Raw genomic sequence first — 135,879 nt, 5'->3', positions numbered from 1 at the left:
CCCCGGGGAGCCCAAGTGGGCTGTGGGACAGGCTGGGCTGGACACAGGGCCCTGTACAGGTGTGGAGCTGCAGCACCATCCCTGTCCCCACCTCGATAGGACCCCCTCCAGCCGGGATTATTAGCCGAGAAAGCCCCCAGGCACCCAGGTCCCTCTTTAAAAGGCTGTTTGTGGCCCACCAACACGGTGTGCATCACCGTGCTGCAGCCTGCTCTGCAGCAGTAAGGACAAGCTCTAGGGAGGAAAAAGTCCTACTTTCTAGCAGATCAGATCTATTCTTGTGCCTTATTGGATTCCCTGTAAAGGAACCTCGCAGAAAGTTGGCACCAGTTTGCTTTCTTCTTCAGAGTTTCTGGAGCGGGGATGTCTTGTTAGCTAAGGGATGCAGCTCTGCAGGGAGCAAGAAGTAAGTTCTTAGAGAAGAAGTGGAGCACAGTCCTGAGGGTGGAGGGGAAAAGCCCGGGATGGTGGAACTCAACCCTGCGCTGCAAGAAGCCACCTTTGCCTGTGCTACCTGACGGCTGCAGAGCCTGTGAAGCTCACCCTGCCCTCGGGCAGGAAGGATGCGATTTTGCTGGCCAGGCTGGACCTGACATTCCAGCCTCTTGATGAGAAGAGTCCTGGGGCTCTATGCCTTCTGCTCTGCGGCGTGCACACACAGCAGTGCGATGTGTTATCAGCCTGGTGCAACTGCACCCGAGGCACAGTCTGCAGAGGGTCAGGAAGGGGCAATCCCACAGCTGCCAGCGCCTTCTGTCCAGCTTCTGCTGACTGCAGCACGGCTCCGGGCTTTGCTGAAGTGGTCACGGTGCTGTCGGGCTGCAGACGACTACTGTAAAACACCAGAACTGCATTATAAAGCCATGTTCTCCTTTCTGGGAAGGACCTCACTAGTAAGCATTTTGTAGGACTGGCGTTCTTTTCTTGCAAAGTCTCCGAATTTGAGCTGGGTGGTAGACAGGTGCCAAGCAGCCTGGGAATCAAGAAGGATGCCTGGCGCAGGTTTGCTCCTTGTGCAGCAGTGATAACCTAGAGCAGCTTCTCTCCGCCGCCCGTCTCAGCCTCCCAAGCCACGGGAGCACTCCAAGAGATGATCAGCCTGGGCCTGCTGTTTTCTCACTCTGTTCCCAAGAGGCTTCCTCATCCCAGTGCTCGCAGACTCCACTGTCTCATGGGTTTCCTGTGCTCGGGACTGCTTATTATCCCAAGAGCTGAGCCCCGGGGCAGGCAGAGCAGATGGCTGTCTCCAACAAGAAAATTGGGAGAGGGAAGGGAGAGGGTGAGGGAGAGCAAAATCTATGACACCTTTAGGGTTCATCAATAGCAGTTTTCTCTTAAAAAGACAAATACCTCTAGCTCTGGGGGAGTTGTACTGGGCAGTAAAGAAGGCAACAGACCATACATGGAAGACCTGCCCTATAAATAAAGACCAATTCCAAGTTTTCTTGTGTACTTGTGGGAGAGACGCATGTATTTCCTGGCGACGTCGTGGATGGAAGGCAGACTCGGTCCTGCAGGCATCTCCTGGGGGAACCAGGGGTGTCTGAGCTACAGAAGACGAGCAAGGCTGGCAAGGACTCAGCAGTTTGATAGACCCCTCGCTGGCAGGAGGGTCGTGCTCTGAGCCTGCTTGAGCTAACTGAAGTGCGAGGGGTCACACATGCCGGTGCTCCCCCAGACCAACGCAGCATGGAGCTAATCGCATTACTGTGAGCCAGAGCACGGCCCTGGCTGCCTCCTCTCTTTCTGGAGGTTTCTTCAAACCCTTGGCAGTGAGAAAGCCACAGAAGATGAAGCCGTTTTGTCCCACGGAAATGGTCGTTGTGTGGACGCTGCGTGCTGGGTGCCGGGCAGACTGAGCAGCCCTTGGCTTCAACCGTGGGAGACGCTTGGGGCCCGGTGCTTGCAGGATGCCGTGCAGTTCGCCCGCCGCATTTCACAGCCTGCACTCGGTACCCCTGCGTGGGGTGGCATTCATTACCGGCCTCCTTCTCCTTGAGCTAATTTGCAGCCTCGCTTTGCAGAGCAGCTCCGCGTTCAGGCTGCACTTGGGGACAGCTGGTGGCAGATGGTGTGCGTGCGATGGCGAGGCAGTGCCACGTCACAAACTCTCCAAGACATTTGGCCAGGCTTCCTGACAGCCGCGTCCCACCACCCAGGAGTTCGGCTTTCTGGCAAAGCCAGCTCTACAGTTCTGAGGAGCACTCCTCTCCCTGTCACCGGGCAGAGCCGGCATCAAACGCTTTATCTTTGCTTCCTCGCAGGCGAGAGGCTGGTTGGTCGGTGGGGCTGCCTTCTGCACAGGACCAGAGGAATCTGCCACCACGGCAAAAGCCACGCGACCGAACAGGGAGCGATGGTCCCCTGCCAATCTGGACCACCCCCATCTGCTTCATCACACCCTACACTGCACTGTGTGTTCCCTCGGGTGAGGAATATCTTATTCCCATGGTTTTGGATAAAATCCAGCACAAGCAAGCCATTACTGGTGGTAGATATGACAAATAATGATGATCATGGGAATGGTGGCATCATAGCTTCTTCGGTGTTTCTTCTGATTTCTTCCACTATTTAGATATATGTGCAGAGAACCACGGAGGTATGGCCATATAGAGAAGAAGTGGGCATATAAAGAAGCATGAAAGGAACATATTACAAAGGATAGTGACACCAGCTCTCTGAGGACTGGACGAGCGTAACGGCCTGGGCAGTCGGAGCTCACCAGCTGAAGAATCCACACCGTGCTGTGTCTTGCTCCCATCCGGTTATAAAATCTGTGTGGCTGCAGTGTAAACTTGCCACTGCTGGGCTTTTGGGGTGCGGTGCCCAGGACATCGTCCTGATCTGTTACAATTACTGTCCGTATTAACGCTGCTAACCCCAGTGCTGTGTGTGCCCACAGGGGTTCCTAGGCGCTGTGAGGGGCTGGCACATCACGCGTCAGTAGAGGCATGGCTGCCTTCCTGCCTGCACTGGGGCTTCTCCGGGGCTGAGGTGCAAAATGACAGCTTTTTGGAGTGAACGTAGTTTGCTAGTGCTGCAACAGGAGCCCGTCCTGCTCCTCTCCCTGCCTGCTTTCAGATGGCCTTAGAGCATCCAGCAAAAGTCCTGACAGACGGCTCTTTCACCAGCACTGCCCGCACCCTGGGAAAAAGGCTTTATCCCTCCGTCTGTAGCTTTGGCTGCAGAAATGAGCTCTCCCTGCACTTTCATTAGACCAAATGAGAGGGACATTTGAGGCTCAGGCCCATTTCCAGTACAGACTCAGGACAGCTGGAGACGCAGATGACGGGATTTGAGCAAGTCCATTTCCCAGGCAGGACAGGATATGGTCCCCTGACAGCGGTGTAGATTTGCCTCTATTCTTACTCAAAGGTCATTAAATTAAGATTTCATGAGACCTCACACTGTTATAAATGTTGCTGAGCTCATTTCCCTCACTGGGCAGTCATTTGTCTCACAGGTTTGATAAAATGACTAAGCTGAAAAATATCACCCGGTGTCACTGAGTTGTAAGTAAGGTAGAAGGAACGGGAGAAGGATGTGATGGATTTTCCTACCAAGGGAAGCATTAATAGATGGTTTTTTCCTGATGTTCTCATTAGTCCTCTCTCATTCATCCTCAGGACTTGCCAAGCACAAATGACACCACCCATTCTGCACCAGAGCGGAGAGCAGATACCCCCATGCAACCCTCCTGCCTCCAGAACCCCTTTAGACACCCATTTCTATCTCACCCTGCTTAGTAGCTGATGTATTAAAGAGGAAAGAAGCAAGAGATGAGAGTACTTCAGGAACCTTATACCATCACATCCAGGTTTGTCTCCTGAATTTTTTCATACCTTCTGGCAGGAATGGTTGGGAGGAGGCAAGTGGCAGCACCATGGCGCCAGGACACGACCCTTTCTCCCTCCTCATCCAGCAGTGCAGTAGCTTACAAAAAATGATGTCCTGGATTAATTTGCCTTCCTTTCTGTCTGTGAGTAGGTTGCAGACTCCTCTACTTTCTTTGAATCTAATCAAGAATATATTTTTTTTCTGGAATCCTTACTTTTAGGAATGAATGCCAAAAAATTAGCTTTGTTGCTTAGTTGTGACTGATCATGAATCACAGTAAATTGCTCTTGTTCCCTTATTGGACATGTTGGCTGGTTCCTGGTATGCGTTATTGAATTACTGCCCTGACAGGCAAGAAATAGCAACCGAGTGGCAAGTGAGTCCAGCAGATCCAGGAAAGAGGGAGATTTGGGTATGTTACGGGACCACAGCCTTCTTGGTTCCCCGAATAATCAGAAAAAAAATCAGTGTTTATGTGTGGGAGTGTACTTCGAGCAGGAAATGGAGCAGTGGGCTTTTGAGACTTTTCCCCCAGGGGTTCTGAGCACCCCAAAATCCCAACCATGTGTCAGGGATACATTCAGAGCAATCCCAAGGTGCGTGTGCAGCCCGTCTGTCAGAGCCCAAGAAGGAAGGACCTGCTGTGCTCACTCCGTGCTGATGTGCCGTGTGTGTCCAGCAAAGCCATTTTGCTTGGGTTATACCAGACGTACCATCCAACGGCACGGCCCATGCGCAGGAAAAAATGGAGAAGAGAAATATGGGAGCCCTAACACTCCAGCATAGCAGAAGGCTTCATACAAGCAGAGATGTGGTCTCAAGGCATCGATCATCGTAAAGATTGTTCAGAGGACAACAGCTAGCCAAGAGTGCGAGACGTAGAGGAGGTTAAACGTGGGCTGAGGGAGGCCCTGTGGGTATCAGGACGTTGGAAAGGTGTTTGTTTCTGAAACACTTTTGTAGGAAGGACCACGAACTATGCTTGAGCCATTTTCTGTTTCGTTCCTCGTAGCAAGCTGTTCACAACCTTCTCCTGGGTTGCATGCAGAATCACAAAACCTTCTGAACATTATGGCAAAGCAATTAAATGAAGGGAGAAGCAGTGGGCACAGAACAGTGCCTGTGTGTATTGAAACTTGCATCATTGCAGCTTGCTGAGCAAAGACACTAAACCACAAATGAGGAACAGGAAGAGAAAAGCAACTTGCCATTGCACCTTTGTATGACCCACCGCACGCAGATCGCATGGTTACACGAGCTTGACGAGCAGAAATACTCTTGCATATTGCTACTCTGAGGAGCTTATGGATGCTGAAATGTTGGCTTTCCCGTCTCACTTTGCTTTCCTGTTGTGGTAGTAGTGTTGTTGTACCCCAGTTTAAGGTAATAATAAATAAAGCAAGACCAGTTTTTGGATGTAGAAGCCTTTCTTCAGATCCATCTGTCCAGGTTCCTTATTTCCTCACACCACCACAGCTACAATACCGCTAAGACCACAGGGCCTAAAGAAGGCATATGTGCTCAAAAGCTCATCGTTTTCCACCTGTATCAGTTAGTCTGATAAAAGATACTCTGTCTCCTGCGCCGCTGAGTTTGCCTTTCCTCTGCCTGCAGCTGATGGGTTGCAGGTTGGACCGCAGCTCTGGGTCATCGAGCGGCTGGTAGCACTTACAGTTCCAGGCTCACGGCGATTTTGCAACACTTCCTGCAAGAAATCTGGCTCAAAAACTGATTTAAAATAAAAAGACACACTCTGTCTCAGTTCCTGGGGCTACAACTACAGATTACTTCATTCCTTGATACATCTGTGTTTGCAAACTGTTTAGGTATGCGTTTACGACGGTTTTGTTATCCCTTTGCATCTCAAACTCACTCAGCTTGGGGAGCCATCTCCTGCTCTTTTTGTTTCATCATTTCTTTACCACAGTTGCTTCTTTATTAAGGGCTTTTTGTGTTCCAAGGCAGCTGGCATTAACATAGATAATTAGATAATGTTTTGGCAATCCAAGGGTAAATGTATTAACACATTCCCATACACTGTCCTGGCCTTTGGCTGATCTGAGAGTATTTGATAAATGAATCAGGCCTGAAATAAAGATGTTTTGCAGAGCCAGGCAGATCTTTAATATGAATAGGAAAGTCTTAGTTGGGGTTTTCAAGAGAGCCTTAGGCTGTTACGGGCCCCAGTCCTCATTCCTGCAGGATTCACCTTAGGCAAGAACCTAAAGGAGTCAAAAAAGAAGCAACACTCCTGGTGGGTTTTTCTGAACTTGGAAAGTCTCAGACCACCTGTAGCATCCTGGCCAGAGATCTGGTGACGGTAGCTTTCTGGGAATTTTAGCAAAAATTCAGCTATGTCTTCTCTTCAGCCTTGAATGCAGCAAGAGCGTGGCCTATTCCTGTTCATCCTTTAAGTCCTTCCAGTACCTAAGGGGGGCTGATAGGAAAGATGGGGAGAAGCTTTTTAGCAGGGCCTGTAGCGATAGTACAAGGGGTAATGATTTTAAACTGAAAGAGGGCAGATTTGGACTAGATATAAGCAATAAGTTTTTTACACTGAAGATGGTGGAACACTGGCCCAGGTTGCCCAGAGAGGTGGTGGATGCCCCATCCCTGGAAACATTCCAGGCCAGGTTGGCCGGGGCTCTGAGCAACCTGATCTGGTTGGAGATGTCCCTGCTCCTTGCAGGGGGGTTGAACAGGATGGGCTTTGAAGGTCCCTTCCAACACAAACCATTCTGTGATTCTATGACCCCTGATGATACCTATTAACCCTGGGCAGAGGAAAGAGTATATCTCAACCAAGGGGCCTGCCAGGCTGCCAGGACAAATGATACAGCACTGAAATATTTTCTGATTTCATGTTTGTGTCTGCACTGCTGCAAAAAGGTGCCTGAGGCATAGCTGAAAGTCCAGCAGATGACCTGCAGCAGACCCACCCTGACCTGAACCCTTTGGGCAGCCAGTTGGGTATCTCCTGCATCCAGGCCCACAACACCAAACTCATGGCTTATTAAACTCCTGGGTGTCCTGTGCTCTCTGATGGCTTATAATTTTTTTCATCTATACAAATGCGAAGAAGAGGATCAGTTTTCCCTGATTCTCACCTAGGAATCCTGCTGAGGAAACTCGGGTGGCCCATGATCAGCCCCACTGACTTTTTTCTTGCTCTCCTCCTGGAAAGTGTGACTAACTGTTGGGAGAACAGTGCTGATGATGCAAAGCGGGTTCATTAAAAGGTGAGTGTCAAAGATGACTCATTCGGAGAGTTTCTCCCAGAGTCAAAGGGCAGTTTAAATTGTTTCTTTAAAAGCACAAGTGAATCTGCAAAAAGCTGACTTGCACAGAAGACACAACTCAGGCCACCTCAACTGCCCCACTGTTGCTCTCATCAATAAGTTGCCATGAAGAAACGTTTTGGTCGTAGTGTTCTTCACTTGTGCCTGGGATAAAAATCCAGTCTGTGCTTGGAAATCATACCCTGGTTTCCAAGTGCTTGTCACTAGATAAGCCTCACAGCTAAAGTGAGTCTTGTTTTTGGATTCTCTTTCTTGTTTTGCCAGATCAGACTGTCTTACAGTTGAGCAGAGAGATGACATTTTGTTTTGTAAATACCTGCAGACGGAACTTGAGATTTCCCTGAAAGGCTTTACCGCTCTGTGAAAAAAAAAGTAGATCAGATCTAGTAACATATTGAATTTGGTTACTGAAATTTCAGGAAGATCAGTGTGATGAAATGTCCTTAGTTTGCCCTTGGGAGAAGTGGTACCTTCGTTATAACAAAACAGCTTTTTCATATGGAAATAGCAGGTGGCAGGAGTAAAAACAGACTTACATTTTCAGAGAAACAGACGGAACAGTTCCAAGAAAAGTGGAATAGCAGAGCTGAGTTGGAATTGTTTGCAGGTTTATTCTGAAAAAAAGTATTATACTTCTGCCATGAGGGAAGTGAGAGAAGGTGTCACCCCACACTCTCCGTGTTTATCAGTCCAATCTGTGTACTTCAAATACAAGAGGCTGCTCTAAGGAACAGAGTTTAAATATAAATTAGGAAGAAATCTAGTTCAGTTTGTTTGGGAAAGCTCTAGAAAGCCTGTCCCAGAACTTCACACAGAACTTCTGAGGAGAAAAAGCAATTAAGAGCACTGAATATAGGAAATAATCCTTAGTGCCAGTGTCAGACAAAACCGAACTCACAGCTCTCAGTGCTGTGATGAACTAATCCTTTTATCAGGCCTTTGCCATCCTCTGAATTAGTTTGCAGCTCTGACTGCTGGTAAGCATTTTCTTGGAAGCTGTGGACTGTTAAACTATTAATGGTCTAGTGGTAGGTGCTTATTAAAAAAAAAAAAAGAAACCTTGAACCACAAACCAGGATAAAGAACAAAAATCCAGTTGCAGACATGCTACTTCAGAGCTCTCACCTTGACTTCTCTGAGAAAAGTGAAGTTTTTGAGAGTCGGTTGCCCAGGGAGGCAGAGGAATGGTCATCTCTTCTTCTGCAATTGATACGTTGCACACTGGAATTTGAGATTTGGGGCAGAAATGGAAGGAAGGAAATTGTTTTCCTATTTAAGAGCAGATAAAACTCCACTCTATGCTGTAAATTCTTTTTTGAAAGTCAGGGTTTGCACAGGATGAAGGCTAAATATTTCATGCATTTATTCTAATTATAAAGAAACTCTTCAGAGCTCTAGGCAGCTTGTATAGTTCTTTGAGCTTCCAATTTTTAAGCCTTCAGACAGTTTCTATTTAAAAGGAGCAAAGCAAACACCAAAAACCAAGGCTTAACTTTGAAGTATGGCCTGAAACAGATCCATATTGCCATGAGAGAAGCTGCCTTTCCCTGGAGACATTCAGAGAAAACATCATGCCAGGCTCCCCTGTGCTTTATACCAAAGAAGGAGCTCCACCACTCCGTATATCAGGGAGAGGTTTCTCCCATATTTGCCATGAGGGGCTCAGACTTGTCTACGCTGATCTCACCAAACCCCAAAGGGATCCATCCTCCTGCCAAATGGAGCTTTCTCCTTTGGCTGCATCTCCCCATGATGAAATCCAGCTGACCTGCACATGCTGAGGAGTGAAATATTATCAAAATTTTAACAGACCTAACTCAGATTACAACATGGAGGAATATTTCTTCCGTAGCTACTTTTCTAGCAGAAATCACACTTCAAAGGCACCTGGAAGGTAGCTGGTTGTGAGGAAGCTGGAGCTCTGCGAGCCCCAGGCAGCCAAGCCTTGGAACTGAGACTGGCTTGGAAGATCTGCACAGCAGACTGGTATTGAATACCAAAAAGAATGAGAAATCAGGAAATGGAATAGTATTGGTATTTCCTAAAGATCAGAGTTTCCTATGAAATGAACTCCTGCCATGCAATTTCAAAATATCAAGACATTTGCCTTTCTTTAGGGCTTGTCAGAAACAGCTAAAAAATAAATATCAGGGCTTGGGAAGTTACCTCTCAAACCTCCCTTAACATGCTGCTTTGAAACTGGGTTTCTTTAAGGTTGTTGAGTTGGCAGCTTTGAAGGGCTTGCTATGCGTTCCTTGGCTTGAATTTTTTTTTTGGCATTACCTGGCATCAGATATACACGACGACTCTGCAGGTCTCAATGCTACAAAATTTACAGCAACATATTCTGTTCCATTTCTGCTTGGATTGCGCACTGCCACTGTTTATGAGGCGAACATAAATTACCTGAGTTTAATTCATGACCCAGAGTTCAGCCTATTTCCCCAGAAATAGCATTCTCTGTTTGGGACACTACTGCCAAAATTGCATTCCTGGAACTGAATTCCTATCCCATCCTAGACGTTTGTTCTACCCATATTTCCCATCATACTATTTAGGTCATTTATATTTTCATGCTCTCACAGTTACTTCTTTTCTGTTGCTTTGTTGCTGTGCAATTAGGCTCTTCCCTGTGCTCTCTAAAGTCACCTTCAGACCTTTAAACACCTTCAGATTAAAACAGCCGTTTGACTTCAGTGCAAATTGCATTTAGTAGAAAAGCTGCACTAAACCACTTGCATTCCTTGGGAGGAAGAACTGAAAGATGCCCAAACAAAGTATTATTTAGTCTAGCATTTAGCTGGCAGGGACCATGAGGAAAACTTGCTGCTCTATGCTTTAAATGTTGCTTTAATTAAAGTTAATAATAATGCTAATATTAATTCTACCCTATGCGAGATGTTTATCCCTGATCCCAGCTTGGTTGTAAATTTCATTCTAACTAACCTAATTCTGGTTTTAACTTCAACACAGCTGTCTGTAATGTCACAAGCAGTTTATGTACAGAGAAAATACAAGATAGACATGAAATGTAGAAATTCTTCCCTTGGGGCTTTTTAAAATTTCCTCTTGCAGAAATTAGTGAAAAAAAATACTGATTGTTTTCTTTTTTCGTGTTCTGTGTTGCTTCCTTACAAGCCTCCTTCTTATCTCCACCGCGTACAGAGTTGAAAGCAGCATCACAACCAGCGCTGACCCATGATGAAATTCTGAATGTACTGACCAGACTTCTGCCGGACATCCCAGCCGTCATTTCCAGTGGGGCAGCCGCGACAGCTGTCACAAACCACTGCACCAATCCCACTGGGGATCCATCACCTAACACATTATTGGGTGATCTGCGAGATCCCGCTCCAGAGCAGCTGCCACATCCAGGCTGGAAACTCTCATACACAGAGCCAAAGACAGAGAAAATGGGTAACAGAAGAAGAAAGAAATGAAATATACTTAGTAAGTAACACTTACATTTTGCGAGTGTTTTTCCTACAGCAGTTTAACACCTTCCCTTTTCATTCAGAGAAAGGCTGCTGTGTAGCCAGGGAGGCATCAGTTGCAGGGACAGTGATTGTGCAGTGCCATCAACTGTTTGCTGCTGGTATCCACATCATCTGAGACCTATTGCTTTCAACAAAAATGACCAGAAAAAATTACAAAAATGAGCAACTCACCAGGATTTTATTTCTGAACGAAAGTCTATAAATTTAAATACAATATTTTGCTACAATTCTCAGGTTCGCTTTTCTTGTGCAAGAAGCCAGACACCTGAGGGCAGGTACCTTGCTGTTGAGAGCAGCAATCAAAGCAGCTCAAGCCCTTGTGCCGTCTGCTGGGAACAAATCAATTGTCCCTGCTTGCACAGGGAGCTGCCACAGCCCTCCGTGCTCAGCAACACTCCGTCTTTGACAATGAGGTTGTTCTGCTTCTTTTAACCATTATTGATGCAAAGTAAACTTAATGCTAGAGGAGTATTTTGAAGACTGAAACCCTCTCTCCGTAGTGAAAGCAGTTGCAACAGACAGTAACAAACTCCTTGCACACCTCAGCTGTCTGCGGAGAGGCTTCTTCTAATGGTGAAGCCTATTACGTAGCCAGGGAAGAGCACAGGTCTCACAGTTCTTGTAACAAACTGCTCCTCTAACAAGGGGACTCCGTCTCGGCCATGGGCTGGATCCTGTGCTTTCCTTCCTTTCGATTTTACTCTACACCTGCCTGCAATTTATCGTGAGCACACCAACAAGCGTGCTCTGCACACAGAGCAATGGCAGGGTTAGCGCTGACCAGCTGCTAAAGGCAAATAGCATTTGTACTTCTTCAGGCTTATTCACCTGAAATGCGTCTCTCTGGGAACACACAGAGCAGCACATTTTCTACTGGGGAGCCAGGCAGGTTGGTCTCTGTGCTGAGCTTGTTTATTCAGGGATCGAGTCTGTCCCCGAGATAAAGGCTGTTCTTTCACAAAGGTTTGGATCTCCTGTCTCAGATCCTTTGAGCCGCCTCAAGCAGATCTGCACCTCCTCTTCTGAAAGGTAATGCTTTGAAAGACTTGCTGCTGTTGCAACATGTTTCAGAGCTGAGGTTTGGTGTTAGTTCTGTGCCTGGAGAAAGTGCAGGATGCGCTGCTTGTCTGTCCCACCAAAGCAGGCATACAAGGCCTAGGAAGACCCCAGGGTAAGACTAGCTCACAGAGGAATGAACGCTGTTATTCACACAGTTGTCTCTCAGTAGCCTCTGGCCCAACAGGGACCCAGCCGCACGACGGAGAACGCACGGTCAAAACATAACCAGCAAGCACTTCAGAGGTGATGACCAGATTTTGATCTGGACAAATTAGAGGAGCGGCATGAAGGGAGCTGGGTGCACCTTGCTGGAAGTCGGAGGCATGTGCTGTGACACGGGCAGGGCAGAGACGAGCCGGAGCGGGCGGCAAGGTGAGAAGGTTGAGGGAGGTAGAGCAGGGACTAAACAAACAGGTGTTGACAGTACACTTCTACAAACCAAGTATTACATGGGGATATATGTGACAGGAGCGTTGAATACAAGTAATTCTGCCATGAATCAGCATTCCCAGTGCCTCAGCAAGAACACTGGGAACAGCCCAGGCAGAAACCTGGAAAACAGGGGCTATAGAGAAGATCAGGGAAAAAAAACCAAGTTTAGCCTAGAAAAGAAAAAAAAACAAGACAGAGATGACAATAACTGATCTAGCTGAGTCAGTGTTTGTAGCTTAAGATAACTCGCGAGTGCCAAGCAATTTTCCTCCTGACTTTCCAAAGTAATTAACCTTTGGACCGAGACTAAGCAGGAAACTAATGAAGCCCTTCCATCACCGAAAAGGAATCTGACAGTGACTTTGACAGGACCAGGATTGTATCTGAAAGTATAAGAGAAAATTGGGCTCCAGGATACTGTAATTGAACAGCATTGCCTTTCAGGCCCAATAATAACGCTCTGACAAGCGGAGCTGCTGTGAACTTGAGACTTGGGAGCAGGGAATTGTGCGTTCAGTCAGTTCTTATCCAAAAGGATTATATGCATTATAAAATTGAACTCTTTTTCCTTCGATTCCTTCTTGAAGACCAAGCTAGGTTTTTCCTCACACCCCCAAAATGTTCTCTCTCTCTCTCCATTTCTCTAGTCAGTGTCATTTGTTACAGTTGCAGAAAACTTATCTAACCAATAAGGATCTTTGGTTTTTTTCAGTGAAAACATGCAATTTAAATTGCGGGGAGGAGCCACTACTACAGCAGTGTTTAAAGGTGACCTTGCAATTCAGAGCATTTGTGAACTTTTACGTGTATGACGGCACACAGAACGGCACCCACTGCCCGCGGCCTGGGAGATGTCCCTTGGCGTGAGGTGCAGCCACAGAACAGCAGTGAGGAAGGGCAAGAAGACCAAAACCCCTTTCTTCTTGTCGCTGGAGAAGTTGCTGCGCTTCCCAGCCGGGGCAGCTGTCTCCCCCAGAGCCCACCCCAGCTCGGCACTGACCAGAGAGGCACCGGGATGGCCCCTGGCCTGTGAGGCCAGCTCAGCGCCCAGGCCAAAGGTGCGACGGCACCAGCAGGCCCTGCCGCCCCGGGAGCCCGGCCTGGGCTCATGCGGCAGGCGGGGGCCGCCAGGCCGGCTCCCCGGGCTCCGGGCGGCGGAACCGGGCCGGCCCCGGGCGGGGCGGCGGCGGCCCAGGGGGGCTCCGGGGGGGGGACGGCGGCCCCCGTGGGGGCGGGTCTCAGCCGTCGCTATAGCAACCGCGAGCCGGCTGGCGCCCGCCGGCCCAATGGGGAGGCGAGAGGGGCGGTGGCGCCCCCTGGCGCCGGAAGGGGCGTGGCGGCGGCGCCGGAAGCGGTTCCGCAGCGCCGCAGGGTGTGTGTGCGTGCGCCGAGCGGCCGCCGCGCTCCGACTCGCCTCGCCCGCCGGGATCCAGGCCGCCGCGCCGCCGCCCCCGCCAGGTGAGGGTCCCGGGCCCCTCCCCGCCCGCCGCCCGGGCTCCTCCTCCTGCCCCCCTCACCCACCCCGGCCTTCCCCCGCCGCTGGGGTTGGGCCGCTGGCGCCCGCGGGAGCGTGCGGGGGAGGCCTCCCCGGCCTGCCCCCCGCCTCCCCGCCCGCCGGGCCCGCTCCTCCCCGCCGGCCGGGCCGGCGCAGCCCCGCGGCGGGGAGGGGCGGCGGAGGCCGTAACAGGCCGCGGGGGCTGCCTGCGGAGCGCTGCGGGAGGGTCCCTGCGCGGAGAGGGGGGCGGCGGCCACGGCGGGTCCTGCCCCCCTCCTCCCCGCGCCGAGTAACGGCGCGACCCTCCCTCGGCTGCCGCTGCGGAGCCCGGGCGGGCGGCGCCGCCTCCTCCCCGGGCGCCCGGCCCTGCCCCGCCCCGCCCCGGGTGAGTCACTGGCTGCCCGGAGGGCGAGGCCGGCCGCGCTCACCTGTACCGAGCGGCGGCCGGGGGCCCCCTGCCCGGGGGAGGAAGGAGAGCGAGCCCCGCCGCGGCGGGGTGGGTGTCGGTCTCTGGCCTCCTCTTCCCGAAGGCTCCTGCGTTCCCCACCCCAAAGCGGGAGAGGGGCTGGGCCCGTCCCCGCAGCTTCACCGCACCGGAGCTGTGGGCCCTTCCAGCGTGAGAGGGGAGGTGCCGTTTCTGTGCTGGTCGGTATGAGCCTACTCACATAGGGACGGAGGCGATCACAGAAACGTCACGAACGTTTTGGAAGAAAACAAATTATTATTATTTTCACATTTCCATTGTTTGTGTCCATCTGGAAGTCGAAATGAGGTTAGGGAGGATGCCAGAGGGAAAGAAGGTTGCTTCAAGCCAGCCCCAGTCTGCAAAAAGGCTGGACAGTAACCCCAAACTGTCAACCAGAGGTTTTTAGAGAAACTAATTGAGATGATCCAATGTCAGTGGCATACAGTCACTGTGTCAGCATAAGGGAGCAAAAATCCACATTCTTCACATCTGAAATCCAAAACGTACTGGCTACTTGAGAGGGAGATTAACTCCAACCCTGCCGAAACCAGGACATAGTTAAAATAACTTTTCTAGTGGTAGGGAAATAAAAATCATATCATGCAGCACCGTAAAAGCTAAATTCCTACATAAAAATATCAGACAGTTTGAGAATATTTGTAAGATTTTGAAACTTCAGCGGCTGTAGGAATATTTGTGTCTTCATGCATTCACTGCTGCAGGACACCTCTGTCAGAAATTCTAATATTTCTGTATGAAAAGAAAAGGTTGCTTCTATTTTGAAATAATAATGAGATCTAATCTGGTCTAGAAAAGAAAACAAGTAAGAATGCTAGTACCTTTTACACTCTTCGTATTAAAGGCCTGCAAAGATATACCCCGGCTGGTATTTTGTTTATGAAGTTGGTACCGATAAAGTGCTAGACTCGTTGCACAGATGGGCCTAGTGCAGCTTTCTCAACCTCGTTATGTCAGTACCGCATGTTCTGATCTCTGCTATTTTGATGTTGAGTCTTTCTTTTTTTTTTTCCCCTCCTAAGCAGACCTTTGCCAGTATGCAGCTTTTTGTGCTGCGTGTGGATAAACTCAGATGAGGAGGAGTGAGAAAAATAATAATTTGAATAATGAAGCAAAAAGCTAGTACTCTGGTCCGTCTGGTGTCCTAGTACATCCCAGTGAGGCTGGGCGTTACAGTATCTTGTCTTTTATATGGCCACACTCTTTGCCCCACCCTGTAATATAAATACTCCCAGTTTATTATTAACAAGAGTGATCTACCTGTGGTATGAATCCACTAGTTTGGCATGAACTTTATGCCTGGGGGGAAGATTTTTTGGGATAACTCACTATTTCCACCTGGACTCTAGCCAAAACCAATTCTGCTGGTTAGAACAAAAAGCCGTTACCGTGTCAGTGTATTGTACTTCAGAACCCTGTGCTTGTCTCCACCTGCCGCTGTCCTGTGCGAAGTGGTGTAGGAATGCAGCAGTGCAGTGCTTTTCAGCCTGCGGTCCCTCCTTTAAGTGATGTTAAGTTAATTTAATTTAATGTTAATTTAAGTTCTCCATACAGTATCAGTATTGGTACCTGTCATAGAAATCTCTATTAAATCCCCATTGTCCTTGGGGATTGAAAACCGTTGAGTAATTTTATTCAAAAATTACATTGGTCGATTTTAGGAAGCAACAAGTAGTGATGGCAGAAGGAGGCCGGAGCAGGTTTAGGGTTGGCTTTATAGAATGTTAATTTTATCTGAACATTTGCGTAAAGATTTGAGCTGAAGGCCGGGGTATACAGTTAATCAGTAGATGCAGAGGAGGCTGAAGTTATGTGCTGCACAAGGTCAACAAGAATATCACAACTATGAAGTCATTTTCCTTTTTCCCCTCGTTATATTTGCAGTATATTTTACTGAACTTGTTGTTACACCCAAGCTCTTGACAGTTGTGGAAGGTTTCACTGTTCAGATCTTACCAGACATGTTCATTTTCTAACCAGTGATGTAACAACATGTGGCAGCCTTCGAGGGAACCCGACTAAAGAAACACAACTAATGAAGTCAAATACCTAACACTGCGATAAAGCAAGGAAGGTTCCTTGCTCTCCATTTAAAGAGTAGATTCCTCTCCTGGAAAGAATATCTACTGGGAGAGATGTCTACTTGACGGTGAACGCCATCAACATCATGCAAATACTTGTGTCAGTGTGTGTGCCTGAATTATGGAGAAGGATTTTCCATCTGTTTTGGAAATAGTATCTCCAAAGCTCTTAGTCTCTGTAATTATAGAACTGTAATTTAAAATACCACTTACCTTGTGTGAATGTTTAATTTTTCAGTGAATTGCCCCTCCAGAAATCAAATAAGGTATGTTCACATGTTGTTAAGAGATTGAACTACAAATTCTATACCTGCCTCCTGTTATAATTCGAATGGACATACAGAGTTTGCGACTCAGAAGTATGATTGCATCCCATTTCACCACATCTGGTTTTGCATTCATTTCTCACAGTGAAACATGCGGGTCTGTTAACCTGCATCTCTGCTTGACTCATTAATAACCAGTACGTCAAACCAGTAGCCACACTGCATTTTCACTGATTCTTTTATTACAAAGTGGAAGTGTTTGATAGATTCAAATGCTTGCCATAAAAACAGTACACAGAAATCAATCACTTAATTAGAACAGGTCATCGAGAGCAGCAGACTTCAGGCCAACGTAGGCTTATTAGTGTTGTCTTGTCAGTTCAATATGTTATATAAGCCAGATTTTTTTCAGTGTCAGTTTTCATTTGATTTCTGCAGACTTTAAGCACAGTTACCCCTGATCTGTTTTGGCTTTGTCCTAAGCAGCTCATGGAGATTGGAAACAATAAAAGCTACGAAGCAGATACAGTAGCTGCTGAGCAGCAGGACGTATTGCTCCTCAAGCTCCTGCAGTGTTCTGAAGAACATCTGTGTGTTTTACTCCTCAGGTGTCACTGAGATGTAAACCTCCGGTTCTGTGTGTCCATCCGCTCTTGAAAGCTCTGTGAGCGTACTGACTTCAGGTGCTGTTCCCAGGATGCTCGCACCATCCCCTTCTTACTGCATCTTCCACTGAAAGTAGCAAGGCAGTTACAAACGAATGTGTTCTGCAGGTTCCCACCTCTGCTTTTCATGCTTTGTAATATGTTGCAGAGTCTTGTCTACACAGGTGTGGAGCTTTTCTGGGGGCAGGAAGTGAGAACTTGTAGCTCTTGGTACCCGTACACATCCTATTCTGCATTTGTGAGAGAGATTGGAAGAACTTACGCTATATGGGAGATAGAGTGAAAAAAAAAAATGTATTTTAATTGTGGGATTTAGGGTGATTCAATTTCTGGCAGCTGGTACTACTGGCTGCAACTGCTGGCTAGTGGTTGGCGTTCCTTATTGTCAGTAGTGTCCAACCACTTCTTTTTGGAGGGCTACTAAGTTATGTTTTGACAGATTCTTAAGAAGACAGTCTTAAGAATTTGAAATGTATTAATGTATCTAATGTGAGAATCTTCTGCTTAGAACGGGCAACTGGCAGGACTCCTCCATGGCTGTGATCTGCACGTCTCCGCTCCTTTTTCCATCTTCCCTCTTTTCCCCCTTGCCCACGTGGCATGGCTTCGTTAGCGCTAGAATAGATCGTTCCTGTCGGCCTCCTGTTCCTCACCTTTGTGTGTTTTGCTCCTAGCTGCAGGTAACCTTTGTGAGATGGCTTCTGTTTGTGGCCTAGGAGTATTTTTAGCTGTAGGCTTTGCTTGTTGCAGACTGTGGCACACTGATCCATTGTTAGAGTGTGGCTTTCATCTCCTCGATGGGAGGGACCAGTTAGAACTGATAGCTGCTTCTTTGCCTTTTCAAACATCACTCCTTTCCTTGTATCTTTTTTTCCTTCTGGCAAACACTTCCCTCTTTTGGAGCTCAAGCCAGCATAGCTCTGCAAAGCTCTCTCCAAGCTTCTAACAAGGTAAGCAATGGAGAATTAAAGAAGGATTTAAAGTGTTCCTTTGTGCAGCACCCTGTGAATGCAATTCTGTGAATTGCAGAATCTGCAATCTGTCAATTGCAGATATTTGGGTGTGGGCATTGATTTTCTCACTGCATTTAAGTTCTATTACATTCATGTTATCAAATAGTATTTTGTGTTTCATAGCAAACCTACTAGAGTACAGATATTAAGTTGAATTAACTAAACAACTCAAGGCCATGTATACTGAATTTTTATGTCAAAACAAAGCCAGTGAAGTTCTGAGGGACTCCATCTTCAGTAACCAGTTTGAGTTACATTTAAGATGGGCATAAATTAGTGACATTACTAAGGAAAGTTGTTTGATGAGAAACAACATTCTAGTGCTTTGTGTGGGTATTTCACCTGTATAGTTGATGTGTTAAACTGTTTTCTGGATATCTTTTATCCACTAGCTCTTCATGCCCTTGCAGTTCCCTCTGTAACTTCCTTCATTTGTCCTTATATGAACCCATTGACTGCTGTGAACTGACTTGCATCTGCAGACAAATATGTCAGTGAGCTTGATAAAACAAACTGCGCCATTTCTAAACTGAACTCTATATTGTTTGTAAACGGAATTCTGCATGGATGGCTTGTCTACAAATTAGACCGCTATTGGCAAAGCGCAGATCAAAGATAATACTGACCTTTCAATGGCAAAATGTAAACTGTGTTGGAGCCACTTGCCTCTGGACTTCAACAAGCAGACTTTTCCTACATAATAATCACATTCCATAAGTAGAAGAGGAGAAGATAAGACAGTTGTAAAACAAATGCTTCTAGAAGCTGTGGAGACTGTGAGGAAACTAGAACTGCTCTAAAACTGTTTTGTCCTGTTGTTTAAAGTTGGCCCTTGTAACGTGAAAAGCACTCTTCAGGTGTACTTTGTTCATGTTCAGATTTTAGTGTGTGGGTAGAGAAATGCCACTCACAAATTACTTCCTGCGTTAAGCGCACAGTCTGAATTTAGTGCTGAGTTAAGGGAATGGTTTACAAGGTTTGATGGACTCAGCGGTGAAAAGTGGGATGGGTTCTCTCAATGGGAAATGGTCAGGTGATTTCCTTAGGCTTGTTTTGCATTGGTACTGTGATACACTTCAGAATAGGGAGAAAAAATTCCCATAAACTCCACTTATCCATCCTCAGGAGCTATCCTTTTGGTAAGTCTGCAGAAGCCAATGACAATATACCATATCCCCATGGTAAAAGCCTCTTGGGAAAGACAGAGCCAAATTAATCACGCCTTACAAAAACTTGCCACAGTGCTACCTGCAGTCAGTCTGTCTTGTTGAGAGCTTTGATCCGAAGCCTGTGTGTCACTTTTTTATATATGCCAAAATCCACTGGTTTAAACACAGTGTTTGAAATTGAACTGAACCGCAGCCCAGCCTGACTTGCAAATCTGCACAAGGTCTCTTTCCAGGAGGCTGGGTTTAGCATTGCATGTCCTTACTGAGTGCCTTACGTGGATGGATGCGTTAGGCTAGATCTACAAAGACTCAAACGCAAGCAGGAGTGAGTGTGACTTGCAGATGTATAGCAGGTAGGATATTTGGTTGCTGGGTTTACTTTGAGAGCTTTCATGTGAAATAACAATGTTTGACTTGATGTCTTAGGTGTGTTTTTTTTTTTTTTGGCTGAAGTGCAGTATCTTCAGCTGGAAGGATTGAATATGCTCATCTCTAGATAATTTTGTAGTTAGGACTCTGTCCTTGGCAGTAGGAAACTCTGGAACTGCTCATGCAGACTGTGGGATTTTGGGTCTGCATCTTATTGTCCTGGTTGAGGATTCAGTATAGGGGCCTGGTTTCCCTGTGCAATAGTGTAATAGGTGATGCTTGGGTTAAAATACAAGCTGAGCAGTGTGTGCAGTGTCAGGCTGGGATCCTCAAAGGAGAGAGCCAGGGAAAAGGCTACAGCAATCGCTTTCAGACCCCTGCTAGTCCTTTCTAATAGGGCTGTAGATGCTTGACTGATGAACAGAAGCCTATGAAGGACAATTGTATTGTTCTTGTTTGCTTTTTATTGTTCTTTTAGAAGTTGTTTTTAGGCCATTGGGTCTCAGCCTGAAAACTTCTTGTCTGGACAGTGAGAGTCCTGATGGGGATTTAGGGAGGAGGAGAACATTATTGCTCAGATGAGAATAACAGTTCCAGGTCTATCCGAAAGTACACCTATGCACTTAGAGAAATTTTACAGATTAATTTGGCAGGTCTGGGAGTTTGTGAGGTATTGAGGTCCACTTGCTTTGATAAAGGCAAAGAGACTTGTTTAAGTTTTCCTGTGAACCTGGCCCTAGGTGGTTGAGTATGAGGCTGGTAGCTCAGTGGCCGAGTTAGCTACATGTTAGTGTTATCTTGTAAAAGTAAGCACCACTCAAGCTGCCTCAGCGACACATTCCTTACTAACATCGTTTTTCATTGCTTAGGCTCTTCAGGGACTTTGTAGTCATGTGATGTGTTTTCCTTGGCTTCAGTTGCTGAACTGCATTGTCAGAAATGATAAATAAGTTGTTTCCATATAAGCAGTTAGTTTTGCAGTAGTGACCGTCACATGGGCCCTGGCCCGTTTGGTTTTTGTGAATGTCAGTGTTACTTGAAAGGCCTTGAAAACTTGAGACTGCAGCCGCCCTAGCTGTGTAGAATTGTTCATTATATGTACATTGGTGCATGTATAAGAAACCCAGTTTTCTGGCAGATCAGTATAAATGTACTTTCCATAGTTGCCCACAAGTATAACTTTACCGGATATGGTTTGTTTAAACCCACAGAAACGTCTCCTGTAGTGTGCAAAAAATCTTCAGTGCCAGGAGGAGCTGTCCAGTGTTTCAATGCTCCTAAGTAGGGGGTAAAACAAACACACACAAAAAAAAAAACCCCCAAATAACCAAAACTGGTGGTTTCTGAGTTAGAACATGCAGTGTCTCCCCAGTGAGCTGTGGCCAGAATAGCAAAGGGGAGAGGTTTAAACAGGGAGCGTGTTGATGTACTATGCTTATGCCAATATGAATTTTGCTGCTTTTTGAAGAATAATGGTTACATATCTTCGGGACTGTGATTAGTCATTTACACATAGAAATTATCCACATTTGGCAAAAATTCATATCAATTTTTAAAAATAAACCCTTCATATTACTTTATTCCAGTTGATAGATTTCCCACTTATTAGTGACTGTGAGTTCTGCTTCACCCTTCAGGGTGAACTTCCACAGTGCAGACAATCAAGAGACATTCATCTCTATTTTTATTCCCCATTAATTACAGGAGAGCCATGGATAAAAGTGAGTTGGTACAGAAAGCCAAGCTGGCTGAACAGGCCGAGCGTTACGATGACATGGCTGCTGCTATGAAGGCTGTCACTGAGCAAGGACATGAACTGTCCAACGAAGAAAGAAACCTCCTCTCAGTTGCCTACAAGAATGTGGTTGGCGCCCGTCGCTCGTCCTGGCGTGTAATTTCCAGCATTGAACAGAAAACAGAGAGGAATGAGAAGAAACAGCAGATGGGAAGAGAGTATCGTGAGAAAATTGAGGCTGAATTGCAGGATATCTGCAATGATGTTCTGGTAATAATCCAACAGCAAAAATAACAGTAGTTATACTGCAGCATTCTTCAGAGAGGCTTCAGGAATGTTACTAGTGCTGTAAACACTGCAGCACCTTGGCAGGGGAATAATTCTGCATAGCCACATACTTGGATCCAATTCTAGCTCCTAAGTCATCTAATTTGTTTCTTAGGGAATTTTATACCAAAGAGCATTTATTTTTTTAATAGAAGCAAGCAAGGCAGTGTTGAAGACCCCTAGCTGCTGCTTAGGGGTCACCATGAAAACAAATTTAGATCTGAAGTACCTACCATGTAAATTATTTCATTAATGAATGCTGATGTCCTGAGGCTTGTTTGGTACCTTTTTGAGATGGAGAAGGTGTGTACTTCTTCTTCCAGACTGATTTCACTATTTCTTGCACTTAAGGGATTCTTTTTATTGCTGTTCAGTTTGCTGAAGACCTGCCAAGAGCAGTTGCTATCAGTACTTCCAGCCTTTGCATCTCTGAATGCACATGTGCTGACTGTGCTGCTGTTCAGCTGGAGTTGCAGACAGAATGAGTTTATTGTGGATAATTTCACTGCTCTGTGTGGAATTCAAGTTTGTGGCAGCAAAAGTGACCACACTTGTGCTCATGTCAGGCTGCTGCTTTTCTTTAGCTTGGTTGTGGACATGGGTTTGCCTCGGTGAATTTCAAAGACAATCCTTGCAGTCTTAAGCCCTGATAGCCATTAGGTTCTGTGGGAGTGAGTTGTGGGTAGCCTCAACACAGCCAGTTTTCTGCTTTTGAGGGATTAGAATACAAGTTGTTTCTCTTTTTTTTTCTGAGTCTAGACAACAGTAGGCAAAGTGATTAACACATGAGTATGCGTAAGCCATTGTTAATGTTTTAACAGTTCGTGCTTACCGTTGTAATGAAGGCTTTGTTTCAGACGTTATTTTTATGACTTGGAGAAAAAAAAAATGTGATATTTCCTTTCTCAGGAACTCTTGGATAAATACCTTATTGTCAATGCCACGCAGCCAGAAAGCAAGGTCTTCTATTTGAAAATGAAAGGCGATTATTACAGATACCTCTCAGAGGTGGCATCTGGGGACAATAAGCAAAGTAAGTAGAGGTGAAACCTCTCATTCTGCTGGGGACTGAGCAGAATAAAGTACGAAAAATACTTGTGTTCTTTTCCTCTAACATAAAATATTTATTTATTTTCACTACTGCTCCATACTGTTGAAGAAGAGTGCAGTGCAAGTCACTTTTAGAGAAAGACTTCACTGAAATTAATAGAAGTGATTAACAGTTGTTCATCAAACCAGTCAAATTCTGTTTGCAACCCTCAAGTGATTTTCAAGCATATTTGACAGTGTAAAGTCATTTTCCTGGAGAATGTGTTTTTTTTTCTCATGGAAGATGCTTTGTTCCTATCACTAGTTTAAACTATGAATTTAGCTCACAAGTCTTCACTGTTTGCAAGCTTTCTGCATGCAAATATGTGATACTGGATTACTGGGTCCTGAGCCAGTTAATCCTGAAATGTTAAAGCAGTGTGGAACTGTGCCTGAATTCCTGGTGAGTGTCTGATGTAGTCCAAGTCTTGCAAACCTAGTTTGATGCCATTCTGAAGCTTATTGTTACCCATTAGGCAGGAGAGGACTGTTGGCTTCCCTCTGAAACCCCAAACTGAAAGATGAAGTTCGTTACCTACCTGCTAAACGTTTCTTTTGGTTTAAATAGGTAGTTTAGATACTTCTTCTTCCCCATATGGTTTTGTCTGGATTTATTATTCAGAACTACTGTTTCTTCAGCTAAGCTGGAAGTGAATGTTTAATCACTGTACACTTTGACTTAGGTAGAGTTTATGTGCATTGAAATGGGTTGGAATTTATTTTGAATAAATTTCATTTTAAGACTCTTAAAATGTTAAATTTAATTTCTATAGCTCAAAGCTTTATCTGAACAAATTTTTCTGCCTTAATAATTCAGCCAGTGGTAGGCTTTTACATCTAAAAACATTGAAAGCAGCATCTGTGTGTATGTAATTGTATGAATTTATGGTGGCGCAGTAGTCTAGAACAAGAATATAATAGCTTCCCCCGTGAAGTACAGTGATGTACTGTGCCTTAATATGATTGTAATTACTTCTTGCAGCAACGGTAGCAAACTCGCAGCAAGCTTACCAGGAGGCATTTGAAATTAGCAAGAAAGAGATGCAGCCAACACACCCCATCCGACTTGGTTTGGCTCTAAATTTCTCGGTGTTCTACTATGAGATACTAAATTCTCCTGAAAAAGCCTGTAATCTGGCAAAGACGGTAAGCAGACTCTTCATGTTACCAATTTTTGTGGAGGCTGAAGAGATAATTACATGGTTGCAGTAGCACTTTGTGGATGATTATGCTTTTTTACATCAAGTTCCTTTGAAATCCTGTCATCTTTAAACTGTTGTCATCATAGTATGTTTTCAGGTAAGTTAGCTAGACTAGCTTAGCTTTAGGAAAAACTGAAAGGGAGACAAAATGCTGCTTCTTATGTCCATGTAATTCTCTTAGAATGCACTTGTGTCACATTTGAAAACATTTGGATTAATTTTGCACTTCCAAAGTGAAATATTTACTTAAATTTGAACACTTAGCAAATACATGAGGCGTTGTCTTTGTGACTACGGTCGTAGCCCTCAGTGTCCTTGTGTATCTGCGTGTGTGTGCGCTTCTCTCTCCAGAGACCAAAAGAAGCTTGTGTGCTGGCTTGTGCCAAACAAATAGCTAGTCATTTTTGTCTTGGCCTTCTCCTTCAAATATGATTAGAGGCTTCTAAACGGAGCTTTTTGCATCTGTGAAAGTTACCTGGTAGTAACTCGAATAATATGGCATTAGGTGAGTCTTTGCATTCTTAATATTCGCTTTAATAATACTTTGTAACAAGCAATGTTTTGCTGTGCAAAGCTGCTGTTCCTGCTTTTTCAGTGCCTGTTTGAAACCTAAATGAAGAAATGGCACTTATTCATGGCTCTCAGCTCTCAGACTTGCAACGTGGGCTTTCATGTGTGACCGATCGATAGGAAGAATGGCTTGATTAGTCTTCAGTGGAACGTACCTGATCTCCTATGCTGTTTTGAAAAGAAATCCAAAACCTTCCACCCCACCATCAAAAAAAAAGCCCTTGTCTTCCATTTTCTTTCCTGCTTACTCAGATGCAATACATACATGAATTTAATGATACCTTTGGCTTTTACTGCCAATTTAGACCAATGAAACTTCATTTTTAATGAAAGCATTGCTTTTAAATGTTGTTGTTAAACCTCACTTCAAGCTGTGTGAATCATTCTTCAGTATGACAGAGAGTGTGCTTGCCTCTTCAGAACTTGATATTGGCATTGATAGTAAAGTTGTTCTGGGCTTTCAGCTGGAACCCCTTGAAGACTTCTGTTTTCCCACTGGTTGTCCGGTGATGTGGTGCTCACTTTGATTTACACTTCTCTTGGTGGAAAAGAAAAATACTAGAAGCTTTTGTCACAGAATTTGGGTAGTAATGTGGCCAATTTGTAAGCTCTGTGTAAGCAGAAGTTAATTCAGAGAGCAGTGTGTGAAAGTGCTTTGTCTTGCATATTTTTAGGCATTTGATGAAGCGATAGCAGAGCTGGACACGCTGAATGAAGAGTCTTACAAAGACAGCACTCTCATCATGCAGCTGCTTAGGGACAACCTCACTGTAAGTACCACGGGGCAACCTGCTGCACTGTGCGCTGTTACTTCTTTAGGCTGCTGGACTCCGCTAAGCGGGGCTCAGCATCTGAAGACTTAGGTAGTTCTGTGCCATTAAAAGCCTTTTCTGAGGCACTAACTGCATGTCTTAACTGCACTGGTTTTTGTCACCAGACCAGTTAGACTTGCTTGTTTAAACCAGAAATCACTTGTTAACCACTGTAGCAAACTTGGTGGAGTTTGTTCTCAGCAGCCAGCTTTATGTTGAGCTTGCAAACTTGTGCTGGCTTTTTACTTGTTGCCCTCTACTCGTTTTCTAGTTCATTATTCTTTAGCTTACTGTTAAGTTCAGTTATGTATTGCTCTTAGCTGAGAAAATTGCAGAGCTACTGCCAATTATGCTGTCTTCCCCTTCCTGACAGTGTAATTAACTGCGTGCTTTCAGCGTAAACATGTGTTTGTATTTTCTTACAGCTATGGACGTCGGAAAACCAGGGAGATGAAGGGGATGCTGGGGAGGGAGAGAACTAATGGCTGTCACGCTTCACTATATGTTCAATGTCACCCTGTATCCTACACATATATCCCTTTGTGCGACAAGCAAAAAGAATAGTACATCGACTTTCACAACCTCAACGTAGCAAAAACTGTCTGTGGGGTAAAAACGGTTGGGTGGTGTTTTGTGTACTTAAAGCGGAGGTCGGTTATTATAATGGCATTCCGAACTTTCCTATTATGAACATTTACAGTTATGATTACCGTGTTAATATTTTTAACTGAACACTGTGATTACGGGTTTTGTGATTGCAATTGACTTTACAAAACTCTTATTGGTAGAAAAGTAGACATCAATTATGTAACTCTGGCGAGCTTAATTTGGCACCAAAATAGTCGAAGTACAATTCTGTTGTAAAGTTGTACAGAAAGTTATAGAGATTCTATTGTGACACTGGGGCATGGAAGGAAAACAATCCGACGTATGGCATTCCAGTTAGTGACACTGCTATGAGTTAGTTCAACAGGCACACTCTGTAGACGTTTGTAACCGAGTCTGAGGCACCGCTTTCAGTCAAAAGCTCACTTTGTCAATCCTATCGTTCTGGGGATGGGGTTTGTTTTGCGGAGGAGGGTAACGGGGGAGGTAGCAGCTTGATTTCCAAACTCTTTACACTGGCAGGTAACTGGGATTTGACTTCTAAAAGCGCTTTTGTGCTCATACAACATGCATGACTAAGCCCCTTCCCACAGCAATAACGTACCTAATTACCCCTTAGATATTCTTCAGTAGTGAGAAGTCTTGGTTCACTACCATGGACTTGCAATAGGAGAAGATTCAATTTTTTGAATGGCCTTATTAATTTGGATGATACCATGAAGTGATCTGCCACTTTTGCATTACTTTACTCTTAGGTGAATCGAAATCTCCATGGTATTCCCATTTTGAATTTATCCTGAAAACTTCTTAAGTAATCCACTGAGCCATCTTTAAGTTCACTTTACAGAAATTTTTCTCCCATTGGACTCTGTTCATCCTTGACCCTCTCACCTGTTTAAACTCCATTAAAGCGATTTTGGACTCCCACATATGCGTCATCCTTTCTTTGAGTATGGGTGATGTCAGGATGGTGGGTGAGACCTGAGTCTGCTCGAGGACAGGTTTCTTTCTTGGATGTTTGAGAGCTGCCAGTGCTGTTGTGGTCTTCAGCTCTTGTCTGCCATTTTTTGGTAGTACCAAGATCTGGCTCAAATATTCAGGATTTCCCATTTATTGTACTGGAATGCAGACCTACACATTTGTAGCGCTTGTAATATTTCAGCTCCAAACGTCCTCACCTAGTTATGTTTCGAACATGTCCCATTAAATAAAACCTAATAAGAGTTGCGTGAACAATGAAGTGGAAAAGATTAGGAATAGTCACCTATCAGTCTCGCGGTATCATCCCCCTGCCTTCACATTCCACTTAGGTATAGGATCCATCTGTTTGTCTGTCCATCTGTCTGCTGAGGAGAATTTCATGCACTGATTTTAAAACTCCCCTCTACTAGCTGAACAAATTGTGCAGTTAATACTTGGCGCTTGATAAATGCAGTAGTGAATGTGGAACCGAGCCTGTCTGTATATCTGGTAGCTCTTTTCGCTTTGTTTTTACTGACCGGTATTCTGCCTAAAGTTTGCTTCTGTGACGGTTATATTGCCTAGCACACACGTGGTTGTGAGAATAGTATAGCAAAAAGAAATACCTGGTTATTGATGTACTAGATTTGTGTATGTCTTTTAAACAGTTCTAGTTTCACCTTACACAAAATAATCAGGAAAGTGTAAAAGAATTCAAAAGTGAATAATAAAAAAAAATTTTATCAGTTGTTTGTGTCTGTTCTCTTCGCCGTACCAGCGGAAAAAAAAAATGTGGTAGTAAAATCGCCACTTTCTTTTATTAAATTCTCGGATCTTGGATTGTGTCAGTTGATTCATGGTTTCCAAATGGTACTAATACCTAATTACTCATTCCTTTGCAGAGAGACTTCCCCGCACACCAGATGTGTAGTAGAGAACACTAGTTCTCTTCATTTTTACAGAGGTCGTGCTTACATTGTCATTGCAGGACTTAAAAGAAATGCAACTAGAAATATGTATTTAACTTGCCGTGAGTCACTACATCTTGTATGCTTGAACACACGCTACATGAGAAAAGTCTGTTGGTTGCATTTAAAAATTTTTTTCCTCAGGAAATCAAAAGCACACTTGTGAATGCAGGGATAGCTCTTTGGCTGGCCCTCTGTCAGTCACCTGTTTGCACACCCGCTGCACTAGTGAACGGTGTAGGCTCTGAGTAACTCAGCTTTTCTCAGCTGGTGGTGTGCAAAAGCACTACTGGGAGTGCAAAGGCACGTTTACGTGCAGCTGTGTTCCTGGAAATAAAGCACTTGAAGAGATGGGTAGCAATAGCCAGGTTCGTTGATACCAGGCAGTCTAAAAGCGCTGAGGAGGTTGATTGGTGCCGCAGGAAGCATCCTTCCCTGTGCCGTGACATTGAATGGTGGTCCCTCTATTGAATAATTATTGCTACTTTGTCATTTTCTTCAGCCTTTATAGATACAACCTACTCTTAAATGATTTTATAGTGTACACTGACTCACAATCTGCCTCATGCTGATGACATTGTCAGCTTCAGGAGGAAAAAATCCCAGGTCCTGCTAGCTGCTCCTGTTCGTAGAGCACTTGTCCTGCCTCAGTTATTTCAGATGACGTCTCCCATCCTTACTTTCTCTTCTGGAGGAAACGCTGAGTCTAGGAGACTGATCTGTAGCAGTGATGAGTTGAGGGAATCTCTTAACTTTTCAGATAATTATGGGCACTCCAGCTGGCCCAGCCACAGTTGAGTGTACTCTACATGTTTAAACTGATCTCATTGGTGCTGCTGTGGTGTCTCCTCCCTGGCACTGGTGCTCGTCTGATCTCTGGGTGAGGTGGTTCGGTGTGGGAAACCACCAGAAAGGAAGGTAAGGTTTCTCCTGCTCTGCGCTGCAGCTGGCCCTTCCAACAGTATAGCGTGGGGTGGAGCTGAGCAACCGTTTTTGGGTCAGTTTAACGTGTGGGACTGTGGTGCGGTCCTGCCTGGGGCGGGCTGGTGGATTCAAGGGACTCTGGCAGCGGAGGAATTGCCTTTTTTCATCAAATCCAGCAGACGTGTTCAGCTGAAGTCAACATGAGACACTTGTCCGGCTGCACTAGTTTCCCTGCTTTGAAGCACGGAAGCGGAGGGAGCGTGGCTGTGAGGAATGGGTCAGGCTGACGTGCGGAGGTGCTGGTGACTCGGGGCCAGCACAGCCCTGCAGACACAGCCGTGGTTGCTGGTGGAACCGCCCTGCCCGCTGCCCTGGGCTCCCGAGCTTCTTCACCCAGTGTTTCAGCTGCACAGCAAGTTGTCTAACGACCAGCTCTCGTATGCCTACCAGTATGTCCAGCACGTCACGGTGTGGTCTGTGGGTGAAGGTGACCTTACAACACCTGTGTGTCACCCAAAAGGCGATGGCAGAGATTGCGTTCTGTGTCCCGTGGGTCCCAGATGGGTGTTGAGGGAGTTGAGGTGGAGTTTGCGTGTCTAATGAGGAGGGGTTGGTACTGAGCTGTGTGTATCGCACCGGCTCCTGCCTGGATTCCTGAGCTTCAGGGAATTGCAGGTGATTTCCAAAAAACCTGTGGGTGCGACGAGCAGCGCTGGTAAGCGCTGTCCTGGCTGCGAATTGCAAAAATCAGGATATGCAGCTGCTTCTTAGCCTAAACCCCCTAGCTCTGCGGGACTAGGGGCTCCGGGGGGCTACCGGGGGGTACCGCTGCCCTGGCCGCGATGCCCGCCCGCTCGGGGCGGGGCCGGGCCGGGCCGAGGAGGGCGGGGAGGGCCCGTCCCGCCCCCGGGGCCTCGGTGGGAAGAGGCGGGCGGGGCCGGTACCGGTAGCTGGAGTCGTGCTGCCCGCCCAGCCCAGCCCAGCTCAGCCCAGCCGAGGCCGCCGGAGCGCTCGGCGTGAGTGCGGGGCTGGCGAGGGGCGGCTGCTCCCGGGGCCGGGCGGTGGTTCCGGGCGGCGGAGCGGGGCCGGGCGGGGCGAGCAGCTCCCCCCCCCGCTGCCGCCGGGGCCGGGCCGCCCTCGGTCCTCTCCCCTCCCCGCCCCGGCAGCTGCGGGGGCATGGCCCGCTTGCTCCCCCGGCTGCGTCCGTGCGCTGGCGGCGGGGCCCCGGGGAGGTCTCGGTAGCACGGGTGGGGCTGGCGCCCACCCTGCCTGTGGCTGCGGGGCTGCTCGATGCGCTTCCCTGTGTGTGCGATTATTTTGAGCATCCGTAAGGTGTCTTAATAAATGTCTCTGAGCTCCAAGGTAAGGGCCCCAAAGATGGGCTTACAAGCTTTTAGGGCAGGAGCTGCGTTCCTCGCTTCCCAGGCTGTACCGCGGGGGGCTCGAGCAGCAACCGGCACCTTCGCACCCCGCTCCGGACCCAACTGCAACCGGTGGGAGACTGAGCATCGCTTTCCTGCTTTGGGGGCCTCCTCAGCAAGCTGGAGCTTGTTTCTGTGGGAAGGGCTGGCTGAAAACCTGTGTTTGCTGGGTCAGGGACGGGGCCGGTTGCTGGGAGCGCTGGGTGCAGCTGCTGGTAGGAAGCTGCTCCCCCAGCATGGCAACACCGTGCGTTGAAGCCAACCTGTGCTCCTCAGGCTGGGATGGAAAGAGGAATTAAAATGGAAGTCTCTGGTGGAGAAAGGCTGGTTACCTTCCGTGCATTTAAACCTCATTTTACTTCTCTTGGGTTTTGAGTGCTAAAAGGAACAAATCGGTGTGTGAGGTGTGTTGCGTCTCTCTGGCCACTCCCTAGGTTTGCGGGGGCTCCGACATGTGCAGGTTGCCCCGGCTCAACTTTTGCACCTGCATTGAAGTATCCCTAAAAAATATCTGCGAGCTGCAGCATCCTTGGGGCATTTCCAGCCCTACCATGGCCCGTGGGAAGGGCACAGCTTTGTTGCTGCAGTGGGGCCAGCCCCGGCATGGGTCCACGGTCGCTGCGTGCGATCCAAAACCTGTGCCCTGCAGCTTCGGGTCTGTCTTCCTCTGCAGCTGAGCTTTGTGGTTGACCATGAACGCTAGCGGCCCTGGCTATCCCTTAGCCTCTCTCTATGTGGGAGACCTCCACCCGGACGTGACCGAAGCCATGCTCTACGAGAAGTTCTCGCCTGCTGGGCCCATCATGTCCATCCGAGTGTGCCGGGACGTTGCCACGCGCCGATCACTGGGCTATGCCTACATAAACTTCCAGCAGCCCGCAGATGGTAGGCTCCCCGTAATGCAGCCCCGACTGGGACTTGGGGTGTGCAAGAGAGGGAAGGGGGAAGCGGTTGTTTGAGTAGATGCCTCAGCTGTTTGAGCTTGGCAACATTCTGCTGATGTTGGGTTTTGGCTGTGACTAATCCCAGTCTGCTCTCTCCTCTCCTTTGGCTGAGGAGGTGACCCATCCCACTCCCATCTCCTGCTTAGAGACTGGGAGAGGATGCGGCAACTGGGCTTGGGGCTTGTATGGGAAGAGGAAAGTGGCTTGCAAGAGTCCCCTCCCTCCATGAGCTGATGGAGAAGGGCACCAAAACCCCTTCTGCCCTTCCCTGGGGCAGCCGGCTGCCTGCCGGCTCGTGGCGTGGGTAGGTGAGGCCCCTCTCCTGGCAGTGACACAGCACTGTAACCGAAAGATGTTTTGTGTTGGAGCAGCAGTGATGGGAAGGTGTTGGGTTAGTTGCCCTGGAGACCAAAATCCTTACTGGGTAAATGAGTTGGGCATCTGCCAAACTGGAGCTTGCAGTGAAATGAATGATCCTGTGGGAGTCAGACATGCTTTGGAGAGGGGGGGAAAAAAAAAAAAATCAATCTTAAAAAGGAAGGAGTGGTGTGGCTGGAAGGGAGGCCCTCTGCCCTGGGAGGCAGAGCTGCCCATCTCGTTTAGGTTAACAAGCCCCTGCCCAAATGAATCCCTGTGCCTGCTCCAGCTGCTGTGGGATGTGCAGAGGATCAGTCTCTTACCCTTCTCCCTCCTCCTGTGTTTGCCGCTTTGCCAGCTGAGCGAGCCCTGGACACCATGAACTTTGAAGTGATCAAAGGCCGACCCATCCGCATCATGTGGTCCCAGCGGGACCCGGGGCTCAGGAAGTCGGGGGTTGGAAACATCTTCATCAAGAACCTGGACGACTCCATTGATAACAAAGCCCTGTACGACACCTTCTCTGCCTTTGGAAACATCCTGTCGTGCAAGGTACGTGGGCCCTGCAGGAGAGGGCTTGCTGCAGAGCTGCCCTGCGTTCTCAGCAGTGCGCTCCAGCCAGCTGAAATTCACTTTCTCGTTTTGCTTCCCGTCAAGTTTCCTCTAAGTTCCCACCTGCTCTGAAGCCAAAAGGCCCTGCTGGTTTCTCCTGGGATTGGGAGCTTTTTCCCCTGCCCCCTTCTCCTTCCCGTTGTGTGTTGGCTGAGCTCAGTGCTTGGGTCTTGGTGAGCCACGAGCTCCTGGGCGTCACACAAAGCACCGGCACCTGGCCCTGGGCTCGCCCGGCTCCCTGGCTGCTGGCAACAGCCACCACAGCGGAGGCGGGATGTCAGGGAGGGTAAATACCCTTGGAAGGCGAGGGTGGGTTTTCCTGCAACTTTCTCATGTGCAAGCACGCAGAAAAAACATGTTTGGGGTTTTGTTTTTTTTTTTCATTTCGGTTTTTTGTTTGTTTGTTTTTGTTTTTTTTCCTCCTCCTCACTCTGCGTTTGTAGGTGGTTTGTGACGAGAACGGGTCCCGTGGCTACGGCTTTGTTCACTTTGAGACTCACGAGGCAGCGACTCGGGCCATCGAGACCATGAATGGGATGTTGCTCAACGACCGGAAGGTGTAAGTGCCGGAGAGGAGAGCGTCTCCTCGGCTCTGCGTGCGCACGGGAGCAAATGCCTGCCCTGCACGGGCTCCCAGCTCCTGCTGCTCTCCGTTTTCTCCCCTCTTCCCATCCTGTCCATGCTGGGCACGGCAGCTCCGCTGCTCTCTGGGGCACTGAGCCACTCGCGGTCGATGCTGGTGGAAGTGCGATAGTGGTTTGGAGCTGTTCCTGACGGCAGGGAAGGAGTCCAACCCCGGGCTGTGTTTTATTGCTGAGGTGGTGTAATGAGTGCCCACAAAGCAGGGCTGGTCCTCGATCTCAGCTGTCAGCGTCAGATAATCTGGACAGGAAGAGGTTTTGTTGTTCTTCAGCTCTCTGCTTATGTTGCATCACCTTTTTCTCTACATCCCAGGCTCCTCAGAGGCAAGCGGCTGCCCGAGGGGCTTGGGGATACCTGATAGACCTTTGTGCCAAGCGGGGTCTGGGTAGGGGAACACCCGGGTGGGACCTGCTGAGGTTGCTGGATGTGGACCACAGGGTGGTTTTATGGGTGAGCAAAGCACAACCTGAGGTGACAGGGTCTCTCCTGGCCTGTACTGAGACAGATGTTCCTCTGTCCATCTTCTCCCTGCAGAGGTCATGGAGAGTTTCATGTCCCTTTCCTTGCTTCCTGCAGGTTCGTTGGCCACTTCAAATCCCGCAAAGAGCGCGAGGCAGAGTTTGGGGCTAGGGCGATGGAGTTCACCAACGTCTACATCAAAAACTTTGGGGATGACATGGATGACGACAGACTGCGGGAGATATTCTCCAAGTTTGGTGAGTACAGTTGTTAAAGCAAAATATCCTCCTGTCTGGTAAACTGGAGTTGGGGCAATGGTAAAGAAAGCTGGGGAGAGTGCTTGATTGAAATACTGGGATCGAACTTGCTTAAACACTACCTCACCCCAGGACCACAGCAACTTAAATCATCAGGACAGTACGTGCACCTTCCTGCAGTGGTGGAGGGTAACTTCCATTAGTTGCTTTTCTGAGGAAAAAAAAAAAAGGTTTTTTTTACTTTCTTGGGTAACAAAAGTGGAGTGTCTTGTTTTGTTAGTTTCTGAAATTACCTTGAAACCAGCGTGCTGTTTGGTTGTAGGAGCCCCTGGAAAAAGCGATGCTGAGCCTGAATTTAAAGCAAAAAAGGCTTTCCAGTTTAGTCCGTTACTGGAGGATGCCTCTTGTTGTGCCAGTGCATGGACCATGCTGGCCATGCCTGGCCAGTGTTAGCTCAGGTAATCTGTGAATACCGTTCATACGAACCAACATGTGTGTTCATATATGAAGGAGATGAGGACTTGTGGCCAAAGGGGCTCAGTGCACTGCCTGGAGAAACCAGAAAGTCCAGAGCAATGAGAGCAGCACTCGGGGTGGGAGAGATTGCCCTCACCGACACGCACAGCCTCCCGTCCCTGCCTCGCAGCAGGGATCCTGCTGTCTGTCTCCTGGCTCTTCCATGCTGCCATGGCCGTCCAGTCTCCTGCTGGACTGGCATCTCATGGTGGCTCCTGAGCATGGTGCCGCATGCCAGCAGCAGCCCCGCGGTGGGTACCCTTCTACAGACACTTTCCTTCCCTCTTGCAGGAAAGACGTTAAGTGTCAAAGTCATGATGGACAACACCGGCCGCTCAAAGGGCTTCGGGTTTGTCAACTTTGAGAAGCACGAAGAAGCCCAGAAGGCAAGAGGCTCCTCGCTGGCCATCTGCTGTCTCAGCCCCGGGCTTGTCACCTGCTGGTGTTCCCACCTCTCCCTGGGCGAGGGGAACCTCACTGGCTTTGTGCTGGCACTGGCGAGGGTGACTGGACAGGCAGGACCTGGCAAAGGGGAGCAGAGCTGCTTCCCTGCCCTCGCCCAGGGAGGTTTCTGCTCATGGTGGGGCTGGACGGGGGTGGTGAGTGAAGAGCAGAGCCGTGGCCGCTGGCTTCCCGCTGTGCTCAGAGCCCTTCCCTCCGCGGGCAGGCGGTGGCTGACATGAACGGGAAGGAGATCAATGGGCGGATGGTGTACGTGGGCCGAGCCCAGAAGCGGCTGGAGCGCCAGAGCGAGCTGAAGCGGAAATTTGAGCAGATCAAGCAGGAACGAGTGAGCAGGTACCAGGTAAGGGGAGAATGGGATGCTCTGTCCTGGGGGGACGTGCCCCAGGCATCCAGGGACATCCTCGGCTTGGGGACAGCACGGGGTTCTCCAGAGCAGATCAGAGTGATGGGTCCTTTCTGCAATTAAAAGACCTCCACAGGGATCTAGTCACTGGTCGTGTTCTGGGAAGCAGTGTCAGGAGAGAGGAGAGAGATCTAAACCCAGGATGATCCTGAGAGGTGAACAAACGGACCTGCTCTTTTCCAGAAATTAAAATGTTAGTCTGGAAAAGAGGTGGCTTCCTGAGCTCTTGGAACAGCTTCACAGCAATGGTCTGAGTGCCCTCATCACTCAGGGTGTTTCACCTACGAGTGGAGCACGTACATGGTCCTGGCTCCTCTCCACATCACTGGTCCCATGGCAGCTCTGGAAGGGACACGTTTGTGGGATGTCCCACCCTTCACCTCAGCTGCTGGTGGAACACTCATCCAGCCTGAAAAGCTGCTGTGAACTTTGGGAGCCCGGAGGCCAAGCTGCTTTTCTGCCTGTTTGCAGGGGGTCAACCTGTACGTGAAGAACCTGGATGATGGGATAGATGACGAGAGGCTGAGGAAGGAGTTCTCTCCCTACGGCACCATCACCAGTGCCAAGGTGAGGAATTGGGGCTGTCGCTGGGGCTCCTGGGGTCAGCCAGCTGTGCGCTCAGCCCTTGGAAATGGATCAGGAATATCGCCCTGCTGAGCTATGGTTCCCCGCTGGTGGCTTGTATCTCAAGCCAAGTGTGAAGGACATGCCGCTTCTACCCCGTGCTGTCCCGGGGAGCTGATTGATGCAGCAAATATTTTGTAGCTTTGCTGAGTTACCCCAGCCCTGGTACCCAGCAGGGTACGGGACCTTAAAGCCACATCATTCTGAATACTGCACAGCTGCTGCGTGGTTTGGGACAGATGTGACACTGATACAAACAGAAACAACCACAAGCCACCTCGCTCTGGGGAGAGCAGGGTTCGCCTGGCTGACAGGCTGGCGTTTTGCCTTTTGGAAAAACATGGAAGTGTCAGTCTTGCCACCGGTCTTGGTGTCAAGCTTCTCTTGAAGGTTGTGCGTACGGACACAGAGGGATGGTCTGGCTTTAAGGTCAGATACCTGTAGCGTGCCAGCTGCTGGGGAGAGATTCTGCCTGGCCCTTGGGCAGGGCACAGCGTCCCACCGATCCCTGGCCGGCTCCTGCGGCATTGAGCACCGGAGCGTTGCTGGGGCACAGGCCCCCCTTGAAGATCCCAGGCTGCGGATCTCGGGCTGGCCCAGACTCTGCCGTCTTCATTTTGCAAACCTCCTGGTTTTGCCTGAACAAATCCTCCCCTTCCCCAGGCAAACCCCTCTGTGGAGCCCCATCCGTCCCACCCGGGACATGGGGGCTGCCCACGGCTGGCAGGTCCCGCGTGCCCCCACTGCGCTGTGCTTCGCGGGTGCTGCGGCGATCTGTGGACTTAGCTGTCTTGTTCTAATCCAATTTTAGGTGATGACAGAGGGTGGCCACAGCAAAGGGTTTGGCTTTGTATGTTTTTCCTCCCCAGAAGAGGCTACCAAGGCCGTGACGGAAATGAACGGGCGGATCGTCAGCACAAAGCCTCTCTACGTTGCGCTCGCTCAAAGGAAAGAGGAGAGGAAAGCAATCCTCACCAACCAGTACATGCAGAGATTAGCCACCATGAGGGCTCTGCCCGGCCCTCTCCTGGGCTCCTTCCAGCCCCCCCCGGGGTACTTCCTACCCCCCATCCCTCAGGTAAGTCCCCATTTCTGAATGGCGGCCTCGCACGGGGACCCGAATTTGCCCTGGGCTGGAGGAGGGGGGTGGCAGTTGAGCTGAGGAGCGTTATCTTGGTGTTTGCAGACCCACGTGCGTGCTGGGGTCGGTGGGATCAGCGCTGAGCTTCTGCGTGAGCGGCAGGGCTTGCCAAAACGCTGGTGGGGTGCAAGGGCTCCAGGCAATGGGCCGGGGATTTCGTAGCCACCGACTGCCCCTCAGAGGAGGGAACCAAGGAGGAGTTCGGTGGGAGGATGTCAGCATGGAGAACAAGTCCCCTGATGAGAGGAGGGGAGGGAGAAGGGTTGTAGAAGTGCAAAAGCTCATGGGGAGGCGATAAGCAGAGCTGCTGGAGGATGTGCAGGCAGCAGGACTGGAGGTTGATCTTTAAAGTGCTCTGGCACACTGCAGAGCGTGGTTTTGGCTCTTGTCTGCGTGTGAGAGCCGCTGAGATGCTTTGGGTGAGACCTGGCTCAGCTCAGCTCCCAAGTCACCTTGGATAACATGTTCTCCTTTCCTAGCCACAAACCAGAGCTGCCTTCTACAGCCCCAGCCCAGTTGTCCCAGTCCGTCCCGCCACTCGCTGGAGTGCGCAGCCCTCCCGGCCTCCCCGTGAGTCAGCCTGCCTCTCCCCGGGCTCTCGGCACGAGCTGGGCTCGGTTAGGGACTGAGGATCTCTAAAAGCAGCACAAAGCCTGTAGCCATGGGGAGCTGCTGCCTGGAGAAGTGCACGGGGGCTTGGGGCAGGGATCATGGTGATGGGTACCAGGGGATGAGATGTTGGGGTTGACCCAGAGGCGAGGTGCTCCCCAGCTTTCCCCAGCCACAGTCACTCCCCTCCACATCTCCTTCCATGTCTTTGCTATCAAGAAGCTTTATTAATTGTGCTCCATCTCTACGACAGCGTATCCTGCAGCTACCCCCATCCTGAGGGCCGCTGCACCGCCCCGGCGCCTGCTGTCCAACATCAGCACCATGAGACAAGCTTCCACCCAAGTGCCCCGCGTGCCCCCCCAGGCCCAGAGAGTGGGTGAGTGGGGGAAGGACCCGCCTCAAACATCGCTGTAGTGGCCACATGTTGGCAAGAGTGCTTGCGGCGAGCTTGGGTCTGCCTCCGAAGATGGATGGGTTTGTGGGATTGCTCGAGGAGGGGTCTGGATGGTGTTGTCCTTGGATGTGGTGGGACTGGAGCAGTGTTTGCAGTAAATAAGTATGTAACTTTTGGGGAAGGTTGTGGCCTCCCAGGTAACAGGACAGGTCTCTGATATGCACGTTGGTCTGGTTGGCCACTGCTCCTTGCATATGTTCATTAAAGATGATGATGGTGCAGCTGTGACACCCTAGGCTTAGTGCTCACACCGAGCGGAGGCTGGGAAAGGACCTCGTGGACTCTCACCAGCTCTGGCTGACCCACAGCCAAGGCTCCAGCAAAACACGCTCATGTCAGAGGTGTCTGGAGCTGTGGCCTGAGACCCAGACCTTGCTGGCACCCTCAGTGCCTGGCTGTGCTGGGGCTGTCCCTGTGGCCCAAGGTGTCCCCCTCTGCCTTGCCAGCATGGCCCAGCCATGCTCCTGGTGGGGTGGTGACAAAGCTGCTGTCCCACATGTCATGCCCAGAGCGCTCCTCACCCCGAGCATGCTTCAGCCCCGTGTCTGTCCCATCACCCCTCTGCCTTTCGTGTGAGCGAGGAGGAGGAGGATGCTCACCGGGGCTCGCAGTGTAGCCTGCTCTGAGGCTCCTCCATGGATGGGCTTTGAGGAGAGGCAGATGTTGCCCACCTGGTGAGCAGGTGAAGGTCTGAGGCCCCCCAAAAAGTGGGACCGTCTGGTGGGGCAGAGTCTAGCTACAGCCCCCACGGCTTCATGCGATTTAGCCAAGGTGGTCTTTGGCTTTGAGCATCGTATTGCTGAAACGAGCCGGGGGACCAGGAGGGCTGCCTTTGGCTCATCCCCTCTCCTTTGCCCTCATCCTCTCCTTCCCCTGCCCTTGTGTCCCTGCAGGAGGGGGGCCAGGGTGAGCAGGGGGCACTTGTTCTTGCAGCCCACCCTCCTCGGTGCTGTGTCCATCCTCTGGCTGCTGATGCAGGTGGGTGCTTCTGGAGGAGAAGCAACAAGGCGTAGGTGCCTTTGCCAGCTCTCCTGCCCTCTGCACAAAACCAGGCAACCCCGGCTGAGTGGCAGGATGGCAGAGCCCTGCCTGTCCCGGGGAAGCTGCCTTAGACCTGGGGGCTGCTTTGAGCCCGTGGGGGGATTTTTCAGGTCCTTTGGCTGAGCACGCTGCCCTTGGGGCTTCAGCCTCCTCGGCACGGGTGTGCGTTTAACGGGCTTCTCCTTACAAACATTCCCGTCCCCATTGCAGCCAACATCGGGACACAGACGATCAGCTCTCGGGTGCCCTCCTCGCCCGCCCTGCCACGGGGTGCCCCGCAGTACAAGTACTCCTCAGCCGTCAGGAACGTCCAGCCGATGGGGCACCTGCCGCCCGTGGTGGCCCCGCAGGTAACCGCTCTGCGGGCTCCTGGCTTCGGTGCGGCCGCTGTGACGTGCGTCAGTCGTGGGTTAACGCGGCCACTGGCCCCCACGGCTCTGTTTGACTGGTGCTATGGGGACCTTTCCTAGGGGCTGCTGGGGTAACTGGGGCTGCGGATCCAGTAGCCATGCAGCCGCGATGTCTGGCTCTGGCGTTCCTGGAAGCCAGCGTTCGGATGCAAACAGGCGATGCCAGAGCCTGCATCAGCATCTCAGAAGGGGGAGATGCCCCGCTGTGTTTGGGGACCAGCACCATTCCCACAATCCGGGTGACTCGCACATCGCTTCCAGCCTTTGATTGCTGCTCTCCGCTGTTTTTTCCCCAGGTAGGAGAACCTGCCGTGCACGTCCAGGGGCAGGAGCCGCTGACGGCATCCGTGCTCGCAGCAGCCCCTCCTCAGGAGCAGAAGCAAATGATAGGTGGGTGTCACGGCCGCTCTGCGGGAGCAGGCTCGGCTGTGTGTGCATGTGGATTTGCACGCACACCAAGGAAAACTATCTGCTAGGGGAAGCTGTAAGCCTTTGTGGGATTGCTCTAATATTATGCTATTTAAAAAAAAAAAAAAAAAGGGAAGGGCATGGAATCATGCCCTGTCTATGTTCACTGCCGAACAATGAGACAGCGTCTGGCAAAGCTCCGCAGGAGCGTCAGAGCCCCGTCGTGCCTGTGCTGCCAGGCTGCACCAGGGCGTTTGCCCTTCCCTGAACTCTGAGCCATCCTGCATCGCGCTCTCGGGCGCTGATGAACAGTTTGCTGGCTGTAGGGGCTGGGGTCAGCCCTGTCCAAGGGAGGGCTGGGAGCAGAGTGATTTGGGGAGGGAAGAGGGAGGTATGTGCACAGGGCCGAGACACCCCGGCAAAACTGCAGTGGAGAATCTGGCAGGGAAATAATCCCTGTGCTGGAGGATGGAATGGCGGGAGGAGGGCAATTAGCATTGTCCCTGGCCAGTCAGAGGTGGCTTTCCTCCTCCACACCAGTTTCCTCGCATGGCTGTCCTCCTGGTAAGCGTGCCCCGTAGGCAGGGCTCATTCTCCCAGCTGTATGGGGGACGCTGCAGTGGGACTGGGAGCATTTTGCCTGCAAACACTGTTGCTGTGACATGCTGGAGTACGTTTGCTTGTGAGCAGCATCACCACCCATGTATCCCCTTACAATTGAAAGGGCAGAGCTGGGAGGGCAGGAGGGCTTGCACTGGCTTTAAAAAAACTGGAGGGCTTGCATAGTGCTGATGTCTTTCCTGGTGTTCGGAGCAGGCGAGCGCCTCTACCCTCTGATCCACGCGATGCATCCTTCGCTGGCCGGCAAGATCACTGGGATGCTGCTGGAGATTGACAACTCGGAGCTGCTGCTGCTGCTGGAGTCCCCCGACTCCCTGCGCTACAAGGTAGGAGAAGGGCTCTGGGTTGATGGCACTGCACCCAGTGTCCCAACACCCACCTGCCTTCAGCAGAAGGAGAAGCTCAGGGCAGCTCCCCAAAAGCGTGGGCCAGGCTCTGAGGTGATCTGGAGGTAGCTGGGAAGGGAGAGGAGAAAAGCAGGGTGGGTGTTGCTCCCTGGAAGGAGATAGGGAAATGCTCTGAAACCAGGTAAACGCTGCCTCTCGGCAGCATTTCTTCAGTTTCCCCCTTAATCCTGGTGGGTATTTAGCTTTGGTTCCCGTCAAAACAGTCACAGTGAATTGACTGCACCTCCTTGTTGCTGCTTGGAGGCAGGATTCCCTTTTACCCTTCCAGTGACACTTTTTTGAAGGAGCCTGGGCTCTGTAGGTGGAGCTGCCTCACACCACACCAGAGAAGTCTGATTTCTCTCTGGCAAATTCTGACTCTGTAAGGAGAGATGCCCCAGCGTCTGGAATATCGCATTCCTCGTGCAGTGCGCTCCTACGTTGGAGCAACACCAATCCCCCCTCCTTGTGCTCTCTGTTGCAAGATCGAGGAAGCAGTCGCTGTTCTCCAAGCGCACCAGGCTGCCGAGACCTCGCACAAGAGCAGTGCCGTGGCGTTCCTGCAGTGACTGCGGGTAGGTGTGGGGAGCTCGGAGTTTCTACCTCTGAAACTGGGGACTGCGTTTCTTGTCCAGACCAAGTATGTCTCGATGAGCAACATGAGTCTTTGACTGTAATATTCCATTTCTTAAATTGCATCCTCCACTTTCCAGACTTAAGTGTACTGCAGGTGCGGTGTTTTTCTGCGTTGATGAGGGCAATAACAGTGCAACCAGAAATGAAGATAGGAAAGGACCTTGCTTTTCTGTAGGTGTAGTGGGGACCAGCACAATCTTTCCTGGGATTTCCCAGTGTTTTTTGCAGAACCTGTCAGTAGATAGCCTATAAAATGTTAGCGGCCCTGTGCGGGCTTGATCAGGAGAGCTGGCCCTGCTGCGGAGGCTGGGACAGACCCATTAACGAGCAATTCGGACTCTCACGTACCCCTCTGAAGGTAATAATATCTTGAATTGTGGTTGCATGGAAACTGTGTGTTAATCCAAGTTCAGGTAAATTCTTGTCTGTCTTTAGCAGTTGAAAATTGCATATGGGGGTTCTTTGGTTTTTTGTAGACTTCAGGACTGAGAGCGAGCCCCGAGACCATTGCCTTTGAAGAACAGCAGCAGCAATCCCACCGTGCTTTTGGAATCATGCCCATACAGTGACCCTGGCTTGTCTTCAATGCCCCATCCTATTTTTTTTGGTGTGTATTGTAAACCTTGCAGAATTGCTTCCTTCTGCACCTGTAAAAATCCCCGTGTTAATTCTCTCCTTGCTACTGAAAGCATCTTGTGAAATGTAGTGTGGAACCCAGCCTGGTTCAGTTGCCTGTGAAAGGACAAGTGCTGATGAATCATCATTTTTAGTGAATTTATTGGGTTCTGTAGTTTTATTTGTTCCTGTAGCTGACACTAATAAAGAACTGATGCTTCCACCCCCCCCAAAGCACGGGTTAGTTCCCTTTGCAGAAGGACAGCAAATACTTTTTCTCTGATTCATGCAGGTGATGGGATGGGCTTGCGTCAGGCCGCTGTAATTAGCGTTTGAAGCTTCTGATGCTGGCAGGGTGGCAGTCCTGAGTGCTGGCTTGGGGACAAGATGAGACATATAGGATTAAATGAATAAATTGCCAACGAACAGGTGCTCCTGATTCTTTCAGACTCTAGGAGGATGGCTTTAAGCAAATTTCACACCATCTACCTGGATTTTTAATCTTTCTAGATAGCCCTTTTCAATTTCTCTTAAAAGGCATCCTCTTCCTGTGGTTCTTCCTTTGTAACGGACCTTGTGCACCTGCAGCTGTACTGGGACCAAGTGTATTCTGCTGGTCAGCACATGATGTGTGTGTGTCTGGTGCACAAGACAGCTTTTGAGGTATCGTGGAGCAGCTGTAAATCAAAAGCTGTTTCTCCAATGTGTGTTCCTGGCCAGTGGTTTCAAGGAGTCACTGATGGGCCTGAAAACATTCCTAACTGCATCGTGTCCTGTTCTCACAGGGGTAACTGGGACACGTTATTATGTGCTCTGCCCTCTGGGCCTCTCCTAGAGCAGGTTGCTGTTGTCATCCTGGCCTTAATGCTCTGCTCTTTCTGTGCAGGAAAGGAATTTCAGTCCCAGGAGGCTCCTCGGTACTTGAGACTGGTGATGCAGTGACCTTACTTGCCTGTGTCCTTGAGCTGACAGGAGCACACCTCCATCAGCACCACCTACCTTCTTTCTGTCCAACTTGTGTGCCGGTGTTGCCGTCTCGTTCTTCCTTCTGTGCTGTATCGTACTCTCACTTCAGCTCGCTGCTGAGTCGTCCCTCCTACCTCTTGTTTTCCTTCCAGCATTTTCATAGGATTGCTTACACATTTGCTCCCGCGTGGTGTCTGTTCTGCTTGGCTGGGACTCTTCCCTGGGGCTTTAAGTATTTATTTTCTTCATAGTGGGTGCCTCAGCCTGAACTGTGTGCTGTTTAGATATCTCCTTCTCAGTGAGATGCTTATAAAGGACTTCAATCCACTTAATATACAGGATGTTCATTTAAGTTGCTTATTTTGCCCAAAGTGTAACTGGCTGGAAGCTTTTATGCTTTGTCTCTAGAGGAAAAATGTGTATTTGCAGGAGTGTAATGCATATAAGGAGCTGGAATGGAACTGTGCAGGTAAATTTCGTTGTGCTGTTGCCTAGCTTGTCTGCGACCTTTTTTACAGGTGTAACAGCCCAGTTCAGATACACCTGTGACACCACCTCCAATGCCAGATGGCTTGGCTTGAGAAGACAGCTGTAAAATTAGGGAGAGTGCAAAGTGGGGCCAAGGAACACAGGGACATGAGAAAAGCCTAAGAGAGGACATGAACAAAGACCAGGGTCTTTAAAACCTTTATCAGAAAGCGATACTGGAAAGTTTTCAGAGTACTCTGGCTGAACTCCTTGGGGAGGTGTGAGGCTTTAGGGAACCGAGGCAGGAGCGGTGATGCAAATATGGAGTCTCCAGTCTGGAATAGTTGCTGTGGCCTCTGGAAGGGGTGAAGGCGTGCCTCTGACAGGCACTCTCCAGCTGCGCACGTGGACAGCACTGCTTTGCGTGCCTGAGAAACACCCTGCACAGACAGCAGCACGGTTAACGGGACAGAAGGGGAGCAGAAGTGACCCTGGGCTTGAAGTAGGGTCTTGTTGCTGATCTTTGTCCACCTGGTGGTATTGCTGGGGAAAGTTTTGGGAGACACGGTACAGAAATGCATTGTTGCTGAGAGGGGAAAGAAATGGGGAATGCTGCTGCTTAGAGGTGTTGTAATGAATTGTAGTTGAACAGTGCAAGTGTCTGCCACTGCAGATAACAGCAGGGCTTTTAAAAGGATAGCTCTTCCTCCTGTATTCTGTGACCTTCCTCTGCTTATCTGTGTACTGCTGGCCTGTGCTTCCTCACCCTGAAATCCATCACACTTGCTAAGAGCTCAGGCAAGTGCCGGTTCCAGGATCAATAGAGCTGTGGCACTGAAAAGTGAGAGTGAACGGAGGAATTTGTGCCCCTCAGGGAGGAGCTGTTTCAAGTCCTGGCCCTTTACAGCTGATGGAGTACAGCCCTTGGTGTACAAAAAGGGCTACAAAAAAAGCTACTTGCTGCCATGCTAAGAAGTCTTTAGCTTTAATGGCATTAGAGGGATTGTCTGCTTTGTAAATTCATTTCAGTGGGGTACTTGCATGAAACACTGACTGCTGGGAGAAGTAAGGTAGGAAACAAGGATATTTGAACCCTGACTTGTGGGCTAGCTTCTGCCTCCTGCTCTGTACTGTAAGTTGGCTCAGGTCTAGTGGTGTCCAGCATCTTGGCTTGCTAATTAAAGCACTCTGCCATGCACAGCGTGCAAGGCTGAGCAATGGTTAGAGAACCTGATGTACTGTCACAGCAGTGCTTGGAGTCCTCTGACAAAAAGTGGGGATAGTATTAAGTGGTTAAAGTGTTCTAGTTGCCCTATGCCATCCACTACGTAAAAAAACACGGCTCTAAAGTGAAAATAAACATGGCTTTAATGAGAACTGGTTTTGATGCTTCGTAGAATAACTCCCAATATCTCTTTACCTACCCTTCTAAGTCAGTGCCATCGATACCAGATAAGGAGAAGATCAAAAAGTATAAACATGCATTGAAGTAGTAAGCCAGACCTCAGCTGGGATGTTACTGCGTACCCTCCTCCCTGTAACACCCCGTAGCAACTGCTCCAAAAGGCACAGGGGAGCTAAAGTGTCTTTAAAAAAAAAAAAAATCAAAAAAACCAACACAAAAAACACTTGTAAAATTCCCAAGCACCCAGAATCTGAAAGTAGTAGTGCACAGTGTAACAAGGCAGGCTTCACTTGCTGCTGTTTTCTTAAATGTGCAGAATAATTAAAAAGAAAAGAAAGCTGCTACTGCAAACATCTGCCCAGGCGCACTAAGCAGCAGAAACTCGGGGCCAGCAGGCATCAAGGGGGAGTGGGAACAAGCTCGGCCCTGTGCAAGTAACTGTGCTTCTGTGCCAAGAGTGGTACGTAGTGCCAGGGCAACTGCAGCAGTTCCCGCAGCAATCTTATTTAAGTAATAGCAGCACAAATGCAGCAAAACTGTTACCTGAATAAGGACACACAAAAAAAAAAAAACCCCAAAAAACAAACCCTCTGTAGCTCTTCAGAAAGAGAAGAGCCACTTCACATGCATCTTAGCCAACACGGAAAGAGTCCCTGAGGCCAACAGTTACAGGCAAGCTGACTTCGACCAGGGAAGTTAACCTCTCTGCCTCTCAGGGAGGGCATTGAAACTTTGAATGATCTTAGAGCCAGATAGAGTTTGCTACAGATTGTGTGTCTTAACATTCATTGTGCTGGCACAGAACCTGTTACATCTTAGCAGCAGCGGAAGATAGATTTCAATACCGATCCTATGTTAAGGTTGGTCCCAACAAGGGAAAAAGCTTTCTTCTGCAGTGGAAAACAAAGCTTTCCTTGTTGCTTGGTTACCCTAGGCTCTGTTCAGTTCTTGCAGTAATCTCAGTGCAGCTGTGTTCTTTGGTTCAGTTTTCAACAAGCTCTTGATATCGGCAATACTTGATTTGTAATCCTAGAAGGAGAGTATTTTTTAACTGTTAGTACATTGACAACGCAGTCTAAAGCTCTTGCTGCAGAATTACTACCCCGCAACACAACTAAGCCCGTGGCTCCCTCAGTATAATTGTTTAAGCACTGGCATTGCTGTAGCTGTTCTAAAACTTAACGAGCTTAAACGAGGACTGAGAAGACAATTTCATCACTCAAGTGGGCTGAGTCCAATACCAATGCTGTCCAGTACTGCCTACAGAATCTCTCACTAGATACAAAAAGATAAAGCCCAACACGACACGTAGCTGCTTTCAGCATCTTTAGAAACAGGACTCAGTCCTGATAAACTCACAAGATCCAACCAGTAAGGAGTGATGTGAAAGAAAATCCCTCCTCAGTCCACGCAGGTCTCAGCTATCTGATGGCAGATGCTGTCTAGCACAGAAATGAGTTCTAAACGGCATCTCTTGCCCTGATCATGCAAGAACAGGCTTCTAGTCCTAGCTTAAAACCATTCAAAAGCTCTGACTTACCTTCAGCTCTTTAAGTGCTTGAGCACGTCTGTAGAGTGCCTTAACATTTTTAGGATCTAACTTCAGAGCTTCTGTGCAGTCCTGTACTGCTTCCTTGTATTGCTTCAGAGCCAGGTAACAGAGAGCTCTGCAACACAACGACCTGGTTAGAGACCGTTGGCTAAAAGCAGCATCCACTCCTGCAACATAACAGCAGATCTCAGCCAGCCCCAGCGCAGCACAAAGCTGGACCCCAAAACCAGTTTTTATCCTCATATGTTATGTAATCTTACTTCTTGAGCTCAAGTTTGTTTCAGTTAAAAGAGGGGAAAAAAGGAAACAGTTTTTCAATCTCAAAAAAAAAAAAAGAGAGAGGATTTTTAGACTAACCTGCTGTAAAGATAAGAGCCTGCACTTCAAGGATGCAGGTTCCTTTCTGTACCAGTCCAGAATACGCTCTGCTTGCTGCAGTTGCCTTAGAAGTACTTTGAGTCTTTAAGTACAGCAGTCTGCAATTTGTGGTTCGTGGGGCAGCAGACGCTACTCAAAATACCACAGTCCTGGCAGACAAGCATTAAAGCAGCCCTGAGCAGGGTTTTGCAGTACCTGATTAGAGAATGTCGTACAAACTACAGGGAAGACATCCTTAGAGCAAACATGTGTAGGTGGTTTTGTTTTATTCATTTTTTTGGGAGCAAACATTAGACAGCTCCGCCAGAAATACCATGGTGGCTTTTATAAAGGTCCGAGAAGTATATCAGCAAAGAGCTGAGTAGTACCTGTTGGTGTAGGTCGCGCATTCCTGGTTGAGCTTTAAACTCTCACTGTACTTCTCAACTGCTTTTTTATGGTTTCCTTTCTTTACAAGTTCATTTCCTTCTTCCTTCAGAGTGCGAGCTCTCTCCGTGCCAACAGCAGTCTGGTCTGGAAACAGCATGAAAGCATACAGAATGCTATAAAACTGACAAGATCAGCATGGCCTCTCAGAAAGCAAATATCCCCATACCAGAGGCAAGACACAGAGACATCAAAGGATCCAGAATCAACCAAAGAGGCCTTGGCTGAACCAGGCCTGGGTTTCTCCAGACCCAGCTGCAGACACGCCAAGCAGGCGTGGCAGCTGCCTTGTTCATCACCCTTCCCAGCTACAGGGCTCTGTGCCCAGCCCGAGGGCACGCTCTCACCTGGTTCTGCCAGCGGTGCAGTTGCAGGAGGAGTGTTTGCCCCGGGGCCTCCGGCAGAAGGAACGCTCCACCTTGTCTGGGCAGAAATGGGGACCGTGGGGATTGGCGGGAGCTGCTGACGCCAGTTCACGCCATCCCTCTCCTGCAGGGCTTTAGTCATCCTGGAAGAAACAGCTGGCAGTCACCCGTCTGTTGGCTGACAGGCCACGCAGTGGCCAGCAGGGTCACTTTTTAACCTGGCTCCTGTATCGAGACAGCATCTCTCCACTAACACCTTTACATGTGTCTAAACTAAGCTCCTTCTCTAGACAGGACATTAATGAAAGGACCTTCTCTATGTCAGCAGGGCTAAAAATATCACAGGACAAAGCTGGGGCTGTCAGTGCTCAGGCGAGCAAGAGATGGGCATGTCACTCCTCAGCCTGGCAAGCGATGAAGCGAAGCAGACAGCTCCAGCATGAGAAAAGGACTACAGCAGCCCGTACACCCAGTCAGCGCAGGCAGGCTTAATGGACAGGGCGCTGTAGTTTATTTTGTGTGTTAAAACAGGCACTGAGCAAAGCAGAAGCAGTCCCGGGCAACTCACTCCCAGCCCTCAACCAGCATCTTGAAAGGAGTTAAGGGCGCTTGCAGACAAAGGGAGCACGGCCAGGCCTCACGCAAAGCATCAGAGGCCGCGGGTGCTTCGCCCGTGAGCCGGGGACCCAGCTGGCTGCAGGAACAACGCAAGGCTGCCAGAAGCGGCCGCCCCCGCCGCTGCGTTCCTGCACGGCCTTACCTGTTGACGCCGTCGTGTGCCGCCTGGACGGCGCAGTCCACCTGCAGCACGGTCTTGTAGTCCACGTAGGCCAGCCGGTAGCTCTCCAGGGCCTCGTAGGCCGCGGCCCGCCTCAGCAGGGGCTTGATCCCGAAAGGGACCAGGTCCAGGGCGCTGCGACAGAGGGGACAGAGCCGCCCGGCACGGGGTGAGCCCGCGGCGCTTTGGGAGGGAGGGCGGGCGGGCGGGCGGCCTCGGGCGGGGCCGCGGAGCGCTGTCGCGGCCCGGCCCCCGGGGCACGGTGCGGCCGGGCCGGTGTCGCTGCGGGGCCGTCACCGTCCCGCCTTCACCTCCCGGTGCGGGAGGGCCCCGCCGTCGCTCACCTGCTGCAGTCGGCGACGCAGAGGCGGCAGGCGCCGTCCTTGAGGTGGCAGGCGGCGCGGTTGGCGAGCAGCACGCTCCGCTCCTCGGCGGCGGCTTCCCCTGCGCCGGGACACAACCGGGAGAGGGGCTCAGCGCCGGGCCCGCCCGCTCCCCTGCTCCCCGCCCGGCCCGCTGCGCTCCGCTCCGCTCCGTACCTGCGGCCTCCAGCAGCTCCAGCGCGCGGGTGTAGAGCGCGGCGGCCGGCCCGTACTGCCCGCGGCGGAACTCCTCGTTACCGGCCCGACGCAGGGCGCCGGGCGACGCCGCCATCGCGCCGCTGCCGCCGCGCCGGGCCGGGACCGGAGAGGCCACGCCCCTCTCCGCCGGGGCTACGGGGCGGGGTCCGTGCAGGCCACGCCCCCTCCGCCCCGGGGCGGGGGCGGGCGTTCCCCGCCGCTTCCGGCGAGGGCCGGAAGTGGCGGCGCGAGGCGGGGATGGCGCGGTGAGGGGTCGCCGACCGGGCTGAGCGACCGCCGCCCCGCAGCGCCATGGAGACCGTGCAGCTGCGGAACCCGCGCCGGTAAGCGGGGAGGGTGTAGCCCCGCGGGGGGCGAGGGTGTCACGGTCCGGGCGGGGGCCGCGGCCTTCCCGTCGCCGCCGCGTCCCGGCCCTGCGGGGCCTGGCGCCGGCAACCGGCCGCGCTGAGCTCCTGCCCCGCCGGCGGGCGTCGTCCCGAGCGGGCGGGCAGCAGCCTGGGGAGGGCCGGGGCCGCTGGCTTTAGCCGCTCGTCGCCGGGAGGAACCGGGCAGCGCCGGCGGGGCCGTGTGGTGACAGCGCCGGGCTCAGGCGCGGGAACGCGGCTTGAACCGAAGCACCCGCGGAGACAGGCTGGGGCCGGCGGCTGCGGGGGCTCCCACCGGTTGATGCGGCTGTGCCGAGGGCTGTGCCGGCCCATGCAGTGCAGCGACAGAGCCCCCGGGGGCTCGTTCCTTCCTCTCGGCTCCCTCCGGGTGAGTTTTGTGCAGGTTTGTCAGGCTCCCGGTGCCGGGCCCAGCCTGGGCACCCAGTGCAGGCCCTGCCTGCCTTCCCGCTGCCCCGCACCGGGGCCGGTCACCCCGGCAAGGAGCGAGCCCAGCTCACTGAGGGGTTTGGGGCGACCTCCGAATGAAGCCGTGAGCCACGTATCGCTGAAGGCCAGGCTGCAGCGGAGCAGGGCTGCGGAGGGAGTGATTTGGAGATCAGCAGCGCTCTGAACGAAGTGTCTGTCAGAACAATATCAGCGGTTTGCAGCTGGGTCCCAGGGAGTGCTTTTGGTAGAGAACAAAGGAAGCCGCCAGCTCTGGTCTTCAGTGACAGTCCTTTTTTTTGTTAAACAGTAAAACAGCAATGTGTCTTCTATTAAAAGGAAAAAGTATGGTTTTATTCTGTGATGGTTTACGCCAATGTTTAACTGGAAGGTTGTTCAGATTAGATCTGAGTAACAACTCAGGCGAGATTGGTTTGTGTTGGTGTTCTAGCCGTGTTGTATAAACACGCCGTAAAAAAGCAGAGCGCGTCTGACAGCAGCGGGTGTGCCGGGCGAGCTGCACAGCGCGAGGGAGTTGTGCTCCTGGACTGCAGCAGAAATGAGGTGGTTTGATGCAAGCTCAGTAGTTGTCTGGGTGTTGTGTTTGGGTATGTGAAAAGCTCTTTTTTTTTTCCTTTTGCTGAAATTAAGATGAGGCCTAAATTTTATCAAAGAAGGATCTGCCTCTTCCATCGCCACTTTTTCACCTCCTCGGAAATGGCAGCTTGTGTGGTCCATGATACTTTTTTTTTTTTTTACCCTTTTCTCCTCTTCCCACACCCTCCTCCCTCCCTGTTTTCACAAGGACAACTCGCATTCTGTTGGTCAACGCTTATCTTTGCAGGGAAGCTAGTGACTTCTTTCAGCATTTCACCACTTCCTGAGTCTGCTTCTATAGAATGTTTCCTTTGCTGCAGGAAGCCATTGTATGTACTGCATGCATTAGCAGCTTCTACTGTATGGCTTTTGTGCACAAACATAATAGCCAGGGATCAATGATTGGTTTCTGAAGAAACTGGGGGCAAAAACTTACATATTTAGTATCAAAATTAGCATACCTGTGGCTGGATTTGTGGTCTTTAGCAGCAGCGCTAAGAGCTTTCATTAAGTAGTTAGCAGTTGCAGGCAACTAAACATGTTTCATTTTAAACGCTGCTCGATGTGAGACCAGTAAGTTCTGAAAACTCTGAGACAAATAAGTTTCTGTGTTTCAAAAGCTTGGATGAGCTGGTTTGGGGAGTTTGGAGGTTGTTTTTTTGTTTGAGTGATTTTTGTTGTTGTTTCAGATTTTTTTTTTTTCGGTCCTTGTGAAAATGAAAGAGCCTGTATTTGTGGGCTGTTGCGTACTGTTTGTTTGACAGTAAAATACTTGATTTTTCAGAGCTTTTTATTTTTTATGTAGTCCTTAGCTGTTTCAGGAGGTTTCTTGGTGAACAGCACTCCGGTGTAGTAGAGGTGGACTGAAACAAATGCTGATCTTCGTGTTGCTTTGTGTATGGAATTTCCCAGAAAGTTGTACTGCGGATGAGAGGGGCTAAGGGAAGGATCACAGGACATAGTGTGGTTGGTTTTTTGTTTGTTTTTTTTTTCTCTGGGAAGTATTTCAGCTGTCTCTCACTAGCAATGCATTTAAGAGGAGTGGACCAAGCAGCATTAAGATCCTGAAAGAGTCAGATATCAGTTTCCTTTCCTCTCTTTTAGCTTTTTTTTTTTCTGATAGAATTTTCCTAGTATGTGTCCAGGCCCACAAAGTTAAGATCTGAACTTGTGATGTAAAAAACATACAGGTGAGATCAGTTTTGCCTCCTTCCTCCCAACAAATGTTCCACGCACACTCCAAGGCATCAGGAAAGACAATGTTCCCTTTTGCATGGCCTTAGTATGTATCCTATCATTCAAGATATTGAACTGTAGCAGAAATGTTCAGTAGGTGCAAGAGTCTGCAGTGCTGCATTGGGATTTGACCACCAGTGTACAGAGCCTGAGATGCATTTCCACCAAGAGGAGCGGTAGGTTTGTGTGCATGATCAGGTTCTCTTCTCTGTAGTCCCCAGTCCTCTTCTGCCGTTGGATGCTAACAATGTTTGATCTCCTGGTCTGGTGAAATAAACTTACTTCGTAACCAATTTGCTTCATGCTAAGCCTTGCGTACATTTAAGTGGTGCTCTTTATTCTTCAGTTTCAGCAAAAATTACATGTGACAATTTCTCTATTCTTACATATACAGGCAGCTGAAGAAGCTGGATGAAGACAGTTTAACCAAGCAACCTGAAGAAGTGTTTGATGTGTTGGAGAAGCTTGGGGAAGGGTACGTGTTCTGTTACAATGTGCCCAATGTATGTTTCTCTAAGAGCAAAGCTACGTGATGGGTATGTGTTCAGTGGTCTCTGATTTTTCACTTTGGTCCTGTTACCGCAAACGTATGCGCGAACATAGTGACAGTGTTTGGTTAGCAACAGAATAAAGAATTTGTTTCCCAACAGTATGATATCTGAATCCAAACAGTAGCTTACGGCTCCGCAGCAGGGAGTTAAAACACTGTTGAAAAATGCCAATCTGGAGTTGATAGGGCTCTGTGGGAACTCCAGAGGTTTTGCAGTTCATCCCCGGTACCTCTTGCGGAAGATCTGCGTGGTGGAAGTGAACTTCTGTTGCACTGTGCCCCTTGGTAAGGCAGGGCAGCATGGGAACACTCAGTCAGTGACGTGTTTGCCGCCTTAAGCTGTTCATTTGAAAAAAAACTACGTGTACATCTGCCTGGCTGCTATCAAGTAAAGAAGCTGGAAATAAGACAGATAGTATTGGACGAGAACAAGCAAACCTCTCTGACCAGAGCTGTAGTTCTTACTGATACTCAGTTGGTACTGTATGCAGGAAAAAGAGAGGGTTGTATTTGTTGGGTTTGTGTAAAGGGCCGTTCCCGAGCTACGGGCAGTCTAATGATGGCTGGCTGTTTTCCGACTGTCTCGGTGTGCAGTGACTCATTCGTATTATTGCAGTGTTTAGAAGCTAGTAGAGTGATTATTTACATTAAAATACAAAATATTTTTACAAAAGGATAGTTAATCTTTTACCTGATGGCTCCACTTGCAAAAAGCAAAACCATAACATTTGCATTTCAAAAATATTGTATTCAGTGTCTGTTTAATATTTTGTTTTGCAGTTCCTATGGCAGTGTGTTCAAAGCCATTCATAAAGAAACGGGTCAAGTTGTTGCAATTAAACAAGTTCCTGTGGAATCTGACCTGCAAGAGATTATAAAGGAAATATCCATAATGCAGCAATGCGACAGGTAAGTGTATACTGCCAACCCGTTGTCAGTATGCAAAGAGAAGTATTGTCTATGGTCTGGCATTTAATGGAATAAAAGCCATGATGTTGCCTTAAATGTTTTTTAAAAGGCAGGACTTGTACCATCAAGTTACCTCGTATCAACTGGGTCATGTTAACTGAGTAGTGTTAAACCAGGCAAAGGTAAGACAACAAAAACTGAGCTTGCAACAAGAGAGCATTGAGCTGAGTCGAATAACCTTGCGCTTGCTGCCAGCAAAGAGCCAAGCGTGCGAGCAGTTACTGCGGTTCTCTCGATGCGCCATCACTTGTTGAGCAGTGGTAACTTGATTGCGTGCTAGAACGGCAGTTCCTGTGTCCAGAGGGGTCACGACTTCTAAACAAGATTTGGTATGGACGTAGAACACTGTTAGAAGAGGGGGTTTTGTTTGATTGTTTTTAAGGGCACGTGGATGAGAGCCACTAATGCATGACTGCTCTTGCATGTGCGTAATCTACCTGCTGTCATCTGCTCGGGTGGCAGAATTGTCCTTGCCGGCCACTTTCTGCCTGTGCAGGTTCCTGTGTGGTACGAGCTGTTTGCTGATCTGAGCATCCCCAGAATAACTTGCTGGCAGCTCTGCGGGTTGATGGTTGGTGCTCTGGGTTGTCTTTGCATGTTTGTTATGGGAAAAGATGTTGTAATAACTTAGCTAATTAAGAGCTCAGTGTTGCAGAAGACCTCCTCTCAAAGTGTGTCCTAGGCTGAAGGTTTAAAATATACTAATTTCCTCTGGTATTATGAATTTAGCCTTACGAAACACTACTTTGGTGGACTTCAGACAATGTAATTTTGAATGTAATTTAAAATAAATTACACTATCAGTATCAAACTATGGTTCCAGTCACTTTCTCTATTGCATTTCACTCTCACTGTCTTTAAATGAAGGTGACTGGTGGCAGACAAGAAAATGTAACTTGAAAATAATTTGTTTGTGAAAAACCTTATGTGTAACTTGGAGAGCATTACTAGATGTCTCTTTCTTAAAAGAAACTAAATATTAACATTGTAAGGCCTCAAATGAGTCCTTACACTTATGAACAGCAGAGGGAGTGAATCAGTGGAGCAGCGCATTTTCTGTGCAGGCATTAAGGGACACTGTGCAGTGTGATTGTTTTGCTAGTTTTACAGTTTTTCATTAGAAGATACTCAGCAGAAAATAGATCAAATGCACTTTTGTTCCTTGGCTCTGCTCCCACAAAATCAGGAACAAGCTTTCTGTTAGTTTTCTGCTTTATCTCTTCCAGAGGACAGAGAGTTATTCTGACGGATATACTTTACTAGGTTGCTTGCTTTTGGGGCAGCCAGATAGCTGACTGTGACAGACGGTCTTGGGTTGTACTGGATTCCTAAAATACATTCTGGACTAAATTGGAGAAACAAGTAGGTGCATGTGGTGTTGGGGGAACATTCCTCTTCATGAACATGATAGCTATTTTCCAGCAAACTTTAGACTTTATTTAATGTTTCCATTTGGTTGCAAGTGCTCTGCAGCAGCTTTACCAGGGACTGCCGTGGTCTGTTTCTCATTCCCTTGTCCTTCTTGCTTGCCGTAGCACTGACCTTGTTGTAATCCAGGTGAGGGAGCTGAACCAGACTGAAGGCTGATTGCTCCTTATTTCTGTAGGATTTATTTGCAGAGGGTTCAGCTCCCTGAACTGACTTACTGGCAGGGCGGATGGGCACTGCTGTGGGGAAGAGGCTTGGCAGGACTGCGGGAGCCCTGTGCAAGTTCAGACTCTTTCGGAATACTTTTGATCAGGGTTTCAGTGGCACTTCAACTATGAATTTAAGACGTACTTAGAGACTCTGCAGTATATTGTGCTTATTCAGTTATGCTGGTTACTGGTATTTGACCCTTTGTCGTCTTCTCCTTTTTTCACGTTTCATAGTCCTCATGTGGTGAAATATTACGGCAGCTATTTTAAGAACACCGACCTGTGGATAGTCATGGAATACTGCGGCGCTGGATCTGTGTCTGATATTATTCGATTACGAAATAAAACTGTACGTCCTTTCTCTTTTGAGTGTGTGAATGGGAAATATGGGTGTCCAGCAGCTCAAGGAAGCTGAGTAGTTTGAGCATAATTCTCCTGGTGTTCAGTGCCTGACACAACCATTGGCCATAACTTGAGATGCTGGTCCTTTGTTCCTCTGAAAATGGGAAAGCTGATTACATCGATTGAGTTTTGGTTATCTGGATAATGTGGTTGGTTTGTTTGTTTTCCTGAAAACCCAGACCGATTTTGAATAACAGACTCTACTCTGCCTTACTTTGGTAATTGTGGGATAAGAATTACTAGCTGAAAGGTTATGGTACATGTGTATGTGTATGCTGGTTGTAATCCAATATTACTACCTAGTGCAGTAAATTGGTAACTAATTTCTCATTAGTGTGGCAACCTTTAGTGAAGGCAACTAAATAGCAATTATTAATTTCAGGAAAACAGACTGAAACATGGTAGCGTTACATCTCAGTGACTGGTAAGCTAGCAGTAACTCTTCTTTTCTTTAGCTCACAGAGGAGGAAATTGCTACAATAGTGCAATCAACACTGAAAGGACTAGAGTACCTGCATTTTATGAGGAAAATACACAGGGACATCAAAGCTGGAAATATATTGCTAAATACCGAGGGACACGCTAAACTTGCAGATTTTGGGGTGGCAGGACAACTTACAGTAAGTAAAACAAAGATGACTGTGTACACTTCAGTTTATCTCTTTAACCTGCATGTGAGTATGACGTGCTTGTGGAGGCTCTGAGAAATTGTTCTAAACTGTTTTTCAGCACTTTACGCCAGCATAATGAGGTGCCAAACCAGCAGCAGATTAGAGCAGGGCTTCCTCTGTGGAAGCTGCCATACCTAAGTAATGGCTTGCGATAGCATTTGCTCTTTTCTTCAGGATATTTGTAACTTCTGTAAGCACATTCCAATTCCTCTTTGCAGCCCTCTGTATCCTAGTACTGCTGAACCTAATAATGTGCATACATTAGGGTGATAATCGATTAATGAATCTTTGTGGCTAATACAATTGCTGTTGTCTGAATCTTTATCCTGCTTTTCTCAGGACACCATGGCGAAGCGGAACACAGTTATAGGGACCCCATTTTGGATGGCTCCAGAAGTGATTCAAGAAATTGGGTATAACTGTGTTGCAGACATCTGGTCTCTGGGAATCACCGCAATAGAAATGGCTGAAGGCAAGCCACCGTACGCAGATATTCATCCTATGAGGGTAAGGACAGTGGCCTTTTAAAATATATTACTGGATGGAAAGGTTTTGTTATTATAGCTGGCTGAATAACATATCAACGTGCCATCTTGCTTTTAATTTAAATTATTTGTTTTCTGTCAGTTATTTGTAGTGTCAATTTAAATGAAAAACTGTTTTCTTGCTGCTTGACCTCTCTGAGCAAATTTGTGTCTAATGTTGGCACAAACTCTTCCGAAGTGGCTAACTTGAAATGTTTGTTGCTTTTTAGTGCTAGTGTATGTTTGTGTGTATTTGTGTTGCTTTGTTGAAAAGCTTTAAACTTTTTGTTTGGAAATCTGAAGTATTCTTTTGTTTTCAGGCAATTTTCATGATTCCTACCAATCCCCCTCCAACATTCAGGAAACCAGAGCTTTGGTCAGACAACTTCACGGACTTTGTAAAACAGTGTCTTGTTAAGAGCCCAGAGCAGCGTGCCACTGCAACACAGCTTCTGCAGGTCTGTCTTTTCTTACAAGAACATTAGCTCTAGAGAAGGCTTGCTAGGGTAGGCAGTGCTGTGTGTCTGAGATGTTGGTTTCATTTCTTGCTGCTCCTGCTTAGTACAGATTTTACTTTTTAATATCTCGTTTTAAAAATCTTACATTCAGCTTCAACTTTTCACTTCTTCTCTAAGAACCAATCTAACTTCACTTTCCTGTCTTTGTCTTCTCTGGGTTGTTTTTTTGTTTGTTTGGCTTTCACAGTTGTTTTTTACTTTCAAATTCTCACCAGCACTGCCAAGAAAATCTTAAAATCCTAAAAAAGGGGAGGCAAATGAAAGTGATTGCTTAGAATGATCTAGGCATGGTGATAATCTGTGTAACTGGTCTCAACAGCTAAGCTGCTAACATAAGAAATAGAGTTGTGGAAGGGGAACAAGCCCAAGGTCTCACAGCAGTAGTGCCTTTGAAGCATGATCTTGTTTGGAGGGTGAGAGCTCTCCCTCCTGTGCCAAGCAGAAGCGTTGTTTATTTTATTTTCGTGATGTATTGAGTTAAACCTTAATTTTGATTGGAAGCAGGCCATAATAAGTGTTTTACTGTTATATCTTGGTTGGATACAGTGCTAATTTGTTTTTAAAATACTTCTCAGCATCCATTTGTTAAAAGTGCCAAAGGAGTGTCAATTCTGAGAGACTTGATTAATGAAGCAATGGATATCAAGCTGAAACGTCAGGAAGCGCAACAGCGTGAACTAGATCAAGATGATGAAGAAAATTCAGTGAGTATTTAATAGCTACAGTATACAAGTCCAAACTTTTGCTCCTTTCGTAAGGCTTAGCTGCTTTCTTTTTTTGGTTTGGCAGTATTTTTGTCCAGCTGCCCATGGATCTGACTTAGTTCTCGAGTTTTGTACTTTATGACTGCTTAACCCGATGCTTGGTCCCTGCTCGATCTTTATATTTGAGTGGGGTAGCCAGCATGTATGGCTTACTGTTTAGCTTTGAGTGTAGCTAGAAACCTGTGATTGAGTAGCTCTACAAAGTAGTGTATGCAAAAGACTTAATACATTTTCCTGGTTGGATTCTATTATTTATGCAGTAATGAGAATTTTTCATTGTAGCTTCAGGTCTTAGACTGCTCTCCTAGTATAAAATAATAATATAATCTGTGATGCACTATGATATAAGTTGTTTTTACCATTGTTGTGCTTTAGAACCCCCCTTATAGAAACTTTCTACTACACAAGAGCAACCGACAGAAACCTGAGGTGAGGGCATGACAAGTGTTCAGGGGCTCCTTGTTTCGGTTGTTGCAGCATGTGAACATGGAAAGCATGTTGAAAGCTGTTTTTTGAGCCTCTGCCTGCTTCAACCTGAATAAACGAAGTGTGTAACAAAAGCGATTGTATGCTGGAGTCCTTTTCTGAGGTTAGACTTGCATAGCATGGGCCACAGTATCTATGCTGAAGACATTGTTCATCTAGTTTTCCAGTTTAGGACCACCTGTTTGTTCAGTGTGGAAGTAACTTTATTGGTCATGTTGCCATGATGTTGATTCTTAAGAGTATTGTCCTTGCCCTCTCTCCTTCATTTCTGACTGATCTGGAGTCACATTTCTGAGAGACAGTGTCCATGTAGTGGAGTTGAGTGGTCTTTGTCGGTGTGTGTGTTTTTCTGAAGCTTCTCTACTCCGTGTCTGCTAGCAGAAAAGTGTTCCCAGGTACTTCCTGAATGCTGTGGAAATTTTTTTGCTCTAGTCCTCTGTTAAATGATATGTAGCTAACAAATTTATTACTTCCTCTCACCCACTCATCTCCACATAAGATTACTTTTCCTCCATTAACATCCCATGTGGTTTTCTCCTCCTCTTGCTATTGGTTTTGAGGTTGGGAAATAAATTATATAGACACCCTTGACAGAACAGATAAAGTGTATGGAATACCTGAACGTGGAGGTATGTACTTCTTTCTCTCAGTAACATTGAGATAGAATATTACAGCTTGATGTGCAAGACCTGTGTTTTCCCTCTAGCGCTAATACATTTCAGTAAGCTCATGGTCACACGTAAAGAACTGTGAACTTTATCCTTACAACAAAACATAAGCATCTTATCCAAGGTGAGATACCTAGAAACTCTACTGTAAATCTAGGAAGCTACTTCTGTTGTAGCTGGATATCTGGTCCACGTTTCCAAGACACTAAATAGATTGTGTAAATTTTGACCTTGTTATTAATGAAATCCTAGTAAAAAATATTTACTTAGTGAAGCACACCACACCTAATGAAACTACTGCCTCTGTAGTAGCAAGTAAAAGATAGGCTTCTAAAAAATAGGGTGATCATTTTTCTTCAATGTGCCACGTGCACTCCAGATTTAGACCTGTTGCTGTCTAATAACTGATGACTCCTCAGTGAACTGCACCACTTCAGATAGGGGCATTATGTCAACTGTTAAAAGTGGCAACGTGAATAGAAACACTACTGACTTGAATGAGTATTGTAAGAGCAATGCAGAGAGATCACCAGGTCAAAAATGAGATACAACTTGCATTGAGAAGCTTGTATTATTTATCTGTTCTCTTATTTATCATGTTGGCAGAAAAGTATGAAGACTTTTCATTACCTCTTTGGAGATGACGGGGAGAGAACTAAGTGCATAAACCAAAATGTCGCTTCTATGTGTATTTGTGGAAAAAAAATCTCTGAAGTAGTAAGGCTTGCCTTGAATACAGACATGCCTCATGGGACTTCACCATCATCAGTAAGAATGTATTTATGGCATCCCTGTACAGGAAGAAGATGAAACGGATTCAGGTACCATGGTGAGGACGAGTGGAGATGAAACTGGTACCATCAGAGCTGTCAACACGATGAGTGATGGAGCCAACACAATGATAGAACATGATGGCACCTTGGAATCCCAGTTGGGTACAATGGTGATAAACACAAAAGAGGAAGAGGAGGAGGGCACCATGAAAAGTAAGAAAACATCTTTAATTCAAGAGTATTACTTAGGACCTAATGTGGGCTATGATACATATTCCCCAACCTGCTTTGGTATTTCCATAGCTTATTGTGATGACTTTTTGTTGTAGGGAGCTAAAACTTTTGGGTAAATACCCTCTGGCAGCAGAGAGAAGAGACCCTTTCTAGGTCCAGGTTTCAAGCCTTTCTTTATAGTCTTGCACTTGGTATAGCTGATGAGTTGTGCATAATTTCCACAATCTTCTGTGCTGATCAAATAAGGTCTGATTCTAGGTTCTTTTCTGTGTATTTTGTCTTTTTCACAGAATGTAGAGGAGGGAGGCTCTAGCATAGGGTTAATAAAAAAAAAAGTGTTGCTTCAGAAGGTGATGCGGCTGCAAACTGGCATTCTGTTTCAGAACTGATGCATCAAATCAAGGGCTACATTTATGAAATAAGGCATCTTGCACACTTCAAGCACAGCAAGGCATGCAGTGGGAGGAGCTAGTATCTATCTGGACTTGGGTGTTTCTTTAGTGTCACTCTAATCAGTAAAGACAACTGAATAAACTGTGCATTGCTTTTCTGAGACATTCAAGTTGAAATCTGTTCCGCCCTAAGACAGAAAAGCTTACTAAAGCTACAAGCCTTGTCATAGGATGTAAGATTTAAAATGATACGACTTGATGCCTCATAAGTCTGTGGAAGACCTCACAGCTTGACCTGGAAAAGGGTTTAATTTTTTTTTCTTTTTTCTTTTTTAATATGGCAAGGAGAGCCTCCTTAGAAAAGTATGACTAGAAGAAGAAGAATCTTTTCTCAATTATGGATTCTCATAGAAATCTGATCCCACTGCTTGGGTAGTCTCAGATGACTCAGCTGGCCAGCACGGATGTTTGTTCAAGGAGCGAGGAAAGTGCTGAGCTGGGGCTCAGCATTAGTTAAATGTGACCATCATAGGCAAGGCTTGTTCTTTTGGCTCCTGCACTCTTCCAGAGAGTGCCTTGGCCATCTGATTTTTAACCTTTAGCTATTGTGGGAGAAGAAAAAAAAACATTCTCAACAGGAGTTTGGAAAAAAGTCTGTCTGAAGAATTTCTGTGAAAGATTTTTCCTTGTGGGGACCATCTAGAGCTCGTGGAAAGATACTGTGTCCCTCTAACAGACAAGAGGGAAATTTCAGCAAAACCTATTTAAAGAATTTTCCAGACTTTGTCAAACATTGATTCAGCACATTGAAAACCAGAGGTGCCAGCCCATGTAGCGACTTGTGGCAACAAAGACAATGAAATAATGCTATCGGGTTTTGTGGAACAAGGTAGCTCCAGCAAGGAGTCTATGGATGCTTAGAGCAGCTTAAAAGGTCGCCCAAAGAGTAGGACATACTACCAATCTTAAATAAACCAAGTGAAGTTACTGTTCTGTCGCAAATAGACAACTTCTCATCATCAGTGTGTACTGTTCCATTTCAGGAGTCACAATAACAGAGGTTTTACTGCCTGTGGTGCTCCTGCACTGGCTACCAAAGGTGTGCAAGTAAAGCGCCTCTTCAGTTTATCTTCCTGTATTTAACGTGTGCTTAACTTCTCACCGTCTTTTTAAGACTGCAACACTTGTAATTCAAAAGCATCTAATGCTCTCTACAAACTAGTGTACAGAGTTTTGAGGAGACGCCTTTGATAATGTCTTTTGCGAGGTCATACTCTCATTTTGAGTAGAATCAGTTATGAGGATATTGCGATGTCTTTAATACAATGTAGTATCTAACCTGAAGAGGGAGCTCCAGAACAAGCTCTAGGAGCTCTAGCTCGCTCTAACTAGAAAGTCGAGTTTTCATCTTAAACCCCTTTTAGACTTTGAACTTCTTAAAAACGCTCTGTTCTTCAACTGCTACTACATAACAGTATTCAACCCTGAGTATGCAGCAGAAGTGCTTGAGCAGCTCTGCCTTCTGGAGGAAGGGGTTTGAGATCCTGGGTGCAAGCAAATTTGACACTGGTACTGCTTTTGTGTCGATGGCTTTCACGCAGCAGTATCTGGTGGAGCCCAGCCGCACTCAACACACTCTGCTTGTACCTTGAGTCCAAGAAATCTGATGTTAATGTAAATGATTGCACCAGACTAAAACTTAACTCTTCTATGACACCTTGTTCTTCTCCTTCCCCAGTAGCGTAAGGCTGAAATTCTTGCTACTGTACAGAGAAGTTCTCCGTTTCATGACACTGTTTTGGAGCAGCTTGCCCTTCATGTGAATAGCCTATAGTTCCATTTTTCAGCTTGCCATTTCCATATTGATGTTTTCTTATCCTTCAGTTAAATTGATTCAACTGTAAAGCTGATCAGCCTGCTGCAGAACTCCCTGGAGCAAATTCTTTTTATAATCTTAAATAGAAATGTAATAATGCTGTTTGGAAACCGCTGGGTTTGAAGAAGCTTCATTGATTCATATTTTTAAAGACGTCTATATTTCACTTGGCAGCTTGTGTTATGACTCACAATAAAACCTGTTTTAAGTCAATTAAAAAAAAAAATCTTATTTTTCTTGCATGGCATTAGTAGAAGAATTTAGCTTTTGTAGGTATCTGGGGCTTTTTAACTGTAGGCTTCTGAGCTTGTGTTCTAGCCCTTTCTCCTAATTAAAAAAAAAAAAATAATCTGTGCCTTCACCAGTTTTTTTTTTTTTTGCAGTGGTTTTATTTCTTTTTAATGTAAAAAAGTGCTTATAGGACGTTGAAATAGGACACTTTAGTCAGGATTGTCTTAGAAATCTCTAGCAAACAACTTCCAATAGCCTCAAAAGTGATTCTTGCATAAATCAATTCATGACTCTTCAGGCTCGGAGGAACAGCGTTCTTAAATTCTACTGTCTTGCATTGTAGGGGAAGTTTTGTAGTCAGTTGAGCTGTAATTCCATTTGCTTAAATTATTTCATTTGCTTGGCTTCTTTCTGGGCACTCAATATAAATACTCGGGCAGCGTTAAAAATGTTGCTATGACGTTCTGTTACGCGTTTTGAAAGCACTCAGGTGATTGCCTGAGACCGCAGACAGCAAATTGCGCTGCGACACGTTTTACTTATAAATCGATTGCTAACAGATTACTTATGGATTGCAGCTAAACTATTCTAGGAAAACTTTGGAAGCAGCTGAAGAGCTATAGGTGAAAAATCTTTTGTAATAACAGCCGTTTCCATTGTGCTTGAGAACTGGAATAACTTTGGAACTGTGAATATGTCTGAAATAATTTCTTTCTTTTCCTATGGGAGAATATATAGTGCTAGTTAATAGCGCAGCATTTTTACTCCCTTTTTTGCTTTTTGTGCTTCACTTGCTGTGGGTTTTTAGATAGTGGAAACTTGGCATGAGTTTCTCTTGGATTTAAGGAGTAGAACATAATTTTATCATAAAGCAGATAACCATATTCCCTTCCTTGGACTCTGCAGTGCAATCAGATCCAAGTCAAATAGGATCTAGTTTGTCTAGTACTGTAATCTGTCCTCTCTTCTACATTAAAGTGCATCTTGCTTGTTTAAGCACCAAATAAAATGACACTGGAAAATGCAGAACTGTCGAGGTTGGTGTGAGTTGGGCTGCCTGGTTTTTGGGTCGAGATGAATGAGGGGGAAGGATGGTGCGTGTGGGGTTCTTGTTATTGCGGCACGCGTTCAGCGGAGCGTCTGGTGCAGAGGTAGACCAGGAGCTCTCAAAACACTGCTACCTTGGTAATGTGATGTGCAGGGAAAAATTCTTAATAGCTTGTGAACATTTAAAATAAAAAAACTCTAGGCTTAATACTTCTAATAAAGTTAGCAGTGGTTTGGGCTTTGTTATCCTTTTACCATGCCCATGCTGCTAAGCATGGCTGTGTCCTTTTAAAAAGCTATTTCCCCTTTTGAAGGGAGATTGAGTTTCATTAGCAAATTAAATGAGCTAAGATGCAAACTTGGCAATTTCCTGTTAGAAAAATGATTCAGAGTAAGCTTGTTAGTCTTGGTGGCTTTGTGAGACGTCGAGCGAGTGACACATAAGCCTGGACCAGAGAAGTGTTACTGCCAAGGCGCAGGAAACTTTTTGTCTTCACTAATTAACCTGTAATTTTTCATGTAAAGCAATGACTGTAAAAGCTGTGACGTGAACAGCAGAACGAATGTGGATGGCAGATGGTTTGTGTGATTGCATTAATACTATAATTGAATAAAGTATTACTGGTATGCAGCTGAGGTTAGCTATAGGTGCTGTAATATCCGTAGCCGTCCAAAAAAGTGCAGATGCGCGTTATCCAAATAGCTGATGCAGGTGCTGCAGAGAATGGCTCCACATCTTGTCGGGATTTACATCGTGTGTATGCCAAAGGTGTTGCCTGTGTTTTGTCTCTGGTTTTCTCAGTAGAGAATAGCTCTTCGTAGCAGCTTCCCACTACTTAGCGTTATTAATGTCCAGTGGTACAGTTTTGTGTTTAAAATAAATGGGTCCATTTAGGCATAATTGGACCATAAAACACTCTTAGCGTTATGCATTTAAATAGCACACTGCTTGTAAAAACACCTGCATTGATTAAATTCTTCTCAAACTGTGAGAAGCATTATACTGCTGCTCGTGAGGTGTGGAGAATGTACATTTTCCCAGGTAAGGCTTCCAGCTGTGTTACTTTTTTACTTTTATCTTAATAGCAGCCTTGCTGGCAAAGCGGACATAAACAGTGCCCAGCAGAGTTTGTTTAAGAATATCAAGTTGTGTGGGCATGCAGACAGGATTTGTGAGCGATGGGAGGAGTTGTATATGCCATAATTTTGTTGTGGGTTTTGTGTGTTCTGTTTGAATCGCGGTAGGCTACTGGACTTCTCTGCAGTGTGATAGCAACTGAAATAGTGGTTCTGTGCAGACTGAAGCGTGAAGAGAAGTTAAGTCTGGGGTCTAAGTTGGATGCTTGTCCACCGTCAGTTGTCCTGAATATTTGACAAATGCTTTAATGCTAAGACAAAGTTAATAATCTGTTTATATTTTTCAGGGACACTGAAATTGGAGAACAAGGTGTATGTGCTTAACACAGCTATTTTTGCTGTTTCTAACACTTTTCTTTTTTTTTCTTCCTCAAGAAGCATTGTCTTGAGGAAGATGGGAAGTATGACTAACAGAGTCATACTGCAGGAGACTTACCAAGAGGCAGAGTAGCAGTAGATCACTTAGTAAGTACATCCCTGTCCCATACGCATGCATATATTTGCACATACAGGCAAACTGTAACCTACCTGTCTCTTCTGAGAATAAAGTCACTTCCTACTGAATCAGAATAAACCCTGGAGGAAGCTTTCCTCCTGAGCAGGAATGAGGAAAACCATAAACTCTTACATTCCTTAATTGCAGAAGTTTAAAACCAAATTCATTTTTACCAGAAGGTTTTCAAGCTTCAGGGCAAAAAAAAAAGTTCATTGCCGTGTTGTTTTCTGTTCTCTCTAGATAAGCAAATGAGTTTCCGGGGTAGGAATAGGAAGGGTGTTACCCTTTCTAATTGTACCCTTACCGATGCTGAGTTGGTAATTCGCCATTCGGGCAGCCTGAGCTGCTGCCCACAGTGTGCTGGACCTGCAGACTGCAGCCCTGTCGATGAGGTTGCTTCTTGTTAGGATTCATCAGAGCCTGAGCCAGATAACGCAGGATATAAAATGTTCACTTTCTTTTTCCTGCTGCACCTTCACATCTCGCCTCCTCTGTCTCATACCATAGTTGCTGGACTAAATTAGCAATTCAGGCTAAGATGTAGGTGTCCACTGAAAATTTGTGATGGAGGAAGAAAGCTGCTGTATATTTATAATCTCTTCTGAGTGTTCATGTGAAAGAGATCCAAAAGGAGGTGACCTGGTCTTAAGCAACTTTCATTACTGTGAGGATTTCCTCCTCTTTCAGAAAGAGTCCTCAGTTATACCACAGCTTTGAATGAGTGTTGGTACTCTTTTCCTTAGGTAACTTTGATGTATAATATTCATAAAAATAGATTAGTTAAGATACCTAGCATTGATTTTTGGTTTTTTTTTTTTTTATTTTTATTTTTTAGTTCTCATTTAAGAGCTCCGTCTTAATAGCAGGACCTGTCAGGCATGTTCTGCTCTGATTTAGTTTTGAGATAGGCCATTAATTATGGAAAAGCTTGTCCTCATAAGCTTCAGTAGATATGAAGTGTTATGTGGTCTGCTTTTAATGTGAGGAGATCTCAACTTGTGTTGCCATGGGGTGAATTCATTAATGATGGAGCACTTTTTGCTCTGGTTGAATAAATTGGCGTCTCTCCGCTTTGCTGCATAAAATGACTCAGTCCTGTTCATACTGTAGAAATTATGCTGTCCAGCTGCTAAAGTTCATCTGTGATCTCTAAGAAATAGCCTGAAGCAAATAAGACTGCAATTCCATTTGAAATTTAATATTAATGAAGTGTTGCTTGCACATAATCATCGGGCACTGTTCTGTGCATCCTAAATATGTGTGCATTTTACGCCTTAAAGTTACATAATTCAATCCAAAGCAGACTGAAGCTTACTGAGACTCCTGCGGACTAAGCCTGCTACATGGTAAGCAGTGAAAGATCTACGCTTATATAAACCACTAAAATGAAAGATGACACTGGATATAAGAACTCTTAAAAAAATAGATTTAAAAAAGGGCAAAGAGGGAAGGTGGACACTCTCAAGGATGATGGTTTGAGTGCGAAGAGTTGATGCTGGCTCAAGAGCAAGCGCGTATACACTGGCTATCCATAAATTTCAGACTGGAAATGAGGCTTTATAACTCCAGGAGAATAGCAAGCCTGTCAACAGCAAGGACAAAGCAAAGCAATTGCTTTACAACAGATCTTGATCCCTCTGCGAAAGGGACTACATAATCTTGTGCTGCTTGTCCCAGGGGATGCTTCCTGGCGTTATGTCTGACTAAAGGCAGTGATAGCTCTGCTTCTTTTTTTTTTAAGTTAATGTGAGTGCTCTTCACTGCATCTCTGCAGACCTGTTTTGAGCTCCTGCTCACAGGCGTGCATCTTCGTGAGCTTTGTGCAGGGCGTTCGAGATACCCTCCTAGCACGTCAACTTGAAAATGTTTAATCTTGTTGCTCCTGACACCCCAGTCTCATAAACACAAGTATTCTCCAGAGCTGAGGCCAGTTGTCTTTCTAAAGACTGCAGCCTCCCGAAATCCTGACAAATACGTATCCGTGTACCAAGAATCGTGTTTTAGTTTGATATTGCTAATGTAGTAATTGATCCCTTTGTTGTTGATTTACATTACCTTCTTCATAGATGAATTTGTAGTGTCATCTCCTGTTCCAAGCCAGAACTTTAGCTCCAATTTTTAGTGATATAAGGGAGGAAATTTCTCACCATGGCTTCAAGACCAGGTATTTTAAGTATTAACTGATGAGTAAAGAGCACACAAAATGTGTCCCTGAGTCTCTCATTACAAGCTTTGTGACTGCAAAATTCACCCCAGGTAGATAATGGCAATCCCCTTCAAGAGGAAAAAAATAACAAAACGAGAATTCTTCTGCTGTCAAGTTTGAGTAGAGAATAATTATTTTGGAGAAAAGCAGAAATTCTAGTTTCATTACTCAGCAAGCTTGTTCAGATAGCTAGAAGGACTTTCCCGCTTTCCTTCTGAAGACATGCTTTGAAGCTCATGAGCTTCTGAAGATTTCAATTTTGAGAGCTAATTTCACAAAATCAACAAAACGAGTGCTTTGATTTCTGGGACTGGATGATACTGAATGATTTGGTTTCACAGATACTCTTTACTACTGGAAAAAAAAGTAAATCTTTTGCTGGTTTGATTGACTGTCCTCCTCCTTCTTTATCCTTCTACTTTCTCTGCAGCATCATATGGAAATGTAAGTGTCTTGAAGGCTCTCCACATATTCTGTGTCTGTGTGCTGCAGTCAGCCACTGCGACTGACCTCTTCCATTCCCTCAAGTATGCGGACAGGTGATGGTTTTTTTTTTTTTTTTTTTTTGGAAAGAGCACGTTGGTTTAGTTTTTCCTTGAAACTTGCCCGTGCTGTAGCCTAGCAGAGAGGAGGATCCAGTATGCCGAGGCCTCTGGCTGTTGCTGGTGTTGCCTTGCTGGCTTCTTGCAGTGCTCTGCCTGTATCTGTCGGTTGTCTCTTGGCTTGTCTGGGCTGTTGGTGCTTTGGGTAAGGACTGTCCCAGCTTGGATGGTACCACATGCAATTGGACTTTGCTTTCCAGTGCTGAAAGAGCAATGCTATTATTACTAAAATCAGTAGTAAACTCCTTTAAAAATCAAAATATAAGGAGATATTTGTTGCTCACAACTTAAGGCATTCTCTGTCCTCGGACCCACCAATTTGACATCTTCTGTTTTCACACACAGTGATACTGATATTCTTACACTTTTCCAAAGATGACTTTATACCAGCCAGCACTTGCGAGTTTTCTGCGGAGGGCTCCTGCTCTTCACCGCACGGCAGGCTGAACGAGGAGCGGTCCTCCCAGCGCCTGTGGCTCTGTACAGCTAGCCCAAACCTGCAATTCTGCAGTCAGCTGGACCGGCTCCAGCAGAGCTGTGGTGCTCCATTTGTGTAATTAATACAGCTCCTAAAAAGATGACTGCTTCTCTAAGTGGCAGACCGTTAACGGCTCCAGGGAGCTATCACGGCTCATCCTTATACCAACTCTTTAGGTTCCAAAATAAATGCATGGTGAAGCTTTTCTTGTCACCACAGGGTGACCTTCTCTTCTCTTCTCTGGCTGTCCTCTGCCACACTTGTGATCTCACTTTCTGTCAAATGTTCATATTTTAGACTAGCCCTATAAAACTAGGAAGTTAAATGCTTTTTGGCACAGACACATTTAGTGCAGTGTCATCTTTCAGCAGCATCTGCTTCTGCAGATAGCAGTGATCGATTTTTGTCTTCAGCTGCCTGTTATCAAAATCTTAAAGCTATAGCAATGTGATTCTTGTGTTGAATTAGTAGCAGATCATCTTTGGAAAGGTGACACTGCTGTTGAGTGCCAAGATCGACAAAAAGAATTCCAGTCCTGCTGGGATGATAATTGATTTGGTGTAACGTCTTTCTGTCTTCAGGAGTGTTTTTGTCGATCTTGCTGCATGCGCACCCCTACTGAGATCACAGCAGCAACTAAAATTTCACATATCTGAGATCTGCATTTCAGATATTTTTCATTTTATCTCTTTTCCATTTTTTTTGTTTGTCAGTTAGCAATGTGTTTTAATCAGTTTAAACAAAAGCAAGCCGATGCTAAATAAAGATGCAGTGTTACATGTTGATGTGCAGAGATGTACTGAAATGGGTAACTCAATGTTGCGTGCAGTTGAAAGGCCGGAGGTGACCGCAAGGTTAGAGGGGGTGTGAAAGTGAGTGGCGGAAGAGCTTGGCTTGGCAGGCACCTCTGGAGGCCATCTGACCAGTTCCCTCTCTGGAGGCTGGGACCAAGTGCAAGATCTCGTTGCTCGGGGCCTTGCACAGCCGCTCCAGCCCTGCTCCATTGCACAACCACCCCTGTTGTGAAAACCTTCTTCCTTGTGTTCAGCTGAGCTGCCCTTGCTGCTGTTCAGACCGTTCCTCTCGCCTTTTCGCTGTGGAGAGCGGGGCTCTGATGGCCTGTTGGGGTGGGAAACCACAGCTAGAGCCCCTCCTGCCCTCCCAGGGCTGAACAAACCCCCCTCCCTCCCAGTGTCCCAGCATGGCAGAGGCACCTTCAGTGTCCCTGCAGCTTTCTGCTGCAGACCCCCAGCTTTTCAGTCGCTTGTACCACTGAGGCTGAAAGTCCAGTTGTACTTTTCAGGATTATAAACGGCCACCACCACTTGGTGTGCTTCCTTCTTTGTCTGTTTCATTTCTGCATGAAAACAGAAGTTTTACTGAATAAAGCTCGGGTTTGGATGTGCCTTTTGATAACTCAGTGATGCTACGATAGGTTGTTGTTCAGTAGATGTAACTAGTTTTTTATAAACATTGCAGTTCTTGGTAAAATACAAGATGTGGGGAAATGAGCATGATGAAGTGACACTCTGAATTAAGCTCTAGTATGAGCAGATAGTCTTTAAAATAAACAAACAAAACAAAACTGACTAAGGAATTGTCACTGGAATGAAACACTTGCTTTCAAAGTCTCCTGTGCTGCAAGCCATTGTTTTCAAAACATACAGTACAAGCTTGATTTTGATTCCTCCCCCTGCCCAAGGAAACATGATTTAGTGACACTTAGGCTGGCTGGCAGTAAGCTGTGTGTAGATCAGCCTCGGTAGTTATGAATTCCTCTATTTCTACAAAATTTGTTGGTGTTAAACATTGCCACAATCGGCCATAACAACTTACCTCCTGCTTCAAGCGGCCTGAACTGCAGCAGAATGCAAGGGGTGAATTTACTTCATTCTAAGTAAGTGTTTTATCCCTTAGCAGTAATTGGATTGCTATTGTATTTCAGTAATTATTCCCAACAACACATCTCTTCTCCCCTTTGCAGGCGTGTTATTTGACTGACCTTCACACAGCCTGTCTGAAGGTGTCTTTCTTGATCTCATTCCATACGATGAGGTTTTTGTTTTTTAAAAAAGATGAACTACTGCCAGGGGTAGAATAATTTGTCTTTGCTCCAGTTGTCATAGTGCAAAAGTATGAGCACTTCAGTTTACGCTCGAGCTTTTAGCTGACTCTGGAGAGGCAGCACAAAGCAGCGCTTTTTCAAACTGCCTCGTGACATTTCAGGCTGCTCAGAACCACATTTCTCTCAGTATCACAGCCCAAATATCCTGCCAAAATTTCTCATACTTTGCGGAAATTTGTTCTGTATTTAACATGTCTATAGACAAATGACTTCCTGAAGTATCTCAGAGCTGACCAAAGAATTCATGTACTTGTCTGAGGATCAGACAGAGTCTGCCAGGGAAGTTCTGGATCACTGGATGGCAATTTTATGTGCAAGGATAATATTCAGCGATTAAATCTTAATGGGTTTCCAGAGTAGCTAATATTTTTTCAAAAGGAAAGCACTGCTGAATGTCCTTAGTGAGGACTGTCTGGTGACAGCCTGCCTTCTGTACGAACTCTTGTAGGAGAGTCTCTGCATTACGCAGACCCCACAAACCCATCAAAGGACGGCTCCATCCCCTGTGTGCTTGTCTGAAGTTCTAAACACGTGGTTAATTGCCTGCCTGACAGATGATATTTATTTCAAATGTATGGCATTTGACAGTGAACTTATTTCCGCAGCCCAGAATTAGGCTGTTCTGATGTAGTTTTCTGTTAACTCCAGTCCTAATCCTGTTTTTGGAAAACGATGGTTTCTGCATTGCCTAAAACATATGTTTCAAGTATGATTAACCTACTCCATTGTCTAGAGAACCGTATTTTATCAGAACAAAACCATTTTACTAGGTATTGTTACAGTGTTTACTTCCATTATGCTCACAAGCTTTTGTGAAGCATTTTATCATAAGAGCAGCACAATGGCGTTAAGCTGCAAGTGGTCTTTTGCTGCGTTTGCAGCTGTCAGGGTGCTGTGGTGCAGCCCTGTTGAAGTGTGTTTTCTGTGCAAGCCTGCCTCTTCTTTTAGATTGAGACTCCTTACGAGAGATTAACTGCACTGTAACTCACAGGACAGCCCAGTTTGAAGTGTGAGTAGCCTGGGCAGCATCTGATGCTGTACTGGCTGCACTGATAAAGCAATCTTCCTTTGGAGGTAGTGAAGGGCTTTTGGTCTTGTCTTGCTGTGAAGTTAAATTTTGTGTTTTCTTCCTGTGTTGGCTTTTATGCTCTCTCTGCTAGGAATCAGTGTTTTCATCCTCTCACTTCTCACTGCATCCCTATTGCGCTGCGGTGACCCTACAGCTGAAGCTGCCTTGTGTCGTGGAGCCCACCTCTCTCTCCAGACAGCACTGGGGATCTGCTTTGTTCTGGGAACTGTAACCCTGTGTTTCTTCTCCAGTGATGGGAACCTGTTTGCTGGATGGGTTGCTGGATGTATTTGTACGTAATGGTACTTGACTCACATGAGCAGGGATTTGGACGATGTGATGGCTGAAGGGAGAAGGGATGCGTTAGTGCCCGTATCCGTAATCCCACCAGCCACCCAACGGATGTGGGCATCTATGAGACTGTAGTTTTATTAGCTTATTGCTCTTAATGGATCAGCACTGTTCTTCCTTCTCTTTTAACTTCTGCTTGTTCCAAATAACAATTTAGACAAAGGAGAATAATGCAAATCTAGTTGTGCTAAAGCTTTGTGCTCTTGGCTATATCCTTTCTTCTCCCATCAGTATGTGAATTTGTAATTGACAATGGTGCTCAGGAGGCTTATGAGACCTGCTCTTAAAAAGCAAAATATTCATATTTAGGGGGTTATTTACACTCCTCTGTCTCTCTTTGTACTGTTGCCCATTTCTTACTAGCCCAAGTTTCTTAAATACAGTCTGACATTGAATAGTTAATGTATCTGACTTATTAGAGTAATCCACTAAGAAAGTGTGTTCAGAGGAATTAACTTACAAGAGGAAAACTAGGGCAGTAAATTTGAAAATTTACTAACTGACTGTTAATTAAAAAAAAAGCTTTGCAAACTAATTAATCGTTTCTGCCCAAGAAATGTAGAACTTTACTACTCGTACCCAAGGCAAGTCGTGATATTTGTATGGTAGATGTGGTATTTGAAAGTCTCACTTCTGTACTATTCCATTCATAAATATAAAGATCAGTTTCCACTTGTAAAATAATGTTGCTTGGTTTTGGAACTTCGTGTATTTTGCAGTGCATGCAACCTGACTGGGATGGAAAACACCCAACCTCTCTGTTTTAGCAGTTTAGTTCTGGCAGTCAGTGCATGAATCGCAGGTAACTGGTCGTGTGCTCTGAGGGACGGATTGCAGGTCGAGAGGCCAAGGCTCCAGCGTTGTAATCACTTGTGTGGTGGGCTTTAAGCTTCCCTTCTCCAGTTTTCTCACTGTACAGTCAATTTTATATTTGAAAAGGTACTGAAAAAAATAGTACTTTAGCAGTACTATGTGATTTAGTGTGTGCTAAAAAAATAAAATCACTTTTGAGCATCATGTAAGGCAGTATAACTGAAAATATATTTTTCAAAACAACTGATTTTAAAATTTTTTTTTATATTTCCAGGGAGGGATGAAACGATGCAGCCAGCCAAACCATCATTCCTTGAATATTTTGAGCAGAAGGAGAAGGAGAACCAAATCAATAGCTTTGGGAAGAATGTGTCTGGCCAGACAAAAAATTCATCTGATTGGAAAGTACCACAGGATGGAGACTACGAATTTGTAAGTCTATACTTTGAAATTCAATCAATGTGACAATCTTAGAGAGTTTTAGTCAGAGCTGCTGTAAGATTATTTCTTGTTTTGACAGACTAATGGAAACTTGAGGAGATTCTAATTTCTGATGCATTTGGGTGGGACATTTTGAAAAACTCATTTTCTTTAGGTATTTCTTGGTAATCATAACGAGTCATTATCTGTATACTTTCCTCACTTAAAAACAAACGAACGCACAAAAAAGCCTGAGGACATGAGGGTACAAGCTATCTTGCTTTGCTTTCCCATTATGCATTTAAAATTAAAAAAAATAGAATTCAGAATGGCAGTTGGAAAATACAAATCCTGAATATTTGGTGTTAGAACCATTGAATTTCCTTGTTTTTTTTTCTCAAGCTTTGGCACTGTTTTTTTTGTTTTATCATATAAACATCGAGCTTGTCTTCATTTCTTTTTCAAATCCTCAATGTCAGTCTCCCTAACTAAGGTTCATGTGCTCAGAGTTTTCAGGAACTTTTCAGAAGTCCAAAGAAAGATCTGTTATTCGTGAATTTTATGATTTAATTCTTTTTGTAAGGATGGAAAATTTCTGGTTTGAGTTCAGAATGCCAGAAGATGCATGCTGTGAACACTGTTCCCTCTGCTGCATTGTCTTTCAATGCTATTTCAGCACAAGCACTTTTTGCTTTAAGTGCGTTGTGCGCCCTTGTGACGTCTGTTCGTGTTGCCCGTGACTCAGGTTGTCACGCTGTGTTCAGGAGCTGGTGAGATTCACTCCACCTGCACAAAGCAGTGTGGAAAGCGAAATCCCTCTGCTAGTCACGACTCAGAGATGCGTTGCTTTAAGGCTGGAATAATAGCTGGAGCCTTTCATTCTCTTTGTACAGATTGTATAGACTACTGCTGTTACATAGATTTTGTTGTCTTTGCTGCTGCATCTCAAATTTTCTTATTTGGACTGAAAGGGATGGCTAGCTGAGGGGACCTGCTGCGTTCTTTCTCTTGTATCCCTTTGTAGTACTACGTTATGTTTAGCCTGAAGGCTTAAAGCCGCTGCATGAACATGTTTTGCAGAAATAACCTGCGAGCTGACTTGTCAGCCTGTGTATCGCAGGTCTGGGCCAAGCACACGATTCCAGACAAGTCAGATACTCCGCTGCTCTCATTCACCTTACATGCTGTAACTTAATTTAGTGATAAGCAATTATTTTTCAATGTGTAGTATTTCGCAGGAAAGAAGCGCTGGTTGGAGTATTTTAGAAGTCTCTTGTAGTCTGCAGAAGATGGCCCAAGGGGAAATTTGCTGTAATTATTTTACTTTCCCATTTGGTTGATAACAAGTTTAGCAATTACCCTTACTTCCAGTGAGTAGGATGTGTTCCACCCTGCGTACCGTGAGATGTGGGTGCACAGGCACTGCGGGTGACATGAGGAGAGGTCGGTGCCGTTCTAGCAAACAGGACCTGCAGGTATTTTTAAAATGTGTAAAGGAACTGTTTGACACGCATGCGACCTTGTTTGCTGATTTCCATCAGTACTGAAGTGTTACCATGTGCGTAGATCACCGGAAACAATAAAAGCGAGCAATAAATTGGGCTTTGGGTCACCTTCATGTAGTAATTTGTAGAAATTTCGCTTCCCAGCTGTATGTATTTCTCTAGTTCAACTGTGTATGAATAATACCGACCTGTCTTGCATGCAAATTCTGTAATAGAACTACTGTCTTTTCTGTAGCCTAAGAAAAAAGCTTGAGAGCAAACTTAATAAATGATAAATATTTGCATAGCCCTTATCTGAGGGTGAGGAGCAGTAACCTCACGTTGTGTAATGAATTTAAAGACTTAAAATTGGGTGTTTTTCCCATTTGGCTAAAATGGATCAATTTGATAGCCAGCTATGGGTAAAAGTCATGTTTATTAATGCTTTATTAATTGAAAGCATTGATATAATAAGCATTGTGAAATATGAAAAACCCCATTCATTAGGTGTGTCAAGTACGTCTGTCCTAGACTTTCCTGCGTCTGTTAGTTATTTCTGCATGGCCAGAGTAGGCAGGTGTGAGCAGACTTTGCCTACAGAGTTTGCAGGATTCCAAGTAAAGATGAAATCAGTGAGATGCTACGTGAATGCTAGTTCCTCCTGGGCCTGAAGAAATGATTGAAATATTATTGCTTTGTGCTACTGCAGACTAGATAAATATGCACTGTCTTCTGTATTCCTCTCCCTCCTATGTGACTAGCACCTGGAGTCTCCTGCCTTCCAAAAAAAAAAGGGCAATCTCAAATTACGAAAGACTTTTGCTCTTTTTCCCTCTAGCAAAACCATTTGACCTTTTCTTGACTAACATTGTTCCTCTGAAGCAGGCAAATAAGACACTATTTATATCACAATGGCGATGTCAGGTTAGATGAGGGTTAGATTGAGTCAGCCCCGTCCACTGCAGAGCTGAAAACCCAGAGATCCGTCTCTAAGAGGTGAGGTGCTCCATTCCTCCCAGACATGATGCTCAGCTGTGTCGTGGTTTTGGTCAGAGGTGGCATAAACCCGGTGTAATTCCAGCAGTGTATTCCCAGCCTTGGATTTCTGCGGTAGAAGTTATTAGTAACTGATTACTCGATGCTCAATGGCGCTAATGTTTATCCCCACTCATGTTTGAACAAGAATCTCTGAAGATTTATGCCCTGCTTGGTTATGAAACATATTTTCAAGAACACTACGATTTATTTAACATAGGGGAAAAATACTAATTACGGGCTAAAATTCTTGTTATTAGGAAGAACATAACAAACTCTAATATGAAAATGCTGCAGGGGCAGGCTGTTAATGGGCAGGCTGCATTGTATGTAGAATTCCTAATTGCCATAATAATCTCAAAATTTTTGTAGTTGAATTTAATGTTGCCAGTGAACATGAGTCACATATTGTTGCACAGACTTAAATTAATGATTCTAGAAGATTTGTTTAGACAATGTCATACATTTTTTTCACTTTAATCTTTCAGTAGTACTGTAACATACAGCAAAATTAATTGTGCAGTGTTTCCTGCCCTTAGACACAACAAACACTTTGCTTTTTCCTATTCTAAAAGCCTTTCAACTGCTCTGAGCAGGGCAGTATTCTGACATCACTTGTGGCTGAAGTGGGATAACTTGTTTATTCTGACCCTTCTTGAAAGGCCTTCAGTCTTGCGAGACCTATCGTATCAGGTATTTGTGGATCATCCAGGATGAATGTAGTGTGTTATATCGCTAGTCATCTTACTGAAAGCCTGTTTTGTTCCTGTTACCAGCTTCCAGCCGTTCCTGGCATATGGTAGCCATGAACCTTCCCAGTTTTATTTCACGAGCGTGGTTTCACCGGGGCAAATGTGTGGCAGTAGAGCCCCTGTCAATCTTGAGTTTTGCCATCATGATGCAACTGCTATTTTTGTAATACCTGTAGTGTTGAGCTCAGGTTTTGCTGTGACTCTGGTTCATAGTTTTTCATGTGTCAGTGGATCTATGCTGATTAAGTATCCTAGGGGCTTGTTTTGGATGTGGAGTCAAATAGGACCTGAACTTTTAACAGACACTAGAACAAGAGTACTGCAGGACATAGAGTCTTTCAGCAGGCTTTATGCAAGGAGATGTAGCCCTTTGCTCCAAGGCTTTTTTTTTATTCCAGCACTTTGTATATCTGCCAACCATTCCTGGCCTGTGTAAGGCAGCCTGTCAAGAGCTTAATTAATGCAGATGGTTTTATATTGTCTTTAGCTGCTCCTGCTATCTGTGCCTCACTGGAAGAACACCAGTGATAGCTGAGCTTTTGAAGGAAAGCGTTCACCTGCAGAACCTCAGTGGAGAACTGCAACCATCAGCAGTCTTTTCTGCACTGCCAGTCTCTGTCCTGCTGCCGCAGCTCCCAGAAGGAAGTTGACATTCAGAAACAAAGTTTCTGTCTCTCTCCTAAGAAGTATCCTGCTTCCTTTGGGAAGACCTTGATTTGCTTGCATCTGCTAAGTCTTGGTGAATCAGACCTTTCCTATCCCTACGATTATCAACAGGCAGTAGCTTGGGTTTTTCCTTCTCGTTCCTTGGCTTAATGAAGAGGGTTTGTCTTCACAGGTTTTCTCATTGAAGCAGAAAAGCTTTGGAAGATAACTTTTTTCCTTACAAAAATAAAATTCATGTGTGTCCTTGAGAGTGTCAAGGTTTGCAGAAGTGGAAGGAGTAGACGTGGCAAATCTCTCTGCTTTCTGTGGAAGGGCTGTGGAAGATGGCGGTTGTCATAGCCTTTGTTCACAGGTTCACCATGCTTCAGTCTGCTGGAAGCAAAACTGTGGTTTGGGTCTTGCGCTTCCATGCTGTGAGTGCTGTTCTCTGCACCAGCTCGTGCTTTTAGCTGCCTTTGAGAAGTGTCCCGTCAGCTGCTGATGGGGATTTCTGTGAACAGGAAAGGTTGGTGATTTCCCCCAGTCCCCAAACAGGCTTTATCACTTCTCAGTGCACAGTGTCATCTCTACTGCTGGGGAAGACTGTCCTGCAAACAGTAGGACTGTTGCTTCTGAATTTTTTTTAGGGCAAAAGAAAGAAGAATGAGCAGATGGTGACAATTGCCTCTAACTGAGAGGAAGAATGGAGGTGCTGATCAGCTGCCGCTTTTGTCAGGGCTGCAGTCAGAGCCCTCCTGTACAAGCAACAGTTTCTGTCTCCACCTGACCATCTGCTAGATGGAGATGAGCAGAGAAGGGACTTTGCTGAGTTACGGGAGTTGGAGAAACGGCTGGGTTTGATCCCGCAGCTACAGATCACTTTCCAGTAACCCGTATTTCCACTTTAGCCTGTTGCTTCCAAAGTGTTCGGGCCACAGCTTGCTGTTGATATCGGACTTCTCCATGGCTTGTGCTTCTTAAAATTTGCTGATTTTGAAATGAGCCATGATTGTTTCAGATGTGTCTGTAGACAACTTACTGTGGTCTTTGGTTTTGTTTAGAAGCTCTTGCTCCAGACAGTGTTCCTCTTCCCTACGCAGAGTCCTGCCAGAGGCTTCCTGGACCAGGAAGCTGCGGGTGCTGGATGGTTCACCAAGCCAGTGGGACAAAGGAGTGAGGAACAGAAACGTATTTCACACTTACGGTTGCAATTTGTTCAGATAAGAGACAAAGTAATAGTCTGGCAAACTGAAGCAAAACACCACTTACATTTTAATAAAGTCCCATTTCTAAAAGTATATTCACATCTTTTGGAGTTCTTGAATTATCTGCACTGCAAGAGTTGGTATCGCAACTGCAGCCTCCTTTAAACAACTTGGAGTAACTCTCTGTCAGTTTATACCTGCTTGATAGAAAACCATGGTATTTTTTTGTGTCTGTCTGTAAGCAGCTTCTAGCCAGAGCTTTTAACAGCTACTGCTTAGATCTTTCTTTTTTACAAGTATAACATAAATGAAAGTGAGCTTTCCTCTTACCCGAATGGAGGTGTAATTCTTTTTCCTGAAGTAGTAAAGAAAAATACTATTTTCTGTTTACTGAGACAGTGTTTCACTATGCTGCTCTCGTCTGGGGTATACTGGTTTTCATTAACACCCTCATTTCTATGCTTTTACTTAGTAGTTTGAAGCGCTACCTTGGAATGAAAGATTTCTAAAAGAAGTGAATAAGTAAAACTATTTCTGGTATCTTTACCAGCAGGGAAGGAAAGTGTGTAGTCCAGTGGTGTTTTCAGCTTGTTCAGCTGGACTAATGGCTGTTGGTTTGTGGTGAAATAATGAATGTGAATTCTTTTCCTTCTAGTCAGACAAATTAGGTACTGGTGTGATAGCACAAGTTTGAAGTTCTTACTGAAAAGTTTATAGGAAGCTTAATCCTCTCAAAGCAAGTCAAACCGCATTAGAATCATATTGCGTTTTTGAGTCTGGTGGTAGACACCAGCCTGACAGTGCTGCACATCAGAGTCTACTTATGCATATCAGGTGTGGTCCAGGCGGTGAGTGATCTAACCACGATGGATTACTGCAGGCTGGAGTCCAAACCTGGGGAGTGCAGTGACTGATGGCCACTGCAGCTCTCTGCTCTGCTCTGCCCTGCCATGAATCCGCAAAAGCTGCAGCTGGTATCTCCTGGTGCACAGTGTTACATCTCTTGTATCACCTTGCTGCTTCCCCTACGCCACTATAGAAAAATTACAGTTAAAAATGGTTGTCACTCAAAGTGTATTTCTTCTCCCAGCTCAGGACTGTGGTGAAGAATGGCTGCGTGCTGGACCCATCCGTTTCCTACATTGCAAGTGATTTATAGGGAGGAGCTGTTAGAGGGCAGGTGATTCATTGCTTATCAATAACAGCAAACGCATTCTGCTTTACAATGACCAGAGTCTCTAATTTCTTGTATTCTGTCCGTGAAGGTGGCATTTATCTTGTGAACAGCTTGTTGTCTACCAGCACCTGGAACATTCAATGCCTTTGGTTTCTCTTGAACATTCATTTGGATGGCATTTATTAGCAATCTAATATTGATGCTTTATAGCTTTACTACCTTTTGTTCTTCTAAAAGTTGAATCGATTGAAAACTTGAGGGCATTTTCTGTACAGTTGCAGGCTTTGAAAATGATGGCAGGCTAAATAATTTGCTCTCGTTGGAACTGGTCTTTGGGCTTTTCCTAGCAGCAGGAAGAAGGCGTGCTGAGGATACATGGATAAGGCTGAAAGAAAAGTACTTGATTATATGGGTACGCTGCTGTTGTGTGACTTCTTAGTTTGTTATTTTACAGTGTTTTCTAAGTCTGCTGTGATCCTCTGAGCTTTATCTTCTTTTTACTTCTGTCTCTTAAGCACCTTGGTGAAGGTGTCAGATGCAGGCCTCTACACTAATCCTTCTGTTCCTCCTTTCTCCCATCCAAGTTACTCAAGCGAATAATCCAAGCTAGTTACTGAGACTCTAGAAAGTCTATCCACTTGGGCAGGAGCAAAAAAGCTTTATTAGTGTGCACTTTTGTAGGTCATTTAAATGGGATTACTTGAGAATCAAATAATCTTGAGACTTCTATTGAATTATTATGAAATTTGCAATACATTCTCACTTAGAGAGCAAGTTGCTCTGATCCTTGTGTGGTGAATAAAGATTTCATATTCTAATGAATTTTTGGAATAATCATAGTTTTGCGTAAAAGAAAAAAAAAGTTTGGATAAAGTAGAGCTTTTTTCAATAACGCTTTTTTCTAAGAGTAAACCAAACACTTTGAGTGAATCCTCAGGGATTTCTCTGTCCAAAAGTTTCTTCCCTTCATCTATCATAAACTCCCCTTTTTTCCAACGGTGGCTAGAATAAAATTTACTTCTCAGGCTCTGATTTCTTCCAGTAGTTTCACTTTAATCATAAAGTGAACTTATTTGCTAGGGCATTCATCAATTTGAGAGATCAAGACAGATATGAGATAGCTGATAGATATCCTTGTCTAGGTCCTAAGGAACTAGGGCCGATTCCTAGTTGGGAAATAAGTAAAATTGTTTGTGCTGTTCTGAATCTAAAATAAAGCTTCAGTTCTATGGGAGAGCATGGACTACTTTTTTTTTGGGGGGGGGGGGGGGGGGGCGGGACGACAGACTCCAATAAAGAATATTTTTCTGACCACAGAAGACAGTCCAGAACAGACAACTATTAATTTCCAAACCTGAAATCTTACCTCCATGGTATCTCCTGCTAATTGAGGAAGATCTTGAAGTGTAGTACCTAGCTGTAATTTCCACTATGAAGTATGATTTATAAAAAGAGGCAAGTTTTTGTGATGTTTTATTCATTGGTTTTAAATGTCACCTGCCTTGATTCATAACATTGATGTCCCTTAAATGGATTTCCTTTTTTTTTTTTTTTCTTCAGCCATCTGCCAAGAATTTTTAAAGCTCTGCTAATGGTTTGTGTTTCTTTTAAGCATTACCTTTTCAGCATATTTAGTGTGTTCTTCCCAGCAAATACTTTTAACTTGTGACATCTTTATTAAGGAAAAATGGTTCATTTTGTCACCTTGTACTCAAACATACAGTCACTTTAAAAATAAGCCCAGGAATAGTTTGTTTATCTCTTTTATTGCTTGTTAAATGGTTTTGAATCTTCTGTAGCATACACATGCAGAAGGCACTCTGAACCTTACTGCAGACTTCATTGAATTCATGGGTGCTTCAAACCCCCAATTTGATTTACAGCAAGCTCCACGTATGTAGGTTTTATAAACCTTTCTAAATTCCCTTTATAACAACAGGAGCCAAAAAACCCTGAGAAGATACCACACTTGTTTTTTAAATTTGTTAGCAACATTTGAAATTGAAAAAGGCAGTTCAGTGGCTTGACTCCTGTCTGCTGTGGAAGAGAATGGATTTCTGCTCCCTTCCATTGGTAACAGGGTCATTGCTCACCACCTGCTTTCACTTTTGTGCATACTGACATTGATTGCAAAGCACTTACTGCCACAATGTGCTGTCAAAATTTCCTTTTTTGCTATATTGTTGTATATAGCAGGCCTTCTGTGACATAAGGCTTTTAAAAGAAACTTGCAGTGAGTGGGAAGTAAAATGAGTTGCTGCTGTTTGTGTTGAACTGCTTAGGTTATAGCCCTTAACGGAGACTGGAATAATGTAACCTGGAATCAACTTTGTGTGAGAGCATTCAGACTTGTAAACTCACCATCCTGGCCTGTCTTGGAGGCCCCTTTCTTAGCGCAGCATTTAATCAGCTGAGACATTGACTGAAAGTTTTGTGGACAAACTAACAGAACTTCAGCCAGAGTCTTTGATCGCTGGATTTGTTCCACTGCTGCTGTACGTTTAAGGTCAGGCTGCAACGTGCGTTTCTGCTTTGGGAGAAAGGGAAGAGGAATTAATAATTGAAGGTGTGATGTTGGAAAAACCTCTAAGCATGCTAAATTCTTTAGAAAACCTGTTTGAGCCTTGTTATGCCTCGAGATCTGTTTTCAAGGCTGGGTGTGTTCTTGGCACAGCATCTCCCTTAAAGAAAGAACATTGCTGCTCAAACGAGATCTATTTGAAATGCTTCTGAAATCTTCTTGCAACTCATCTGTCAGTACCAATGTTTGTAAAGGGTAATGGAGCTTAAAAAGACAAGCTTCTCCAGGTTTTTCTCATCTGTAGCAAGAAGGGCTCCTTTTGGGGACTCTTTGCCTAATATAGCTGCTCTGGATTGCCTCTCAGAGGACAGAGTCTCTGGACCATAAGGGAAAAGCCTGGGGACAAAGTCTCTGTCAAGCCTCTGTGAATACTTTCCAATGGACAGAGCCTCCTCCGGAAAAGTGCCTGCAGTGATGTGCTGTGGAGGAGCAAAGTTATCCCCGCTCCGACTTCCGGACTTGGTGCATTTGCCTTTGTGCACCCTCCTCTTCTATAACCAAAACTTTCAGAAAAATCTAGGTGTTGCTTATTGCCAGTGTGTAATTTCTGGATGTCTCCCTGCTTACCTCACCAGGCACTCATCCCTTTGCAGAGGGGAGTTTCATCATGTTTGAAGTCTTGCTCATACAGAGAAGGCAGTGAAGTTTGCCGTTGGCTGCAGCTGCTTCCAACAGCCAGGGTGTCCTGGGAGGTTTGCCTTGGCTCTTCCTTTGGTAACCTCAGTAGCCAGATAGCTTCAGAACCCAAGCTTTGACCTTCAAGGAAGAGGAAGAAAGAATGGCTTAATAGATGAAGACTGATATAGTCTGAAAGGAATATTATTCAGAAATTAATTGTTTAATTCCTTCTTGTTTTGGGTCTTGCCATCAGTCAGGATCATTATAAATAGATGGCCAAGTAATAGTGAACAGTTGGGAAAACCTTGCATGGTCAGGCATGGATTTTATGGAGATGGTTCACTGGGGAACTGTCTGAAAAAATATTTGTCTCAGGGATATTAAACATATGCCCCCGGTTTTAAAGATGACAGCCTCTCCCATGGTCATGCAGCTTTTCAATTTTTCAAAATGCCCTGGAAATCTTTGTAATTCAGTCTTCCCTCAGAAAGCTTTTAATTCTCTCTGCCACCTTCCTTGCCCTCAAATTGCAGCTATTGCTTCCTTTCCCTTAGTGAAGGAAGGGAGGCAGAGCAGCGTTGGACGGGGTTTTGTGATGAGCCTCACTTTTGGGTGCGCGAGGTAGGGAACTGGAAACAAACTCCCTTAGCAGCTCCCCTGGAGTCAGAAATAAACTGGGAGACTAAGGCTCAAATTAAAAATACTTGTTGAATAAATCTTAAGATTAGATTTAAACAACTTTGGTCTGTCTATAATGGCTGCTTGCCATGGATGATACAGTCTTAAGCCTTTGAAACTGAAACTGTGTGTCTTAAGACTTTGTTGTGCATTGCAGATGTAAGTGTGTGAAGTCTTCAGATAAGTTAATGATGCTAATACACCAGTAGCAAACTTCTCACTCCACGTTATTAACGGAGGACTATATTCACTTACTAATTTAATGTTAACTAATTGGTTGCTACTTCAGTTACACTTTTGTTTCATGGTAATAGTACACAGAGCGATATTATGTGACTCGTACTCCAGGTATTCTTACTTTTACTTCTTCAGGAGTTCTGCTTTATTCAGGGTAAGTGATCCTGAGTAAATAATTTAATTGTTCGTCCTTAAGTGAGTAGAGCCCCTAGGAGCAAGGGAGAGAGAGGAAAAGGGTACATTGGATTGAAAGGAAGCTCCATGACAGACCCACGTGCCCTTCCTAGCAGAACTTAATTAAACCTTTCGGATTTGTAGAAGATTTTATTTGGTTTAAAGGAATTGGCATTTTTGAACAGATTGCTATTTTTAAAAAAAAAAAGAAAAAAACCCAAGCTGGTCAGCTATATCCTTTACAATTCATTTGTGCAGCCAGGCAGATCTTAAAAGTTCATTGACATGATTTATTTCAGCATGTCCAGAAGTATTTTGGTACTCTTACTTAAGAAAATTAAAGTATAATCACTTAGAGAAGGAAAGAAAGACTCTGCTGAGTTTTTTCCTTAATCAAATCTCTAGCAAGCAAGTGTTTTTTATAAGTGATGCTCCCTTTTTGCTCTTTTTTTTTTTTTTTCCCTTTTTGCTTGCCCAGACAGGCTGACCTTTTAGCTTGGTTTCTAATTCAGTTACTGAAAAAAAAAAAAAACAGTGAGATAACTTGTCTTTGTGGTTTTAGGATTAGTAAGCCACTTTCTAAGTCCCTAAAGGATTTGAAGGTTTGGACTTCTTGAAGTTCAGTGCTGCTGAATAACACTGACACAATTTGTCATTTCCTTTGTTGAGATCAAGTGTGTACAGTACTTGGGATGATTTTGGAAGTGAATAACGTTATTCATACTCATAATTGATACTAAGGCTGAAAAAGGAAATTTAATCTGGAAGCTCAGAAGATTAAAATGCATTGTTCTCTTTTAAAAAAAAAAAACCCTTATTTTTAATGACCACTCGTATCAGTGAGTAGAGCTTTGGATGAGTTTTCTTCCCTAATATAACTTCTGTGCAACGCTGAGGGTAATGACAGTGTGCAGAGGTTGTATGGTTGTGCTGGCCATAACAACAAACCTTCCTGAGCCTTTTCAGGATTACAGTAAGGATTAATAAAGTGCAGTTCTTGGCTAAGAGCAGCTCAGGGATGCCAACGTTACTGATGCGGGCTACGGTGTTCCGGCAGCTGTGCTATCTTCTCTGCTCTGTGGGTAACCACTCCACGGTTATGTCTGGGTCACCGGAGTAGCCAGGGAGATCTGGATGTTTGCTGTAATCCTCTGAAATCGGTTTCTGTATTGGGAATTTTCTGACATCTTGCCAACTGCAAAGCTCCCCCCTGGCTCTTATGGGCTTTTGAGAAATGGGAGAGACACTTCCAAATTGTGAGGAGGGTGAAAGAGAGAAGATGCTTCTCAGCTGGTGAAGGAGCGGTTGTGTGTGGAAAGCAGGTACTTGCGTCTCTCCCATAGTGGTCACAGGAGTTAGCTACTGGAAGTATGCTTGAGGAAGGTCCTTGTTGAACGAGCAGAATCAAATGTTATGAGTGTCTGGGGTTTTTTACTTGTCTCATGCTAAAGGCATCCTTTTGCCTCAGCAGCCACCAATGAACGAGACTCTGTCAGTGAAGCGCTAGTGGTGCTGCGAGCAGCAGCGCCTCGAATAGAGGAACAGCTTCCTGAGAAGCCCATCAGGCCGTGATCGTGTGGCAGCTTGAGAGGAGCCCTGCTAAGTGCTTGCAAGATGCTACGGTGAAAAGAGAGGTCTTGGCAGTAGTCCTTCCTGCAGATTCAGGACAGAGGGAAGCTTCCAGTTCAGACGTGGTCTTCACAGTGTGTCTGGTAGGGAGCAGGGCAGGAAGGACAGTGGCACACATTGCTTTCTGGTAGTTCTGCAGGAATAGTACTGATACAGTGGTCTGGTGTCATACACCTTCATTTTAATCAAATAAGCAAAGCTACACAGAAAATAAGGACAGTCCTGACTGGCATTGTAGCAGTAAGGTGTTTCACTTTCAGTAGGCATAAAACTCCACAGCTGTGAAAGTAAGGTAGAGCTAGCCCAAACACATTGTCTGAGAAGCCCTGGGTCTCCTCCAATAAAGCTCTCTGTCAAAATACTTTTTTCCTATTCAGCTGGGGATCAAATGCTCTGTGTGTGTCTTTCCTCCACAAAAAGTGATGTTGCGATTGCGCTCATTTCACTGTTTCAGCTGCTTGACTTGCACTGGCTTAAGTTGACTTGGCCTCTGGAGCACATGCCCACCTAGTTGAAAGCTGAGTGTTATTTCTTCGTGGGAAGTTGTCTGCTGTCCGGGTGAGGTGGCCTGAAGCAGCTCTCCAGATGGGCACTGATCACAGATCCTGTTCACTTCCTTTGGGAAGTTCCAGCCACGGTGCTGTTTTGACTTGTGCTGGATGCTGCAGCCCATGATGTGTTTTGCTAGCACATGGCCTAAATAATTAAGATGCATTAAAAGCAGAAGCTTGTGCTGCTGAGACTTATTTTTCAAATCCTTTGAAAGATTAATACCTGTATTTTTAATCTTGCATGAAATCCCACAGTGAGTGGATTTCATCCACTGCTTTCATAACAGTGAGAAACTTCACTGCCATGCTAATGCTGAAAGGGGAGGGAAATCAAGACAATTAATGGTTTTGTAGGCACTGGATTTTCTTCTGATTTACTGTAGCCCCTCTGTAGTGTGGCTGCTTGACGGATTTGTGAAGTTGTAGGGACCTGACAATCATGATGAAAAGTGGGTGGTAAGTGCCTGTAGGTTCTGAGATTCTTGTGTCCCTTGCATTGGGCAACTTACAGTGAATAAATAGTTAATGCCTGCTCATACATTACATCGAGGCCTCCTTATGCTAGAAACATAAATGAGAGCAAGGCACTTAATTTTTAGATCCATGATTGAAAGTAGGCCAAATGGTATTGAGCCAGCATTTCAGGAAAAATGCTAAGGAAAAAAATGGCATGCTATTCCAACACCAATTTATATCACTGCTTTCGAGACCTGAAGTCTGGAGCATTGCTTAGCATGAGAAATCGCCCTCTGTGTTTAATTTTGCCCAGAGAAATTGAATGCTTTTTTTGCTGGTTTAAAAAAAGTGCCTAGTACTACTCAGTAATCTGTTCCTGAGAGTGTATTTGAGACAAGCCCTCAATTGATGCTGTGTTTAAGCAGTCTTTCAAGTCACAGAAGGCTAATTCCGGAATAACCTCAGTTCTTACACTTGTCAAAGCTCACATTCATGAATCCTTGAGATTTTACACCTTTCCCTAGCTCGTGGTCTTCTGTCACACCCATGCGCTCTCACACGCTGCGGACTGAGTTATGCTCCGGGGTGGTTGCTACAAATAGTTGCAGCAAGCGGCATCCGATGGGTGATGGCCTCCCAGAAATAAAACTCTCCTTGAGGAGGTGATAGAAGATGAGCTCAGAGGTTGAGTGGGATACGAATCAAACCGATCGGCAGGATCCTGGAGAGGAAGTGCAAGTGTGCCCTTGGTTTTATCAGAAGCGAAGCATCTTGATAGCATTGCTGATGGCCAAGGTTAAGTGAAGCAGAAGTTTAATTAGTCTCTTCCGTGAAGAGCCTCCCTTCCCGAAGGACACCTGAACACTTAATAGCCTGTTTGTAGGATTTCTTTTGTACTTCTCTCTGGTACGTAGCCACTTCTGGTGCCGAGTGTGATCATCAGTGGCCTCCTGTGAGGGGTTCAGCTGTGCTTCCATATAATTGCAGTCCCAGTTGGTTGGCTTGGTTTTGTTTTGTTTTTCCAAAGTAGCCTGTTGCTACTGTATCACAGCAGTGATATTTTTTTTCATTATCTCTGGCAGCAAATTCCTGTTTGGCATTTACTGTTTAGCGTAGCTTGGGTAACCTGATTTGAATAAAAACCTTTCTCAAGCCACGTTTAGGTTTTGCCTGTTGACATACACACCAGTGAATGAAGAGTCGTGCTCCCTACTAAGGATTCAAGGTGTCCTGGAGTTCCTTTGCGGGGCTTTCATCACTGGGCATGCAGTCAAGAACTGATCGATTGCAGCATGAAACTAGGCAGAAAAGGAAGACATAACAATAAAAGCTATGCTAAATAGACAATTAATTTGTTTTTTTCTTCAGTTCCCATCTAGCTTGTATCTTTTCCACTAAGAATTTGTTTCCCTGTGTAGCGTGGGAAGCTGCAATTTTATTACTTCTGTATTTTAGTCTTCAAACTCCCACTGCCCGTTATGAAGCGATAATTGCTGAAGCCAGTTTTTCTAAAGGCTATTTAAAACTTAAAAGTTTGACATCGAGTTGTGTGGAGCAGTAAATGCCACCTGGAAAATCTGGGCTAAAGACAGAGTGGTCGCTGCAGCTGGATGTTTCCTTTCTAAAAAGCACCAGGCTATTGGTGGTAAAGGTGGGAGGATACTCAGGAAATACTTTGTGTGAGCATGTGGAAGACAAGGGTTCAAACTCACAGAAATTGTGGTGGAAAGCACAAGGAAGCAAAGAACAACTTCCTAATTTTATGTGTAAGGTTTGCTGTAGTACCAAGACCTGAAAATATCCTCCTTCTGCAAAACTGTTCAAACACTTCCACCATGAGGAAAATAACCCCTTCTCACCAATGTCATATATATTCCTGTTTTGTTCCAGAAGTCAGGACCTGTCTGCAGATTTGAAAGATGATGGTGGAAGAACTGCATCCCCTCTGTGGAGATGGAGGGGTTCACGTTTAGCGCACGCTTCAGGGCTTCCAAGAGAATATTTAAAAACAAAGCCCAGATAGCGTGAAATGTTGCAAAGATGCAAAGAAAAGGCTTTGTGCTAAATCTAGGGATCAGATTCAGTGTCAGCAAGTAAAAATAAAGTTGTGGGAGGAGTATGTTTTTCACTTGCCCCAAGATAATATTTTTTTATCCCTGTGCAGCTGGTGAGTTAGTGCTCTGCCGAAAGTCTTTGTTGGGGGAGAAATGTGTGAAAGCTGCTGGGAAACAGCTCGTTTCTATTTGATGCTTGTAATTCATGCAACAAGGGCATTTTACTGGCAGTGCTTTTGGTAGAGGAACAAATAAGAATGCTAGCTGAAGTGACTCAGGGATTACTGGAGGATATCGTATTTATGTCTGTAGTGCAGACCAGTCCGAGCCAGTGGTGACCTTGTGCTACTGAAGGGCTGTTTGAAGGACCGGAGCAGTATGCGAGATCCCGTACTGGTCAAGCTACAGACCCTGCTGTAGGAAGACCAGACACGGGTGCTCTTCAGTGTGAGGACTGTGGATACCAAGAGACCTGTGATAAATCATTTCCATCAGCTTCCAACTCAAAAAGTTTCCACTGTTTGGGTTTTTTGTTTGTTTTTCTTGGGGACTGCAGAGGGACTGAGCTAATTCTCTTGGCTTTGTGTTTTACAGTAGATCTTGTGTAAAATGTAAATCTGGCATGGTCTGTTTAAAAATCCAGTGGCAGATTTTTAGACTGCCTCGTGCTCAGGACAAAACTGCATGGTGCTCAGACTGTGTTGCCCTTGAATATCAAACCTGTGGCTGTATCTAACACGTCTGCAGAGAACCTTTATTTATTCTCCTTTTGCTGCTTAGATTAATTTACATTCAGTAGAATATTATGTTGCACTGACACTTTACCTGACTGCAACAAATGGAAGTGTTTGAGGTTTTTTTCCCTATTTTTAAAACGCTGATTTGAAAGGAAGGTAACTCAGAAGCCGTCTGCTGAGGTGCACGTTGCACAGAGGAGTAGTCATCCACGAGTCTGTCTGAAACACTGGCAAAGGGATGTCATGAACAGCTCATGAATCTTCTCCTTGAGGAAGAAATTGTGTATCAAATGGTCTGTTCCCGATTTGTCCGTCATTACTGTATGTGCAAGGAAAGGCCGTAGGTTATGTCCTTCTGAAGGAGGTAATTATGTATGTCCTTCTGAATTAGATAGTAGAAACCATCAGCGCAGTAAAAGAAGATGTTGCTGTCAGTGGTGTCTGCAGCCTGAAGAACAACCAACAGTGTGCATGGCTGTGGCTGAGAGGCTTTCAGGTGAACTTGCACCTCTGACATTTGTCTTCAGTTGGGCGTTTTTACAAGGTTAAGATTGTTCTCAAAACCTTGAGTAAAAATGCAGCTGTTAATCAAGTGGTTAAAAATCAGCTTTCTGCACGTACAAACTGCTTGAACAGTTCCACTGTGCTGCCGCCTCTTCCTCTTGAAAGATGCATTTGACCAAGCTTAGAACAAGTATTTTGTATCAATCTTTATGTTTGAAATTAGATTCCTTCAGTTAAGTTTGCCTTCGCTATTTGATCGCTGTGGACAAAAATAGATAGCTTCTGCAAAGACACTTTGAGTTCTTACAACAGAATTGCTGAGGAGAAGTGAGGAGAGGAATGGGACTGCCCGTGGCTAAAACCGGCTCTAATTGCAGCCGTTCGGTGCTGTGACTTTACCCTGAGTAACCATCTGTCAGGAGATGCTCTGTCCTTCTCCTTCTTTTCTTATTTTGCTTCTGGCGTTTCTCTGAGAGAATAATGTCGGTATCCCGGGAGCCTGCCACTGCAGAGACAGATATGCTAGACTTTAAAAACTTCATTTCTGGGAGAAAGTCTGTCTGTGGCATTGACTTACAATGAAATGCCACACAGCAAAGTGAAATGGAGGCCATGATGTTTTGAACAGTTCTCTTTTTCCTTTAAAGATACGTGTGCAAGGGGAAGGACAAGCTGAGTGACAGCCCAGCCCAGGTCCAGGGCTCGTGTTGTCACAGGTCTGAAGCACAGTGGGAGTGGAAGGCTGGCCAAACGCTTGGCTCTCATTTCTTAGTAGCTGGACTCCTGTCAGTCTCTCATCCGCTCATCTGTGGTGAGCAGTCACGTTCTGGACCTTTTATCAGTGTTGCCCTTTGGCTTCTTTGCCTCTTTTAGGCGTAGCATGGCATTTGCAGTCATGCTGGTGTTATTCCAGATGAAACCTCTGTAATTAGTTCACTCTCATCAACATGCAGCATTGCGCACAGAATGTGTTGCTGTGCTCTTAGATCTTTGCACTGCGTCGACTTGCCTCTCTTCCTTCTCCCACCATCCCTGTTCTGTTTAACCCGTGATCGGTCTCCTGAAGAAGCTACTTTGTTCTGCATCTCCCATCTGCGCAGGTAACCCACTTCCAGTTGGTTCTTATTAATGTCTGTCTGTAGGCTCTCGCCCACTCGACTCAGCTGTACCTGAAGCGTCTCCCGTACTGTCAGCCATCTGTCCTGACAAGCACACAGTCCCAGGAATTGTCAGAGCCGTTGCGTCCCTTGGCAAGCAGTTGCTTACAGTCAGCAGAAAGACTTTGTGTGTCACTGTCCATGGAGGATGTCCCGTGATGCTAGATCGTGTTCAAGAACATCCACAGGGCAGCTGCTGCTTCTTACTGCCGTGTTCTCAGGTTCTGGAGAGACCGTGGCTGTAAATCTGCTCTGCCCCCTGGCCCGCCAGCTCTGGTGACTTGTTTCTGGCTGTAAGCAGCACCCAGCACTTCGGGAGGACGATGGAGAAGGCTTGAAGGGCGTCCATGGAAGATTGCAGCCCCAGGATGATTTCTGACACCTGGTAGTTGACTTCAGCTGTGAGTGAGGTAGTTTAGATCCGTTCCAAACTCTTGTTTAGTATTCTAGCGCTGGGTGCTCTGTGAGAGCTGACAGCCACTTGAGCCAATATAGCTGCTTAGTGTATAAGTTCAGTACTTGAATTAATGTTTTCTTCTTTTTTTTTTTTTTTATCTTTATTTGATTGTTCAATTCCCTGGACTGTGAGGAAGGGGAATGTTGAATAATTACCTGCTCTGTAATAAATTAGTGTGAAAAGGAGACTGGTGCCATGCATCAGCTTAAACTGCTGTCTGGTAAAGTTGCATTAATGTGTATAAATAATGTATATCTTTATGGAGGAAGTGCTTTGTCTTTCTAATGAACAGTTGGCTGATTGGAGAGGCTGAAAGACTGCATACCCTTGCTAAAAAGGTTTTGTTTCACTTGTGCCTAGATTATTAAAGTGGATTTGTGATCCTGTAACTGCAAGTAGGAAGTATCTTATTTAGTGGAATATGCTAAAGAATTTCAAAAGATCTTGTGAGAAAGCAGCCAACAGGTGACCTTGTGGTTTAGGGACTGGTGTCTTCCACCTCAGGAAGACGGATCAGGATTTCTAGATTTTAGTATTTACGTATGTTTTAAGGACTGATGCAAACTATGTAACTGCCGTTCAACAGCCAGTAATTCAGTTGTTGCCTTGTAACAGGCAGCAAGCATTTCACTCTGTGTTTTGGGTGAGAAATGGCTTGAAGAATAACCATGATAGATGACTAGTCATAGAATCACAGAATGGTTTGGGTTGGAAGCGACCTTCAAAGGCCACCCCATCCAACCCCCCTGCAAGGAGCAGGGACATCTCCAACCAGATCAGGTTGCTCAGAGCCCCGTCCAGCCTGGCCTGGAATGTTTCCAGGGATGGGGCACCCACCACCTCTCTGGGTGACCTGGGCCAGTGCTCCACCACCCTCAGTGTAAAAAACTTTTTTTAATCAGCAGCTAAACTACGACAGCAGTGTCACTTGCATTTAACTGAAGTAAAGATAAGTCACTCAGTTATGAGGCTTGAAAGTCTAAAAATTGACAATTCTTTGTTCACAAAAAAAAAAAAAACCAACCAAAATTATTTTGCGTGTTCTGTTTCTGTGGAAAACTGGAGGTGGTCAGTGAAAGCAGGTGGAGCAAGCAGTCATTCCCATCCTGCTGCAGCGGCTGTAAAAGTGTCTCCTATGTGTTTCTGGGGGTTGCTTAGTCTTGGATGGGAACACTTGGAGCACTTCCAGTGTCCATATTTTTTAACATTATCCTAAAATCCTGTCTGTTCCACAGGTCCTAATATAATATTATGTAAAGGGACAGTCCAGACTGTCCCAAGCCGCACTTGGCATCTCAAATCACAGAATAAAACTTTGCCGTGCCAGTTCCCAGCAAATTGCCGCACACCAGAGAGCCGATTAAACAAAGGGCAGGCAGAGAGGGAATTGAGTGAAGGGAAGCTTGTCCAGACCAGCCTGACATCTTCACGTGTACAGTAAAATACAAATTGTGCTTGCATATTGTACCAGTGGGAGGCTGACCCGAAGCGACCTGTTGTGTGTGTTCTGGGATTTGTAGCTTGGAGGAGTCTGAGTTCCTCACCGTGACTGAGGTTCAGCCTGACTGTACGTAAATGTTGTGGTGTTTGTTTTTCCCAAAGGCAAGGTTTGCCAATGATTTGTTTTCCTTCCTATTCCCTTCTGTCTCCTCCTGTCACATAGCAGGAGGAAGTTTAGTTGCAAAGAAAGGAGAGAGGGACAGAACTTTGCTTCTGTTCCGTTTCAATACGGTATTTCTGTCCTAAGCCTGCAAAGCGAAGTGTTAGTGAAACAACTCAATGGGGGAAACGTTTCACTGGTGGTTTTGTGACAGCACTCAGGCTGTCACAAACAGAGCATGTAATGTATCTGTAAAATGAGCAAAAGCAGCCCAGTATGCTGAGACTCATGCTGGTCTCACTGAGAGAGGAGCCCAGCAGCCTGAAGCAGAACTCTTCCACCTTCTCCTACTGGAAAACACGTTGTCCCCATCAGACGGGCAGCAAAATTCCTGCAGAGGTATGGATGGTGGCTGTACTGGTGCCGATGTCTGTTCTTCTTTTGTCTCCCTGCTAGCTAAAGACTTGGAGTGTTGATGAACTTCAGAGGAGGCTCTCGGCCCTGGACCCCATGATGGAGCAGGAGATTGAAGAAATCCGCCAGAAGTACCAGTCAAAGCGACAGCCGATCCTCGATGCCATCGAAGCCAAGAAGCGGCGGCAGCAGAACTTCTGAGCCGCTGGTAGAATGTCCTTCCATCCTCAAACAATCAGCTCCTTGCTTTTATGACTACTAAACAGATTGATTTCTATTGAAATATGCTAGCAAAATAGAGGGCAATACTTCTGCTCGTTTATTTTTCCATAGCACCTTTATGAACTCAGGAATGCCATTAAGTGGAAAATCCTGATGGTATGTTTTAATGTTAGACGTATATTTAAAACATTGTTCCGAAGGAGTTTTGTTACTGGTTTTAGGGGGATTGTTTTTAAATCGGAGGAACAGATAGAAATAGGCTAATGAAAGTTGGCTCACTCCCTTTTCAACTGAACTTTCAGGAGTCCCTTTTGTTTTAAGTTAATACGGATCGTGGTATTTAAGGGCTCATCTTTTGTGGTTTTTGTTTTTGTTTTTCTTTGTGAATGCACAGACTCAATTTCAAGCTATTAACTCTTACCTTTCTACTGTTAAGGTACTGATAAGTTTTAGGTCACTGAAGAGAGCAGGTGAGAACGTGTACAAACTGTTCCAGCCTCTCGAAAGAAACATAAATCTCGTTTTTTAAAAAGCCTGTAATAAGCCCCATGCCTTACACTGTGTGCTTTAAGCAAGTGTGCTTTCTTCAAGACCTCATTTTTGCCCTCTTTTTGTGTACTTTCTGAATTAATACGAGTAGATAAAGCATGTTGTGCCTCCATCAGAAATTCCATTCTGCAATTTAAAATCCACACCGACTTAAAACCAAAAGCCAATCAGTGATCCAATTCCCCTTTGTCTGTCTTTGGAAATGTCCTTCAGGGAGACCCTGCTGGCAGTGGAGTACGGGAGAAGGAAACGGTATTCGGATGGGTGGAAGTTGTGTGAACCTCTCTCAGGAATTAGGTACTTCTGCTGTGTCTGAGAGGACTTAATCTCCACAGTTTGTGATATATTTTATAGGCTTCGTTTCAGATTTACATCTTTAGATGCTTGAATAAAAACTCAGTTTCACAATCCTTCACATTTCCGCAAGGTTTAGCACATCAGAAAAGTTAAACTGAAAGTAAAGACTTTGTTGAATTAACAAAGATTTGTATTTATAGTGGTGGAGCGAAGGCAGAGCTGATCTGGACGAGAAGACAATTACTGATGTCCTGGTGGAAGATATTCAGTCTCTTCCAGTTCCTCTTGTGTTCTTTCTTTAAATTTCCCTGCCGTTCCTGCCCAGTGTAGCTCAATCGACAAAAACGCCTCAGCGCGTACAATCACTGTGAGGATGGTGCAATGAACTCACACCGGTAGCGTGGAGGGTAAAACAGAAGAAGCAAAGAGCCTGGTTTGCAGGGCAGAGACCAAGCGATGCCTCTGCCCCATGGGCTGTAACAGCAGAGTTGTGTAGTTTTAGGCAGATCTAGTATATGATGAAATATTTGGACAGAGTGAGTATTTCTACCAATTTATTTTTATTATGCTCTGATAGAGGGAATAGTTTCCCTGTCATTCTTCTGAAATAGGCCTTGGTACATCACCTAGATGATTAAATAGCAGTGTCTCCTGAATCAAATGCTGCTAGAGAGGTGAAGTGTTCATTTCATGCCGCCGTAGGCTCTTTTTCCCCCCTCCCTGGAGCTGTCTCTTGTCTGCTGTTAACAGATACACTCCATTGCTGTGAAAGGAACCAAGCCATTCTTACCCCCTCTGCAGATCTGGTTGCACGGGTTTGTCTCAGTTTGGTACACAGTGTGAACACAGCTGTTTCGGAGATCAGCAACCCAGCTGTCCCTAAGGGAAAAGGGAGGCAGCGAGCAGTGGATCTGGGATGCTAAAGGAAGAGTACGTCCTGGGATAACCGGCTGTTTGATAGCCTCACTTATTGGGAAAGCTTTGAATTAGGAATTATTCATGAGCACCCTTTGCATCAAAGAAACTCCCACAACTTAGGAAGGTCGAGTGTTGACCTTGTATTAGTCACTGGGATGGACCTGGCCCAACAGCCCTGGTGTGACAGACGTGGACGTGTGACACGGTAAATGGTGCACTGCTTGTGTGCGGCGTGGAGCAAGCAGATTCTGCTGGGAGTAGCTTTACCTCTGCACTGCCCGTGTAGGTGACTTTCTAGTGATGGGAGGGCATTAGAAACCCCAAGTTTTAGGTGAGACACCACAGGGTGGTGTCTTTTACAGAATATGCAACCTGTGAGTGCTGTTAACTGAATGTAAGCTCTCTTGAAATACTCTGCTTTGCTGATGTGATTGTCTTAAAATACAGCAAACAAACCAAAATAAGTAAAACTGGTCCAATGGCTTAACTGTCTTTGAACCTTTCTTAAATGCTTGCAGTGGCTGAGACTCGATGATGTTTCTTGCACTTGGAGCTCTAATGCAGAGGAATTATTTTCTCTTTCACTGATTTTTTCAATCTGTTAGAGAAAATAATTCCCTTTTTGGTCCTTTTGTAGAGTCTCTGGGGGCATAGTACCTCCTCACTTCCAAGTCCTCCAGGCTAAGACCAGGGCCCGTACCGTAAGGGAGAGCTGTACCGACAAAGTTTGGGGTTTTTTTAAGCAAAAAGCTTGCTTAATTGTGAAGCTGCGTTCGTGTGCTCCTTGGGTCCATCTGCATTGCTGAAAGTGTTCTGGACAAACCATTGTCTTTGCTTCTAAAACCCAGACATACTGATGATGTCAGTCATGTGAGACTTAAAAATGTGAAGTTTGTAGCTTTAACTTTTTTTGTAACAAAGCAATTAGCGACACTGGCATAAAGTGCTGACTTGAAATGCTATTTTGTAAGATCTGGCTGTTTGTATATAATAGTGTTGGGTCATTACTTTGTATATGTATGGAATAGTAACTTTTATTGCATTCCTCTGAGTTTGATACAGGAGATTTTGTTGGATCTTTCTCAAATATCTTGCCTTATTTGTTCCAAGGGGCAAATAAACTGTCCTTACCTGGAAGCATCAGTGTCGTGACTCGTATTTGTGCATTAAATACTCTGGTGCATTACTGCTTATCAGGACACGTTTTGACATGGTGTGCCTCTGGTCAACCAGTGCTGGGTTAAATTCTGGAGGAGCATACAGGCTTTAATAAGCACAAGCAGTAAACATGTCAGATACACTTTTCTGCACCTCAGGGAGAGATGTGCTTCCGTTCAGGGGGTGGCTGCGCGTGCCGCCAGCTCTGTGGCGGCTGAGGAGGACACGTGGTGGAAGTTCAGGCTGTTTCCCCGCAGCGAGGAGCGTTGCTTCTGGAGCTGCAGTACCAGGGGAGGCGCGTTTGCCCCGAGAGGTGCCCTGGCAGATGGGGACAGTGAACTCTGCTGTAGGTACCTGCTATCTCTGCTTTGTTGTTTCACGCTGCAGCAACTTTCCTGAGCCTGCAGTCAGGTTTGGGACTGGGTCTGTATCGATTTATCCACCTTCCTACACAACAGGTGAGGCTAGAGGCTCACTTGCCTAATTCGGGCTGACTTGCTGCACTTTCAGCTTTCTAGCCTGGAAAAAGATGAAGTTGACAGTGAGTGGGTGCTGCCTTCCAACGGTGAACTGCTGGCTTCTCTGTGGTTTCCCTGAGCAGTTACTAAATCTGTCCTGAAGGGATGACTAACTGAAGCGGAGACAGAATTCATTCAGGAGTCAGCTTTGGTTAGCAATCCCGGAAGAAACGAAATAGAGCTGAGCTTTTAAATGTTAGGAAGGAGTGTGGAAATCAAGGGGAAGGAGACGACTGTGGGCATTTCTAGTAACTGGGAAAGCCTGGAGCCCTTGGATGTTCTCAGCAGCATTACCAGGAGAGCGTGGAGCCCCAGCACGAAGGGAGTGTTGTACTCCCAGTGCGGCAGCAGCACTGCAGCCGTACCGCGGCAGTGTTCGTGTGCTGGGAGCAGTGCACCTGCTGCACAGATATTAATGCATATAACTAACAAAACCCACACTGACAGGTAACTTTGAGCTGGGGCCAGGTTTTTATCCCCCATAGCGGGGAAAGTCAACTTTCCACGAAACCCATAGCACCAGCAGTTTTCTCCTCCTCCCATAGTAACTACCAGTGCTGAGGCAGAGATGTTGCTGTGCCGGTGTCCTTTACGCCCAGCCACTCTTTCTTACACCCTCGTTTTGTCCCGTTTCCTCCTGTCCACGGGCCAAAGGAGTCTGAGCACGTGCTTTTGATGAGTGCTTTGCGTGTTGGCTGACAGCCCGAGCTTGAGAGTTGACAATTTTTCATTGCATTAATCACTCTGGCAAAATTTTAGAGAGTCAAACCGGGAAACACCCATCAGCTCTTTCCAGAGTGAAAGTGACTTAATTGCCCTTTAATTTAAGAATCCAGGAAGACAGCCAACTTGTTTAAGAACTTTAAAACAACTCAGTTCCATCTACGAAGCACAGTCTGTTCTGCTCCCCTCTAGGCTGTCGCTATTAAAATCAATACAGTGCTGGAAGCGGGGGGAGCCCGGAGTCCCTGAATCCCATCTGGAATCCCTGAATCCCATCCGGGGTGGTCGCAGCAGCGGAACAGCCTCCTGCAGACCTGACTCTGCACAACCAGCGGACAGCTGAGCTGTAGGGTGGCCTTTCCTCAGCCCCGAGAGGCTGACAAGCTCTGGCCTGTCGCTCCGTGACCACACAGAGGATGATCTCGAAACAAAGGCGCAGGGCAGTTTTTCCGCTCTGCTGCTCTCACCAGGTTCGAGGTCTGGATGTGAACATGCATGGCTGGTGCTGTGCTTCCCTGCACGCCTGACCTGTGTTTTTCATTTCCTGAAATTGTCTGACCTGTCTAGGCATACTTGGTTAGCTTGATTTCACCCTTCAAGGCTGTTCAGTTCACTATCTCAAACGGTTGGAACAAAAGCCTTGAGTTTGTGTTTCCTACAGCGAAGTATCGTAGCTACGGGCCAGATAAAGGCTAAAGCGAACCCGTGAGTATATGCAGACCTGGGGGCTTCCTACCCGGAGAAAGTTTTAGCATAATTTTGTTTAAAAAAATGGAATTACACACTGTTGTCTTTACTGCTCTCCATACATAGTTCAGCAAATACAGGAATTACAAGTAATGCTGATTTAACATTTAACGTCTAAATACTCAAGCAGTCAGCTCTGATTTTTGATTCCCTGAACTGGGATCAGCAGGGCTGTAGGAGAGATCCCAGAAACGCTGCTGGTGAGGAGTCTTTCCTTCCTACGGATAAAGCCCTGTAAAATCTCCGGGATTTCCAATAACAGCCGAGTGCACCAACCACGCTCAGGGTCACCACACATCTGGAAGTTGGTAAAGAAGTTTTAAGCGAAAGTAATGTTTGCTTTGTCTCTTTGAGCAGAGCTGTCTAATTCTCAGCTGCATGAAACAGCTTAATAAGGTCACTCCTTAATTGTCATTCCCTGGAGGCAAGAGTTAGTCTTTCATCAATCATTTTGTGAGGGTGGAGAGCGGCTTTTGTAGAAATAACGTGATAAAGTGTTTAATTGATTTCCCCGCTGTACCCAATAAAAATGCAGTCACTCTCTGGAAAACTGATTAGGGGTTAAGAAAAGAACATGAATTTCCTACTTGCCTTAGAAATACTGAGTTAGACCAGTCCTGGCAACCCAGAGTGTCTTGGTAACACGAACGTGGGCTGTGATCACCCACTCCCCTGGTGCTGGGCACCTTTCTGCGCCCTCCTCCCTGCGAACTCCTCCCTGCTCCGCAGAACCCGAGCTCTGCTAGATCTGCCGGCACAGCAGTGGGAGGATTTTCCTGGTGCAGTTACTCATAGCCATACAAATCCTAATGTCTTCGCAGAGAGCAGGAGGCTAAAAAAAGAAAACAGCTTTTGTGGCTTTCCCAACCCCAAGCCTGGAGCAACCCCAGCCCCTCTCCGAGGGCAGCCGTCGTTGCAGCACGGCAGAGGGGCTCACAGGGGGCCCTGCCTTGCTTTTAACCCCCAAGTTAGGGGAGCTTTTGCCTTGAAAAGATTAACAGCGTGTGGAATTTTTTTTTAAATGGAAAAACTCTCAAAGGAATAAAGATTAAACTCTATTTTAATCGTCCCCTCCTATCACATCTAGCGGAGGAAGGCACTTGACGCAGGGAGAGCAGCACTAAGTCTTTCCCTCCCCTGCAGACAGGCAGCCCAGAGACACCCCCCTCATTTCAGAGCATCAGAGGCCACTTGCAGCGTCAGGAGCGAGCTCAGCCTTTTATGCCTTCAGGATAAAGGAGGATAAAGCCCAGGCAGCATCAGAGCACAAGCTACACCCCCTGGAACAGAGGAGAGCCGGCTCCCAAAGAGCAGCCACCCCCTTGAAGTAGCTGGACATGCTGGGGAGATACCTCTGGAGAGGAAATTGGTGCTGGGCGTGCTGAGGGTGGCTGGAGATGCTGCTCCTTGCGTGCTCAGCTCTGTCTGGGGGCTTCAACCCTCTGCAAGTGCAAAGGTTGTTTCCTCAGGCAGCCTGGTGCTGTCCTTAGAGCTCTCCTAAACCTCCCAAGGGGCTCCTTCCAAGCCTACGAACAGCCTGGGATAGCATAGCTTAATTAGTGATAGCTCAGCTTAATTAGTGATAGCTCTCATCTGCAGATGGCCGCAGTCCCTGTTGCGGGCAGTTTGCTGGCTGGGCGCTGGAAGCCAGTCTGAGCTTTGCCTTTGCAGCAAGGGAAGAATCAGAGGATGTGATGAGGGCCACCACAGCCGAGGGGACGTTCTCCATGCCAGGAGAGGGGGTTTCAGCACAGCTGTGGTATTCAAACAGCTGCTGGCCTGCACAAGCTGCCCTGAGTTTGTCTGAGTGGGCTTCAGCCCTCCTGGCTTTAACACTTGGAGCTAATGAGAGCAGCGGGGTGGATGGGGGATGAAGGCAGCTGCTGTTGGTGTGATGGACCAGCTCCTCCCGGGTCTCCGGAATGCAGTGTGCTGGATCCCCTCCTCATCCCAGGCACAGATCCCCTGCCCTTGCTAACAGCCACAGCCAGCGGACCCTGGGCTCCCTGATGGAGGAGCGACCCATGCGTAGTAGGACAAGCTCTTTGCTGTAGGAATCATCCTGCATTTCTAATGTTCGTTGTGATCCTCTCATCTCGGGAAAGCTGCTCTGCGCTTCCCTCCCGGCCACAATGCCTGGCTCCCTGTGCGGCTCTTCCCGGAGCCTGCTGGCTTGATCCCATTCCCTTGCACCCCAGGGACACCCGGTTCACTGGCCCCCCTGGGAGATGGGTTGTCCAAAATGCTCCAGCTCCACCTCTGGGCACAAGGACTGGCTGTCACCCGTTGTCGGGACAGGGATGACACCGGGTGGGAGCTGCGCTGTGCTCCGACGCGGTGCCTGGAGTTGGCTCACGGGGACCTGGCATCGCTCCGGGAGCTGCCCAGCTGCTCCTGCTCCACGGGGGCTGCTTGCCCCGACCCACTGACCTGGCCCCAGCTTGGCCACACGGGCACGGGCACGCCGAGCTGCCGGGGAACAGAAAACCAGCCGCCAAGCGGGTCACTTCAGTCTTTAATAAAATATACAGTCTGCATCCCATGCATAGATAGAAAATTAATTTACATGCTCTTTTAATTATTTGCATAATGCTTTTTAATTAATACATGTAATTTAGTCTTCACATTTTAATACATTTTGCTACTGGAATATTTATGGGCAGAAAGGGAAACTCCTTCCTTTATTCAAGTAACGGTGCAGCGGGAGCTGGCCGGAGCAGACAATGGAGCTCACCGGTCCCAGCTCTCCGTAAGAACAAGCGCAGAGCGAACCCAAACCATCGGTACTGGAAGACTCGATGACGCCAGGAGCGTGAGCACCCTCCCATCCCACACCACTGTTCCTTGGGGACCCCTCCCTGAGTCCCGCTGGGGTTCGGAAAGGCTGGACGTACACGGGCGTTGATTTGTCCTTTCTTCCCCATGATCAGGAGGTTGCTACAGGCAGAGCCAGCGCCGGCAGCTGCGGCGGTGCCCAAAACCAGCCAGGACAACCAGCGGCAAACACCACGATCCCGGTGCCTAGGGCCACCCCGCAGCCGTCAACATCTTAGTGAGCTGATTAGGTGATTGCAGAGCGCACGTTTCTCCTGCTACGGGCACAGCTGGCTGTATTCCTCTGTGCACAAAGGAGCTGCACGGTTTCCAAATGGAGAACTGGGAGTCAAGGAAAAACTCCGTAGGGAATTAACGCTGTGCTGGGAGCAGCCCCAAACGTGTCAGCTGGGTTGGGGATCCAGGTGGGGAGGGGGCTCGGACCTCCCTGCCCAGCTGTGAGGTGCTCAGAGGCTGCGGTGATGAGGAGCAGGGCGAGATCCCGTCTGTCCCTGCTCTCCTGGGGACTCGGTGGGGGCTCCCTCCCCGCAGAGGGACGGTGAGGGCACTGGCACTGCGGAGCTTGGTTCCCTGTGGGGACAGAGGTGATGCCCATGCTGGTGTGACCCTGCTCCTGCCCCTTCCTGGCCTCAAGGCAGGAAGGGACGAGGCAGCAGAGCGCAGCCGGGCTGGGGGACGTGGCAAAGGGGACCAGGGTGTGGACCACAGCTCTTCCTGCGGTGGGAATCACAAACGTACGGCCATGGCAGAGGCAGCTTCTCGGTGCCTGGGAGCATTCCCCCATGCCTGCTCCCTGACAGGGACTCTGCCTCTTCTCCTGGGGGCTGGGTGCCAGTGGACACAGAGACCAGTGGCTCCTCCGAAACAGATGCCCCGCAGCATGGGAGCCCCATGGAGCAAAGGGCTTGAGGGGAGAGTCCCACCGGGGGTGGCCCCCCCAGTCCCATCAGCTTCATCCCCTCCAGCTGCTCCTGTCTCGGAGGACAGCGTCCCTTTTCCCGGGTCATCCCTGGCTGGTGTCCCCCTACACGGACACTGCTCCCAGCCACGCCACGCTACCAGCACAGCCCCCAGACCCGGATCCCTGGGGAGGTCCCGGCGTGGTGGCACAGGAGCGTGGTTAAGCCCCACCTGCAATGGAAGGACGGTGAGGTCCAGTCGGTCCCATTGCAGGGGTGGGGACAGTGGGGCTCACCCTGAGCCGGACACCACATCTCCTCCCATACAGACTCATTTCCAGCCCCCTTTCCCCCGTGGCCAGCGGGGCAGCTGAGCCTTTTGAGGCCGTTTCCAGCTGGGGTAGAATGAGGTTGGGGCTGGGGTTGATGCCAACCTGGCACGGGACCTGCAAGGGCACCTAGCCCTGCCAGGGGCTGCCTCCCTCTCAGGCTGCTTTACCTCACCCTGAACAACAGAAAAACCTCAGGGCAGAGCAACATCCCCCTCACTCACGCAGCCGGGGCAGTGCTTGATCGGACATCACCTGTATTTCTTTTTGTCTCCCTCTCTTTCTGGCAGGGCTATGTCCAGCACCACAGCCTCCGTTTGCAGCCACAGGGGAGCAGGGCCGTCCCTGGGTGAAGGCTGGGACACGTCCAGGTGGACCCAGCCTCTGCGTCCCGGGAGCTGGAAGCAGCCAGCACCCGCTGGGCATCTCCTCCAACCCCTCCTGTCCTTCGCTGGGGGGTTTGATGCCAGGCACAGTGTGAGACCGGGAGAGCCTGGCTTCTTTGCTGTGTCCTGGTGCACACACCCCGGTGCTGCAGCACGGTGGGGTCAGGGTGTGGGGTGGGCGCCGGGGGTCAGACCGCGGCGGTCGGGGCTGCCTCTGCCCAGGGAACTCTCACTCAGGGCTTCCGAGTCTCGGTCGTGGCTGGATATGCTCTCCACATCCTCCGGGTCTTTCTTCCCGCTGTTCCTCACGGCTGCCTCCAGCGCCTTCTGCTTGCGGTAGAAGTGGGAGAACTTATTGAAGATGATGGTGATGGGCAGTGCCACGACCAGGATGCCCCCCAGGATGCAGCCCGAGGCAGCCAGCTTGCCCGCCACGGTGACAGGCACCACGTCGCCGTAGCCCACGGTGGTCATGCTGACCGTGCCCCACCACCAGCACGCTGGGATGGTGTCGAAGCCGACGTCTTCCTCCTTCTCAGCGGTGTAGGCCACGCCGGAGAAGACAGAGACCCCCACAGCCAGGTAGAGCAGCAGGATCCCCACCTCCCGGTAGCTGTGCTGGAAGGCAAAGCAGAGCGGTGGTCAGCAGGTGCCACCACACCCGGGGCACTGGGATGCTGCAGTGCCGATACAGCCCTGCACGCCGGGATCTCCTTGCCTCTATCCATCTCTGCCGTGCGGTGTCCCGCTGGCAAAAAATCAGCCCTGGCACCCACAGCCACCCCTCTGCCCTCCACCAGCCTGGGATGGGGCAGTGGTGCCGGCAGGGAACGGGGCCCAGTGCTGCCCGGCTGGGGTTCCCAGGCAGCGGCTGCTCCAGTGCCTCCAGCCCTCGCTCCGACCGGATCTCGGCTAACAATATTTAGACACATTTTTCCTTTTATCTTGGCAGGTCCCCAGAAACCACCTAATGGGCAGCCTCTAAGTGAGGCGATTTGTATTTTCCCGAGACGCCGGCGATGCGCTCACGGGGAGGCTGCGCGCCTCTGCTGCAGGCTCAGCTCCAGCTCCAACCCCGGGTCCCCCGGCTGCTGGGGACCCCACAACCAGAGCCCCAGGGACTCACCTGCTCCCTCCTGCATCCTGTCTACAGCCCCAGGGTCCATTTAATCCTTCGTTACCCACTGGGGTAGGAGGGATGCTCCGGCGGGCAGAGTTCAGCAGGCCGGGGAGGGATATTGCGCTCATGGAACACAGCTCCAGGGGTGGTAGAAACTACCCCCTGCCCCAATTTCTGTCCCCTGTGGTCCCATTCCCGGGGATACCCGAACCCTGAGGTTCTAGATGTCTTTAACCTGTGTTTGAGCCGGCTGTAGGACGCCGACAGCGGGTTACGGGTGGGCCGTTGGCACCCACACAGCACCCAACGAGGGTGAGGGGTCTCCAGCCATGTCTGCAGGGCAGCCTGCAGGCAGAAGGGCTTGTCCAGGGGGAGAGTTTTCTTGCAAATGCTGCCATTTTGGAGATAATTACATCTCCCTTCAGGTTTTGCTGCTTCTCTACGGGAGACTCAAAGTGAACGTCCAAGCTGACAGGAATCCAAGCAGCCCTGGTCGTCAGGTCAGTGCGGGGATCCATCCAGCGTCAGGGTGGGCTGCTCTCAGCACCCACCCCATGGGGTGGCAGTAATACCGAGGGGAAATAACCTCCTCCTCCTCCTCTGCCATGGCCTGTGGCTGCAAATGCCCTCCAGTAGCTCCGAGGGAGCTCCTTGGGAAGGACAAATGGCTCGGAGTCACCGCGTTTCAAGGATGTATCGCTTGGCCATGAGAGGCTTGGTCCCGGCTGGAGCTCACCAGCACGTCTATGCGTCCCAGCTGGGGAGCGGCAGAGCCAAATGACCTTATACATCTTTAAAGAGAATCGGTTATGGCCCTGGGATGTGTTGGAGGGTGAAAGCGAGGGGGAAGTCAGGCAGCGCGGCAGCTCCTACGCTTTAATTTACGAGCAGGGTTAGGGCTCGTGGCACGGCGAGGGGCTCCAGGAATCTCCCAGCTGATCCTCAGGCACCGGCTGCCACATGTTTGCACCCATTTATCCTCAAAATGTGTGGTTGGCTCATTGAGCCAGGGGTGGGCAGGTGCAGCTGGGGTTGGGGTGGGGTGTAGGCTTGGCTGGGCTTTAGGTGGGGGTGCAGCCAGCCCTGGGGGAGGCGATGCTGGGCGATAAAAGGCTCCGGGGAAGCAGTCACCCCAACAGCAGCCTCTGGGCTCCTGCCCTTGGGACAGCCATGGGTCACGTGTGGGCTTCTTCCCCTGCCAAACGCACATCTCTCCTCCAGTACAGCAGAAGGCAAACGAAATGGAGGAGCCTGGTTTGAGCCAGGCTGGAGACACCAGCACAGGGACTGAGCACGGAGATGGCCTCTGGTAGTGACAGCGAGGAGATGCATCCGCTGTCTGGGGACATGCAATTCCAGCTCTTCCGACCTATTTGTGTGTTTAGGCCTCTAGGGAGTCAGGCAGCAGCTCCTGCAGATCCAGAAGCCTAGATCCCCCGGCACCTAACACCTACTGACGGCCCGTGGGAGCCAGGCACCCAACCCGCGCCCGGGACGCTGCCGTAGCGGTCACGGGTGTCGTGCACGGCAGGGAGGAAGAGGAGACGTGCAGGAAGCCCCTCTTCAAATCCAACAGACCCTGGATCAGGCCTCAAGCAATCTGCGGGCGGTTCAGGGTTTATGATGCACAAATGACAGAAATCCCTCCGCTGGCACTTTTGTGGCAGGGGGACAATCACTCAGCTTGCCAGAGCCGTCGCTCCCGCTTCCCATCTGTTAACAGCCTTTCCTCCTCTGCTGCTGCTTTATGCTCTTGCGATAGGAAGTAAATTATGATTAACGAGACGTTGTAATTTATGTGCCCGGTAAATCACCACCCCGAGCTGCTGCGTCAGGTTTGTGTCTTCGCTCATCCCCGTTTACAGCTGGCTCCGGAGTCCCCGGGAAGCGGCACTTTCCAGCACGTCACTGGGTGAATCAGCGGCTCGGCAGAGGCTGGGGCCGGAACGCTGCCGGCTCCCCCATCTCCTCTGCTGCTTCACAACATGCAGATGAGCCCGGCAGTGTTCGCTCTGCTGCAACGCGTTGTTCACGCTTAAACGGAGCGCAGAAAGGGTTCAGGGAGCCCTTCTCACGTGTATGATTTTATTTAAATTCCGCAAGCAGTGTTACACAGGTCTGCCACTTGCTAATTGCTCGTCAAGGTGAGTGTTCAGAAGTGCGTATGACACAGGTCGACTCCAGGCATCTTCATTCCACACAATCCTCCCCGGGCCTTGTTTTCAGTAGGCTTTGAAGATGCCAGGAATTTTTTTTTCCCTCATTTTTTTTCTGATGCTCTGTAGGATTTGCAGGATTAGTGCTGGGCTGGTCCTACTTCCCAGCAGAAGCTGACACAGGACCTTTCCTCCTGCCCATCCTTGTCCCCATCTCCACTTGAGGGTTGCTCTTCTCCGTGCCTCATCCACAGGAACGGGTCCAACCCTGGCAGCCAGGTCCTGCCGACACCAGGACCTGGCACCATGCCAGCCCTGCCCTGGCTGCGGCAGCGAGAATCGGAGTGTCCCCAGCCCCAGCTCTGCCCGCTTCACCTCTGCGATGGCCCTTTGGTGGAGGCAGCACCAGGGGCTCTGTGGGAAGAGAGCATCCCTTTGGCTGAATTTCAAGCTCTGTTCTGAAGATGGCTTTCCCTGGCCGTTTGTTTGGCAGAGCCTTGGTTTGAAGGAGGAAAAAGTACAGAGGTATTTCATGAGCAGTCCCACAAGGAGAGGAGATGTTTGCCCAGTGACCCCCTCCCTGTGCCCAGCACAAGCCCCGTGTGCGGTGGGGCATCGGGAGTGCACATCGCTGCGTCTTGGCAGGGTTGAGCGTCGGCTTCAGGATTTCTCTTGATGTGATCGCCAAGAATTAGAGACAATTAAAGGCTGAGTTTAATTGGCCTCTGCATCAAGCTGGATTTCCTGCGTAAGCACATTTTCACCCTCCCCAAATTCGGGCACGTGGACCCCAGCATGAGGGGGACGGCTCCCTGGTGAGGGTTGCCTGATGGTCTTGCGCTTTGATTCTTGTCACTGAAGAATGACCTTGGCCAGCCTAAGGACACTGAGGGTGCTGCAGAGGGGGTCTGGAGACACACGGCTTTGGGGCATGCCCTGGAGGGTGAGGACCTCCTTTTGCCAAACCTGCAGGGCTGCCACCTCCCGGCACACCTAGACCCTGGTCCTTCACTGTCTCAGCATCTCCCCATCCAGTTTTTGCTCCTGAGGACAGCACAGTCCTGGGGTGAGCTGTGATTCCCCTGGGCCTCCCCAGCAGATGGAGGGGCAGCTGCTGGGGACAGGCACCCTGCCTTGGGCTGGTCATCCCGGGCCCTGCAGCTGACCTTCTGCTTTCCATTGCTGCTCTGCACCACCCACGGTCAGCCATGTGCCAGTCCCCAACCTCATCGCACCCTCGAGCATCCAAGCGTCAGCCCCGCTGGACCAGGGTCCCCACATCTCCCTAGATGGACAGACACTAGGGGCTGGACACTGGCCTCTGGCAGGCTGTCACCATGCCCTCAGGAGGTTTCCCTTTCTCCCAGACTGGGGACAGGAGCAGCACTGAGCTGCACATGCTGGTGCTGGTACACCCAGCAGGTTGCTCGCAGCCCGCCCAGGCACTGCCCCATTTCTGGTGGGACATCACCATCCACCCATGCGTGGCTGAGTCTATTCCGACACCACGCGACAGGGCTTGCACACCACAGTGGAGAAGGAGTGGCTGAGTCCCTGGAAGCACCAGTTCTGCATGAAGCAAAGTGTGCGAGCAGTGGGGTGAACTGCTATTTGCTCTCTCAGAGAGGGCTCACGAGGCGCTCCTCACACTCGGTTGCTTCAGCAGATGCACAAACCAACAACCCATCCCACCACCCCCAAGCATGCTCGCCAGATGCTATCCAGAGCTGGTAGCATGCCGGGAACTGGAATGTCCACCTCCCCCAGCCATACCAGAGGTCTCCTCCTTACCCAGGGACTATAGGAGTAGATAAGGAGATAGAGAGCCAGTTTACCTTCAAGGTGGCCCCCAGCGACCTCAGTCCGGTGGAGTGCCGAGCCAGCTTCAGCACCCGGAATATCCTCATGAGCCGAAACACCTGCACCACCTTGCCCAGGTTGCCCAGCTCTGAGTCGCTGCCCATGGTCAAGTCCACCAAGAGGGTGAAGTAGAAGGGCAGCACCGAGACAATGTCAATCAGGTTCAGTGGGTGCTTGAAGAACTTCCTGGGGTTGGGGGAGAGCAGGAGGCGGGAAGACACTTCAAAGGTGAACCAGGAGATACAGAAATACTCCAGCTTATGCAGGACGGGTTCATCGAGCATGTTGCCGTTCTCATCCAGCTGCTGGTACTCGGGCATGCTGTGGATGCACATGGTGGCTATGGAAACCAGCACCACGCTGATGGACACGAAGCTGAAGAGTTTGCTGGGGATGGAGTAGCCGGGGTTCTCCATGGTGAGCCAGAGGCGTTTGCGCACGTTGCCGCAGCGCAGCGTGCTGTAGCGCAGCAGGTCGTGGTTGATGTCAGAGATCTCATCGGGGGACGTGTCCACACTGCTGACCTCGCTCTCCTCATCCCAGTTGTGGTGCCGGCTCTCCAGCTTGCGCTCGTGGTAGCGGTAGCTGCAGCAGGAGTCCAGGAAGAACTCGTTGATGCCCCAGTACTCGATCTCCTGGCAGAAGGAGAAGACGCAGAGCTCCTCCATGACATGCAGCTTCCCCGTCTGGTAGAAGTGGAGCACATAGAGGAAGAAGCCGGGGTTTCGGTCGAAGTAGAACTCCCTGGCGCTCACGTCGTAGTCATCGCAGAGCTGCAGGATGGACTCCTCGGAGTCGCAGGAGAGCAGGCGTCCCAAGCGGGTGTCGGGGAACTTGGAGAGGGCGCTGGAGCTGAGCCGCCTTCTCAGACCCCCCACGTTGATGTTGATAACGTCCTCCTCAAAACCGGGACCCCAGTAATTTAAGGTCTTGTTGACCATGATCAGCAGAGCGGGTGCTGGTTCCACCTGCGGGCGAGACACAGTGGGGCTGGAGGGGTGGCAGGGCTCCCCCGAATCTGGGTGCTCCGGGGTGAGGGGGCCAGGAACACCCTGGGGACTGAGGAGGGATATTTGCGTTTGGAAAAGGGAGGACCAGGGAGAGGGGAGGGAGAGAAACACCTTTGGGCAGTTCTTCTTCAGTGGTATGGAAGGGAGGAAGGGGAAAAAAAAAAAAACAAACCACAACAATTTTTCCAGGTCAAGCTTTTCCTAACCTCTTAAAGTTTCTCCTTTGCTGCTGGCCATGGGAAGGCAGTTTACTGCACCTCCGGCACCTCATCCATGGGACCTTCCTTGTTCAAACAGGTAATTAGTTACTGAAGAGAGGATTTATCCCCCAAAGAGCCTCCTCTGTGGAAAAAACAGATCTCATCAAATCACCGCCGTGGTGATTCTGCCACGAGCTTTGCAGCCTGACTACGTATGTTGCTAATTAGACCTAGTCAAAAAGCCCTGAGATGGTGCAGTCTTCCCAGCAGCAAAGGCGGTTTTGCCAAAATCAAAGTGTTCCCCAGGAGGTGTCAGTTTTAGGGAGAATTTCAGTGGAAGAAGTGTTAAAGCAATTGATCTGCCTGCTTTGTTTCTTCCTGTGTGTTCTGTCATGTAAAATATTAAGATTAATTTTATGATGTTGAAACTTAACAAAAACATGATTCAGAGTCATTGATGACTCTGAATTAAAAACCTGTATGTTGGTAGGGAAGTAAAAATCAAAGTTTTTATTTCTGTTGTGTTTCAGGCTTTTAGAAGTTTTGGGGAGCTGGGCTTTTCCATCCAGCAGAAATTCCATTTTCTTACGAGAAGCCATTAAAGCATCTAACAGAGAGAAGCGTTCCCACACCTTCAAATGCATTCACCTGTCTTGATCAGAAGCTTAGAATAAAAAGGCAAACAAGAAGGTTTGTGATCAGATTGAAATCAGATTTCTCCACCTACCTTATCCATCAAAACGGCTGGGGACGCGTGGAGCAGCCCCGTACCCGCACAGTCCCCCCACTCCCCACTCAGAGGCATTGGGTGTCCTCAGGTGAGACCTTGCATTTGCGCTCTTGCTTGAGGAATTGCATTTTTCCCAACGCATCGGCTGCTTTGGAAAAACCTTGCTATTAGGCGTGACTTGCTCCTGGGATCTGCTGACACTTCCAGAGTCTTTGCCGCTACTGACATGACTTCCACAGCCGCTGATGCTTTTGCTGTAGCGGTCACTGAGGTGTTTGTGACCTCCAGACTGGCCTGTCCCCCCTCCCAAAGGCTCCCCTCCCTGGTTTTCATCAGCCAGCCACTTACGAGAAGAATCCCTCACCTTCTCTGTCTTCTGCTGCCCACTGAGATTTTCAAACTTTTAATGGAGGCAGGGACAGAGGGCACAGACAGGCAGCGGGTCCAAGGGAAAAGGCTGCAGTGGCGCCCGCAGTGATGCTGAGGTGCCACCAGACCCTGCACGGGATAATCCAGTCCAATAGCAGCTGCCGAAAGCAGCACGAGGCGTGTCCCTCCCAGTTCCCCTGTAGACCCCATTGCGCCCCAGCCCTGCGTGGCGCACCGGCCATCTCACGGGGTTTATGGGGCAAACATCAAAGCAGGGGAAGGGCTCCGCATGATTTCCAGGGTCTGAGAAATGCAACATCAAAGGTTTGCCAGACCGGGAGGGACCTGGAGGACATTTCCACATCTAAATCTGGAGGTCAGAGCAGAGCTGGAGGGGAACAGGTACCGGAGCAACAGTCAGAAATAAACCCCAGAGGTGTGGTTTTAAGCTGAGCGGGGCTGCGGGTGCTGCAAATGCCAGGTTTATGTAAAATAGCCTGGCAAAGGCGTCTGCTAACTCCACTGCATCTCCCAGCCAGGGCTCCTTAAAGACACAGGCTTTGCACCACAAAACCCTTACACCCCGTCTGGAGGAGGCACCCGGCTTGTGAGAAGCCTCAAAGCTTAAGAGACTGTTGTCTTGCCTTTCAAAGGAGAGGAAAGAAAAATAAGGGTCAACTTTTTTAATGCTTAAGGCAAAAGCAGGGGAGAAAAAGAGGTGTAAACACTCCTTTTCAGGGACAAATCGGGATTTCTGAGACAGATTAGCTTTTCCAGGGAAGACATCACACAGCCCATCTGTGGGGTGGGGATGACTAATCCAGGTTCCTTCCAGAAGCCTGCTCATGCGTCCAGGCTACAAACACACACGGGGGGGGGGTGGGTCTGTGGAATCGGGCTTATCCACACCAGTCCTCAGCCTCTCTCTGCGCTCGCCCTGTGTGGCAGCTGCTCCATGAGACCAGGCCAAATGTCACCGAAATCAAAGGAATGGTGGTTTTGGGGCTGGGGCACGGGGCAGGCTGGGTGGTTACTGGGAGCCGTGCTGGGATGGCGGGACAAGCCTAAAGCCATGCTCCAGCTCAGCAGGACCATCCCTGGCACACGGCTGCGCTGTGCGGCTGCGGCTCTGGGTGAGACGTGCCAAACCCTGAGAGCCAGGAGGGAACCGGCTCCTACCTCTCTCCCAGCACAAAAAAAAAATAAATAAAATAAAATGAAATGTGGCCATCAAGGCCCTGCAAGCCTCTGTACCCCAGGGAAATCCCTCCGTCCCTCCCGCGCAGGAAGCAGAGCGAGAAGGGTCATGAACTGTCTGATGTTCGCTCCTGAATAGAGCAAATTATTTCTGCCCACATACAGCTTTCATCTAGGAATCTAAAGCAGCAATTAGTAGTTTTATAACTCTTTTCCCTGCTTGTTTCACGACTAGCTAAGCTCAGCTTTGGAACAAAAGCGAGGTTTGAGCTAAGACCTGGCCTGGTCTCCCCTGACGGATCATCAAAGCATGCACCCCTCTCACATCCGCAGGGGTATCTGCTGGGAAAGAGAAGCTTGCTTTGGGGGGGTTGGGTGTCTCTCTCTCTCAATGGAGAGAGAATACAAATGTGTCTGTCTGGAATAATGTGAATTTGCAAAATTTTCCTTTAGTTAAAGCAAAATTTCCATAAATGATTGGTAAAATAGAACAGATAAACCCAGTCTCTTTCTGATAAATTTTGAAATATATCGTAAGCTATTTTAAGGAGACAACCATCAGAATTACACAAGCCCAGTGTGAGCTGGGTGTTGGGCATTCAAATAAATATGTATCTTGTGGAGAAAAAAATCTCTGATATATGCATTTATGACAGTAAAAAATATAAAAACAGATCAAGCATATCTGTAAGAAATGCTAGAAGAGTTTCCCCTGACAACGTATTTTTTTCTTAAAGGCTTTCAAATGGAAGTTATGTATATTTATTCTAACTGGTAGAGGGGACCCAAGGGAGTGGGAAGGAAGATGCTAATAGACATTCAAGTGAGGATGCAGCAAGTGCAGGGAGTATTGCACACGGGGGCTTTTCCAACCAGGTACAATGGATTTAGATTAACAGTCCCAACAAAAAGCCCTGTACTTACAGCTCAGTGAGGTTTCCTGGCTGGGAGTCATGCGGCTTGTCTCAAAGGAGCCATTAGGAACGGGCAGAGAAGGAGGAAACCCTTCATCCTTTGCCTGTAGCCCAGTCCCAAATGCCCCATCACCCCGGGCTTGCAACCCTGCCCGTCCCAGGTGAAGTCCTGCGTGGGATGCCCATGGGGCTATGGGGCTGAGGTAGAGCTGGGGGACCCTCACTGGGTATCTGGGGGGGAGTGGGGCTGGCTGACCTCCCAGCTCCTGGTGTCCCCATCAGCTGGGGCACAACTGGGGTGACACCAGCTTTCTGGCCATCCAAAAATGCCTCTGCACAGCCCCATCCCCATCGCTGAGCATCCCTGTACCCATCGGCCTGAAGATGCTCAGGACCAAGCCCTTTCTTCGGGGATGGGGGGGGGTTTGCCAGGCGGGCAGGGGGGAGCACGGAAGCGAGGATTCCCTTCCCAGGCAGAGCATAAGCTGAGAGGCCACCCAAACGCCCAGGGCTGGGGGCGCAGATGACGGGGGGGATTCCCTGCTTGCTTCGGGGTGCAGGAGGGGGTGATTGCCAACAGTTCGGCTTTCTGCTGCCGGCGGGCAGCCCAGCGCCGGCTGCGGATGATGCCCTGCCCTGTGCCAGCCTCCACTCCCACGTCGCATGGAGTGGATGCTCAGCTTTCGGAGGGGACCCCCGCGCCCTGCCCTGCTCCCTGGGGAGGGGGAGATGCGTCCCCGGTGGGAGAAAGATTTCGGGGAGAGGGAATCTCCTACATTCTCCTGCTGAGGGACGGGGAGAATCCCTGTGCCCCGGGTGCCAGCAGCATCCCGGGATGCGGGTGCTGGCACGGCGGCTCCCTGCCCATCCCGGGATGTCGGTGCCCCCATCCCTGCTCACCCCCGCATGCTGCTGCTCCGCTTGCCCTTTCACTCCCGGGATGTCGGTCCCTGCTGCGCCCCAGGGTGCCGATCCCTGCAGTGCCCGGGGATGCCGGTACCCGGGGTTCCCGGGATGCTGGTGGCTCGGTCCCTGGGTTGCCGATCTCACGGTCCTCGCCGCATCCTGGGATGCCGGTGTCCCGGGTCCCCACCCCGCCCCGGGATGCCAGTGCCCCGGGTCCGTGGGATACCGGTGCCTGCAGCACCCCGGGTACAGGTGCCCCGGGTCCCTGTCGCACCCCGGGTACTGGAGCCCCGGATCCCTGCGATAGCGGTGCCTGCCGCACCCCGAGATGCCGCTACCCCGGGTCCCCAACCCGTCCCGGGATGCCGGTGCCCCGGGTCCCCGCGATGCCGGTCCCCGCCGCACCCCGGGTACCAGAGCCCGGCCCCGCGCCGCCGCTCACCTTCCTCGGCGCCGCCCCCGCCGCAGCGTGCGCGCCCGGCGCGGAGCCGCGGAGCCCTGCGGGGCCGGCGGCGGCTGAAGATCCGCGGAGCCGGAGCGGGGGTCCCGCCCGCCGCCCCTCCCGGGGGTGCCGCCCCCCGCCCCGCAGCCGCGGGGATGTGAGGCCGGTACCCGGTCCCAGGCGGCTGCGATGGGGCGGCAGCGGAGCGGTCCCCCCACCTCCTCCCCAACCCAGGGCAGTGTGTGCGGGGGGAGAGGGCTGGGGATGCCCCGGGAAGACCCTACCCCGTCTCCCTGGGGAAGCCCACCGGGACCAGAAGATAGGGGACCCAGTTTTGGACAAAGCGGCTGGCGGGTCGGCACGGGGGGTGCGGGGCTGAGCCACGGCTGCGGGATGGGAAACGTGGGTGAGTCCAACGACCCCGATGCCCTTACCTGCTGGAAGCCCCCTTGGCAGCCTGGAGAGCCTGCGGGACGGCCGGTGGGAGCTGCAGTGAGGGTCCAGGCCTCCTCCGTCCCTGGCCTACCCCAGCTCTTTGCAAAGCTGACCAAGTGGCGAGCGCTGCCCTCGGGGGGCTAAGCCCCCGGAGCTCTGTGGGGTGCAGGGTGCTGTTCCTGTGGGTGTTCAGGCCACGCAGAGCCCCGGCAGCGCTGCCACTCTGCTCCGGGCAGACAACGCGCCCCTGCCCTCGCTGTCACCCTCCACGCACTCCAGCTCCATCTTCCTCCTTGGGATGGGGCGTGCGTAGGGCACGGAGGCAGCCCCCCAGGGAAGAGTCCTCCTGGCTCGCTGAGCTCCCCGTTTTCTCTGTAGAGGCTCGTTGGGAGGTGGGTGAAGGCAGCGAGTCCCAGGCATGGCACACGTTGTGTTCAGATCAACGGGCTGCCACTCCCACCCAGGGCCATGCCCGCACAGCTTGGGGACCACTACAAGCACACCAACTCCTCCAGAAGTCAGCTGCCGGAGCAGAGAGGTGGGAGAGAGAGGATGGGAGGCCTTCCCAGGCTGACGGCGGAGGTTGCATGTCCAGGCAGCAATGGATCATTGCTCCGGCAGCCGGCACGGAGCGGCTGTGTCAGACAAGCAGCTCGCACAGGGCGAGACTTTGCACCATCCTCCGCGTCGGATGCCTCGGCTGGCTGCTTCCAGCCCAAGGAGCTGGAGCCTGCAGGCTCTCACCCTTCTCCTGGCTCGCATGCGGTCAGTTGAGATCTCTTTTTGGTGGCGAGCATCCTTCCCCCTGCCCGCACGCCCGCCTCCCGTGTGCTGCCAGCCCCGTCCCTGCGCCAGGCAGTGCTCACCGCTGCGGGGCCATCAGCGTGTGTCCATGTGTGTGATGTGTCAGACTGTGTGTGCCGTGTGCTTGTTTACATGGGAAGGAGGCAGTGGAGGGAGGGGAAAGGGATGACTTTGAGGGAGGCCTCAGAAAAGAAAAAAAAAAAAACTGAGGAGAAAAAAAAAAACCTGAGGGAAATTCCTCTGTTCTGTGCTATGAAGCAAAAAGCATTTGTTTTTATGGCAATTAGGGATGGCTGAGCATCCCTGGAAGCTGCAAGATAAAGATGCCCAGCTTTGTCTGCGCCAGGCACTTGCAGCAGATGCCTTCAGCCCCGTTCACAGCTGGTGCTGAACCCCAGCGGGGAGCAGCCCATGGGGTGGGAGAAGGGCTGCCTCCTGCATGGGGTTTTCTCTGCCTGTCACTGACCTACAGTGATCGGGGGTCCATTTTCTTTTCGCCTCTGAAAATATTTCTCAGCCAGCAATTTTTCAGGGAAGGGTGCCCGCTCCATCCGGCACTTTGTCTTTGCACTGGAGCATCATTTATGCACTGCCACAGGGCAGGCCTGAGCCCTGTCCCCACAGAGACCAGTTCTCCCAGCGTGGGAGGTTTGCTGAGTGCTCCCCGGGCCGTGCCGAGGAGCTGGAGCGTGAACGGGATGCGGGGCAGGGAGCTGCCAGGGCTCTGCCCTTAACTCCCCAGGCTGGAGGGGTCACCCTGGGAAGGGGCTGGGGAGACAGGGAGGGGACACAGCTCCATGTCTCCTGCTGCAGCTCAAAGCCCCGGCTGGAAGCGGCTGCAGGAGAGCAAAGTTCATTTTCCAGGCTGCAGATGCCCCGTTTAGGTGTGTGCTGGCATCACAGCATCCTTCGGAGGGGACCTGGCTACAGCATGAGTGGTACCCGAGGTGAATTTTTCCCTTTGCTGCACAAACCCAGACGCGAAAGTCCTGACTCTCCCAGTAGCCACCAGAGCTTGTGGCCCTGACTTTGCTGGGCAAGCCATGGCAGGAAAGGGAGACTCCCATTTTAAGGCTCTTCCCCAGCAAATTGAGGTGCAAGGGCCCTTGCTCGGTGCGGACGGCTTTGCAGCCAGGTTGGAAGGGTGCAGCTCCCCACAGCACGGGCTGGCCCCACGCCTCCGCCGCGACTGCCAGCGATGTGGAGACAGGAAGAGGCAGAAAATCAGGTCATCTGGAAACGCCTCACCATCTCTTCCTTTCATGTCTCCCCCCATCTTCCTCTCCTGGGGAAGGCAGGTCTCCTCCCGCCGAAGCCCGGAGGGGATTGTGTCAATAACCACATGGCAAATCCTCCACGCGAGGACGGGGGCCGAAACCTCTTTCCGTGTTCTCTTCTGCAGGCTGGAAGCAAATCGGAGAGGCAGGGTGAGTCTGAAGCCAGCAGCCATTTCAGTACTGCAGTGAGTCATCCCGAAAGGCGCCCAGCTTGTGGCAGCTCCCTTCCTTTCTTCTTTCTGCCTTTATTTTTTTAATAGCTGATGTAGCAATAAATTAAAAAAAGGGGAAAGTGTATATGAATATAGCATATGTACAGAGCTCCTTTAATTAAAAGAAAAATCTTCAAGCACTTTTCAGCCCCTTGGACATCCGTTGTGAAAGGCTGGAGCCGCCGGCCGTCGGCCATGTGGGAGGGTGGGACGGAGTGGGACGAGCGTGACCGCACCTGCGAGCGCAGGGGACCCGTGCTGCTGACGGGGGCTGATTAACGCCAGGGACACGAACTCAAAGTGTTTAATGAATAGTCCTTTCCAGAGGGAATGACCTAAATGAGGGCAGACACAAAAGCCTGTTTTTGCCTTTCTCAGTTGCGAAGATGTTTGGGTTTTCCTTTATATTTTCGGTTTCTGGTGTGTTTATCCTCTCCGGCCTCCCACGAGCTTTGGAAGGGGATTGCTCTGGCTGGAGGGATTTGGGCTTCTCCTTCCCGTGCCATCGGCTCTCCCCATTCCCGTGCCATCGGCTGTCCCCACACAGCCTTGCCTCTCCCAGGAGCCAGCCCGTGGGGCAGCAGGGAGGGAAAGCCAAGCCGCGACAGCGGCATCCTCTGAGCAGGAGGAGGCGAGTGGGGACCACCAGCTCTGGGGTCCCATCCCCACAACCCTCATCTTCCTTCCAGACCCACAGGGAGTCTGTAGGAGCTGCTGACGGGAGGGTCTCAGCCTGATCCATGCCAGGAGCATGAAGCCCCATGCCAAATCCTTCAGATCTGAGCTTCCCTCAAGGATGCTCCAGACCCCTCGGATGCACCCACGGCATCCAGGCCCCTGTAGCAAGGTGCTGCGGGCGCGGGACAGGCTCTTGGTGTGTTCCCTGGCTACAGCCCACAGCTCTGACAGCCTGGAACTTCCCTGGCTTGGAGTTTTGCTGAGCCCACTGGGTGCCTGAGCCAGGACAGATTAATGAACAATCGCTGAACTTGCTGGAGACCTTGGCTTGCAGTTGGGCACGGAAGCAGTAACCAGAGACAGAAAATTTGGAGAGTCTTAGTGCAGCAGTGGCTGTTTTCCATGCAGATGGGGAACCTCTGGAGAGGGACCAGGGAGATGCGGCAGTGGAAGGCCAGGCAATTCAAGGGAATGATGTACCGTCTGGAGGGCTTCCACGTGCCCCAGGACACTACTGCCTCCATCTTACAGCAACTCGCAGTCTCCCCCTTGCTGCATTCCCTCCTTCTCTGTCTCTGCCCCGGGTCGTTTCACCGCCCTCCAATGCCCAGGGTACATCCCCAAAGTCGAGTTCAACCAAACCAAGGGCCATTCCCAGGCTCATGGGGAGCACGAGTGGTGCCGATCCCACCAGGTGTGGCTGGGCAGGATGGAGCAGGGACCCCTGGGCACGGTGACTCCGGGCAGGTGGAAACTGTGCCGGAATGGGGCTGAACATGGCTCGGCAAGGGCTGGGGGGACACAGCCGGCCTGGGCTCTTTGTTTGCACTGTTGGTACTCAGCAGCTGGAAGTTAGATTAACGGGGCATGGGCTGAGGCAGAGAGGCTTGCCCATCTCTGCAAGGATGCTGTCTTTTGTGCTCCCCACAGGAGTTTTTGGAGAAGCTGGGAGTGCTGGAGAGTGTCCAGATCTCACGGCTTTGAAGGATGCTGGGGGTCTTGCTGGCTTCTTCCATCCCATCTCTGTCTCTCCCTCCTGCAGACACCATCCCTGTGTGGGCAGGACACCTCGGTCCAAGTAGGAGGACTTGGAACTGATGGAGCATCGCTGATCTGCCCCGTGAGATGCTGGAGCCTTCGGGAGCGGGGCAGCGTGCCACCCCAGAGCTGCAGGGAGGCTCTGGGCTCCAGGCTGGCATGGGACCCGCTCGCTCGCCCCAGGTGCCCTTGGCGAAGGATCAGTCCTGCCATGGTTCGGGGCTGGTGGCTCACTGCCGGTCCCGGGAAGGCTGCAGAGCCATGGCGGGGGTAGCAGGGGTGTCTGACGGCTCCTCGGCCTCCTGATAGATATTCTTCCGTTGGTGCATGGAGAATCGCCGCTGTCTTCATGTCAGAGCCTGGGTTTTACAACGCCAGCTATGGATTTTTTTTCCCTGCCATACAGCTGGCCTGGCTGTTTGCTGCCTTATTTTTATAGGTTTAGGGTTTTTTTACCAGGTGTCTTTGAGCAAGCAGCAGAGGAGCGGTCAGGGATGCGGGGGCAGACCCAGGGAAGAGAACATCCCAGGCTGAGCCTGACTGGTTCGGAGATGCACGGGCACTCCCTCCTGGAAAATGCGCACAGCATCCCAGGCTTCATTGCCTCCTGCCACCGGCAATGCCATGTTGAGGGCCCCCCCTCACTCTCTGATCCATCTACAGGATCCAGGGCTTGCCTTTTCAGGTACATTCGGGTGTCAGAAGAGGACACATCTGCATTCTTTCCAAGATCTTGGAGCAGTGGAAGAAGGATTTGCATCCCAAGACAATACCCGCTGGTGGACAGCCGGTGCCGGGACGCAGCTTGGCACCCAGGCAGAACCCCAATTTGCCTGGGCGCTGGAAGGAGCCTCCCGATGACATTTCAGAAAAACACTTTTCTATTTTTAGTGGCTGTAGCGCACAGAGCCAGGCAGTTGGTACGTGAGTCCCGAGCGCTGGCCCAGCGCCGTGCTGGAGACCGGGGCTAATGCGAAAAGCAGTGGTGCATCGCCGAGGATGCTCGGAGCATCAGCCGCCTGCCCTGGGCTCATTAGCGTGATTGAGTCACAGGAGCTCCTGAAGCAGAAAGGTATTTGGGCAACGGCCCACTGCCTGCTTTTGGTCTCTGCTTGGTCAGGGTCCGATCGTGTCAGGACCAGTGTGCTTCTCTGATCTGCACCACATCTCTGATTCGTGCCTTGAAGGGCCAAGCCTCTCCATTCGCCCGGCTGCAAGAACAGGACACAGCGGCCTCCGCCGCTGCGCCACTTTTGCCCGTCTCTCCCTGATTAATATGAAACCCGGATTCATGAATCATTCATGAAGCTTTATTTAGTGTAATGATTTCTGACATCCAGTGCCTGGGAATAGCATTTTGGGACAGACCGCTTGCGATCAGCGAACTCCAGAAATAATGAGCTGACGTTTATCCCAGTTGAACTGGGAACATACAGAAGGGGAGGGAGAGGGGGGAAGCAGCCGGGCCTCCTTCGGAGGGAACCGCAGGTTGCTCTCTAATTAGCCAAATGTGTAAAAGCTAAATATTGACATAGCTTTGCGGTTCCCTGTGTCTTGCAATCACATCGCATGTTATTAACCTACATAGTTGTCAGGGAAAGGAGCATCTGCACGCGCCTTGGCACAGGCAGGGAGGAAGAGGCAGGAATTCCCCGGCACCATGCTGCTGGGAGCTGGTGCTGGGACCTGAACGAGCTGGGCAACGGCTTCCCCTCCACAGCTGGGGAGCGGCAGGAGCTTGTCTGGGCTGCCCTATAAATAGCCCACCCTTCCTTTCCCTATCACAGGGGGCTAGGGAGGCACTGGTGTTGGCTGGGGTGGGCTCTCTGCAGGTCAGCAGCCCTGTTTGGGAGGGGTGTGTGAGTACCCTGGTGCCCGTGCTGGTGGGTTTGGGGGTGCTGGTGAGTTTATGACCCTGAGCTTGCCCAGTGCGTGGGCTGTGAGGAGAGCTCTGTGTTGCAGCTTGGTGGGTGAGCAGGGGCTGTTGCAGGGCTGCTCTGCTTGCTGCTGGTGCTTTCCTCTCTGCAAGCTGCTTCGTGTGAGTCTCCAAGTGCTCTGCCAGCTTTTGCCAGAGCTGTTATTTGGAAAACATCCCAGCTGCTTGGCTGACTGCAGGCATCAGCCTGGCTGAGGGGCTGTGGGTCTGGCCCTGGAGCCCAGAGCTGGGGCTGCAGAGAGGGTGTGGGAGAGGGACGCTGGCAGCCCCAGCCTTGCCAGCTCCTGAGCTCTCATGTGTGCCTTGCTGCAGAGGAAAGAGGTTTCTGTCCTCTCTGCCCTCTTTCTGTGTGGGGAAAAGGGACTGCTGGCATGCAGGGATCTCCTCCAGCTACAGGGTGCTGCCAGTGCCTCATTTTTTTTGCCTTCTTTTCCTTTTAGTTCCTTGGCTCAGAGGAGCTCTGTCAGCATCTGACAGGTTCTGGGGTGCTGTGGAGAGCAGCCTGGTGAGGATTCCTGGTGGGATGAAGGGGAGGATGGAGCCAAGCTGCTGCCTCTTGGCTGTCACAGGTAATGCAGAGCTGTTTCCATGCCAGATCCTTGTCACAAGCAGCTTGTGAGGCTTGGCAGCACTTTAGGCATCCCTCCACCATGGTCCCATCCCCTGCCAGACCCCACTGCTCTGGGACTCCCCACCACACAGGCTTACTGGTGGCAGAGGCAGCCTCCCTTCACCCTGCAATCCCAGGATATTGCTGCCCTTCTGTCCCCCCAGCACAGCAGGAGCTGATGCTGTGCATATCCCCTGGCTGTGTTTGGGGAGGGCACTGGGAAGGGTTACTGGTGCATCCTGGCCAGGCAAGCCAAGGCGTGTTTATAGCAAGCCTCAGGAGCTGGAAAAATGCATCCCCATGTCTTCAGAAAGAAAATGCTGGAGGGCATCAACTGATGTGAGACAGCTCTGGCCCTGTGGCTGGAGGGTGACCTGGTCCGGGTGAGGAGCTGAGTTTATTTAAACCATCCCAGAGAAGAAAGCACAGAGTGAATTCATGCCTCTGTTGACCTTCAGCAGTGTGAGGATGGTTTGTTTTTCTGCAGAGGTGTATATTTATTTTATGGTGGGGACCAGAATGGTATTGACTTGTCTTCCCACCTGAAATACCTCTGCTCCTCTGCGGAGGAGATGGGGGCTGTGCGTACCACCCAACCATGGGCAGAACCGCTGCCGAGTGGATCTGTTCAGCCTGGGGTATTCTCCTCTGGAATTGCTGTGATTGCTGCATCCTGCTGGGACTACAGCTTCCCACACCTGGGCCAGGCTAGTTAAATAACCCTCTTTTTCAAAGGTTTTCAAAGCTGTGGTAATTCTTATCAGGCTGGTCTGAATCATCTCTTGAAAAGGTCTCGCATCGCTCTTGAGCACCAAACTGTTCTGTATGCAGACCCCGATCACCCAGTCTCCTGAGCTAGAGCATAAAACATGCAGGGAGAAGGTGCCAGGAAAACATGAAAAGATGTTCAGGTGTGCAAGGGGTGTGCTGTGGGTGAGACCTTGCTTCTCTGTCCTCTGCCCTGTCTCCATCTCGGAGTGGACCCAAGCACATTTCTGTGTGGAGAAAGGCTCCTCCCTGGGGAGCCCCTCTGGATCCCATCCCCCGGGGTGTCAAACAGTGGTGGATGTTTCCTTTGAGATCGATCCAAGAGTGACTGGCCCAAAAACCCCTGTCTTGAGTGGAAGATGGGTTAAGCCAGATGTGCTGCACACAAAAGGAACCAAATGGCTCCCTGCCCCGCAGCAGTGCTGCTGCTGCAGTGTGCCACGATGGGTGTTCCTAACCCAAAGCTGGGTCCTTGTCGTATGTTCCCAGCACCAGATGTGGTTGTCTCTTCCCAGGAAAAGATCCCACAGCAGCAAGTCTTGAGTTGTGATCTGCCTCCAGGCAGAGAAAATGAACGTCTCTGTCTCCAGGCTGCTCTAGCCCTGGAGAAGCAGATGGCATGGGGAGAACCAGCATGGAAACTTCTCCTCTCTGGTGCAGGATTTGCTGCTTTTCCTGTTGGCATGTACCGAGGAGAACTCCCTTCCTTTTCAGAGATCTGATCCAAAGGATTTTCAGTCAAAGCTCTCTGCCAGGAGCTTATGACCATCAGTGATCTCTCCAGTGCATCGCTCAGCTCCTCTGGGTGGGTGCTGGCTGCATGGGGATGGGGGATACAGGAGAGTCTAACCCACGGTGATGGGAGCTCCCCAGTACAGCTGCAGTGGTGATCTGGGTATTGCTGGAAACACTGTGAGCAGTGGTGGGTAGAGGAGGGTGGAGGGTTTCCTGACGCAGCTGCAGGTGGATGTGCACTGTTGGTGCGTTGCCTCAGGGCTTTCTCACCTGCAGTGCTCCCAAACAGAGCAGCAGGACAGAGGCAGAGCAGATGTCCCCATGGCATCCCCTGGCCTCAAAGCCATCTCCTCCTGCCTGCCCAGGCCAGCAATTGGGTGACCGTGGTGATGTGGGCAAAGCTGACTCTGTCCTGAGACAGGAGAAGGGACCTCTCCAGGCCTTCACATGGAGACCTGGAGGCCCCAGGCAGAAGTTTTGGGGAGGACGAAGCCCTCCTGGGCTGCTGCCTTGCCCTTGTCTCTGCAGCGGGCACGGCTGCTGTTGGGTGTGCGGGGCCACGAGCGCTGCCAGCTGACAGGCACCCCATGTCTGGAGCTCTGCGTTTAATCAAACCAATTAGCAATTTAATCTTGTTAACAAACCAAGATAATTGCAGCATTATCAAATTAGCCAGCTGTATGGAAATGCCTGCTTAATAGCTGATAATAGCTGGTCTTGATGGAGGCGGGAGGGCTGGGGTCTGTGACTAATGACTGGTGGGAGGTGTAATCGGGCTTCTCGGCCACCACCCCATGCCAGCCCAGGCTGCCTCCGTGTGCCCACAGCCGGGGAAATACTGGGGCTCTGTCACCCCACGGCTTGTGTGGCACAGCGCTTCCCGCTCAGAGGGGCGGCTTTGGTGTAAGGGTGGCAGAGTTTTGGGGTTTGTTTTTTGTGGTTTGGTTGGAATTTTTTTGTTTTGCCTTTTTTTTTTTTTCTCTCCAGGTTGGACACCGCACTGGTCAGAAGCGATGTCTGTTTTTACGCTGAATTTGGCTGATGAGCTCACAGCCCTTGCTCTACCTGACCCCATAGGATTACCGGGCATCTCCAGCCTCCATGGGGGTGACTGTGGAAGGACTCTGCTTTCCCCAGCCTGGTCCGTGGAGCTTCCAGTATCTGCCTTGGGCCATGCGAGGTGTTGATCCCACAGCCAGAGGTTCCATCCTGCTGTATTATGGGTGGCTTAAATATCTGGCTGCTCTCCAGATCGCCTTGCTCCTGCCTTGCAGCAGGGTTCATTAGCTCAGCCATTCTTCAGCAGCGGCTCCCGTACCAGGCACCTTCCAGGCAGTGCCTGTAGGATGCTCATCCTGGGCAGGGGGTGCGAGGGGCTGGGAGCTGGGCTGCTTGTGGGTCTGCCTGGCTCGGAGCTGCAGGTCAAAGGAGATGGAGGCAAAGTGCCTCCTCCCAGCAGCCACCCAAATGCTCATTTTCCTCTCTGCTCTCTCTAGTGCACCCAGACAGAGCAGGCTCTTCTCCCAGGCTGAGCTGGGGCTGCTTGTTGTGAAAATGGTGACAAGACGCGCAATCCTGGCATCAGCTGTGGCTCTGTGTAGCGAGGGGCTGGTGGCCACTGTTGGCAGGGCATCAGCGCAGGCTGGGTGATGCTCTGCCCCTGCCGTGTGTGATGGCAATGCCTGGCTCTGCTATGGCACTGAGTGGATGCTGGGCAGGTCCCTCAGGCTGTGCACAGTGAGAAACATCAGCAGGAGAAAGCATTTCCTGAATTTTTGGCCCCAGCATTTAGCTGGACAGAAGTTACAAGAACCTTTGGGTTCTTGTAACTGAATGCTAGGGCCAAAAATTCAGGAAATGCCGTGGTTTTTGTGCACTGGCTTGAGACTTTCCCAGGCAGTTCTCTTCAGCTGAATTTCCCCCAGCTCAGGTTTGGTGAGTGGTGAGAGGCTTGGCACTGCTTGCGGTTGGAGTCTATGTAAGCCCCTCCAGCTGTGCCCCACGTGGGGTACGCACAGGGAGCTCTGCCTCCTGTACCTCCGGGCGGGCAGGGTCAGCCCCCTTCCCACAGCCACATCTCAGGGTGTGCTGGGGGGACATGCTGCTCCCCAGGGCCCCTCCTGCCAGGAGCATCCCCTAAAGCATCCCATTGTGCTCCAGCCCCTTCCCATTGCCCTCTCCCTCCAGCATTTGTATGCCTCCGGATGGATTTGCTCCCCCTAACCACGCTCTAGGCATGCAGCCGGGCAGTCCTCATCCTCTTCCTCAGGCAGAAATCCTGGGGTGAAAGCAGCAGTGGGAGCATGTACCAAGATGAGGCAGGAGGAGATGGGGAAAGGAGTTGCACATCATCAGCATCCCTGGGACAAGCATTTTTATTTGTTAGAACAGCAGTGGGGCGGAGGGAGAGGGTGTGCAGGTGGTGTGCAGCAGCTGTCAGCGGGGTGGTCCTGCAGCTGAGGTGGGCTGGTGGCTGTCCCCATCCTTCTGGGAGCTGGCATCATGCAGGACAAGCCTTGGCAGAGGTGTGAGCAGCTGGCTCGTCCCAGGGCAGCACAGGGATGTTGAGAAAGCCCTGGGTCTGTCCTGAGAGCAGGAGCTCATGCTGGGAAAAGGGAGAGAAAGCAACAGGTTGGGTCTGGTGCTCAGAGTAACCCCAGCCCATGTGTCTGGCCATCACCCCATCCTGACAGTGGAAGGCTCTGGCAGCTGGACCCAGCTCCCTGCCCAAAGCTGCTGTCACCATATCCCCCCGCTCTGCTACCTGGGGAGGTGAGCACAGGACAGGGGGGTTCCTGAGACCCTACCGTAGGAGATGGGGACCAAAGGTGGGCGGGAGACACATTTCCTCCCGCAGAAGGTCCGGCAGCACTTCTTGCCCCGTGGACACTGCTGGTCGATGTAGCACTGGTTTGGTGGGTTGGCCATCGCGCAGGTGATGCGGACGGGTGGGCAGGACCAGGCGCTGCCTGCAAGAGGAGGATGTTTGCTGCAGGCTGCCTGCAGCTGAGGGGTCCTGGGGAGATGCTCCCCAGCAAATGCTGCCCTCTCTCAGAAAATCCCTGCAAACACAGCTCCTTCCCAGCCCCTGTGCTTTTCCTCCCTGTACCTCATCCTAGGACATCTCATACCTGTTGGCAGCTCTGTCCAGACAATGAGCATCCCCACCAGGAGAAGGGCGGCCACAGACTTCATGCTGCCGTGTTCCTGAGAGCTGCGAGCGTGCTGAGCTGGCGGGTGCCGACATTTAAACCCCTGGGGAGCATGGGGGTGGGGAGCTGGGCTGGACACATACTAATGTTTTTTTCCCCTTTTTCTTCTGCTGTTGCATTGCATTTTCCGGAAGCCTTTTGCACAAGAAACAAATGGGGTTGTTCAGTTGCTCAAAAAGCAAATATTCCATTGCACAACTGTCCCCTGCAGCCACACTTGGGGCTGAGGGAGAAGCCAAGGGGAGATGGCCCAGGGCATCGTCCCCCAAGCAGGCTCAAGGTGGTGGGCAGGCACACTTCTCCAGGAGACAGTACCATGGTGACCACGCTGTGTTTCCTCCTGAGGGTCCATTCTGTGGGTTCCCCTGCTTCCCTGTAGACCCACAAACCAAATCCAGGTCAGTAACAGCCCAGAGCATGGGGCTGCCTGTGCCTTCCCAGGGATGATCCTTTGCTCTTTTCCCAAGGGAAACCTGCTCCAGCCCCAAACCCTCCTGGATCCTGTCCTGCCAGTGGTATAAGCTATCATGGGGACAGCAGCTTTGGCTTAGCTAAGGGTGAGCCTTTCCCCAAGCTCTGTGGGGGTCCCCTGAATCCCAGCATCTTCTCTGGGTGGCTGCTGCCACGTAGGAAGCGAGTTGGTGCTGGAAGAAAGTGTCTGGCCTCACAGGGGTAGGATAATTCATTCCATACAGCCTTCTCATTGGCCAAAAGTGTCCATGCAGCACAAGGACAGTGTGACTGAGTCCCAGCTCCTGATGGCTGTGGGGACTGGGGGCTGTGATCCTTGCTCAGATGGCAAAGATCTCACTGTCCTTCAGGCCTCCATGGACCCCTCCCTCCCAAGGAGGTTGTACCCCCCGCTCCGGGCAAGGCTGTTTTCTTTAGGTGCTCTTGGGCAATGGGAAGTTACTCCATTTCCCACAAATGGGTCAATGTCCCCCTCGCCTTGTGTAACAGGTTCCTGGAGCCTTTCCTTGGGATTTCTGGGGCTGTCAGGAACCCGAGCTGTGCTGGAAAAAGGCACCGGGAATGCCCTGGGAGGGGAGGGCACCCTGCAGCCCAACACCCTGTGCTCCTGCCAAGGGCAGGCTGGGGCAGCCCCTCATTTCGCAACTGGGCAGCAAAAGCCCAGGCATCACCCCTGCACGCTCCGTGCAGCCCCACTTCCCATCCAGGGCACGGCGGGCAGCTCACCGTGCCCCTTCCTGCTCAGACTTCCCTTCTTGTATCTCCATGTCCGACATTAACTGGACCTTAACTTACTGGCTACCTGTTAATTATTGTTCTGTTGCCCTAATGATTGTGTGGCTGCATTTAGCTCTTTTGTAAAGTAATTTATTAAATAACCAGGAGAGTATTTAGCCAACCCAAACAGACTTTCTGGGCTGTGCACCAACAATTTAGCACTTTTAAGGAGAAATGCAAGCATTGGTTTAATTTTTAAGCAATTCATTGGTGTTCAGCTGGGGCTGGAGAGGACAGTGCTGTGCTCCCAGCTGGTGCCAGGGTCTGGCTGAGGTGGTGCTTGGAGAGAGGAGAAAACACTGAGAAAGGCTTGGATTCAGCTGAGGGGAAAGAAATCCATCTGAAGGACTTTTGATGGCGCTTTATCTATAGCAAGTCCATAGTGGGGAAGTCTTAAATCTGCTTCAATTGCAAGTTCCCATGTATAACCCAGGCCATGGCATTTCTGTGCACAGGACCACCTGCAGTGCCCGTGTTGCCCACAGGTCCCACAGAGCCGTCCCCATCCCACACTGCTCATACTTTCGTCCCTAAAAAGCACTTTGTGAGCCTCCTCCCCAGGCAGCAAGGCCTGAGCTCTGCGATGCTGAGGATGCTGCTGGCCCATGCTGTGATTTCCCAGCCAGGGCTCTGTGGTTTTAAGCAGGGATGGCAAGGCTGGAGGCCAGCAGCACCCAGTTTGGGGCTCAACCATGGCCAAACCCCAGCCTTAGCAGGGTGCACAAAGCACCCAAGGGACACCTCCAGCCCTCATCCCCTACTAGGCAATGGGATGCTTTCAGCCTGGCGCCAGGGTCCATCCATCCATCCAGCCCCAGCTCATGGCCGAGGATGCCCTGCTCACCCCGGGGCCAGGCCCAATACCCTCGAGGTGTCCCCAGCCCAGTGCACCCTCATCAGCGCTGGTGTCTGGTGCCACCTAGTGAAAAGCCGTTAATGAGGCTCTGCAGGACCACGCAGACATGGCCTTGCTCCCAGATGTGATCCCGCAGCCTGGCCCAGGGATGCTTTCCCGAAAATTTCTTCCAGTACCCAAAGGGGGCTTACGGGAAAGATGGGGAGAAACTCTGTTGTGACAGGACAAGGGGTAATGGTTTTAAAATAGAAGGAAGCAGATTCAGACTGGACATCAGGAAATATTTTGTTTTTTATGCTGAGGGTGGTAGAACACTGGCCCAGGCTGCCCAGAGAGGTGGCGGATGCCCCATCCCTGGAAACATTCCAGGCCAGGTTGGACGGGGCTCTGAGCAACCTGATCTGGTTGGAGATGTCCCTGCTGCGTGCAGGGGGGTTGGACCGGATGGGCTTTACTGGTCCCTTCCCACCCAAACCCTTCTGTGATTCTATAAAATCCTGCCTTGGCTGGTGCCCAGCTCCTGCTGCCCTTCCCTGCACCTCCTGCCTTCCCCTCCCGCACCGCCCCATCCATGATTTTCCATCCCCGAGGCCATGCTGTGCTGCCAGCCCTCGTCCAGCCTCTCCATCTCACTGTCAGCCCAGCTCCGCTTTGTCTACAACTTCCCTTTAATGATGCCCTCAGGGCGTGCCATTATCTCCTCTAATCAAGCCCATTATTACATCCCAAATTCAGCTAATTGCTTCCTTTTAATTTTTTTTTTCCCCTGCAGTTACTGTGTGTTTTTTACAGAGCTGCACAAAAGCAGAGAAGTCCCAGACTCCAGTTTTGGGCATCCAGCCCACTGGCGTGGCTTGTTGGTCACTGTGCTCCGTAGTAACAGGATCCAGCCTGGATGTGGCTTGTGACCACCAGCACCTTCCTAATCTGCACCCAGGGCTGGCTGCTGGGCCGAGGGGTAGGTGAGAGGGATACGGGGGCTGGGAGGGGTGCGTGGATGGGATATGGGGCTGATGGGTGGGACACAAGCTGATGGGTGGGATGTGGGGCTCCAAAGCAAACCCTGGGGATGGTGACCCAGCACCCGTGCCGTGCTGGCTCCCTCCAGCTGAGGCCGGGTCTGCAGCATCCTGGGGTGCCCACAGAGAAAGGATTTTCCCAAAGGATTTTCAAAGCCTGAGGGCAAGGGGCTTTTGCAAAAGTCAGAGGCCCCTTTTTGGACCCCACAGATGCCTCTGTGGCTCTGCAGCCCAGCTGAAAGGAGACGTACGTATCACACAAATCTTCAGGGTCTTTATTATCAGGACAGAAATTTCTTTATATAAAAAGAAATGTTCAAAAAATAGCACTACTCTGCTCTCAAAATGAAATATATATACACACACATAGATATTTATAGAGAGAATTATTACCATTTTGCTATGTGATAAAAAATACAAGGTAATGACCGATTCCCAAACAATTCTACCAAAAACGAGGCGAAGGGATCTGCCCATTCCCACCGCCCGCTTTCCCCACGGGTGCACACCCAGGCACCACGCCGGGTGCTGGCCGGGGGACACGCATCCCCCTGCGCTGCCCGGCTCTCCCTGCCCCGCGGCTCGGCAGCAGACGCTGAACGGCAGAAGCTCTCAGGGTGCCATCGCCGTAGGTTTTTCCCTTTTGCAAAGCAGCTTGGTGGGTGCTGGGGGCTCGGGGAGCTGCGCAGGGGCTGGTTCATCCCAGTTTCTTTGGGAAAAGGCTGACATCACGTCTCCTTCTTCAAATCTCAGCCTGCTCACACAGACATCCCACCTCATCCCACACCTGCCAGTTCGGAGGAACAAGGCAACAGCAAAGGCTGAACCCCTTGGCTTCACAGCAGGGGTTTTTGCTCAAGTTCTTTTTGGTTGGTTGTTGTTTTTTTTTTTTAGTATTTTTCTTTTTTTTTTTTTTTTTTTAAATACACTCCACATCCCCCTTGGGATTTTGTGATACAAGAACAAACACTGATGCTTTACAATAACCTAGCAATAACAACGCCACATAGCTACCGTCCGTCCCTGTGCCCCCTCTGAGCACTGCAGCCTCCGTAAGGATCACTTCTTCTTGGCAATCTGCTTTTCCAGGTCTTCAAGTCTGGCCGTCATCTGAGCAAGTGAATATGCTAAGGAAACAGAATGAGCCGGAGCCTAAAATCTTCCTCACTCCCACTTATCCCTCCCTCCCTCCCTCCCCTGCGTGCGGTCTGTTCCCAGGCGGCCCTCGCATCACCCCAAAGGATATGTTTCTCGGTCAGGCTCTGCAGGATGGCCACAGTGTTCGTCTGGAACTGCACCAGCGCCTCGCACTCGCACGGGCTGCGGATCTCCGTCTCCCCTTTGCCCTCCTCTGTGACCGCAGGGGTTTGGGTGCGGGCAGAGCCACGGCCCCGCAGTGCCTGGCTCTCCCCTGCTCCCACACAGCACGAGTCCCTTGTCCCTACACCCGCCGTCTGGGACTCAACCCGAGCCTGGGGGCTCTCCTCTTTCCTCCTCTTTTTCCAGCCTCCCTCCTTTTTGCCAGGCTGCATCCCTGTGAGCCCAGTGAGCTTGCTGCCAGGCATCCTCCCAGACATCCCACTGAGCGGCCGTGCACTCGGTCACAGCATGCTGAGCTCCACTTTGCCTTCAAGCCAGGGTGGCAGAGGGGAACGCTGACCACATCTGCAGCCCCACAGGAGCCCCCGGGGGTCCCAAGAGGACTGCGGAGCCCCAGCCTGCCCCAGGGCAGGGAGAACCCCACCATAACCCAGCATAGTCCTCCTCCACCTGGCACCAAGAGAAGTGCAGGTCTGGATGAGGAGATGGGCCACCCTCGGAGCTGGGGCAGCATCCCTCAAGGCAGGTGGAGACCCCAGACTCTGCCCGTGCAATGGCACCACAGTGGATGCTCATACGCCATCCCTTTCACATTAGACCTCCCAGCTCCACCTACTCCTCTTCCAAATGCCCCCAGGACCCACCTCTATACCCACAACAGCCTGATGGGATCCAGAGACTAGGTTCACACTAGCCCAGCTTGGCCCTGAGCATGACACACAGGGTGGCAGACACAAGAACCACCCCTACGGGGAGAGAAGGGCTCCCTCCAGCTCAGGGCTCAGCCCCCAGCATGGTCAGGGCTGGGGGCACCCACCTGGGCAGATGTTCAGCTTGAAGTTCTCCACGAGGTGGGTCATGGTGGTGAAGTCTGCCGAGTAGGAGAAGTGCTCCTCCACCGGCTCGGAGGCGATTGCTCTCAGCTCCTCTTCCACAGCCTTGCCGACGCCCACAGCGAACATGACGATCCCTGCGCAGCAAGGATGGATCCTGAGCACGGCGCCAGCCACCTCACACCAAGCAGCCCCAAGCCCAGAGGGAGCAAAGCTGAGGATGAAGGATTTCCCCTGGGCTTCCTAAATGCATGGCAGGAATTTGGGAAGGACGGGCAGGAACACGGCACCCCTGCTGCGACGCGGGCTGCTGCACGAAGGCTTCTGCTCAGAGCACCCTGCATCCACAGCAGAGGACATCTGCCCCTGGACCCAGGCGACGCAGCACCCCAAAGCTGGATGCTGCAGCCTCCCCCAGAGCCAGCCATCCCAAGGAACCATCCTGGGATGCTCAAAGCATGGTTTCCCATCCCCTCACACCTGACTCTTTTGCTCTCCTGGCCCATTCGGAGATGTCGTCCTGGGAGCGCCCATCCGTGAAGACGAGCCCGATTCTGGGCACGTTGTGGGAGGGAGGCCTGGCACCTTCCAGCTCGGAGAAGCTGTGCTCCACCATGTGCTTGAGGGCAAGGCCTGTCATGGTGCCTTTCTCCATGTACTCCACCTCCATCACTGCCTTCTTGATCTCGTCTGCGCTGTGATACTTGTTGAGGGGGAACTCAGTGCGGACGCGGCTGGAGTACTGCACCAGCCCCACCCGTGTTCCGTGGGGGGACACCTCCAGCAGGTCCACGATGCGATTCACAAACTGCTTCACCAGCTCAAAGTTTTGGGGCCGGACGCTCTTGGAGCCATCGATCACCATCACCAGGTCGACATGCCCAGCCCCGCACTCTGCGGGAACAGGGGAAAGGTGAAAAGGGACCAGCCTGGCCGAGGGCCCCGTGGAGGGGGCCCAAGGATGGGCAGAGCTGCTGGGCTTCAGGACACTGCATGCACCCCCTGGACCTGCAGCTGGGGCGAGGCCGGGAAGCAAGGCAAAGCATGCCCAGAGGTCTCAGCCCAAAAAACCTCCACTGCCACCCCAGCATTCCCTGAAAGTCTTTCCTAGGCTTCCCTTTCCCTGAGGCTTTCCTCAAAGCTCCTGTTGCATCTTCTGGGCCATGTCTCTGAGGACACAAGCCTGCATCCATCCCCACAGCAGCCAGGGCACTCTCCATCCTCCTTCCAATCCAGATCAGACAAAGACCCACATAAACTCCCAGCCTAGTTTCAGGTAAGCCCTCGCCACGAGCACAGAGGAGGAGGAGGAGGACGCCAAGAGCTGCATCCCGGTACTCACTGCCGCACGCCTTGCCGTCAGCCTGGAGCTGCTGGCCCTCGGGGCACACACAGTGGTAGGAGCCCTCGGTGCTCACGCACTTGAACTCGCAGCCGTGATCCACCCCGTTGCAGAGGTCGGTGGCTGCAAGACAAGCCAAGGGCACAGGGTTATCCCCATCCAGGCAGGATGGTCTGGGAACCGGGCAGGACGTAAAGGTATCTGGCGAGCCGGGACATACCCTTGCAGGACCTGCCGTCGGGCTGCAGCGTGAAGCCGCTGCGGCAGCGGCAGTAGTGCCCGTTGGGGATGCTCACGCACTCGTGCTGGCAGCTGTGGTTTCCGAAGCTGCAGTAATTGATCACTGGTGAGAGAAGGAGAGGGGTGGGCAGGAAGGGAAAGACAAAAGGAGAAACAAGAAGCAGACGAAGAAGGAACAGGATCGGAGACGGACACTTACTAGTGCAGCTCCTCTTGTCCTGGTTGAGGTAGTATCCCACACGGCAGCGGCACGAGTACGAACCATGGGCGCTGATGCACTGGTGCTGGCAGCCGTGTCTCCCGTCCGCACAGGCATCGATGGCTGCGGGGGAACAGGACACCCATCACCCTCCCGTCCTGGCCTCCCCGGAACAGCCGAGCAGGGACTCCTCCAGGACTTCCAGGCAGCTCCCAGCACCATGGGATAAGAAGGAAATGTCCCAGGATAGTGGCCAGACCAACTAATACGGCTTTGCGCTCAAAACACTGGGCCGAAACACTGCGCGCTTTGAAGGCTGGGCCACGCACCCTCTGGCACCCACGGCGGGGAGCTCCCTGGGCGACAGCCGGTTGTGCCCACGTGAGCCCCAAGTCCTCAACAAGGGTTCGGATTAAAAAAAGGGTTTTTACGGGAACAGGTCTTTCCGTCCACGTTCAGCCTGTAGCCTGGGTTGCATTCACAGTAGAAGGAGCCGCCGGTGCTGACGCAGCTGTGCTGGCATCCGTGCTCCTGCTCCGCGCACGCATCCACCCCTGCAAGACAGAACGGGTGTCAGAGCAGCCCAAGGGCAGGCCAGACGCACGGGGACCCCAGCTCGTGCCCGGTCCCTGCAGCCAAAGGCCACCGGGACGACCCGCTCAGTCCCAGCCCGTCCAGCCCCAGCCGCCTTCTGCCCTTCAACAGACGCTGAAGTACGCGAGCGAGGTCTCGCCAGGTCCAGGCAAATCCCACCAGCACGGAGGGACAGACAGGTCCCAACCTCGCAAGCTCCTGACCCACATCAGCACGGCTGCAGTGCAAACCAGCCGCCCGGCTCCCAGCCGAGACCGGCCGGGCGCTCCAGAGCAGCCCCAGGCGGGCAGGGTTTTATTAAACACACGGCAGCAGACGCCACGCATGTGTCTGCCGAGGAGACCCTGCTAGAGCCACATCGAAATGTATGCGGGGCTCTGGGATGTGTCACCCGTCCCCATCACACCCAGGGAAACCAGCTCCACATTTCCTGCTCTTTACTGTTCCCACCGCTGCTGCCACGATGGGGTTTGGGGCCGAGCTACGAGGCACAGGTGAAGACAAGCGTTCGCTTGCAATGCTTTCACAGCTTTCCTTATCTCATCTCAGGAGAGGTGAGCAAGAGGAGAGGCCACCCATCCCGGCACCTCACCAGGGAGGTTGCTTCCCTGTCCACGCTGCTCCTAGCAAGCGCAGCCACCCCAAACACCCCTCCGAAGGTCATCTTCTAGCCCGGGTCGGGAGCAGGCACCAGGACCACCCTTGCCACGCCACAGCCGCGGCTCTCACCCACCGCAGAGCTTGTCCTGGAACTGCTTCCCGAACTGCTGGATGAGCTCGAAGGACTCCACCAGGAAGACGTGCTCCTCCAGCGGCGGCGAGGCCATGGCCCGCAGCGAGTTCATGTCTGCCCGCTGGATGCCCACGGCGTAGATCTCTATGCCAGCATTCCGGGCCTGGGTGGCCACCTCGGTGACACGGTCCTGGGGCCTCCCGTCCGTCACGATGATGGCGATGCGGGGGATCTTCTTATGCAGAGGGCGCGCGCCCTCCTGGGTGGTGAAGGCCACGTTCATGGCATATTGAATGGCCAGCCCCGTCATGGTGCCCTGGGCCAGCGGGACGATGCTGTTGATGGCCTTCTCCATCTCTGCCCGTGTGAAGAAGGTCTTGAGGGAGAAGATGTTCTGCACCTGGCTGGAGTACTGGATCACCCCCACCCGCGTGGCATTGGGGCCCACGTCCAGGTTGCTAATGATGTCCATCATGAACCGCCGCATGGTCTCAAACTCGAAGGGGCGCACGCTGCGGGAGCTGTCGATCACAAACACGATGTCCAGCGGACCCTTCCTGCACTTCAGGGCTGCAAAGGGGCGAAGAGACCGCTCAGCCTCGCAGCCGCCTGCGGGAAGCGAGGCTGGGAGCGGAGACATCCCCATCGTGTGGCCTGAGGGGTGCTCAGTGGGGGATGGAGAGAGCAGGTCTGGGCAGCCCCCACAGACCAGCACCTTCCCACCGCCAAATAAACCCACGGAGTGTGCCGGCAGAGCGGGAGCAGGGGGGACAGATGGGGGAGAAGCGCCTCGTGCCGTCCTCCGCAAGCTGCGGCTCCTGCTCCAGAGCTCTGTGCCACACGGGCTTCTGCTGCTGCGGTGCCCGGCAGAAAATACGGCTTTGGGCAATTCCTCTGTTCAACCCACAGCTCCAGCCTTCCCTGGTTTTTACCGCATTCTGCCAGTTTCTGCCTAAACCCCGGGCTTGCTTTGTTGGTTGGGAAGAAAACGAGACGGCAAGAAGCACAGCTAAGGGCACGCACATGGCAGGGCTGGAGCCAAAGAGCCTCTCCTGGACACGTGGGTGCCACTTCCAGTGCAAACCCGGAGAGCGTTTAGCAAGTGAAATGCCAACGAACATATTTTGCTTGGCTTGTGTGTATCCAGGGCTGGGAGAACTCGGCCCCGAGGGTAAGCAAATGCTTTCAGTCCCCTTGGGATGATGCCCAGACTCGGGCTGTCATCTTGACTGCTCCGAAGGTCTCCGAGACATACCTGGCTCCTTCCTCTGGTCGGTGCCTTCCCTGTTTTTAAACTGGAATTTATTTAGCTCCCTCTGCCCTGAGAGGAGAGAGGCTGGTACTCCTGGGTTTTCTTTGTCCCCCCATCAGCAGACCTGTGCAGGGAGGGGGCCCCTGTGCCAGGCTTGGGCTCCCGCTCCCTTGGGCACTGCAGGGAAATTCAGGTCCCACATCTGGGAGTATCCTCCATCCTCCTGGGGATGCCTCCAAAGAATAACCATCAGGTCCCCCCACCTCAAGCAGCAAGCCATCCTCCAAGCGCCTCACTGCCCTGATGCTCTCACCTCTCCCTCCTCCAGGCAATTCCCACCGGCCGGGGCTCACCTGCAGGTTTCGGTCTGGCTTCCAGCATCGTCAGGAGAAGCAGGAGGAGAGGGGCAACAGGCAGGAGCTTCATCATGGCTCCGTGAGATCTCGCGGCTCCGGGGCTGGGGAAAACTCGCTGTGGGGAGAAGACAGCGCCGCGATCAGTGCTGAGGGTGGGCTGAGCCTGAGGTGGGTGTCCCCAGACAGTGCCCAAAACCCCCAGCAGCAGCAGTTTTGACAGATTTGTCCCCAAACTTCTCTGAACCCACGTGGGACCTTTCCCATTCGAGGACTGGCAGTCTCAGCACAGCTAAATTTCATTACAGCAGCAAGGATCTGCCAAAGGCTCTGATTTTCTGCTCTGGGTGGAGCTGGCCATTGGACAAGCCTTATTTTCACTTGCAAACCAGGCGGATGGGATGTTCAGCCAAACGCATTTTCACTGGCGGTGCGGCTGCTCTCTGCAGCCAGCCCGAGAGTTGGAAAGCTGCAGCTGGGGATGCGGAGCACCGGCCCTCCTGATGCTCCCTCCGCACGGGAAGCGAAGCCCCCAGATGAAATGCCAGCACAGACCAAACCTGCTCAGAAGTCTCTCAAAACCACTGGCAAAGATCTTTCTTTTTTTTTTCCAAGAAGCTCCATAAATTTATTCTCTGCCTTTTTTTTTCCAAGCTACATTTGGAGAGCAGA

The 135,879-nt window shown here is 49.3% G+C and overlaps 7 protein-coding genes across 10 annotated transcripts; 3 read left to right on the top strand and 4 right to left on the bottom strand.

The window, feature by feature from the left end:
* Positions 1-13,473: 13,473 nt before the first annotated feature.
* Positions 13,474-27,716, top strand: YWHAB (tyrosine 3-monooxygenase/tryptophan 5-monooxygenase activation protein beta). The gene is made up of 6 exons (XM_086760605.1): positions 13,474-13,582; positions 21,371-21,671; positions 22,638-22,761; positions 23,800-23,963; positions 25,264-25,359; positions 25,827-27,716. Exons 2-6 carry the CDS (start codon positions 21,378-21,380, stop codon positions 25,881-25,883), a joined length of 735 nt encoding a protein of 244 aa, XP_086616731.1. The 5' UTR covers positions 13,474-13,582; positions 21,371-21,377; the 3' UTR covers positions 25,884-27,716.
* Positions 27,717-30,972: 3,256 nt separating this feature from the next.
* Positions 30,973-41,813, top strand: PABPC1L (poly(A) binding protein cytoplasmic 1 like). The gene is made up of 15 exons (XM_086760630.1): positions 30,973-31,165; positions 31,940-32,133; positions 32,637-32,752; positions 33,412-33,551; positions 34,359-34,453; positions 34,735-34,872; positions 35,407-35,502; positions 36,371-36,637; positions 37,180-37,270; positions 37,563-37,688; positions 39,018-39,157; positions 39,514-39,607; positions 40,442-40,572; positions 41,118-41,207; positions 41,745-41,813. The coding sequence occupies exons 1-14, from the start codon at positions 30,973-30,975 to the stop codon at positions 41,199-41,201; spliced, it is 1,905 nt and encodes a 634-aa protein (XP_086616756.1). The 3' UTR covers positions 41,202-41,207; positions 41,745-41,813.
* Positions 41,814-44,667: 2,854 nt separating this feature from the next.
* Positions 44,668-48,896, bottom strand: TOMM34 (translocase of outer mitochondrial membrane 34). The gene is made up of 7 exons (XM_086761058.1): positions 48,761-48,896; positions 48,566-48,665; positions 48,204-48,356; positions 47,426-47,586; positions 47,021-47,165; positions 46,263-46,389; positions 44,668-45,751 (listed from the first exon to the last, which is right to left on the bottom strand). Exons 1-7 carry the CDS (start codon positions 48,873-48,875, stop codon positions 45,653-45,655), a joined length of 900 nt encoding a protein of 299 aa, XP_086617184.1. The 5' UTR covers positions 48,876-48,896; the 3' UTR covers positions 44,668-45,652.
* A 118-nt stretch (positions 48,897-49,014) lies between these two features.
* On the top strand, positions 49,015-99,218 carry STK4 (serine/threonine kinase 4). 4 transcript variants are annotated; one of them, XM_086760321.1, is made up of 12 exons: positions 49,015-49,125; positions 51,839-51,919; positions 52,775-52,903; positions 54,835-54,949; positions 55,458-55,622; positions 56,013-56,180; positions 56,518-56,655; positions 57,291-57,419; positions 59,433-59,619; positions 72,738-72,895; positions 93,071-93,236; positions 97,606-99,218. In XM_086760321.1, exons 1-11 carry the CDS (start codon positions 49,094-49,096, stop codon positions 93,227-93,229), a joined length of 1,461 nt encoding a protein of 486 aa, XP_086616447.1. In that variant the 5' UTR covers positions 49,015-49,093; the 3' UTR covers positions 93,230-93,236; positions 97,606-99,218. The 4 variants fall into 4 exon arrangements, with proteins under 4 accessions (XP_086616447.1, XP_086616445.1, XP_086616448.1 ...); XM_086760319.1 differs by lacking the exon at positions 97,606-99,218 and having other exon boundaries at positions 93,071-96,151; XM_086760322.1 differs by lacking the exons at positions 49,015-49,125; positions 97,606-99,218 and adding an exon at positions 51,478-51,620 and having other exon boundaries at positions 93,071-96,151.
* Positions 99,219-100,672: 1,454 nt separating this feature from the next.
* Positions 100,673-108,707, bottom strand: KCNS1 (potassium voltage-gated channel modifier subfamily S member 1). Its single transcript, XM_086760324.1, has 3 exons — positions 107,721-108,707; positions 102,639-103,227; positions 100,673-102,387 (listed from the first exon to the last, which is right to left on the bottom strand). Exons 1-2 carry the CDS (start codon positions 108,684-108,686, stop codon positions 102,772-102,774), a joined length of 1,422 nt encoding a protein of 473 aa, XP_086616450.1. The 5' UTR covers positions 108,687-108,707; the 3' UTR covers positions 100,673-102,387; positions 102,639-102,771.
* Positions 108,708-124,365: 15,658 nt separating this feature from the next.
* On the bottom strand, positions 124,366-125,288 carry LOC147598699 (caltrin-like protein 2). Its single transcript, XM_086760853.1, has 3 exons — positions 125,138-125,288; positions 124,814-124,975; positions 124,366-124,611 (listed from the first exon to the last, which is right to left on the bottom strand). The coding sequence occupies exons 1-3, from the start codon at positions 125,199-125,201 to the stop codon at positions 124,607-124,609; spliced, it is 231 nt and encodes a 76-aa protein (XP_086616979.1). The 5' UTR covers positions 125,202-125,288; the 3' UTR covers positions 124,366-124,606.
* Positions 125,289-128,756: 3,468 nt separating this feature from the next.
* On the bottom strand, positions 128,757-135,293 carry MATN4 (matrilin 4). The gene is made up of 10 exons (XM_086760624.1): positions 135,208-135,293; positions 133,603-134,172; positions 132,707-132,829; positions 132,276-132,398; positions 132,057-132,179; positions 131,837-131,959; positions 130,975-131,388; positions 130,479-130,631; positions 129,588-129,692; positions 128,757-129,459 (listed from the first exon to the last, which is right to left on the bottom strand). The coding sequence occupies exons 1-10, from the start codon at positions 135,281-135,283 to the stop codon at positions 129,401-129,403; spliced, it is 1,869 nt and encodes a 622-aa protein (XP_086616750.1). The 5' UTR covers positions 135,284-135,293; the 3' UTR covers positions 128,757-129,400.
* Positions 135,294-135,879: the final 586 nt, after the last annotated feature.

The sequence above is a fragment of the Chlamydotis macqueenii genome, chromosome 16, assembly GCF_036417535.1.
Source record: "Chlamydotis macqueenii isolate bChlMac1 chromosome 16, bChlMac1.mat, whole genome shotgun sequence".
Classification (NCBI taxonomy): domain Eukaryota; kingdom Metazoa; phylum Chordata; class Aves; order Otidiformes; family Otididae; genus Chlamydotis; species Chlamydotis macqueenii.
Note: the sequence above shows the minus strand (reverse complement) of the source record. Positions and strands in the feature narration are given on the sequence as shown.

Excerpts from the sequence above, each read along its gene's own strand:
- YWHAB (XM_086760605.1), top strand. The coding sequence starts at position 21,378 with ATGGATAAAAGTGAGTTGGTACAGAAAGCCAAGCTGGCTGAACAGGCC. Across the intron at positions 21,672-22,637 it reads ATATCTGCAATGATGTTCTG|GAACTCTTGGATAAATACCT; the intron begins GTAATAATCCAA and ends TTCCTTTCTCAG. Across the intron at positions 23,964-25,263 it reads CCTGTAATCTGGCAAAGACG|GCATTTGATGAAGCGATAGC; the intron begins GTAAGCAGACTC and ends GCATATTTTTAG.
- PABPC1L (XM_086760630.1), top strand. The coding sequence starts at position 30,973 with ATGAACGCTAGCGGCCCTGGCTATCCCTTAGCCTCTCTCTATGTGGGA. Across the intron at positions 35,503-36,370 it reads GCACCATCACCAGTGCCAAG|GTGATGACAGAGGGTGGCCA; the intron begins GTGAGGAATTGG and ends ATCCAATTTTAG. Across the intron at positions 39,158-39,513 it reads CGCCCGTGGTGGCCCCGCAG|GTAGGAGAACCTGCCGTGCA; the intron begins GTAACCGCTCTG and ends TTTTTTCCCCAG.
- TOMM34 (XM_086761058.1), bottom strand. The coding sequence starts at position 48,875 with ATGGCGGCGTCGCCCGGCGCCCTGCGTCGGGCCGGTAACGAGGAGTTC. Across the intron at positions 48,357-48,565 it reads TGCGTCGCCGACTGCAGCAG|CGCCCTGGACCTGGTCCCTT; the intron begins GTGAGCGACGGC and ends CCTCTGTCGCAG. Across the intron at positions 47,587-48,203 it reads GCACACGACGGCGTCAACAG|GATGACTAAAGCCCTGCAGG; the intron begins GTAAGGCCGTGC and ends TGTTTCTTCCAG.
- STK4 (XM_086760321.1), top strand. The coding sequence starts at position 49,094 with ATGGAGACCGTGCAGCTGCGGAACCCGCGCCG. Across the intron at positions 49,126-51,838 it reads CAGCTGCGGAACCCGCGCCG|GCAGCTGAAGAAGCTGGATG; the intron begins GTAAGCGGGGAG and ends TTACATATACAG. Across the intron at positions 56,181-56,517 it reads CAGATATTCATCCTATGAGG|GCAATTTTCATGATTCCTAC; the intron begins GTAAGGACAGTG and ends TTTTGTTTTCAG.
- KCNS1 (XM_086760324.1), bottom strand. The coding sequence starts at position 108,686 with ATGGTCAACAAGACCTTAAATTACTGGGGTCCCGGTTTTGAGGAGGAC. Across the intron at positions 103,228-107,720 it reads CGCTGGGGGCCACCTTGAAG|CACAGCTACCGGGAGGTGGG; the intron begins GTAAACTGGCTC and ends TTTGCCTTCCAG.
- LOC147598699 (XM_086760853.1), bottom strand. The coding sequence starts at position 125,201 with ATGAAGTCTGTGGCCGCCCTTCTCCTGGTGGGGATGCTCATTGTCTGG. Across the intron at positions 124,976-125,137 it reads CTGGACAGAGCTGCCAACAG|GCAGCGCCTGGTCCTGCCCA; the intron begins GTATGAGATGTC and ends CTCCTCTTGCAG.
- MATN4 (XM_086760624.1), bottom strand. The coding sequence starts at position 135,283 with ATGATGAAGCTCCTGCCTGTTGCCCCTCTCCTCCTGCTTCTCCTGACG. Across the intron at positions 132,180-132,275 it reads GGACAAGAGGAGCTGCACTA|TGATCAATTACTGCAGCTTC; the intron begins GTAAGTGTCCGT and ends TTCTCTCACCAG. Across the intron at positions 131,960-132,056 it reads CGACGGCAGGTCCTGCAAGG|CCACCGACCTCTGCAACGGG; the intron begins GTATGTCCCGGC and ends CTTGTCTTGCAG.